This window comes from Lolium perenne, chromosome 4 (assembly GCF_019359855.2).
Source record: "Lolium perenne isolate Kyuss_39 chromosome 4, Kyuss_2.0, whole genome shotgun sequence".
NCBI lineage: Eukaryota > Viridiplantae > Streptophyta > Magnoliopsida > Poales > Poaceae > Lolium > Lolium perenne.
Window position 1 is genome coordinate 181,579,512 of NC_067247.2, and position 144,179 is coordinate 181,723,690.

Genomic DNA, 144,179 nt, shown 5'->3' on the forward strand with positions numbered 1-144,179 from the left:
ATGATCCTCAGATATGTACGCAACTTTCATTCAATTTGAGCATTTTCATTTGAGCAAGTCTGGTGCCATTTTAAAATTCGTCAATACGAACTGTTCTGTTTTGACAGATTCTGCCTTTTATTTCGCATTGCCTCTTTTGCTATGTTGGATGAATTTCTTTGATCCACTAATGTCCAGTAGCATTATGCAATGTCCAGAAGTGTTAAGAATGATTGTGTCACCTCTGAATATGTTAATTTATATTGTGCACTAACCCTCTAATGAGTTGTTTCGAGTTTGGTGTGGAGGAAGTTTTCAAGGATCAAGAGAGGAGTATGATGCAACATGATCAAGGAGAGTGAAAGCTCTAAGCTTGGGGATACCCCGGTGGTTCACCCCTGCATATATTAAGAAGACTCAAGCGTCTAAGCTTGGGGATGCCCAAGGCATCCCCTTCTTCATCGACAACATTATCAGGTTCCTCCCCTGAAACTATATTTTTATTCCATCACATCTTATGTGCTTTTTCTTGGAGCGTCGGTTTGTTTTTGCTTTTGTTTTGTTTGAATAAAATGGATCCTAGCATTCACTTTATGGGAGAGAGACACGCTCCGCTGTAGCATATGGACAAGTATGTCCTTGGTTTCTACTCATAGTATTCATGGCGAAGTTTCTCCTTCGTTAAATTGTTATATGGTTGGAATTGGAAAATGATACATGTAGTAATTGCTATAAATGTTTTGGGTAATGTGATACTTGGCAATTGTTGTGCTCATGTTTAAGCTCTTGCATCATATGCTTTGCACCCATTAATGAAGAAATACATAGAGCATGCTAAAATTTGGTTTGCATATTTGGTTTCTCTAAGGTCTAGATAATTTCTAGTATTGAGTTTGAACAACAAGGAAGACGGTGTAGAGTCTTATAATGTTTTCAATATGTCTTTTATGTGAGTTTTACTGCACCGGTTCATCCTTGTGTTTGTTTTAAATAAGCCTTGCTAGCCTAAACCTTGTATCGAGAGGGAATACTTCTCATGCATCCAAAATACTTGAGCCAACCACTATGCCATTTGTGTCCACCATACCTACCTACTACATGGTATTTTCCGCCATTCCAAAGTAAATTGCTTGAGTGCTACCTTTAAAATTCCATCATTCACCTTTGCAATATATAGCTCATGGGACAAATAGCTTAAAAACTATTGTGGTATCGAATATGTAATTATGCACTTTATCTCTTATTAAGTTGCTTGTTGTGCGATAACCATGTTTACTGGGGACGCCATCAACTTTTCATTGTTGAATTTCATGTGAGTTGCTATGCATGTTCGTCTTGTCTGAAGTAAGGGCAATCTACACTGAGTTGAATGGTTTGAGCATGCATATTGTTAGAAAAGAACATTGGGCCGCTAACTAAAGCCATGATCCATGGTGGAAGTTTCAGTTTTGGACAAACATCCTCAAATCTCTAATGAGAAAAGAATTAATTGTTGTTGAATGCTTAAAGCATTAAAAGAGGAGTCCATTATCTATTGTCTATGTTGTCCCGGTATGGATGTCTAAGTTGAGAATAATCAAAAGCGAGAAATCCAAATGCGAGCTTTCTCCTTAGACCTTTGTACAGGCGGCATAGAGGTACCCCTTTGTGATACTTGGTTAAAACATATGTATTGCGGTGATAATCCAGGTAGTCCAAGCTAATTAGGACAAGGTGCGGGCACTATTAGTACACTATGCATGAGGCTTGCAACTTATAAGATATAATTTACATGATGCATATGCTTTATTACTACCGTTGACAAAATTGTTTCATGTTTTCAAAATCAAAGCTCTAGCACAAATATAGCAATCGATGCTTTTCCTCTATGGAGGACCATTCTTTTACTTTCAATGTTGAGTCAGTTCACCTATTTCTCTCCACCTCAAGAAGCAAACACTTGTGTGAACTGTGCATTGATTCCTACATACTTGCTTATTGCACTTATTATATTACTCTATGTTGACAATATCCATGAGATATACATGTTACAAGTTGAAAGCAACCGCTGAAACTTAATCTTCTTTTGTGTTGCTTCAATGCCTTTACTTTGAATTATTGCTTTATGAGTTAACTCTTATGCAAGACTTATTGATGCTTGTCTTGAAGTGCTATTCATGAAAAGTCTTTGCTTTATGATTCACTTGTTTACTCATGTCATATACATTGTTTTGATCGCTGCATTCACTACATATGCTTTACAAATAGTATGATCAAGATTATGATGGCATGTCACTCCGTAAATTATCTCGTGTTATCGTTTTACTGCTCGGGACGAGCAGAACTAAGCTTGGGGATGCTGATACGTCTCCGACGTATCGATAATTTCTTATGTTCCATGCCACATTATTGATGTTATCTACATGTTTTATGCACACTTTATGTCATATTCATGCATTTTCCGGAACTAACCTATTAACAAGATGCCGAAGTGCCGATTCTTTGTTTCTGCTGTTTTTGGTTTCAGAAATCCTAGTAAGGAAATATTCTCGGAATTGGACGAAATCAAAGCCCGGGGCCTATTTTTCCACGAAGCTTCAGAAGTCCGAAGACGAAACGAAGTGGGGCCACAGGGTGCCCAAACCCTAGGGCGGCGCGGCCCCCCTTGGCCGCGCCGGCCTGTGGTGTGGGGCCCTGTGCCCCCTACGACTTGCCCTTCCGCCTACTTAAAGCCTCCGTGACGAAACCCCAGCACCGAGAGCCACGATACGGAAAACCTTCCAGAGACGCCGCCAACGCCGATCCCATCTCGGGGATCCAGAGATCGCCTCCGGCACCTCGGGGAGAGGGGAATCATCTCCCGGAGGACTCTACGCCGCCATGGTCGCCTCCGGTGTGATGTGTGAGTAGTCTACCCCTGGACTATGGGTCCATAGCAGTAGCTAGATGGTTGTCTGTGCTATCATTGTCGGATCTTGTGAGCTGCCTAACATGATCAAGATCATCTATCTGTAATTCTATATGTTGCGTTTGTTGGGATCCGATGAATAGAGAATACTTGTTATGTTGATTATCAAAGTTATATCTACGTGTTGTTTATGATCTTGCATGCTCTCCGTTACTAGTAGATGCTCTGGCCAAGTAGATGCTTGTAACTCCAAGAGGGAGTACTTATGCTCGATAGTGGGTTCATGCCTGCATTGACACCGGGACAGGACAGAGAAAGTTCTAAGGTTGTGTTGTCTTTGTTGCCACTAGGGATAAAACATTGATGCTATGTCTAAGGATGTAGTTGTTGATTACATTACGCACCATACTTAATGCAATTGTCTGTTGCTTTGCAACTTAATACTGGAGGGGGTTCGGATGATAACCTGAAGGTGGACTTTTTAGGCATAGATGCAGTTGGATGGCGGTCTATGTACTTTGTCGTAATGCCCAATTAAATCTCACTATACTCATCATGATATGTATGTGCATGGTCATGCTCTCTTTATTTGTCAATTGCCCAACTGTAATTTGTTCACCCAACATGCTGTTTGTCTTATGGGAGAGACACCTCTAGTGAACTGTGGACCCCGGTCCAATTCTCTTTACTGAAATACAATCTACTGCAATACTTGTTCTACTGTTTTCTGCAAACAATCATCTTCCACACAATACAGTTAATCCTTTGTTACAGCAAGCCGGTGAGATTGACAACCTCACTGTTTCATTGGGGCAAAGTACTTTGGTTGTGTTGTGCAGGTTCCACGTTGGCGCCGGAATCCCTGGTGTGGCGCCGCACTACATCCCGCCGCCATCAACCTTCAACGTGCTTCTTGGCTCCTCCTGGTTCGATAAACCTTGGTTTCTTTCTGAGGGAAAACTTGCTGCTGTGCGCATCATACCTTCCTCTTGGGGTTCCCAACGAACGTGTGAGTTACACGCCATCAACCACTTCAGGCGGCGATGAGCGTCCTCGCCACGACCATCGCGCAGAACATCGACCCGGCAGAGGCTCAGGCGGAGCTGGAGGCGTAGCGCCAGACGCTGCTCGCGAACGGAGCCAACATCGTCCGGGCGCAGCGCGAGCTGAACCTAACCCTACGTGAGTATAACGCTGCCCATGGCTTTGCTTCTATTAGCGCTCAGGCCGCCAGGATGCCGGAAAACTGGCTTAGAGCTCGCAATTTAGATCAGGATTTGCGTAAGGAGATTCTTACCGGAAAGAGCACTTCTGCATCGTTGAGCATGGTAGAGAAACCTAAGTATAGCAGTCCGGATAAAACCATAAAAGCTGCAAAGGCTGCAGTAGAGCTGTGTGAATCGCTTTCCGGAGACGCTCTGGCAAAACATCAAGAGCGTGTCAGAGAGTTGCTTGATACCATCGAGCAGCAAAATGCTGAGCAGCTAGCCAAGCTGAACAAGGCTGCAGCTTCGAAATCCGTGCATTCAACAAAGAATGCCGGTAGCAAGTCCCATGGGCAGGCATCATCCCCCCATCCGGACAGAAGAAAAGAAAGATAAATGAATGCGCAGCAGATGACTGTGTATGATCCGATCCTCGCCGGAAAACAACAAGCCGGGCAACATGATGCCGGTAGAAAAAGCCAAGGGGCAGATCGAGGCTACGCCAGAAGAGGTTATGCCGGAAACAATCATGCCGGTAGACATGAAACCGGGCAAAATTATCGAGCTGCAAGGGCAGCGTATGAAGAGGAGGAAATACTTCCCCCAAGGTACCGGCAGGCAAGGGTCGCGGTACCGGAACATTACGATGAAGCTGATTCGACAGCTGAAAGACTCACGGCATACCGGAACCCGTTGGGGGAACGCGTAGGAGAAAGACACCTACCAGAACGGGATGCGAGGCACCGTCTGGATAGAGTGTATCTATCTGAGATGATTGAGGCAGAAGGTCCTCCGGGCCCAAAATGTTTTGGTCCAAGGATCATGAAAGAGGAACCACCAGTTCGCAACTTCCAGTTGCCGCGTGACACAAAAACGTATGATGGCACTACTAAGCCGGAAGACTGGCTTGCAGATTACGTAACCGCGGTATACGTCGCTGGTGGCGGAGGAACCGTAACTGGTGGAGGAAACCGGCGTTGGGCCGTCAGAATTGTACCATCATTCTTGGTGGGACCGACACGAATCTGGCTGAATAATTTGCCGGCAGGAAGCATAAACGGTTGGTTGGACTTTGAGGAAGCTTTTGTGAGTAACTTCAGCAACACATACCGGAGGCCCAACAGGCCGCAGCAGCTCGCCTTGTGCGTGCAACGCCCAAATGAAACAGACCGGGATTACCTGACCCGGTGGAACTCCAAGAGAAACTCCTGCGAAGGGGTGATAGAGGCGCAAGCCATTGCCTGGTTTTGCAATGGGTGCAGAAGAGGTTCGCCTTTGTGGCAAAAGCTGCAGCGGAACATGCCGGCAACTCTGGCGGAAATGATACGTGTGGCAGATAGCTACGCATTGGGAGACCCAATGCAACCGGCAGTGCAAGCGGATCCGGCGCAAACGAGCCAACCACGCCAAGATCAATACCGGGACAACCGGCACAACAAGAGAAGGGAAGATTTTCCGGATCGAATGTATGGTCCACAGCAAGTAGCTACGGTACAGGATAACTCCGGCCCCAGCGGGAGCCAAAGGCAAAAAATCGGATCGCGGCCGTGGGCGGGTCCTAAAAACCAATGGGTTGAAAAGAAGAAGTGGGAGAGAGAAAAGATTGGCAAGAACATATGAGATACACTATGGAAGCGGCGATGAAGCAACCATGCCGGTTCCACACTCCAAATCCAACAAAGCCGGCGAACCATTTAACAAAAGATTGTTCTTGGATCAAGCACTTGATGCTGAGGGGTGCGGCAAAAGATGCGCAAGCGCAAGGATGCTCCACAATACTGCCTCCCTCGCATGCCATGTTACATCAACACCCGTTACCACCACCACCACCGCTTACCGGAGCAAACGCTCTACCGGTACAGCCTCAGCCAAACCGGCAGCAGCATCAGCAAGTTCATCAGGTGGGAGAAGGCAATGGCCAACCACCTCCACCGGCACCTTTGGGCCGGAACGTTTACCATGATCCGGACATGTGCTGTGTTGTGTTTGTCACTGAGCCAACCGACAGACAAAGCCTGCGTCGCCGTTCCATGGAAGTGAACGTTATGATGCCGGTAGTACCGAAATACATGCTATGGTCGGATCAGGAAATCTCCTGGTCGTTCAAGGATCACCCCAAGATAATGCCTAATCCGGGTGGTTATGCTCTTGTGGTAGACCCAATCATGCATGGGCCAGCAACTCGAGTCAAGTTCAGCAAAGTGCCGATAGACAATGGAAGTAGCATAAACATCATGTACCGGCACACCATGCATACGCTGGGCATAACAGAAAATATGATGCAACCAACTCGCACAACGTTTCATGGAATCGTTCCGGGCTTGTCCTGCGCGCCAGTGGGAAAAGTCCGGGTGGATGTATCGTTTGGAGGGCGTGATAATTGTCGGGTTGAAAACGTTGAGTTCGAGGTGGTGGACCTAGATAGTCCCTACCATGCAGCATTGGCAGCTTTCATGGCCTCAACTCACACGGCCTATCTCAAGATGAAGATGTCGGCACCTCGAGGACCCTTAACTGTGGTGGGAAATTACAAAGTCTCACTGGAAACCGCTTCAGCCGGATCAAATCTGGCAGAATCGCTGGTGATTGTAGAGGAAAAGAGGAGGATGCAAACTGCGGTTGCGCTGGCTCAGTCCTCACAGCTGAGCTTAGCGGCAATGAGCGCAAACTTGGGCACACCGGCATTCAAGCCGACAAAAGAAACAAAGGACATTGTGCTGGATCCAGCTTACCCTGAGTACACCGTTCGTATCGGTGCCGACATGAGTGAGGCATAGGAAAGCGCGCTCGTCAGCTTCCTTCGTGAGAATCGGAATATCTTTGCCTGGTCTACTGATGACTTGGTAGGTGTTCCGAGGGAGCTGGCTGAGCACTCTCTAAATGTCCGGAAGGATGCTAAGCCGGTAAGGCAGCTGCTGCGCCGGTTTGCTGAAGACAGGAGAAAGATCATTGGAGAAGAGGTGACAAAGTTGCTGGTTGCCGGTTTCATCGTGGAAGTGCTGCATACTGAGTGGCTAGCCAATCCGGTGCTGGTCGAAAAGAAGAAAGAAGAGAACCTTGAAGCAAAAGCTCCAAAGGTGTGGCGCATGTGCATCGACTACACCAACCTGAACAAAGCTTGCCCGAAAGACCCTTTCCCCTTACCCCAGATCGATCAAGTGATTGACTCCACTGCTGGGTGTGAGTTGTTGTCTTTCCTGGATGCCTATTCCAGCTTCCACCAGATTCCCTTGAAAAAGGAAGATCAAATAAAAACTGCGTTCATTACCCCGCACGGGGCTTATTGCTATGTCACTATGCCTTTCGGTTTGCGCAACGCTGGTGCAACGTACCAGCGCTGTATGCAAAAATGCTTGTTTGATCAAATTGGAAAAAATGTGCAAGTTTATGTGGACGATGTCGTAGTAAAAACTAAGGTAAAAGAAACCTTGATCGATGATCTCCGGCAAACATTTGATAACTCGAGAAGGTTCCGGATGAAACTCAATCCGGCAAAATGCACCTTCGGTGTTCCCGCCGGCAAACTGCTTGGCTTTCTCGTATCAAGCCGGGGCATTGAGGTTAATCCGGTAAAAATCCGAGCAATCGAAAGAATGACTATACCGCGAGATCTCAAGGACGTGCAAAAGTTTACCGGAAGCTTGGCATCGCTAAGCCGGTTCATAAGCAGGTTGGGAGAGAAGGCTCTGCCGCTCTATGCTTTGATGAAAAAATCTGATACTTTTGTCTGGACCCCTGATGCGCGTGGTTAACGTATTGTCTCTTCGTTCGACACGCGTCCGTTGGGAACCCCAAGAGGAAGGTGTGATGCGCACAGCGGCAAGTTTCCCTCAGTAAGAAACCAAGGTTTAATCGGACCAGTAGGAGTCAAGAAGCACGTTGAAGGTTGATGGCGGCAAGATGTAGTGCGGCGCAACACCAGGGATTCCGGCGCCAACGTGGAACCTGCACAACACAACCAAAATACTTTGCCCCAACGAAACAGTGAGGTTGTCAATCTCACCGGCTTGCTGTAACAAAGAGTTAACCGTATTGTGTGGAAGATGATTGTTTGCAGAAAACAGTAGAACAAGTATTGCAGTAGATTGTATTTCAGTAAAGAGAATTGGACCGGGGTCCACAGTTCACTAGAGGTGTCTCTCCCATAAGACGAACAGCATGTTGGGTGAACAAATTACAGTTGGGCAATTGACAAATAAAGAGAGCATGACAATGCACATACATATCATGATGAGTATAGTGAGATTTAATTGGGCATTACGACAAAGTACATAGACCGTCATCCAACTGCATCTATGCCTAAAAAGTCCACCTTCAGGTTATCATCCGAACCCCCTCCAGTATTAAGTTGCTAACAACAGACAATTGCATTAAGTATGGTGCGTAATGTAACTAGTGACTACATCCTTGAACATAGCACTAATGTTTTATCCCTAGTGGCAACAAGACAACACAACCTTAGAACTTTCACATCCTGTCCCGGTGTCAATGCAGGCATGAACCCACTATCGAGCATAAGTACTCCCTCTTGGAGTTACAAGCATCTACTTGGCCAGAGCATCTACTAGTAACGGAGAGCATGCAAGATCATAAACAACACATAGATATAACTTTGATAATCAACATAACAAGTATTCTCTATTCATCGGATCCCAACAAACGCAACATATAGAATTACAGATAGATGATCTTGATCATGTTAGGCAGCTCACAAGATCCGACAATGAAGCACAATGGGGAGAAGACAACCATCTAGCTACTGCTATGGACCCATAGTCCAGGGGTAGACTACTCACACATCACACCTGAGGCGACCATGGCTGCGTAGAGTCCTCAGGGAGATGATTCCCCTCTCCGGCAGGTGCCGGAGGCGATCTCTGGATCCCCGAGATGGGATCGGCGGCGGCGGCGTCTCCGGGAAGGTTTTCCGTATCGTGGCTCTCAGATGCGGGGGTTTCGTCACGGAGACTTTTTATAGGCGGAAGGGCAGGTCAAGAGGCGGCACGGGGGCCCCACACCACAGGGCCGCGCGGCCAAGGGGGGGCCGCGCCGCCCTATAGTGTGGCCCCTCCGTGGCCCCTCTTCGTCTCTCCTTCGGACTTCTGGAAGCTTCGTGAGAAAATAGGACCCTGGGCTTTGATTTCGTCCAATTCCGAGAATATTTCCTTACTAGGATTTCTGAAACCAAAAACAGCAGAAACAAAGAATCGGCACTTCGGCATCTTGTTAATAGGTTAGTTCCAGAAAATGCACGAATATGACATAAAGTGTGCATAAAACATGTAGATAACATCAATAATGTGGCATGGAACATAAGAAATTATCGATACGTCGGAGACGTATCAGCATCCCCAAGCTTAGTTCTGCTCGTCCCGAGCAGGTAAAACGATAACACGAGATAATTTACGGAGTGACATGCCATCATAATCTTGATCATACTATTTGTAAAGCATATGTAGTGAATGCAGCGATCAAAACAATATATATGACATGAGTAAACAAGTGAATCATAAAGCAAAGACTTTTCATGAATAGCACTTCAAGACAAGCATCAATAAGTCTTGCATAAGAGTTAACTCATAAAGCAATAATTCAAAGTAAAGGCATTGAAACAACACAAAAGAAGATTAAGTTTCAGCGGTTGCTTTCAACTTGTAACATGTATATCTCATGGATATTGTCAACATAGAGTAATATAATAAGTGCAATAAGCAAGTATGTAGGAATCAATGCACAGTTCACACAAGTGTTTGCTTCTTGAGGTGGAGAGAAATAGGTGAACTGACTCAACATTGAAAGTAAAAGAATGGTCCTCCATAGAGGAAAAGCATCGATTGCTATATTTGTGCTAGAGCTTTGATTTTGAAAACATGAAACAATTTTGTCAACGGTAGTAATAAAGCATATGCACCATGTAAATTATATCTTATAAGTTGCAAGCCTCATGCATAGTGTACTAATAGTGCCCGCACCTTGTCCTAATTAGCTTGGACTACCGGATCATCACAATGCATTGTTTTTACCAAGTGTCACAAAGGGGTACCTCTATGCTGCTTCTGTACAAAGGTCTAAGGAGAAAGCTCGCATTGGATTTCTCGCTATTGATTATTCTTCAACTTAGACATCCATACCGGGACAACATAGACAACAGATAATGGACTCCTCTTTTATGCATAAGCATATAACAACAATTAATAATTTTCTCATTTGAGATTTGAGGATTGTTGTCCAAAACTGAAACTTCCACCATGGAGCATGGCTTTAGTTAGCGGCCCAATGTTCTTCTCTAACATATGCATGCTTAACCCTATGGTGGTAGATCTCTCTTACTTCAGACAAGACGGACATGCATAGCAACTCACATGAAATTCAACAATGAATAGTTGATGGCGTCCCAGTGAACATGGTTATCGCACAACAAGCAACTTAATAAGAGATAAAGTGCATAATTACATATTCAATACCACAATAGTTTTTAAGCTATTTGTCCCATGAGCTATATATTGCAAAGGTGAATGATGGAATTTTAAAGGTAGCACTCAAGCAATTTACTTTGGAATGGCGGAAAATACCATGTAGTATAGGTAGGTATGGTGGACACAAATGGCATAGTGGTTGGCTCAAGTATTTTGGATGCATGAGAAGTATTCCCTCTCGATACAAGGTTTAGGCTAGCAAGGCTTATTTGAAACAAACACAAGGATGAACCGGTGCAGCAAAACTCACATAAAAGACATATTGAAGACATTATAAGACTCTACACCGTCTTCCTTGTTGTTCAAACTCAATACTAGAAATTATCTAGACCTTAGAGAAACCAAATATGCAAACCAAATTTTAGCATGCTCTATGTATTTCTTCATTAATGGGTGCAAAGCATATGATGCAAGAGCTTAATCATGAGCACAACAATTGCCAAGTATCACATTACCCAAAACATTTATAGCAATTACTACATGTATCATTTTCCAATTCCAACCATATAACAATTTAACGAAGGAGAAACTTCGCCATGAATACTATGAGTAGAAACCAAGGACATACTTGTCCATATGCTACAGCGGAGCGTGTCTCTCTCCCATAAAGTGAATGCTAGGATCCATTTTATTCAAACAAAACAAAAAAAACAAAAACAAACCGACGCTCCAAGAAAAAGCACATAAGATGTGATGGAATAAAAATATAGTTTCAGGGGAGGAACCTGATAATGTTATCGATGAAGAAGGGGATGCCTTGGGCATCCCCAAGCTTAGACGCTTGAGTCTTCTTGATATATGCAGGGGTGAACCACCGGGGCATCCCCAAGCTTAGAGCTTTCACTCTCCTTGATCATGTTGCATCATACTCCTCTCTTGATCCTTGAAAACTTCCTCCACACCAAACTCGAAACAACTCATTAGAGGGTTAGTGCACAATATAAATTGACATATTCAGAGGTGAAACAATCATTCTTAACACTTCTGGACATTGCATAATGCTACTGGACATTAGTGGATCAAAGAAATTCATCCAACATAGCGAAAGAGGCAATGCGAAATAAAAGGCAGAATCTGTCAAAACAGAACAGTTCGTATTGACGAATTTTAAAATGGCACCAGACTTGCTCAAATGAAAATGCTCAAATTGAATGAAAGTTGCGTACATATCTGAGGATCATGCACGTAAATTGGCATAATTTTCTGAGCTACCTACAGGGAGGTGGACCCAGATTCGTGACAGCAAAGAAATCTGGAACTGTGCAGTAATCCAAATCTAGTACTTACTTTTCTATCAACGGCTTAACTTGGCACAACAAAACACAAAACTAAGATAAGGAGAGGTTGCTACAGTAGTAAACAACTTCCAAGACACAAAATAAAAACAAAGTACTGTAGGTAAAAACATGGGTTGTCTCCCATAAGCGCTTTTCTTTAACGCCTTTCAGCTAGGCGCAGAAAGTGTGTATCAAGTATTATCGAAGGGTGGTACTTCTACAGCGGGGTGTGGGCTTTTCTCAACCAGGCATAGTATATTAGATACATAAGTTTTAGCATCCCCCTTTTCATTAGTCTTAGGCGTGCTACTCTCATCAAACAAATTTTCAGGAACAAGCCAAGCATAGTTATTTTCTAGTGCATCATTCATAGCTAGGAGCTTACATGGTATTGGTGCTTTGATCTCCCCTCCATCATCAATATTATTAGTGTATCTTATTCTATCCATATCCATCTTTTCAAGGAGACTAACAAAATTAGTAGGAGAACCAAGCATATTAAATTTAGCAAACACCTTTCTAGCTTCTCTTGCTAGACCACCAAATTCTCTAAGAAGGGTTTCTAATACAAAATCTTTCTTTTCCCCTTCTTCCATATCGCCAAGTGTGAAAAACATGTGTTGGATTATAGGATTAAGATTAACAAATTTAGTTTCCAACAGGCGAACTAAATGCACAGCAGCAATTTCATAAGTAGGCGCAAGGTCTACCAAGTGTCTATCTTCAAAATTTTCAATAGTACTAACATGATTGAAAAATTCTTCTATATTATTTCTCCCAACTATAGACCCACGTCCTACCGGTATGTTTTTTGTGGTAAAATTAAAAGGAAACATGATGAATAAAGTAAAGTAAATGCAAGTAAACTAATTTTTTTGTGTTTTTGATATAGCAAACAAGATAGCAAGTAAAGTAAAACTAGCAACTATTTTTTTTGTATTTTGATTTAGTGCAGCAAACAAAGTAGTAAATAAAACTAAGCAAGACAAAAACAAAGTAAAGAGATTGAGAAGTGGAGACTCCCCTTGCAGCGTGTCTTGATCTCCCCGGCAACGGCGCCAGAAATTTGCTTGATGCGCGTGGTTGACGTATTGTCTCTTCGTTCGACACGCGTCCGTTGGGAACCCCAAGAGGAAGGTGTGATGCGCACAGCGGCAAGTTTCCCTCAGTAAGAAACCAAGGTTTAATCGGACCAGTAGGAGTCAAGAAGCACGTTGAAGGTTGATGGCGGCAAGATGTAGTGCGGCGCAACACCAGGGATTCCGGCGCCAACGTGGAACCTGCACAACACAACCAAAATACTTTGCCCCAACGAAACAGTGAGGTTGTCAATCTCACCGGCTTGCTGTAACAAAGAGTTAACCGTATTGTGTGGAAGATGATTGTTTGCAGAAAACAGTAGAACAAGTATTGCAGTAGATTGTATTTCAGTAAAGAGAATTGGACCGGGGTCCACAGTTCACTAGAGGTGTCTCTCCCATAAGACGAACAGCACGTTGGGTGAACAAATTACAGTTGGGCAATTGACAAATAAAGAGAGCATGACAATGCACATACATATCATGATGAGTATAGTGAGATTTAATTGGGTATTACGACAAAGTACATAGACCGTCATCCAACTGCATCTATGCCTAAAAAGTCCACCTTCAGGTTATCATCCGAACCCCCTCCAGTATTAAGTTGCTAACAACAGACAATTGCATTAAGTATGGTGCGTAATGTAACTAGTGACTACATCCTTGAACATAGCACTAATGTTTTATCCCTAGTGGCAACAGCACAACACAACCTTAGAACTTTCATCCTTTGTCCCGGTGTCAATGCAGGCATGAACCCACTATCGAGCATAAGTACTCCCTCTTGGAGTTACAAGCATCTACTTGGCCAGAGCATCTACTAGTAACGGAGAGCATGCAAGATCATAAACAACACATAGATATAACTTTGATAATCAACATAACAAGTATTCTCTATTCATCGGATCCCAACAAACGCAACATATAGAATTACAGATAGATGATCTTGATCATGTTAGGCAGCTCACAAGATCCGACAATGAAGCACAATGGGGACAAGACAACCATCTAGCTACTGCTATGGACCCATAGTCCAGGGGTAGACTACTCACACATCACACCGGAGGCGACCATGGCGGCGTAGAGTCCTCCGGGAGATGATTCCCCTCTCCGGCAGGGTGCCGGAGGCGATCTCCTGGATCCCCCGAGATGGGATCGGCGGCGGCGGCGTCTCTGGAAGGTTTTCCGTATCGTGGCTCTCGGTCCTGGGGGTTTCGTCACGGAGACTTTTTATAGGCGGAAGGGCAGGTCAAGAGGCGGCACGGGGGCCCCACACCACAGGGCCGCGCGGCCAAGGGGGGGGCCGCGCCGCCCTATAGTGTGGCCCCTCCGTGGCCCCTCTTCGTCTCTCCTTCGGACTTCTGGAAGCTTCGTGAGAAAATAGGCCCCTGGGCTTTGATTTCGTCCAATTCCGAGAATATTTCCTTACTAGGATTTCTGAAACCAAAAACAGCAGAAAACAGCAACTGGCACTTCGGCATTTTTTAATAGGTTAGTTCCAGAAAATGCACGAATATGACATAAAGTGTGCATAAAACATGTAGATAACATCAATAATGTGGCATGGAACATAAGAAATTATCGATACGTCGGAGACGTATCAACCCCCCAGACAGACGCAGCGTTCAAAGAGCTAAAAACAATGCTAGCTACAGCGTCGATACTAGCTTCGCCTCTAGAAAGAGAGCCTATGCTGTTGTACATAGCAGCAACAAACCGGATTGTGAGTGTGGTGGTTGTAGTGGAAAGAGAAGAGGAAGGAAAAACCGTGCAGAGGCCAGTATACTACCTGAGCGAGGTGATCTCCCTCTCAAAGCAAAACTACCCGCATTTCTAGAAAATGACCTATGGCGTCTTCATGGCCGCCACAAAGCTTAAGCATTACTTTGAGGACCACCCCATGAAAGTGGTGAGTGAGGCACCCATTTCCGATATCATGTGCAACAAAGATGCTAGCGGAAGGATTCAAAATGGGCAATCCAGATATCACCATACGTACCGGTGTACGAAAGAAGGGATGCCATAAAATCGCAAGCTTTGGCTGATTTCCTGGTTGATTGGGCGGAAATGCAATACAAACCGCCAGACCAAAAAATAGAATACTGGAAGATGCACTTTGATGGATCCAAACTCAAAGAAGGTCTAGGTGCCGGTGTGGTACTTACTTCACCTAAGGGAGATCACCTCCGGTATGTTTTGCAAGTGCATTTCAGGACATCCAACAATGTCGCTGAATACGAGGCTTTGATCCATGGGCTCAAGGTCGCAAAAGAAATTGGTGCACACCAGATCGTTTGCTACGGAGATTCAGATCTAGTAATGCAACAATGTTCCAGAGATTGGGACGCAAAAGATGCCAACATGGCTTCATACCGGTTTCACGTGCAAAAGATTGCCGGCTTCTTTGAGGGTTGTGAGTTTCACCATGTGCCACGAGCGGAAAATGAAGCCGCAGATGCTTTGTCCAAGCTGGGCTCGTCTAGGCAAGAAATTCCTCCTGAAATAGCCTTGGCACACTTAAGAGTACCATCGATCAAGCCGAGCCCAGAGTTGGAGTCCATTTTTGTACCGGAATCACATGTTGTACCAATGGATATCGATGAAGGAAACCCGGGGACTGCTCCGGCAAACTCGGGGACTGTTCCGGTAAACTCGGGGACTATTGCGTCCATACCAGAAGAAGCAATGCTGGTGGATAACATGGAGATAGACGTACCGGTGTTTCTGGTTCGAGAGGCACCATCTTGGGTTAAACCTATTAAGGAATTCCTGATCAACGACACCTTGCCGGTTGACAAAAGTGAATCCAGAAGAATCCAGAGAAGGTCCAAAGCATACACCATCATCAATGGTGAGGTGTACAAGAGAAGTGTTACCGGTGTCCTTCAAATATGTGTGGAACCGGAAGAGGGAAAAGAAATGCTTGTGGAGATTCACCAAGGGGAATGTGGGCATCACGCTTCGTCAAGGGCATTGGTAGCAAAAGTATTCCGGCATGGGTTCTATTGGCCCACTGCTTTGGAAAATGCTGAGGATCTGGTATGAAAATGCAATGGATGCCAGAGGTACGCCAAGCAAAATCATACCCCGGCATCCGGTTTAAAAACCATACCGCTAACTTGGTCGTTTGCTGTTTGGTGCCTTGACATGGTTGGCCCATTCAAAACTGCAAGGGGAAGCATGACCCACATCTTGGTTATGGTGGACAAATTCACCAAGTGGCTAGAAGTAAAACCTATTGCAAAATGCGATGGGCACACATCGGTGAAGTTCTTAAAGGATGTCATCCTGCGGTACGGATACCCACATAATATCATAACTGACAATGGCTCAAACTTTGCCCAAGGTGAGTTCAAGCGATTCTGTGAGGATAACAATATCCGGTTGGACTTGTGCTCAGTGGCACACCCGCAAGGTAATGGCCAAGTGGAAAGAACGAACACGCTGGTGCTTTCCGGTATAAAACCAAGGCTCATTGAACCACTCGAAAAGACACCGGGATGTTGGCTCGATGAGCTGCCATCAGTGTTGTGGAGCATAAGAACGACTCCAAACCGGTCTACCGGATACACTCCATTCTTTATGGTTTACGGAGCAGAAGCGGTCATACCAACCGACATTCTCCATGACTCACCAAGGGTACAGCTCTATACCGAACAAGAGGTAAAAGAGGCCCGAGAAAACGATGTGGACTTGCTAGAAGAAGCAAGAGAATTGGCATTGGCTAGAACAGCCATTTACCAGCAAAACCTCAGACGCTATCATAGCCGGAAGGTTAACCCGAGGGTATTCCGGGAAGGAGATCTGGTGTTGCGCCTAGAGTAGCGCACTGAAGGCCGGCATAAGCTCTCACCCCCATGGGAAGGACCTTTCATTGTGAGCAAAGCTCTCCACAATGATACCTATTACCTGATCGATGCATAGGAATGGAAAGAAGGAAAGGCGGACAGGTCCGGAGATGAGACCAAGCGTCCGTGGAACATAGCTCTGTTGCGTCCTTTCTACTCATGAAGTTGTGGTGTAAGAAGTTCCTTTTTGTACCTTATTTGCTATGAATAAAATATGTCGGAACCTCGAATGAATCTCGGGGACTACCCCTACTGAAATTGCATGCAATATGTTTATTTTTCAGTTTACTGGTTGCTTGCTGAACATTTTTTCTTTCCGGTTTAGTAACGTGCTAAAACCTACCGAAGTCTTCGACTCTACTGTTGTCCGCAACCCGGCTTCATGGCAAGCAAGATAAACTGGTAGGAATTAAGCACGTGAACTACGAAAAGAGATAGTGGGAACAAACAATCCGGAAAAATTTAACTAACCCCGGCTAAACCGGTTTTTTGTGAAAATTTCGAGTTGTTTTTAAGTTCAAGAAAATGCTTGCTTGGCAAAAGAACTTTGTGCCTCATACGCCAAAACACCCAAAAGAGGTAGGCAGAGCCAAAGCAAAAGAGCCAAGTGTGCATCGGATTGGATGCGAAAACGATTCCGAAATCTTCGCAGTACAAGATCAAAACAAACAATGAGCAAAATGCTAAGTCGATAGACGAACACAACTTGATAACCTACCGGTAAAACATACTGGCATATAATATGGTAGCGCGGCCAAAAGAACGGCTAAGTATTATATTACATCATAAACCCCGACATACCGGGGTGGAATTTAACAAGCATTGTCTTGAGTCAACAGGATACAACAAGCCATTCAAGCAGGGGGAGCTTCAGGGGGAACATTACCGGCGTCAGGAGCTTCCGGAGGCACATCACCGCCATCCGGAAGAGCATCATCTTCTCCGGCATCCTAATCGTCATCTTCTTCTTCTTCGAAGTCACTGAGATAATCCGTGATGCCAGGAGGAGGAGGGATGAAGGTGCGGACCACCGCGTACTCTGCTATGAGGTAGGCGCGGTCCTTTCGCTTGGCGGTGAGGGCTGGATCCGTGTCGGTGGGAGCATCTTGGCGCACGGTGTGGAAGGCGTCCAAGTCCAAGTCCTCATACCAGGAACAGGCGGTGCGTAGCGCCTCGTCTGCTCCGGCACGAGCCGCTGACCACTGCCACTCGCGGATCCTCCGGCCGGCACCTTTCAGGCGTTCGGAGGTAAGCGTCAGGTTAGCCGGCACCTCCTCCTCAGGCCGTAGCACCTTGAAGAGCTGGATCGCCACGTCGAGCAGATCGGCGAGATTCCGGTCCACCGCGTGCATGTGCGAGACCCGGGCAGAAAGCGCGACCAGGTGGTCATAAGGATCCCAGGGCGCATCCGGATTCTTGAACGCTTGTTGAACCCGGCGCTCTGCCACCTTCTTCTGCGCATACACCTGTGAGTCCGGAAAGAGCCCTGCAAGACAAAGGAAAAAAGATAAGGACATGCTACCGGAAGATATAAGCTTATAAGCAGAGGCCGGAAAAGAAAGAAGAAAAACGTACTGAGGGCGAGCGCGTAGGTTTGCATGACCAGTAGGTCATACTCCTTTTGCTCTGCCTCTAGGAGGGCGGCCCGATCTTCGGCCGCTTTCCGCGCCTTGCCTCCCTCCTCCAGCTTCGCCCGCAACACCGCGGTGGAGTTGATAGAATCCTCCAGGGCCTCGTTCAGCTTCGCCTCAGCTGGAGCTTTGGCATCCTTCATCTCCTGATCATGCCGGAGCCCAAATTAGATGAGCTGATCCTTCAGCCCCCTGGAAATGAGCTCCTGGGCATCCATAGCCTTGCGGTGCTCCTGGATAAGCTGCTCCTTTTCACTTAGAATCCGGGAAGGAATTGTTAACAAAATTACAATTGGTAAAACGCAGAAATACGAGTTAACCGGAAAAGGAGCGATACCTTGAAGGGCGCTGAGCTGGGCCTTGAGGGCCTCAATGGAGGCTTCCGGGATAGCTGTGATGCAAAAGTGTGTAAGTAACGAAAAGGAAAAACCAACCAGTGAAAAGAAGCCGGAGATAAAAGAGCTCACCTTGGCAGTGGCTGTGGGCCTCGGAAAGATCCCGGTGCTCCCACAGAAGCTCCTCAAAGAGGCGCTTCCGGGCGTCCGCCGTGCTCTGTTCAAGTAAAAATGACTATAAGAAGAAGTCGGTCTCTTTATGTTCTTGACTAAGTTTCGCGCTAAGAGCTACGCTCTCAACACGAAACTCGGGGACTGAGGAGATATACATAATCCGGAAAAAGTGAAACCGGCTTGAGCTGAAAAAATTGCAAAGAGTTTGGTGTAACTTACCACCACATTGTTGGTGGCATCGTGCCACGCATTGTCAAGCTCCTTCACCGCGCGCCGCAGCCGGATGAAGTGCTGCTCAGTACACCGGGGGCCAGCGGGGTCTATCGCTGGAAGCCGGTCTTTCCCCAGGCCGCGCGTAGCCGCGGACACATCCGCTCGATTCCACTTTTCAGCGTATTCGAGCAAATGCCCCAGCTCGTTGCCTCCGCGCTTCAGCTCTGTGATCTGGCCCAGCAGACCAGTGGCCGCTTCTCCGGCTGCAACAGCGGCGCGGCCGACGTACAGCGTCAACTGCTGCGAGCCAGATGTAGCAGTGCCAGAAGCCGTGGCCTTCCCTTGAAAGATTCTGGCTTGAGGGGATTGGTGCCTTCTGGCGGCGGCGTCGGCTTAGCCGCAGCGGGCCCTTGGCTTGGAGTTGGCACATGCTCGGCCGCGGTAGGTCCTTGGCTTGGCGGCGGCGTCGGTGTGGCCCCAGTTGGCTCAGCGGTGGGAGCTTCTGGTGGCGGCGCGGGTGAAGTCTTGGGCGGCGAGCGGGCGTCGGATGCGTCCTGGCCCGGAGTAGAACTTGCCGGCACAGAAGAGTCCGGCACGGGCTTGGAGGGGGAAGAATCCATAGTCTTCTTCTTTTTTCTTTTCGGGAAGGGAGGAACCTGAGGTTCCGCCCTCCCGGCAGCTTCAGAATCGGCGCCGATGTTGCTGGTGCCGGTGTCTTGTGTTTCCAGAGGGGAGACGTGCTCCTCCTCCGCGCAGTGATCTGGAGGTGTAGGGGCCGCGCGCCCCGCACTTGGAGTGCCTCCCAGAGGGGAGGCAGAAGGGTTGCCGGTACCAGATGGCACCAGGCTAGAGTGAAGAGGAGATGAGGTCCTTGCGTTTCCCTCAGAGCTCTCCGGCCTCATGCCGCTGGCGCTCTTGGAGAGCTTGAGCGCAGGGCTAAGCAAGAAAAAGAGAAAGGGTCGGAAAGAGCAACCGGAAGAAAAAGTTTGTAAAACAAAGCAAACAGAGAAACAAAGGCTTACCCGGAAGCGACCGTCATTTGTTTCCCTTGGTAGCGCCTCTTTCCTACTGCTTTCCCTCCGACAACTTTCGTCCGGGAGCGTTTGGCGGGAGGGCCTTGGCTTGAACCGGCCTCTGGTGCCGGAGCCTTGTTCTTCTTGCCTTGGGAGGTGAGTTTCTCCAGGAACTCGCGGCCAACCTCGGCCTGCAGAGGAGCCGCATGCTCGTGAACCTGTGGTTGGGTGCTAGCTGAGGGAGCATCTACAGAAGGGAAATAACAATAAAACATGAGAAACCGGAAGAGAAAACTACCTCAAGGATAGTGACATCATCATCCGAACCGGCAGCTTCGGATGAAAAGTTACAGGGGCGCGAGGTGTGGGTGCGGCCCATCTTGAGGTCGGTCCAATGAATATAAGGATCAGGGTCCTCCTCGTCAAGATCCCGCTTCTGGCGAGGGCCTCGTTTCTCCGCAGCAATGCGAGGAAAACGCTCTTTGGCCTGAAAAAGAATGGAAAGACAGTTAGCCACAACGTAAAAGCTACCGGTACAACAACCCGGATTGCATAATCTCTTACTTCGTCAGTTGGAGGGTTGGTGGAGCTGAGAGGCAGGAAGCCCCACTCCCAGTCCATCGGCATGTCTGTTTGGCAGATTTGCCTAGCTTTAAGCACTATATCCTCCTTGCTTAGAGGGAGGCCGGTGATCTTGGTGGGATCACGAGGGCCATACATTTCACTTATCTTATGGGCCCGGTGCTGGAGGGGAAGCACCCGGCGTGAGATGAAGGTGCGGATGATGTCGTCAGAACTAATGTTCGTCTCCTTCATCAGATTCTCCATGAAGCGGATAATCCGGTTGGTCTCGATATGATTAGTCCTCGGATTAAAGCTCCAATTGGCCTTCGTGGGCACTGCCAGATTGAAAGCCGGCAGATTGATAAGATCTGCTTCGCTGGTGTTCTTCACATAGAAAAAGGTCTCTTGCCATGCCCGGCATGACTCGAGACCAGAGAACTTAAAAAAGGGGCTCCCTTGGCGGGAGCCGATGATACAAGACCCGCATTGAACGGGGGGTTTGGGTTTAGGAATATCTTTGCCTTGGACCGAATTGATCCGAAGGCTAAAGAAGCGAGCAAAAGTCTCCTTAGTGGGACGGAGGCCGATGTAGCCCTCCATAAAGGAAACGTAACAAGAAAGGTAGAAAATGGCATTGCCAGGAAGGTGGTGAGGCTGGAGTTGATAAAAATCCAAAAACTCGCGAAAGAAATCGGAGGCAGGAAGGCCGAAGCCGCGCTCAAAATGAGCAAGGAAAACGACGGACTCACCGGGTTCGAGCACCGGTTCAATCTCGTCACGCGGAAGCCGGCAGGAAACTTCTGCCGGTATCCTCCGGGAACAGTACAACCAATCAATCTCGTGTTGCGTCACGTCGGAGCCTTTCCAGGCTCCGCGGGTGATACCGGATAGATCCACCCCGGAACCCTGGCCGGAGCTGCCGGCCTCTTGACCTCTTCCGGTGTCAGATTCCATCCGGGAGAGTTCGGCGGAAAGACTATCGGAGGCTTCGCTCTGGCGGCTATTGGAAGATGACTCGGAAGGATACTCTTCGCTAGACACAAAGTCTGAAAGGCGCTAGATTCTACCCAAAAAACAGATTTCCCAAGATCTACCCTTGCGCGAAGATCTATGAGTAAGAGGAAAAGCAACAGAAAAGAGAAAAAAAATATCCTACCGGCCCAAGATCTGAAAAACAAAGAAGAAAAAGGCAAATGCAAATCGGGCCTAACCTGAGGCGGTGGAGAAGCTGAGGGAGAAGGTCGCCGGAGGTGCGGCGAGCTCATAGACGTCGACGAAGGATGGCGACGAGGAGAGGCGAAAGCCGCCGAAGAAAGCTCGAAGCAGCAGCGGCGAAGCAGCGCCGGTGGACCTCTGCGCGGCGGAGACCTTCAGCGCAGCGGGAGCAACGGCGCAGGTTCGTCGGGAGCAGTGCTCTGGCGGCGACCGGCGGCGGTGAGATTGCAAGGGGTGAAGAGCTCGGAGCGCTGGAAAGTGGGCAAGTGCGGGGAAGAAGATGAAGTGGAACCGCACTCCCTATATATAGAAGAAGGAAGTAGTGGGCTGGCAACTGCTGGGCCACGGCGGTTCAGTTCGTGGGCCCCCACGTGGCACGATGATACACGCGCGAAAAATAAAATGCCACACGGAGGCCGCACGGATCCGGAACAGCGGCCGGGATCCGGTGTGGCGCAGTAAATGCAGGCGCAGAAGCCGAAGGGAAGTGACCCATGGCACTGGCGCGTCAGATACAGTGAGCATGTCTCTGACAGGCACTGTACCCGAGAAATTCTCGACTTCACCGATGAGGAGTTTAATGACATAGATACCGGAAGTACTTGATACGTCTCCGACGTATCGATAATTTCTTATGTTCCATGCTTGTTTTATGACAATACCTACATGTTTTGTTCACACTTTATGATGTTTTTATGCATTTTCCGGAACTAACCTATTGACGAGATGCCGAAGTGCCAGTTCCTGTTTTCTGCTGTTTTTGGTTTCAGAAATCCTAGTAAGGAAATATTCTCGGAATTGGACGAAATCAACGCCCAGAGTCTTAAAATTGGACGAAGCTTCCATAACACCCAAGCGGAACCAGAGGGGGGCCACAGGGCCACCAGACACCAGGCTGACGCGGCCAGGGGGTGGGCCACGCCCCCCTGTGGTGTCACCGCCTCGTCGACCCTCTGACTCCGCCTCTTCGCCTATTTAAAGGTCCCTGACCTAAATCTTCGATACGGAAAAGCCACGGTACGAGAAACCTTCTAGAGCCACCACCATCGCGAAGCCAAGATCTGGGGGACAGGAGTCTCTGTTCCGGCACGCCGCCGGGACGGGGAAGTGCCCCCGGAAGGCTTATCCATCGACACCACCGCCATCTTCATCACCGCTGCTGTCTCCCATGAGGAGGGAGTAGTTCTCCATCGAGGCTAAGGGGCTGTACCGGTAGCTATGTGGTTAATCTCTCTCCCTATGTACTTCAATACAATGATCTCATGAGCTGCCTTACATGATTGAGATCCATATGATGATGCTTGTAATCTAGATGTCATTATGCTATTCAAGTGAATTTTACTTATGTGATCTCCGGAGACTCCTTGTCCCACGTGTGTAAAGGTGACAGTGTGTGCACCGCGTGGGTCTCTTAGGCTATATTTCACAGAATACTTATTCACCGTTATGAATAGCATAGTGAAGTGCTTATTTATATCCCTTTATGATTGCAATGTGCACTCTAGTGGTGTTATTAAAGTACTCTATTCCTCCTCCATGATGTAATGGTGACAGTGTGTGCATCATGTAGTACTTGGCGTAGTTTATGATTATGATCTCTTGTAGATTATGAAGTTAACTATTACTATGATGGTATTGATGTGATCTATTCCTCCTTTCATAGTATGAAGGTGACAGTGTGCATGCTATGTTAGTACTTGGTATAGTTGTGTTGATCTATCATGCACTCTAAGGTTATTTAAATATGAATATCGAATATTGTGGAGCTTGTTAACTCCGGCGTTGAGGGTTCTTGTAGCCCTACACAATTAGTGGTGTTCATCATCCAACAAGAGAGTGTAGAGTATAGCATTTATTTATTCTGTTATGTGATCAATGTTGAGAGTGTCCACTAGTGAAAGTATAATCCCTAGGCCTTGTTTCCAAATACTGCAATCATCGCTTGTTTACTGTTCTACTGCATCTGTACTGCCTGCAATATTCCCACCATCAACCACACGCTAGTTGTAGCAGCAAGCTATTTTCTGGTGCCGTTACTACTGCTCATATTCATTCATACCACCTGTATTTCACTATCTCTTCGCCTAACTAGTGCACCTATACATCTGACAAGTGTATTAGGTGTGTTGGGGACACAAGAGACTTCTTGCTTTGTGGTTGCAGGGTTGCATGAGAGGGATATCTTTGACCTCTTCCTCCCCTGAGTTCGATAAACCTTGGGTGATCCACTTAAGGGAAAACTTGCTGCTGTTCTACAAACCTCTGCTCTTGGAGGCCCAACACTGTCTATAGGAAAAGGAGTGTGCGTAGACATCAAGCTATTTTCTGGCGCCGTTGCCGGGGAGGAAAGGTAAAAGGTACTCACACTCCGGATCTCGGCTACTAAGCTATTTTCCGGCGCCGTTGTAAGTACTCGAAGCTATTTCCTTTAGATCCTGCAATTGCATCTTTTTGTTTCTTGTTTTACACTAGTTTGGCATAATGGAAAGCAACAGTGAGCTTTTAAAATTATTTCCTGAGTTAAGACATGGATGGTTTGATGCGAAAATTAAAAAACCCATGGAACATATTAGTATGAACACTTTGAACACCATTGTTGCTAATGATATGGAAAATTCTAAGCTTGGGGAAGCTGGTTTTGATGAGCATGATATTTTTAGTCCCCCAAGCATTGAGGAGAAAATTTACTTTGATGATACTTTGCCTCCTATTTATGATGATTATAATGATAGTGGTCTTTTGGTACCGCCTGTTATGGAGGATAAATTTGATTATGATTACAATATGCCTCCTATATTTGATGATGAGAATAATAATGATAGCTACTTTGTTGAATTTGCTCCCACTATTACTAATAAAATTGATTATGCTTATGTGGAGAGTAATAATTTTATACATATAGCTCATGATAAGAATGTTTCATTTGATAGTTATATTGTTGAGTTTGTTCATGATGCTACTGAAAATCTTTATGAGAGAGGAAAATATGGTTGTAGAAATTTTCATGTTACTAAAACACCTCTCTACATGCTAAAAATCTTGAAGCTGCACTTGTTTTATCTTTATATGCTTGTTGCATTATGCTTCATGAACTTGTTTACTTACAAGATTCCTTTTCATAGGAAGCATGTTAGGCTTAAATTTGTTTTGAATTTGCCTCTTGATGCTCTCTTTTGCTTCAAATACTATTTCTTGCGAGTGCATCATTAAAACTGCTGAGCCCATCTTAATGGCTATAAAGAAAGCACTTCTTGGGAGATAACCCATGTGTTTATTTTACTACAGCAATTTTGTTTTATATTTGTGTCTTGGAAGTTGATACTACTGTAGCAACCTCTCCTTATCTTTATTTTATTCCATTGTTGTGCCAAGTGAAGTCTTTGATAGAAAGGTTGATACTAGATTTGGATTCTTGTGAGAAACAGATTTGCATCACGTCACGAATTTGGGCAGGGTTCTCTGTAGGTAACTCAGAAAAATCTGCCAATTTACGTGCGTGATCCTCAGATATGTACGCAACTTTCATTCAATTTGAGCATTTTCATCTGAGCAAGTCTGGTGCCTCTTAAAAATTCGTCTTTACGGACTGTTTTGTTTTAACAGATTCTGCCTTTTATTTCGCATTGCCTCTTTTGCTATGTTGAATGGATTTCTTTGTTCCATTAACTTTCAGAAGCTTTGGGCAATGTCCAGAAGTGTTAAGAATGATTATGTCACCTCTGAACATGTGAATTTTGATTATGCACTAACCCTCTAATGAGTTGTTTTGAGTTTGGTGTGGAGGAAGTTTTCAAGGATCAAGAGAGGAGGATGATACAATATGATCAAGGAGAGTGAAAAGTCTAAGCTTGGGGATGCCCCGGTGGTTCATCCCTGCATATTTCAAGAAGACTCAAGCATCTAAGCTTGGGGATGCCCAAGGCATCCCCTTCTTCATCGACAAATTATCAGGTTCCTCCCTTGAAAGTATATTTTTATTCGGTCACATCTTATGTACTTTATTTGGAGCGTCTGTATGTTTTTGTTTGAATAAATGCTTGTGTGGGAGAGAGACACGCTCCGCTGGTTCATATGAACACATGTGTTCTTAGCTTTTAATGTTCATGGCGAAGGTTGAAACTGCTTCGTTAATTGTTATATGGTTGGAAACAGAAAATGCTACATGTGGTAAATGGTATAATGTCTTGAATAATGTGATACTTGGCAATTGTTGTGCTCATGTTTAAGCTCTTGCATCATATACTTTGCACCTATTAGTAAAGAAATACCTAGAGCTTGCTAAAATTTGGTTTGCATGATTGGTTTCTCTAAGGTCTAGATATTTTATGGTAAAGGTGTTTGAACAACAAGGAAGACAATGTAGAGTCTTATAATGCTTGCAATATGTTCTTATGTAGGTTTTGCTGTACTAGTTCATACTTGTGTTTGCTTCAAACAACCTTGCTAGCCTAAGCCTTGTATTGAGAGGGATTACTTCTCATGCATCCAAATCCTTGAGCCAATAACTATGCCACTTGTGTCCACCATACCTACCTACTACATGGTATTTCTCCGCCATTCCAAAGTAAATTGCTTGAGTGCTATCTTTAAACACTTCAAAAGTTATTACCTCTGATTTGTGTCAATGTTTTATAGCTCATGAGGAAGTATGTGGTGTTTATCTTTCAATCTTGTTGGGCAACTTTCACCAATGGATTAGTGGCTTCATCCGCTTATCCAATAACTTTGCAAAAAGAGCTGGCAATGGGATTCCCAGTCCCAATTAATTAACTTTCATGATTTTACAAAAAATAGACACTCCTCCATGGTATGTGATTGTTGGACGGCACCCGAGGATTCGGTTAGCCATGGCTTGAGAAAGCAAAGGTGGGGAGGAGTGTCATCTAAATAAAACTAAAATAAAAAGGCACTCCTTCATGGTATGAGATTGTTGGCAGGCACCCGAGGATTCGGTTAGCCATGGTTTGTGAAAGTAAAGGTTGGAAGGAGTGCCACCCAAAAATAAAAATGTTTCATGGGAGCCGCTCTTTGAAGGTTTGTCTGGCAAGGGGGTTAGAGTGCCCATTACCATTCGTTGACAACAACAAACACCTCTCAAAACTTTACTTTTATGCTCTCTTTATATTTTTCAAAATAAAAGCTCTAGCACAAACATAGCAATCAATGCTTCCCTCTGCGAAGGGCCTTTCTTTTACTTTAATGTTGAGTCAGTTTACCCACTTCTTTCCATCTTAGAGGCAAACACTTGTGTCAACTGTGCATTGATTCTTACATGCTTACTTATTGCACTTATTATTTTACTTTATGTTGACAATTATCCATGAGATATACATGTTACAAGTTGAAAGCAACCGCTGAAACTTAATCTTCCTTTGTGTTGCCTCAATGCCTTTACTATGAATTTATTGCTTTATGAGTTAACTCTTATGCAAGACTTATTGATGCTATGTCTTGAAAGTACTATTCATGAAAAGTCTTTGCTATATGATTCAGTTGTTTAATCATTGCCTTTACCATTGCTTAGAATCGCTGCATTCATCTCATATGCTTTACAATAGTATGATTAAGATCATGTTGGTAGCATGTCACTTCAGAAATTATCTTTGTTATCGTTTACCTACTCGAGGACGCGTAGGAACTAAGCTTGGGGATGCTGATACGTCTCCGACGTATCGATAATTTCTTATGTTCCATGCTTGTTTTATGACAATACCTACATGTTTTGTTCACACTTTATGATATTTTTATGCATTTTTCGGAACTAACCTATTGACGAGATGCCGAAGTGCCAGTTCCTGTTTTCTGCTGTTTTTGGTTTCAGAAATCCTAGTAAGGAAATATTCTCGGAATTGGACGAAATCAACGCCCAGAGTCTTAAAATTAGACGAAGCTTCCAGAACACCCGAGAGGAACCAGAGGGGGGCCACAGGGCCACCAGACACCAGGCTGGCGCGGCCAGGGGGTGGGCCGCGCCCCCCCTGTGGTGTCACCGCCTCGTCGACCCTCCGACTCCGCCTCTTCGCCTATTTAAAGGTCCCTAACCTAAATCTTCGATACGGAAAAGCCACGGTACGAGAAACCTTCCAGAGCCGCCACCATCGCGAAGCCAAGATCTGGGGACAGGAGTCTCTGTTCCGGCACGCCGCCGGGACGGGGAAGTGCCCCCGGAAGGCTTCTCCATCGACACCACCGCCATCTTCATCACCGCTGCTGTCTCCCATGAGGAGGGAGTAGTTCTCCATCGAGGCTAAGAGGCTGTACCGGTAGCTATGTGGTTAATCTCTCTCCCTATGTACTTCAATACAATGATCTCATGAGCTGCCTTACATGATTGAGATCCATATGATGATGCTTGTAATCTAGATGTCATTATGCTATTCAAGTGAATTTTACTTATGTGATCTCCGGAGACTCCTTGTCCCACGTGTGTAAAGGTGACAGTGTGTGCACCGTGTGGGTCTCTTAGGCTATATTTCACATAATACTTATTCACCGTTATGAATAGCATAGTGAAGTGCTTATTTATATCCCTTTATGATTGCAATGTGCTTTGTATCACTACTCTATGTGCTACTCTGGTGATGTTATTAAAGTACTCTATTCCTCCTCCATGATGTAATGGTGACAGTGTGTGCATCATGTAGTACTTGGCGTAGTTTATGATTATGATCTCTTGTAGATTATGAAGTTAACTATTACTATGATGGTATTGATGTGATCTCTCCTTTCATAGTATGAAGGTGACAGTGTGCATGCTATGTTAGTACTTGGTATAGTTGTGTTGATCTATCATGCACTCTAAGGTTATTTAAATATGAATATCGAATATTGTGGAGCTTGTTAACTCCGGCATTGAGGGTTCTTGTAGCCCTACACAATTAGTGGTGTTCATCATCCAACAAGAGAGTGTAGAGTATAGCATTTATTTATTTTGTTATGTGATCAATGTTGAGAGTGTCCACTAGTGAAAGTATAATCCCTAGGCCTTGTTTCCAAATACTGTAATCATCGCTTGTTTCTTTGTTCTATCGCATCATCTGTCTGCAATATTCCCACCATCAACCACACGCCAGTTGTAGCAGCAAGCTATTTTCTGGTGCCGTTACTACTGCTCATATTCATTCATACCACCTGTATTTCACTATCTCTTCGCCGAACTAGTGCACCTATACATCTGACAAGTGTATTAGGTGTGTTGGGGACACAAGAGACTTCTTGCTTTGTGGTTGCAGGGTTGCATGAGAGGGATATCTTTGACCTCTTTCTCCCTGAGTTCGATAAACCTTGGGTGATCCACTTAAGGGAAAACTTGCTGCTGTTCTACAAACCTCTGCTCTTGGAGGCCCAACACTGTCTACAGGAAAAGGAGTGTGCGTAGACATCAGTACTTTGCAAGGAGAGGAAGATGTGAGTCCGGCAAAGATGTCGGGAGATCTAAACTGACGACCGGAAAGATTAAACCGGTACCTTAGGATGTGGGAACCTGGCATGGTCCGTTGGATATAATCCACTGGACTATACCAGCTTCGGGGACTAATGTTGGGGGGATGACCCCCGGTATGCCAAAGGCATGCCAAACCGGATGGTTTGAGCCATCAAGATACCGGTTTAATGTTTATTCGGGAGCTCGAAGTTAAGCGTTGGGCTGCGTAAGTCTATACCGGTATCTCCAAGAGGGGTGTACCATTATAAGCTAAGAAGACACTAGAAGACCGGTATGGGGTGCAGTGTAGCACGTCGGCGAGACTGGTCAAAGATTCTCTCCAGAGCTAGAGGACGAAGATGAGCTAAGCAAAGTAGCTTTAAACGAAGCCCTGGCGCCAAAGAGGAAGGTGACGCCAAAAGCAACCGGAGGACGTCAGCCTCCCTGATTAAAGAGGATACCGGCGTCACCTATGATTAAAGTAACTTTGTAAAGTAGTTTGTCTGTTCAAAGATGCCATTAGGGTTTCCTAGGGTTTCTTCCCCTGTAAGCCACCCTCTCCTCTATATAAGGAGAGGGGGCACACCCCATCGCGGGCACGAGATGTATGTACGAGCTAAGTGTTGAGCTGTAGCCAGAAACCTGTAACCTCATAAGATCAATGAATAGAAAGATCTAGAGTAGAGTTCTTCCTTGTGTCTTTCTTCTTCTACCTCTGGCTTAGGCTTGGTTCTTGAGGAAAGCATTCGGAAGTTCATCCAATCTAATCAAAAACCCTCCCCCGAATCCTCTAGCGCCCATTCGGCCCCAACTTAAGCCATCCCATTGCATCTGCTCGTTCGCCACGATGACACATACCCGGTTTTTTCTTCCTCTTTTTCTTGCTCGATTCATCAATATCCATGTCATCCTCATTGTCATCTGCCATATCATCAGCTGCTTTCACCCTTCGGAACCTTGGAAATTTGCACACCGGGCATTCACGTAAATTGATGTAGGCATCACCACGGTACAATATGCAATCATTTTTACATGCATGTATTATCTGAACTTCCATTCCCAATGGACACACAATCCACTTAGCTTTGTAAAAATTGGCTGGCATGTGGTTTTCATCCGGAAGAAAAGTCTTGTAAGAATGTTAACAACTTGGTTACACTCATGTCTGACCATCCAAACTTTTGCTTCATATGCAGCAGTTCAACCACAGTAGCTAACTTTGTGTAGTGCAGCTTACATCCGTGGTACATTTGTTTCTTGGAGACTTCGATCATGCAATCATATTTATCATACATTTTCAGGTCCTCACTGTTTTTTCTTGAAACTCCCACAACATGTGACTCACACCGTCTTCTTGATCATAATGTGTTGTGTTCCCTTCCGAAGATGTAGGACTGTTCATCTGGTTTGTTTGACGAACCTCTTCTTCTTCTTCTCCTTCTCCTCCTCCTCCTCCTCCTCCTCCTCCTCCTCCTCCTCCTCCTGATTCTCCTCCTCCTCCTCATGAGCTAGCTACAGCTTGGGCTATTACCTGTGTTAGTTAAGTGGATCGTGATGCATTCTTACTAGTTTAGTGTTACTCTAGCTACCGATATATGGCTGCTGGTAAAGTTGTCTAGTTTATTTTGTTCAGAAAAAAACATGTGATGCGGCTGGCTGCTACTACCCTACCTTTACACTGCTTAGCTAATGTTGTGTGTCGACAACACAACAATTATGGTGGGGTGAGTTTGCTGCTTATTAAACAACACTACATGGACAGATACAATGTCAATTGCTTTGCCTTAGATGTAAGCTACTACTGCCTTTATTCCAACCGCACTCCCCTTGCTAGTAGCCAAATTTCTTTCCTCTACCGCATGTCTAAGACACCGATGCTTATCTCTATTTACTCTTTCTTTTGAGTAATGCCAAGTGTATTACTTGTTGGCTGCTAGTGTATGACATTGCAACCATGAGCTTCAATCTATGTGGGTTTTTATTCATCTTGACCATCCAATGTCAAGGGTGAATTACTAGATTTAAATATGTGGCATCTAAGAGGACTCTAGGTAGATTAGGGGGAAAACAACATTGTTGCCTTGTTGCCTATAGTAATGGATTATTTTAGTGTTTCTCTCTATCCATGGTTGCCTTCTTATTTGATGCCTCATGAACCAAACGTCCCATATTTGTTCCTAATGATGCCTATGAAGAGTACTTCTCCCTCTAATCATCATTTAGGGATTAAGACCAGTTCTCGATTTCCTTGTAGCTAGTTTCCAACACTAAAATGCCTCACAAAAATGTGAAGACAAACATTTTTAATATAACACAATTTATTTTGTCTATGTTGTTTATTTTGCAGGATGCAAGATAAGAAGATTGAGAAGATTTAGATTTAGGACTTCTTTTTTTTCTTTGTAAACTTGTTTTATTTCTAATATTGTATTACTTGTAATTGAATTTCTTTTATGGGAATAATAAAAGATGATTTAATAATTAAGGATGTAATAATTATTTTATTTCCTTATCTATTGTGAATTTGTATTTTCTATAAACTCAAATAATGCATTTTATGATTGTTTGGCATCCAAATTCAAATTGTTATTTGAATTTATGTCATTCATGTTTGGTTTGAACTCAAATTGTTTCCCTCCAAAACACAAGAATTTAACAAACGTCATGTCGAATGTTGGCGCACTCACGTGACGACCTAAACCAAGAGAACTTCAATCACTTTGACAGGTTTAAACAAAAGCGTGAAATTTTCCTGGATTTTTGATTTTTGATGCATAAATGCAATGCACACTCCTGTGTTCTCCTCTTTTGTAACCTCAAAACCTAAAATGTTACACTTCTATAGGTACGCATCAAATGGTCGCCGTTGCCATTGAAAATGGCTACCCGGCAAGACCATGTTGTCCTAAAGAGATTTGGAACAACCTGCTTCTCTTGCGGGAGGGGGTGTTGTCATGTCGGACACTGGCATCACACCAATGACTTCCAACTCTACATAGGCATGTTTCATAAGATCGTTTACGGCTTTCGTGTATGGGGAACGAGGTGAGTAAGTTGAGTGAGAGTTAGAGTCATGTGTGTGGAGCCAAGTAGTTAGTGGTGGTATTATGTAGCCAAAAAGTATTGTCCTTCCCAAGCTTCTCTCTTCCTCCCCTATCTCTTTCTCTCTTCCCCAAAATTTTACGTTGATATGTGAGAGATAGGGTCATAATAGATCACAAACCACCAATGTGAATGCTTGTTTACTTGCTTGCAGTGAGCCTCAAAACGAGGTCATGACGTTGGCATTTGTTGCGACATTGATTGTTCGCTCCGTAATTTTCATATTTCCCAAATTCGTTGGTGGTCTCCAGCAATTTAACAGCTTACTCGTCGGAAGTGATCTAGATTAATTTTTTTTTTGAGAAACACAGTACAAACGTAGACGCTCACATACACGCGCATACACTCACCCCTATGAATGCACACACGCACACCCTACCCCTATGAGCACCTCCGGAAGACTGAGCCGGCGGATTGGATCTTGAAATTGACGAAGTCACCACAGGCGCCTCGCTGTCGACGGGAACGTCGCCTCCCACTGAATGAATATACCGCCTTTTATGAGACACACATATGTCAAACCTGGGGTTTGAACTCTGGTGGGCTGGGGATACAACCATCCTCCTAACCACCCAACCTCAGGTTGGTTCTCTCCTAGATTAATTTGTTGTGGTGGTTTGCTCAATATTTGTTTCATGCTAGTGCAATAAATTGGCACACATTTTCTTCTGTCTTTACAAATACTAGCAAATGCAGGCACGGAGGCACGCCGCGCCCTCAAAGTAACCTAGAGTTGAAGAATATAACACATCCATGTTTAATATTATGCCGATGTCCAAGTTGATACAAAGAAGGAATAACATGAAAAAACATTCAAAGATGAATCTACTATTGTTTTGCACGGCACGAAAGTATCACCCCTGATACATTACATGGATCACCGAGAGGTAGACACTAATGGGATAGTGACCACAGACTACATAACACACATATATAAAGAATCCATAGATTAAGGCACACATGCAACAAACTAAACATTAACAACATAGCAGATCACTATGCCCAGGCAGTGCTCTGATTATTCCTCCCTCTTGCACATTTTTTTTTTGAGAAAACGCAAAGAAATCTTTACATTTCATTTCATTGAAAAGATAGAGTTGTTACACGCCTCCTAAGAGGTTTACACCGAAGGAATGTTACAGAAACTGAAATCAATGAACATCCCAGGTTGTAGGCAAAACATATTTGAGCCCCTTCGCTCCTGCCGTGGCCCATGATCTTGCTTCTTCTTTGATCTTGGCACACTGGTCACGGATGGAGGGCACCTCTCCTTCGAAGACACGGGCATTGCACTGTTTCCAGATCATCCAGGGCACCAACATCGTCGCGGATGCCAGTCCCTCTTGCACAATGGCAGGCTGACTTCATGGCTGATGTATGTTCTGCATCTTCTACCTAGGGTCAGTGGTTTCTTCTCCCAAAGGCTCTGGTTCTTCGTCAGTGGTGTCATCCAGGTCTGAGCAGTCGAGGTCCTTGAGCATTAACCCTCCTCCATTTTTTTCCTCTGACTCGATTTAATCTTTGATTGCACGTTGATGTGCATCTCTTAATCTTCCTTGGCCTTAGGTGGCAATGCCTCTAGTTCAGTGGGAGCTACATGCTTGGTGCTTCCCTCTTCTTGCCCATAGGCACCATAATTTGTGAACGGAAAATGTAAATCACAAATACAGTAGCAGGCTATGTAGATCCAATATATTTTTGAAGATGCAACTCGAGTTTTTTCTGTATTCTAGTATGAACAATATAAGACAGCGGATGAACAAATCCTATGAACCAAGGAGGAAACTTATATCAGCGGAGATGAATTAGCTCCAATCTTGTGGCATGCATATATAACTTCCTGAAGTTTGGAGAGCATAGTGTGCCCTCATGATTCAAATATAGAAAATTTGTAAGTGTGAAGGCACAATGAACAGACATGAGACATCTAACAGAGGAACCTTCCTAATTTACTTGCATTATGCTATAGGAAAATCTCATCATCGTCAGTTAATATTGAATTGAATTTGCACAAATTAGCAAGCTTTCCATCTTAAAAGCAAACCTAGAATTTTGAATGAGAATTAAAGCACATAAAACTATTTATTTAGCTTAGGCTGACCATCAGGCTATGCAAAACCGATGCATATTGACCAAAACAGATACTCCCTCGAAGCAACATCCTACTAAATTATTTATTACAAAGTTACGATAACACGCAGTTAAAACAGAACTAAATTGTCACATTCATGAAACTCCATCTATGTCACAGTGGCAGAGATATTAAACATATCATCCGAAAATATTTTTTAAAAGATTTGATAACACAAAGTTAGAGCGGAACTAAATAATTGTCACAATCCTGAAACTACATCTAGTCATACTGGCAGGGATATTAAATTCTTATGAACATATGCCTCAATTAAACTGTCATGAACATATGGCTCAATTGAAACGTCAAGACCCAGACAATTGCCCCATCAAACAACTTAAACCACTCGTTTTCATTATCTACTTAAACTCCGAGCCTGCCATGCATCCTTAAAAGTAGTACTGTAAAGAACACCATCTTTAAAACAAGTGGCACATGTAACCACCATAAGTAGCATTGGAAAAAAAAACAGCTCACCACTCCCAGGATGAACATGATAAATCCTACCAATCTTATTACCAAGCTTCCTTGGACGCTTTCTCCTCCTCCACACCTTGACTGGAAACACACACTATCTGGAGACAAAATTCAGATAACACTCACTCAACACTCTGTTTTGTTAGACAAAAGAAGAGGAATTCAACGATTACAGAGGAGTGTCTCAGCCAAACCACGAATAGTGGCAACGGGGGATAAGCCCTAGTACAAGAACGATAAGGAAACCCTAGGTAATCCTGGCCAATATAGCAAGAAAGATAGACCACGGGACAAAGTACAGAATTGTTGAGGTGATAAGAACATTGTTGCAAAATAAAAAGTACCGAGAATACGAATAGCACTAATGGTTGGAGATCAATTGAAAAAAGAGAACATAATTAAGCAATTGACAAAAAAAAAAGAATATGAGTTCCTTCAGTGAAAAGATACTACGCCTGCCTTTATTTCCAGTTTTCTGCGTTTTAGCTCTTTCAAGTATCATCGGAAGCGAAGCGTGGACAATGTGCGGTAAATCGCGCGCTAAAGTAGCGTTTCCGTTCGTTTCTCTTGATGTGTTTCGGTTGCATATCGGTATCCACAAAAAGTAGGCTTCATCTTATTGGAGAAGAGGGTAGCTATAGCGCTCTCCTGAGGTCGGACTCGAAGGTGAGTATCAAATTTATTGGTATCTCCCGTTTTATCGCATAGATGTGAAGTGACTCACAAGTAATAACGTAGATAGGTGGAGTTCTCCGATCCGAATTAGATGCGTGGGCCGACATTAACGACCGCCTCCCAAAAGCTAACACCACGAATACGAGGACGGCAAGGCATGGTATTTACACACGTGTCCTAGTCGAAAACGTTCATCGTGTCGTTATAAATCGGCACAAATCCACGCGGCATCACACATCACCAAGATAAAAAGGATCGAAATCTTATTATAATAACAAAAGAGAATTTCCAAACAAAAGAAAAACCATCCATTTCCGACGTACGAATCCGAAGCCGAAAAATTTCCTCTCGAGAGGAGACGAGAGGAGAGGAGGAGAGAAACCCTCGCCACGCCTCCGGCGAACCCGACGCGATGGTGGAGACTCGCCGGAGCTCCGCCGCCAAGCGACCGGCCTCCACGTCCACGTCCCCGTCACCTTCCCCCTCCGCATCCGCCCCTCCCCCGAAGCGCCCCAAGGTGAGGCCCCTCTCCCCGTGCGAATCGGACAGGAATCTTGCGCCCGATTTGATCGATCTGAACCGTGTCCACCACCAGGCGGAACCTCCGGCGTCGCCCACGTCGTCTGCGCCCGGGAGGGCCGAAGAGGACTCGGTGACGGCCGCGGCCACGGGGAGCGCCGGCTTGGCGGACGACGCCTTGACACCCGCGAATAAAGGTTCTTTGATTCTTTGGGATCCTGGGGTTTTGTACGATGAATCTGGGATCGACTTCTTAGGTTCTTTGATTCGTTGGTGCAGATCAAGGAGCGGATAAGCGGGCGGCCACAGCTGCGGAGAGCTCGCGCAGGAGGAAGGAGACGGTGCCGCAGCAGCACGTGGCGCCATGGGCCAAACTGCTCTCGCAGTGCTCACAGGTGAGTGGATTCCTGTTGGTTTGCATGTTGCTGCAATCCAGGTTTAATTTCGCTTGCAGTTTTTAGATTCCGGGCTAAGCCAAGAATCGATCTTTAAGATGTGTAGGATTCTGTAGGGCAGTTTTCAGTATTTTTGTAGCCTGTCTGGAGGGTTTTGTGGGGTATATTACTATGTCATGTAGAACCTTTTTTTATTTGCGCGTTTCGAACAGACATGAATAGTAAAACTGTAGGATTATTGCCTTACCTCAATCCTACAGGATTTCTTTGTGCCATAGGAATTTTCGGAAGAGGTAGGAATCAATAGAATTTATCTGTGGAACAGGGTGCATAGGAACTCATACAACAAATTCCTATGGATTACAATTGAAACGAATCAGAATACCAGCACAGGAAGAATTTAAGAGCTACAGCCTTCGAATTCCTACGAAAATCCTTAGAATCAAAGATGCCCTTGGATCTTGATAGTGATTAGAGCTCAGAGTTGATCCAAGGGCTACTGCCTTAATTTAATGTTTAGTTCCAGTTAAATTGTAGAGCCTTTTATCTTTTTATTTTTGATGGAACCAGGACATTGGATTTATCACACATAGATGTTTATGTTAACAGCTTTCTCGATCGGCAGTAGAGTTATAAGGATGCATGCGGGAATAATTTTTCAGCAATCATATTCTAACTAGCTTAAGATATTCTCTCGAGCAACTGTCTCAGCTTTGCACTTGGTGTTTAGTTTTTTTCTTCTAGTACTCATCTTAGTTGTGTTGGATAGAGGTCCTTACCTGGCATCTTAGTTATATCATCCAAATCGCAATGGATCTTAGGAGGCTTTGACTTACCTGTGACGAAGATTTGAAGTTAAAGCTAGAAAGTACAATATAACATGTTCAATTTATTATCCTTTTATGTGGTTGGCTGCTGAGCTTTTTTTCTTAAAGTCAACTGTAGAGAGAATAAATATTCAGTTTGATCCTAGGTAATAGCCTAGTAGGCACTGTAAAAGCATATGAATTATAGGGTTGATACAAGGTACATTGTATGTTGGAAATCCCAAGTCTTAGGTAATTATTAGCTAGGTTATATGGGCTTCTCCCTACTTATGCAATGAGGCCTGTTTTATGCTGATATTACAAATCATTGCAATTGATGTTGCCAAGATGTCACATTACGGATTCTGGAAGGCAGAAGTCGTAATGTTCCTGTTGATCTGTGTGGGTTGAACTATGTCTTGCAGTGACCTTGACTTCATCTTTTTTTTTAATCTTGTTATTAATGCATGGAGTATACTGTTATACCGTACTAATATTAAAGTTTTGCATGAACCAGAGTCCTCACATTTCTATCACTGTCCCTCAATTTTGTGTCGGCCATAGCAAAAGATGTAATTTATTGTTGAAAGACCAATCTGTCAGCAAAGTACTTTGCAAGTTGATGCACACTGAGGTACAACCTTGTATTTTCTGGCTCAGTTTTGTGATGTGAGGATTGAAGGAGAACTGTTAGTTTCTTGCTGATGTAGTGATGTATATAATTATCGGCCTTTGATGTTTTTTATTCAGCAAGGAGGTCCGTGCGAGTTAGAAGTTACAGGCGACAAGGGCGTTGTCCTATTAAACGGAAGGGCTGTAAGTCCAGGCGTGAAACTTCCCCTTGCAGGAGGGGATGAACTTGTATTCAGTTCATGCGGCAAACATGCTTACGTATCCTACTATCGTTCCTGTTCATGCAATCATGCAGTTTCCGTCCATCAACTTCCATCCAACTTTTTCCTTATTAGTCTAAATGTGTTCACTTCAGGGATAGCAAAGCTTTATTAGATCTGTTTCCTTCGTTTGTTTCCTTAACGTACATGCAGATTTTTCAGCATCCTTTGAATGATAAAGTTTCTAAAGTGGTGCCATCATCTGCTATCAGCCTTTTAGAACCTCCATCTGCTGGTGTAAAGCATATCCATATGGAGAACCGAACAGAAGTTACTTCAGCTGTTGCAGGGACAGAGATATTAGCATCTGTGTCTAATCAATCGAAGGACCTACCAGGAGTGCCGCCTGCATCAGCTGGGGAGGACAATCAGAGACTAGTGCAACCTATTGCATCATCTGCTTCTGATAAATCAAAAGGGCGCTGCATCAGCCCTGATAAGGAATGCGAGAATGGTGAAAATACTAATGAGGCTAATTCTAACATTGAAGATTCTCCAATGGACGTTTCTGCAACTCCCATTTCTCCCGATGCTGTTGTGAACGACAGCAATCGACAAACTGGCTTTGGCTCTGATGCTCATCTTGATGAAATCGGTAAGATTGCAACTTATAAGATAAGGCCAGTTCTGAGGATGATTGCAGGGTCAACTGTATCCGAGTTCGATTTGACTGGTGATCTTTTTAAAGCTCTTGAAGATCAGAGGGATCTCATCACGGATCTTAACACTTCAGCCAGTTTACCACCGAGCAGATGTCAAGCCTTTAAGGACGGGATGAAGCAAGGAATTATTAGTCCAAGTGATATTGAAGTTACATTTGAGAATTTTCCTTACTACCTCAGGTGATGCTTGGACTTAACATTCTTTTGATTTGCTTGCCCTCTATTCTGTATTTTGTAGCTCCTGCATATGATGGGTACCTGCATACAATTTGTTCTTTGCATGCTAGAGTAGATAATAAGAAAACTAAGGTTGTCCCTCCTTAATTAGGGCTTGTTTGATTCATGGGATAGGAAAAGTGAAGGTATAGGTAAAATGGAGGATTGCTATGACCTGCTCCCTTGAATCCTATGGGAAAAAAATCTATGGGAATCAGTAGTTCGGTACAACTAGTTGTTTGATGGCAGCATAGGAAAGCCATAGGAAATTTCTATAGAGATTGAGTGCATAGCATAGTTGTCATAGACACATAGGATTTTTTCCAAGAGGTCTAGTATAGGAAAGCAATCCATAGGAATTTTGGAGGGTTCAATCCTTTGAAACAAACAGCCTCTATAGGAAAAAATCCTACAAAATTCCTTTGAAGCTAACAAGCCCTTATTTTTTGATGCTGTCCAGAAAAAGTACACATTTAGTCCTGCATGACTTGTTCATAGTGTTCGTTAGGTAATGGGCGTAGATTAGGTTGCATTTTTTAGGTTAAGTAGGTGCCCTTGGAGTGAAGCATGTTGTTGTTTATTGTTTGTCAGCCGTCACACATTTATATAATTATATATTATATATATTTACAAAACTTTTTCTCATGCAGCGAGAATACAAAGAATGTGCTCTTGTCATGTTCATTCCTACACTTGGAAAAGAAGGAGTTTATTAAACAGTTTTCCGAGATTTCATCAATAAACCAGCGAATTTTATTATCTGGTCCAGCAGGTAAACTTTGTTTAGTTAGTGTTGTTTGTGTTAAGTAAAATTTAGAACCTTGAAGTATGTTAGTGCACATGTTTGGTTGGTAATTATCCCGCTCTCTTTCCGTATCCATCTAATTTGTCTAATGCAAACATGCATCAGGTTCTGAGATTTATCAGGAAACATTGATAAAGGCACTTGCCAAACATTTCGGTGCTAGACTACTTGTTGTCGATTCACTCCTGTTGCCTGGGGTAAGTTCTCCTATGGTCACACTCACAAGTTTGAGAAAACCTTGAAGACCGATTGTTCTCAATAATTTTATTTGAAACAAAAATATATGTAGGTGCCTTCAAAGGACCCAGAAACCCAGAAAGATGTTGTCAAGACTGATAAATCAGGGGACAGGGCGTTCGTAGAGAAATTGACAATTCTTCATAAGCACCGTCCTTCCTTGGCAGACACCATGCACTTTAGGAGACCTGTTGCACCAGCTTCCAGTGTGAACGCTGATATTGTGGGCACATCCACTCTACATTCTGCTGCAACTTTGCCCAAACAAGAATCCTCAACAGCTACGTCGAAGGGCTATACTTTTAGAGAAGGTTCGGTAGCAACTGAGTGTTATTTAATAAATATTTCTAGTTCAACCATGTTTTTCTTAGAAATAATTGCACTGTCACATCTTCTGTAGGGGAGAGGGTGAGGTACGTGGGTCCAGCTCAGCCACCTGCAGCAATTCCTAGGTACCTCCTTTATTATCATCAAAATCCTGTTGCTTAGATTTCTTAATTTTTGTCAAGAACTTCGTTTGGTTTAAGCGATATCTGTGGAATTGATTTTAGAATGTTTGGGTGGTATGAGAGGTGACGGAGTCGCTCCTATATTTAGTGAAGATAACACTAGAAATATGGAGTTCATGGGTGGACAGTCACATTTACCTGTTGAAATGTATGGTGTAGGCCTGTCGTACAGGCACATACAGCAACGGGACAGAGGATCTCCTCTCAATAAAAGCATTTCAATCGTACCTTCAAATACTTTGTTTACTTGGAACAGTAGAAATAGGAATTGGCAACATGCAATCTGGATTTTCAATAGCGCACAATCCAGTGGGGATTATCTTATGTTGCTATAATGCCAGCTCAGATTTAGCTTGATAACAACATATCCTTTTGTCCTGATGGGACCAATTTCCCCTTGTATGATTTGTTGATAAATCTCCTGATTGGTCTTCAGGGGCCCCAGCTATGGTTATCGAGGCAGAGTGATGCTTGCTTTTGAAGAAAATGGATCATCTAAGATTGGAGTCCGATTTGATAAGCAGATCCCTGATGGTAATGATCTTGGTGGTTTGTGCGAGGAAGATCATGGCTTCTTCTGCTCTGGTTAGCTAAAAATTCTGCATCCCACATGTTCAATAGTTCTTGCAGATTGTTATTTATTCTGACTGTTTTTCCCCGCAGCTGAATTACTTCGCCCAGACTGTTCTGGTGGCGAAGAAGTTGAGAGGCTAGCTATGACCGAATTAATTGAGGTACTGCATCTTCCTTGGAGTTGGAAATTCTGCAAACATTAATCAGCCTCAAGTTATAATACTGATACGATTATTTTCCTTGCCTGTCAGGTCATCTCAGAAGAAAGCAAAAACAGCTCTCTGATAGTGTTACTAAAGGATATCGAGAAATCATTTACTGGAATTACAGAATCATTTTCATCTTTAAAGAGCAAACTTGAATTGCTTCCACCTGGCGTTCTTATCATAGGATCACACACCCAGATGGACAGCCGTAAAGAGAAGGTACATACTACCTTCATCACAAAGCTTAAGGCTTATATTATTTTGATTTGAGAAAGTCAAACTATGTCAAGTTTGACTAAGTTTTTACCAAAAATTATTAACACGCAAAATACAAAATCAATATCATTAGATAGATAATGAAATATATTTTCATATGGTATCTACAAAATATCATATTTGTTGATAGATTGTTCTAAAAGTTTGGTCAAACTTTACTTGGTTCGACTTTAAGAAAAAAAAAGCCTTTAGCTTTGGAATGGAAGGTAGTATATTATTTTCGAGATATCACTCAAATTTGGAGTGTTGAGTTCCCATGGTAGTGTGACTTGTCGTATGTCTTAGAATTGGCACGAGCTATGTGATATTGCAAACTGGCATTAGATAGTAATATTTCTAATGTGTTGAACTGATTGAAGAACTGTTTCCTTATTTGATTCTTATTGGCGATCTCTCAAGGGCTATCAAATTTTGCTAAGATGGTGCTATAATCTGTCTTGTAGGCACATCCTGGAGGATTTCTTTTTACAAAGTTCGCTAGTAGCAGCCAGACGCTATTTGACCTTTTCCCGGTAACTTGCACTTGATTTGTTCATATTATTTTTTGTTTAGTGTTTTCAAATGCATATAGTTTTTTACTAGTCCTATGAATACATGGCTCTGGTGTCTCCCATCTGTTTCGCTGTGTTGTAATGCATTATTATATTGATATAAATGCAGGATAGCTTTGGTAGCCGGTTGCACGAAAGGAACAAAGAAAGCCCGAAAGCAATGAAACATCTAAATAAACTTTTTCCTAACAAAATTTCTATCCAGCTTCCACAGGTAACGATATCCCTTGTTACACTCATTTAAGTGTGGTTCATAAGTATGCTGTCTAACCTTAAGAATAAAATTTTCAGGATGAAGCACTGCTAACCAGTTGGAAGCAACAATTGGATCTTGACGTTGAAACCCTTAAAGCAAAATCCAACATCAGTAGCATTCGTACGGTAAGTTGAACAACAGGAAATACAAGTTTATAGTTATCGCTTGGAAATTTGTGTTTTCCTGTTTTAAAATGTATATGGTCATCATTTATGGTTGCTAGTATTTGTTCCAACCTGCTTTGTGCTGCTACATAAGTTCTTTTTTTTTGACTGTTTGAGTTGTCTATACCTCCTGTCATCGTAATTTGTAACTATAAGAGTAAATATGTCGTCTTAATTTATTTCAACAGTCCTGCAATATTTTCTCAAGAGGTTCGTTTCGTACTACATTGTTTGTTGCATGTTATGTATTCATGCAGTTACAAATATTTTCATGTCCATATTCTCCTGCTGACTATAATAGCTTTACTCTTATCAACTATTTTCCTTCCCAATTTAGAATGGGTATCTATGTTAGTTAGTCAGCAAGAGGTTGTAAGAAGAGACTTGAGGGATTGGAATGTACCTAGAGATTTGGCTCTTGATAGGACTGTGCATGGAAATCATCATTCATGTGCCGGAATTTTAGTTTACACGTTCTTTGTTTTGTTTTGTTCTCTCTCTCTCTCTCTCTCTCTCTCTCTCCCCCCTGTTTTGGTTTTCCATATCTAGCCTACCCCAACTTGCTTGGGAAAAAGGCTTTAATCTTGTTGTTGTATCTATGTGGTTGCTCATTGTTCTGTAATGCAGTTTCTGAGTCGCAGTGCAATCGAATGCAATGACCTTGAAGAATTATTCATCAAAGATCAGTCGCTTACTAATGAAAGTGAGTATTTTTTTATCTTTGCAATTTATCATTAGAATTTTGAACTAAAGTGTTTGTTGCTTGAAACTTAGGTGTTGACAAGATTGTCGGCTATGCTGTCAGTTATCATCTTAAGAACAATGAAGTCGAAACCTCCAAGGATGGTAAACTTGTTCTCACGAGCGAAAGGTAGTCATGCAGTTGCCAGTTTCCTTGTTCCTCTGTTTGCTTTCAGTCTTCTCTCTGGAGAGCTAACTTACTACTTATGATTTACAGCCTTAAGCATGGGCTCGACATGCTGCAGAGCATGCATAGTGATAATAAGAGCTCAAAAAAATCGTTGAAGGTACTTCTCTCGCACATATCAAACATTCTTTGTGATTTCCCAAGACTGAATGTTTTTCAGTATATATTTCTGAGTTACTTTCTTTTTCTTAGGATGTTGCCACAGAGAATGAGTTTGAGAAAAGGCTTTTGGCAGATGTTATACCACCGAATGATATTGGAGTCACCTTTGATGATATTGGAGCCTTGGAAAATGTGAAGGAAACATTGAAGGAATTGGTGATGCTCCCACTCCAGAGGCCTGAATTGTTCTGCAAAGGGCAGTTAACAAAGGTAACAACAAAAGGCTGTAGTATGCACATGGGGACTTAAGATTATTTTAACCGCAGATTGCACATCATGATTGAGATATTTAATACCTCTTTGTTTCATATTTTCTTCAATAATATTAGACCATCAGTACTGAAAGGTTCAAAATCGGTGAGGCCTGAATTGTTCTGCAAAGGGCAGTTAACAAAGGTAGTAACAAAAGGCTGTAGTATGCACATGGGGACTTAAGATTTTTTTAACCGCAGGTTGCACATCATGATTGAGATATTTAATACTTCTTTGTTTCCTATTTCCTACAACAATATTAGACCATCAGTACTGAAAGGTTCAAAATCGGTAATAATTACATGCAAACAGAAGTGAGATCAGTTCGCCTGTTTAGGGCTCTCACCCTTGAGCTCATCTGAATGCATGATTGCCCTAGGTATCGCAGTATTATTTCTGTAAGTATTTTGTTTTTGAAAATCCTAAAATTAAGTGAAAAATATTTTGAAGGAAATGTGGTCTGTTATAGACTAGCTGGGTTTAACTCGATCGGTAGAGAAATAAAAATAAGCTGTACCTTTTGCGTTGAACGTTTTGGCCATAAATTTGGACATGGGAGTTTCCAGATTCTGAGAAATATTAAATATTTGGGGGTTTACCAGTAATTTGTGACCTGTTTGGTATTAAATTTGGAAGAATATGTCTACTGCCTAAATTTGCTGCTGTAGTTAAGTCAAGATCTTAGAAGTGCCTCCTCTGAATCCATTGGTTGCAGCCTTGCAAGGGAATATTGCTTTTTGGGCCTCCTGGCACTGGGAAAACGATGCTTGCTAAAGCGGTAGCAACCGAAGCAGGTGCTAACTTCATCAACATATCAATGTCAAGCATTACATCGAAGGTATGGTTTCTTCTAAAAAGCAATTGGTGAGGTAAGTTGTGTGATTCTTGAGGCTAAATGATATTTTGTCTACTTTCAGTGGTTTGGCGAAGGAGAGAAATATGTAAAGGCTGTATTTTCGTTAGCAAGTAAAATATCTCCCAGTGTTATTTTTATCGATGAGGTATGGAGAGTATACATTACTTTTTTAGCATGTTGATTATCTGGCTATTTATGCAGTCTAATAAGTGTATATCTTTGGACAGGTTGACAGTATGTTAGGAAGGAGAGAAAATCCAGGGGAACATGAAGCCATGCGCAAGATGAAAAATGAATTTATGGTAAATTGGGATGGGTTGCGCACTAAAGATAAGGAGCGGGTACTGGTTCTTGGTGCCACAAATAGACCTTTTGACCTGGATGAGGCTGTCATTAGGAGGTTCCCCCGCAGGTAGCAACCAGTTTCACGCCTTGTATTGTGATAATCTAACTGCCGACAATTGGTTTCTAACCATTCGATCGTTAATTATTATCAATATTGTAGGCTAATGGTAAACTTGCCTGACGCAACAAATAGAGAGAAAATTTTGAAAGTAATTTTAGCAAAAGAAGAGTTGGGACAAGATACTGATCTGGATTCACTTGCCAATATGACTGATGGATATTCAGGAAGTGACCTGAAGGTATGTTTGATATTTATTTGTATGCTTATAAGCATCAACAGTGACTGAAGAAGTTTAACTGATCTTTTTGTGTTTTCAGAATCTATGTGTAACTGCGGCGCACTTCCCCATTCGAGAAATCCTAGAGAAGGAAAAGAAGGTAGGATGCAGCATGACCTTTTTCTTTATTTTCGGCCTGCTTGTGTCATGTATTGAAACAAATGACCTTGATAAAAGGCTATTTGGTTTGCATCGTCGTAGATAAAATTATATTGCGGGTATCCATTGGGAATAGTTTTATTTATTGAAGCGACTGTTTCCTCTATGCAGGAGAAGAATGTAGCAAAAGCAGAAGGCAGGCCTGAGCCTGCATTGCACGGAAGCGAGGACGTCCGTCCTCTTAGTTTAGATGACTTCAAATCTGCCCATGAGCAGGTGGGCGCAATAACCCATTCATCTCACCTGGTCCCTGTTTTATTTCTTCATGATGATAACATAATTTGTTTCTTTACCGTAGGTTTGTGCGAGTGTGTCATCTGATTCGGCAAACATGAATGAGCTCGTTCAATGGAACGAGCTCTATGGTGAAGGCGGTTCGAGGAAGAAGAAAGCACTGAGCTACTTCATGTGAGAGCAAGAATAAAATCGAAACTAGAACCTCCGCCACATTGTACAGTTGCTATACTACCCCTCGGCAATAGCATCCTGGCGACAACTTGTCCGGCCAAAACCAGTTGGGTTTTTCCTCCTCTCCCTTCAGGAGCAGCGGCCGGCCTACAACCCCCCTCCCATGTAATTAGAATTGTGCACCGAGTCTGGGTTACTTATCAGCTTCTGTTTGTGCTCCCAAGTTAAGATTAACTTGAAATCACCATTGCGCCCCAACATCTCTTCATGACCTGTTTGCAGCCATTTGTTGGGCGGCTTGGCTCTAGGCCTGTGTACCTATGTACATGCTATATGAAGGGACATGGAATAAGAATATTTTCCTGTTTTCTATAGTATGATGGTTCTTGCTGACAACATCTCTTCATGACCTATATAAATGAAGGGACATGGAATAAGAATATTTTACTGTTTTCTATAGTATGATGGCTCTTGTTCACAGGATCTTATGAACTGTTAAATGACGTCTTTTTTCTTATAGAATAATGGCATGTTTCTGTCTTCAGATCATTTGTGAGTCTGTGAGACGACACATAAACATATTAAGTCTCATATAGGTGACAGGGTGTTTCTACACCCGGGTGCATATGCACCCTTTATTTAAAATGCATATTAAACATATTTTAAAATGTTAGAAAAATACAAATAAAAATTCCCCGTGTATACCTTGACATATTACATGCTTACAAAGTTGTTTCAGCAAAAACCGATATGTTTCGTGCCTTGTGCAAAAAAGACAAATCTTTGGTGCTAAAATAGTCTATTTTTTGAGGCATTATTTGTTTTTTTTACACAGAGTAGAAAAATTGTTGGTTTTATGTGAAACTTTACGTACACACATAGAACATGTCCCTCTATATGCTAATTTTTTTTACTAAATTTTTTATGTTTTGGAAATATGTTTTATACATACCAGGTGCATATGCACCCGGGATCAGATTTGGTTTTCCGGTTAAGTTAGTGCCCTTGTACTGAAGGATTTTGTCGTTTATTGTTCTGTCACACACTTATGTCATTATATATATTTATCAATGTTTTTCTCACGCAGCGAGAGTACAAAGAATGTGCTCCTGACCCAACAATCCTCTCTGTTTCCAGCCATTTGTCACCCAGGTTGTCTATAGGACGGTGTACATAATGGAAGGCATCACACATACTCAGCCTCAGATTTAATTTATTTTGTACGTGAATGATTCCCATGTGCGTGCTTAACTTAAGAAAGTAAAAAACAACCAACTTGAAGAAAAAAAGACATGTATCAAAAACTATAAGAAAAAAAACCATGACAAATTAAACGACAATATATGGGGTTAACTCAAATAGCAAAGTATTCCAAATCATGTTCCAGATTAATGTACAAGCTGTACAATTTACAAGAGTGAGATAATGATGGGGCAAAGCAAAATTGTACATCTGTACTTCACAAGATAAAGTAAAGCATGAACTGTGTTTTCGACTTCTGTGGTCTGATTATAAACGAATGGTATGGAAGAGATACATGTAATATTGGCCCTCCAATGTATAATACACTGTAAAAATCATCCTAATAAATCACGCCATCACCGATTCTCCCGTCTTGATCCTCCAGTGCTTCATGTGGGTACAACTAAAAGCTGGCTGTATATTCACAGGAACGGCTTAGAAGAGCTCTTCAGAATTAAATTTGTTCCATGCCTCCTGTTTCATGCAAATGTAGGGGAACATAAGCGATTGCCGTGAAAAATATGTTCCTCAACAATAGTGTAACCCATATGAATTACAAACCCAATAATTGTTGCAAAGCAGCAGAATACACACCTTAAGCATATCAAAGACCTTCTCAGCGATATATTTCTGCTGAAGAGTTGCACCCTTCTGTTGCACCTTATCAGGATGGATGCATAAGGTCGCCCTTCTGTACTGCTTTTTAACAGCAGCACCAGTAATCAAATCTGTCAAGGAGACAGCTTGCCACCCACATTCTGGCCAAAGTATCTGTTTAGAAGGAAGCAAACAGGAATACTGAGCATATTTATGCAATAAAACAATGATAACACTCAAACGTAAAGCACAGAATCAGGCGAAAACATAAGAAGAATAGCTTCAGTGGAGAAGGCATTAGTGGCTCACATATTGCAGAGTTGATAATAAAGCACGTAAGTTGCCCTCTTTTCCAGCGGCCCACCTCTTAATTTCAAAGTCTAACGAGTCACCAATCCTCTGGAATCAAGAAAATCCAAAAACAATAAGTAACTATTAGTAACCAAGAAAGTCAAGCTTAAAGGGCCAAGACATGCGGCCCTATCATGAGCCAAAGAAAATGCCATCGAAGTCCATGAAATACTGAAAATAGATGTGCAATAGCAGCACAGCACATACTTTTTACATAAGCAGAATCAACTTGCAAGTTATATGAGCAACACAACACTTACATCTCTTTCTGCTTGTTCCCTCTGAACCTGCATATCTCGTTCATTCTTCTCTGCCAAAGCTTTCGCCTGGAGATATGTTGGTTGTTATAATATGATGAACAGTAGTAGGAGAATGAAAAATCCATTATTCCTTTATAATAGGAAAAACGTTGACAAATATAATACGGAATGACCCAGATTGATCACTGGCTGTATCTAGTGAGAGCAAGAGGTGGAAACATTACCGCTCGTTCACGGGTCCTCTGGTGACGTTCTAATCTAGCACGTCTTCTTTCTTCACTCTCTCCCTCAACATCTTGAAATACGTCAGATGATGAACGTGCTGAAAAATAATGCTAAATGAATCATAAACGGTGCAAGATTAGGAAATGGTATCATTACAAAGTTATAGAACTGCTGTTTTGGGAGGACCAGTACGTTCAAATTCAAATAGGTCAGATAGACCATTGCCAAACATATTTGTGGCTGATGGTGTGTTTGCTTTTCTCGTAGATGCTGAGGTAGAAGCTGGTCTCTGTGATCCATTAACTGTTCCTGTACCTTGTGGTTGAGGATCAAACATTGATTCCTGAAATACCCAACATTAGCAAAAGGCGATATTACTAAATCCAGACATTTTTTAATGTAAATATTTTGGGGCCTGTATGTACCGCTGTTGGTGTCCTCTGCTTTGGTGCACTATTACTGAAGAAAGAGTCGAGGTCATCTGGTGTACTCTGTTTTTCTTTTGCAGCCACAGCAGCAGCTGCTGCTGCATGCCTTTGTCGAGCCTCGGCAGCAGCTCTTTCTACTGCAGCTCGCTCAGCTCGCTTCCTTGCTTCTTGCTGAACTCTCTCTGTCGCAGCTCTTTCTGCTGTAGCCCTCTCCCTAGCAGCAGTCCTCTCCCTTTCCTTGGCTTCAGCAGCTGCCCTCTCCCTAGCCGCAGCTCGCTCCCTTTCCTTGGCTTCAGCAGTAGCCTTCTCCCTTTCTTCTGCAGCGGCCCTTGCAACTCTGTCTTTAGCCTCAGCTGCAGCCCTCTCACGGGCTTCCTGATGAGCCCTCTGCACAGCAGCACGCTGTGAGCGTTGACGGGCATCCCTTTCAGCTTTTGCACGAGCTTCAGCAGCTGCTCTCTCCCGTGCCTCCTTTGTAGCCCTCTCAACAGCTTGTTTCTCTCTCTCCTGTTCCAATTCCCTCTCCTTTTCACGTCTTCTCTGTTCCTCCCTTAGTCTCATTTCTTGTGCTTGTTCCAACCTTTCCTGGCTTTCTCTCTCTTCACGAGCTGAAGAATTTGTACCATACTCTTCGTCCTCTTCAAAAGCATTGGTGTCATAATGAACAGGCCTTTGTGGCTTGCCCATGGCAACACCCTCTGATTCATCTATTGAAGAAATATCTGCTTGCTCTGGCGAATATTTGTAGTGGTTGCGCTTCTGGCCAGACTGCTGCGCAGACTCATCATTCTTTCCATTTGCTTTTGCAGCCCGAGGTTTTTGTCTAAGAAGAGGAGGTGATCTGGAAGGTGGAGGAGCACTAGTTGGCCGTGTGAAGAGGGGGATCTCAGAAACCGTAAGCCATATATCGTCTTCAGATTCAGTAGATATCGGTGACTGGTCACCCATACCATTGCCACTGTATCTCTCTGAACTGTCATCAACATGAATATCAGAGTACCTTGCAGACTGCGATTTGTGCATGCCGTTTTCGAAGTCCTCCAATGAAGATCTGCTTCCAGGATTCCTCTTCGCTGAGCTTTGCACAGGCCTCGAGTCTCGGGATTTGCTTTGTAGATTGGTATCACCATTGCTTTCAGAGGTGAACGAAGGATATGATTTTGGGACCTGGTCAAAAGTACTGGACTCCTCAAATAGATTATCATCATCAGCAGTACTATCAAAATTCTTTCCTTCAGTCTTTACAGGCTTATTTAGATCTTCCAATGGATCTGTGAAACCGCCCGGGGATGGATATGTGGAGCCTGAAGCAGACTCTCCTTCTAGAACAACAAATGGATCATCAACCATGCTGGCTGTTGATTTTGAAGTTGAAACTGATTGCTTCTTGGTGTTATCATCATTAGTGTTCCTGGAATTTATAGTGAATATTACGAAACCGACAACGTAATTTTTGTCAACAGAAAATACATGTTTCACAGAACTTACAAGAATGTGCTAGTGGATAACATGAATAAAAGTGGGAGGTTTACAGCAACTAACATATCAACTTATGATTGATTCTACGAATATGTTTTTATCATCAGATTTTCTGTTAGTCATTAGCTGCCTCACAAGAACTAAGAGTCGCTCGATTAGTCAAGACTAGTCTATGAATTGGTACTTGCATTCCAACCGAAAACCAAGACTAGTTGTGACTATACTACTAGTCGCAAAACTAGTCTGATTAGTTGCAAAGACTAGTCGTGAAAACTAGTACTCCCTCCGATCCATACTAAGTGTCGTGGTTTTAGTTCAAAACTGAACAAATTTGAACTAAAACCATAGCGCATTTTATTTCCTTATAATCTCAACTGATTTAATGTAGGAATAAAAGCACCAGCATACGCATGGAAAAGATCACTGGCTATTTTTCCTCAATTTAATCACCGATGCCACGCAAGCTCATCTCTTTGCTTAAGGTCGGTTCCAGATTCACTAGGAACTGGTTCTAGATGTTGGCATTTCACTTGAATTCATCCAACCCAAGACCCCCTGATCTACAATAATGAAGATCCAAACCGAATGCAGATCTAAGCAAGCAAAGCAAGAGCTTACTCACCTACTCTTTGGCGGGCTGCTTCTGGGGAACCCAGGGATCAGATCATCGCACGGGGCCTCCTCTTCCATCACTGGCTTCTTCTTCTCCCCGGCCGGCTTCATTCCGAAGCCCGCCAGCAGGTCGTCGTCCTCGACCACCGCCGACCTCTTCGTCTGCTGCGCTTGCGGCTTCTCGCCGAACCCGCCGAGGAAGTCGTCGTAGGAAGGCGGCGCCGAGCGGTTGCTGCTGGCCGTGAACACGTCATCGAACGCGGGGCCCGCCCCCGTCCCGAACACGTCTTCAGCGTCGTAGCGCGCGGTAGAGGAGGTGGAGTTGGAGGGCCTGAGTCCGCTGGTGGGGTTGAAGAAGTCGTCGTCGAAGGCCGGCTTGGTCGACGTCGAGGTGGAGGAGGAGGTGCCCTTGAAGGAGTCGAAGATCGAGTCGAGGGAGGGATCAGAGGCGGAGGCGGAGGGTGGCGGTGCGGGTCCGGGCGCGGCGAAGAAGCCGTCGTAGGACGGGGCGGGGGTGGATCTGGGGTTGGGCCAGGCGGATCCAGCGCCACGGGCGGCGGCCATGGGCGCGTCCTTGCCCTGACGGCGCACGCCGAAGTCCCGCGCCAGGAGCCCCTCGATGCCGTCCATGGCCCGCGGACGGCGGCGGCGGCGGCGGGCTCGCCGGAGAGCGGGAGAGGAAAGGTTGAGAGATCGGGAGAGAGAAAGTGGGGAGGAAGAGACGAGGGCGGTGATGTGTCTTTCTCCCTCGCCTCTTTGCTGGCACCTTCGGTTCGGTGTATTGGGCCCACTTGAGGTTGGCATGCATACCCAACTATTTTAAAAAGAGTTCGTGCTGTTTTATGAAAATGTGCAAGTCACACAATACAGCGAAATACAGTACAAATGTGGTGAGCAGACAAAACAAACAATGTCAAAACAACAAAACCTATTATCATCATCGAATGATAAGACTAACTTCAATCTGTGTATCAAACTCGAAGCTACCCATAAATCCGGATCCCAAAGCGTCTTTCGAAGGGATTTGGGGGACATGGACACTTAACCGTTTCCAGTTACGCGTTCGAAAGGCCGCTTCGGTCCGAACGTGCCCCAAATATTGTCCGGCGTTCCTAGCCCATCCTCTGTATGTACCTCCGAAGAGCCAGTGTCCTTCGACGTGTCGGAGGAAGTTGAGTCCTCCTCATCGTCGAAGGTGCTCGCCGGCTGCGCCTTCGCCTTCGCATCCGCCCGTGCCTTCGCCCGGGCCGCCGCGTCCTCAGCCTCTTCCTCCTCCTCCTCCTCAGCCTCTTCCCCGGCCTGCTCCTCGGCCTCTTCGTCCTCCTCCTCATCGGCATCCCATTCCTCTTCGATGGCCGGTGGCGGGGAATCGTCGCTGCTAGACGATGCGACTTGGTCCCACCAATGGCGCCATCCAGGCGATTTCCCCTCACTGTCGGTGTCCGATGACAAAGAGAGATTGCTCATGCTGACAGAGGATGGTGAGAAGAGAAAAGATGAATGGCGTCGGCCATCGGAAACCGTATATGTAGGTCTATCGACGAAGAGACGCATCGGCGAAAACTGCCGACCCAGTGCGATGCGGTTGGTCCGACGGTTTGGCCAATTTCAAACAAAACTGTGCTAGGTGAGATAGGTTTTTTTGGCATGCGACATTGCAAAGACTTACATGTCTCGAGTCATCCATACTAGCACAGTTATGTGACCTCTAAGACGTCACATAATATGTTGTTTTTGGGATAAACACAATACATGTTTCATTCCAATCACCAAGCATGGGATCGCCATTAAGAACCCCAACACCTCTTATGTGACCTTCGCCCCCACCACGTCCCGAAACTTCTTATAAAAGATAGAGTGCATACAATCAAGGCCGGGAGATTTGAAATCACCAATACTCTCCAATGCGTCCACAATCTCCTTGGACATGAATTCTATACACAACTCTTCATTCATCGCGTACCTAACTCTTGGATCAATGTGACCCAATATTTCATCCATCCGTGTACCTATAGTAGATGTGATTTTTTGAAAGATAGTTAGTCGCCACCTCTTGCATGGTCTCCTCCTCCTCCACCACCACCTCTCCATCCTCTCGTTTTAAATTGATAATGCGGTTAATTTTGTTCCTCTCCGAGGCGAAGGAATGGAAATATTTCGTGTTTCTATCTTATCCTTTCAGCCAATCAGCATGCGCCCTTTGCTTCTGATATGTTTCTTTCTGATCCTCCAATCTACTCAATTTAAACTGCAGAATCTCTTCCTTCTTGACGGACTCAACATTATCGTTCTTCCCTCTACATGCCTCAAGGTCCCTTTTCATCAGGTTGATTCTCTTCCCTAAGTCTCCAAGAACATTTCGGCTCCAATCTACCAGCACACCCAACACTTGCAAACCCCCCCTCCATCACACCCTACCCTCCACCTCCATCTTCTTTGCCCATTCATTCTCCACCAAACTCCTACACTCATCTTCATCCAGCCATCTCACCTCAAAACATGGCATAGTGCCACGATTTGGTGCACGCCTTGTGCATAAGCTCCCTTATGTATCTACTATGACCGGCCTATGATGGAATGTCGAGGGTCGGCATTTGTCACTTTGTATGTTGGAAACTGCCTCCTCCAGTCCCGTGAGGCAACCGCTCTATGCAGATGCTCTTTTAGGTATGTTTCATCAGTATCGCTATTGTTTCTCGACGTGAAAGCATCACCCATGAACCCCATGCACTCAAGATCACGGAATTCCAAATCCTCTCTTAACTTGTCCATTTGCCACTTCGGTTTTGGGACCTCTCCTTCCTTCTCCCATGCATGCAAGGTTTCATTGAAGTCCCCTATGCAAATCCATGGTTTATCATTTTGATTCTTCAGCGTCCGCATCAACTACCATGTCTTCCCCCTCTCCTCCGTTTTTGGTTCTCCATATGTACCGGTGAATCTCCACACAAACCCATCCACCTCCGTTATCTCTGTATAAATGTGATACTTGGAGACGAACCCAATCAGCTCAAGGTTAATCTTGTTTTTTCCAAAACATTGCTAGACCTTCCCCTTCCCATCACAATCGTTCACTGTCATATTTGGCATCCCAAGCTTCCACCATAGCCACCCAGTCACATCCTTCTTCAGTTTGGCCTTTGATAGAAAAAAAGACATTGGAGCCATCGCTCATCCAGATATCCAGAAGACCACGTATTGTCAGGTTGTTCTCCATCCCCCAACAGTTAAAACCTTCAAGAATCATTGGACCTCGTGTGGCTGTTCTGACAAACCCGTGCACATTATGTTTGAGTCGACCACTCCCTCCATAATAACATTTGTTTCTTTTGCCTTCTTACTCTTCATTGGATCCTCAACCTCCATATCATCACCCTGTATTTTCACCCCAACCTTAACCGACTACTTGTCTTCACCTCTTCCTTCTTTTGCAAGTTCCTAATAAATTTTTTAAACCTCCTTCTCTTCCCACCGAACTCAGCATTTGTTGTATCTCGTGCACGTGTTTTTTTATTGGCACCACTCCTTGTATCTGCAATCTTCACCCCGCCATTGTTACCCTTGACTTGCCATTCCTCTAATATGTCACCCTTACCCTGCACCACAATGCATTGGCACCTTCCATGTATCCTCCAACGCATGCTTCTCTAACTCCTCCTGCTCCTTGCCTTCATACTCGAGCTTTTTTCTATGTTGCATTCATCGGGTTCTTCTTCCCACCATCAGTGCTCTTTAGTGGACTCGTGACCTATTTCTCCTCACCTCCATCACTCCTACCACTCTCTATTGATAAAGAGTCACTTTTCCTCCAGGTTGGGCCATCGCTCCCACGCTCGCTTCCTCTACTCCCCCAAGTTTCTTGTGTAGCACGGTCTCCATCAGACGATGGCCTTCTTGCTTCCACATAGCTCAAACACTTCTGTGGCATCCATCTCAAGCCTCTCCCATACTGGGCTTCCTATCCTTTCTTAAGATTTATTGAGCACCCTTTATCAACATGTCCTACGATACCACATATGTGGCAAAAATCGGGAAGGTACTCATACTCAAAACAACACCAAATTGTTCTCTTCTGCAATGTCAACTGTCGTGCCCCTCATGAGTGGTTTTGTGATCATTAACAGAACTTATACCCGAAGATGCTTACCAATTGCTAAACCATTAACCAAACAATCTACAACCAAGAATTCTCCAATCCGATTACCAATAGATTCCGCTATGTCATAGTCCATCATCCCATGGGATAGTTGAAATAGTCGCACCTAGATTGGGATCGTTTTGAACTCATACTCATCAGATGTTTTCCTTTCCACGAACTCTTCCATCACCAGCAGGTCTTTCTCAAACATCCACGACCCGAGTCTACCTTTCTTCCTACCTCCCACCTGATGAAATGTAAACAAAAAAAATATTCTCACCGTGATCGTTCACTTGATCCCCTTCATCGGACAAAAAAAATGACCTAAACTCTTGATTGCCTCTGCATGTGCCAACTTATCTACCATCAGTTTGACCACTACATGCATGTCGACCACTCCCACTTTCCCCCACCTCTCCAGCCGATCTTGACTCGTGCCCTTTCCTCCTCAGAGAGTTTGAGACCCTTCAATATGCCTTCAACACCTTCAATTATTCACTCCTTCCTCCATGGATGAGTACTACGGGTCTAAATCTTGTGTGTTGTACGACCAGGTGTCCTAGAAAACACCCAAAAGTATGTGGACCTACGGTTTTTTGAGACAGAACGAAGACCTAACCGACTCGAGCGGGGAACCAAACACCAGATCGCTGGAGTTAATGGGATCTACAAGACGACCACGAGGAATAGATCACCGTCGAACCAGATCACCGGAGATCTGACAGGAACGGTTGCGGACCGCATGCAAAGTTGCAAGGTAGAAAACAAAATCGACACGGGATGGGCGGACTCTACACAAATAACTTCTTGTAGCATGAACTTCAACAATCTCCTGGACAACAAAGAAAACACTTTTGGTGTCAAACATGCACAAGGGCTAAACAATTTTACCAACTAATCTTGAGCTAGCAAAGCTCAAACTTAGTACAGGAACTAGATTTATTATCATATCAACATGATTATTATGAGTACTAATCTTGCATACCTTCAGTTTACCTTGTGGAACAATATCACGAACATAATTGCACTTGACATCAATGTGATTTGTCCTCTCACGGAACATTTGATCTTTAGTCAGGTATATGGCACTTTGACTGTCACAAAATAGATTAATGCAAGAATAATATCCACAAAGCTCAGCATACAAACCTTTCAACCAAACAAGACTCTTTGAAAGCATCAACAATAGCCATGCATTCTACCTTGGTTGTAGATTGAGCAATAACAGGTTGTAGCATTGCCTTTCGACTCACAACACAACCACCAACAGTGAACACATAACCTGTGAGGGACCTCCACTTATCCAAGTCATCATCAAAATTCTAATCCACATAGCCAGCGAGTTCCTCATCGGTCGTGCCAAACTTGAAGCAAGATTTGGATGTGCCACGAAGGTACATGAAAGTCGATTGAATAAATTTCCAATGTTATTTACCAGGATTAGCCATGTATCGGCCAACCAAATTCATAACATATGACAAATAATGGCATACATCAAGGAACCAACAACACTAGAATATGGAGTGGTGACATGTACTCAAAATCTTCATCAATACTAGGACATTGCAATGATGACAACTATAAGTGGGGAGCAATAGGTCTACTAATAGACTTTGCATCACACATATTAAAACGATGATTTTTTTCTTAACATAATTTTTGCTGACTAAGATACACACTAGATTCTCTCTCCCTTGTAATTTCCATACCTAGCTAGTGTTTTCTTAGCCGCACCAAGATCCTTCATATCTAACTCAATACTTAATTGTGCCTTTGAAGTAGTGATAATTTCTTGCTATTAACACCAATCAACATATAATTACAAGTGTATAAGTGATATGTTAACAAACTTGATGTAAACACAACTATCATACAGAGATCTCTTAAAATCATGTGCATGCATAAATGAATTAAACCTTCTATACCATTGTCTTGGAGAATGTTTCAGACCATAAAGGGGCATTTTTAACACGCAAACAAGATCCTCCTTACAATGTGCAACAAAATCTTCAGCTTTGTCCATGTATATCTCCCAAGCCTCCCGGCCTTTTTCGCTTCCGCCCAATCCTCCCGGCGATGGATCTCTCTTCGCTCCGTCGTTAGCCTTCTTATTGAATTTGGATCACAATATAAACGATGCCAGATCCGGAACCGACCTCCAATGAGCTAGATTAGTCGCTGGTGAGCCAGGGCGAAGGTGGTCGCTCCTCAAACTAAGGCTAATGATTTTCAAGTGTAGATGGTTCCTATTTTATTTTAACTCAGGTGCAAGGTTGTGTTTGATTAGCTTCAAACAGAAGGATGACGTGCTCCGATAGGTCTGGGTGAACAAAATAAATCATGTAGACCGGTGAAGAGGAAAAACTATGATTGAAATTTTAAAATGATGCCTATAGATTCTGTATTGGTGAAGAGGCAATTTAAAAAAATGGAAAGTAGGAGGTTCGAGGAAAAAAAGATTAACTAAAGCAAGGAAGAAATAAGATAGAAAAAACAACACGATGAAGGGCTATAGTTCTTGGCGGCGGCCGTAACATTGAGATGGAAGAGAAAAATGTCCTGTCACAACAATGGTACTTGCCAGAGCGGCATGGTTAATATCCCCAACGGAATTAGTTTCAAAATGAAAGACTTTGTGCCATAGGCAAGCCGAAAGAACAAAATTTTAATCCCCTGCTCAAGTTTGTAGATGGCAAACATTATTTTTAAGAATTAAAGCCGTATTTGTGCTTATGGAGAAAACATTATTCAGTATACTAGTGTAATTGGCTTAAGAAACACACCTTACTTGAATATCCAATTTACAATTTGAGCATACTATATACCTCAAGTCATCTATATCCAAACCAATGTAGAAATGAGGAGTTCAAATTTAAAGTAAATGTTATTAAAAAAGATTATACATACTACTTAAAAAATGACCTGAATTCTTTGCGACGTTGTTGTACTCGAGAACTGTATAGAAATCGTGAGGAAATGCACAAACTGTCAGAAAATTGAGGTGAAAATTGAATTGCACGCATATCATCAGAAATCAACATATCTGCTCATCCATCACAGTGCAGTTCTTTCAAAACAAAACACTGAAGGAAAACTAGAGAAGGGAAGAACTCATAGTTTAACCATCAGGAAAACAGAATGTTACCAGTGCCAAACAAAACTTCTAAGACGATGTTCACAACTCCTCGAAACAGCAAATAGTAAATGTTACAGAACAAAAGGGATCGATGTCCTCGTTTCCACGATAAAATGTGATACAGTAGATGATACAACAAATAGCAGTAGCAAGATGCATGACTCCTTTTGTTCTTGGGAAGCTAGAGGCCACTCCATTCAGTGCTGAATGTATCAAAGAAGTCGTGCGCGGCGTCGGCGTGCGAGGTGACACAGAGGCAATCCCTCACGTCCATTTTCCGGAGGCTAGGCAATTGCCGCCACTGCAGCAACTGCATTGCCTCGTCGGTGACCATAGTTCCCACCAGCACAATCTCTTCAAGATACCGCAGTTTCTTGGACATCATGCGCCGCAGAGCAAAGTCGTCGACGGCCGTATAGCACAAGCTGAGTCTCGCCAGCTTGGGGCAGCGCCTGCCGAGAGGCTCCTCGAGGTGGCCAATGAACTGCGCCCATCCATCCAGGACGAGCTCCTGGAGAGTATTCCCCAGCAAGGAGATCACGTAGTCGGCCGCGGCGTCGTCCCCTCCGCACCAGCTCAGGTCCATCTTGGTGATCATCTTGCAGCGGCACATGACGTCAAAGAGTTGGGAACTGATGACGTTCTTGTGCTCGATCCTGGCGTAGCTGAGTTCCATGAGCTCGGGGCAGGCTTTGGCGAGCCACGACAGGAACCGGTCTGCGATGTTTGTGCAGTCGTCCAGCCTGATCATCCGCATCTGCGGGCAGTCCTGGGGAACAATGTCGTCGGCTAGTCCGGGCGGCGATGCCTCGTCAAAAGTGCACTTTTCAAGTGTAAGTTCTTCCATGGTCTCCTGACACCAATAGAGTACCTTCATCAAGCCCTCATAAGAGGAGAAACTGACCCTTCCGAGATTGAGGCTCTGGAGCGTCGTGTTCGGTCCCAGCAAACGTATAAGGTCAAGGTGATTCACAGTGCTGCCCCAGATCACTAGACACTTGAGCAGTGGAAGCTCAAGATGAACATACATCTGGTGAAACAATCCTTGTACGTAACAATCAGAACAGTCTTCCAACAATAAGGTACGCAAAGGATGAGTTATCTGAGATTCCCTGTGGACTAACACAGGCACCATTGCTGTTTCCATTTCTGATCCTGCACTCTGCTGTACCACATCCATGCTATGGAGCTCCACACTGGCCAAACCAGGCTTCTCGGTCATGAAGGAGACGATAGCATTGCTCGAGATTTGAGGGCACGCATCCAAGGAAAGAAAGGAGAGTCTCTTAGCGTGCTTCACCAGAGTCTGCAAGGATGCAACAGTGATGGATGGGCAATCCTCGATGTGGAGGGAGCTAAATGCGCTGCATCTTCTAGAGATCTCAAGAATGCCATTGTCCGTGATCATCGGGCATCCCATCAGACGAACCAAAATTAAGTTTGGAAATGCCTTAGTTGCAAACCTCACTCCTTTGTCGGTAACATGTTCAACACCTGAACTAGCATCACTGCCACTTGACAACTGGATGATATCCAGCATTGAAACCATATCCCTACGGGAAATGCCAATGACCTTTTTCACAAGCTGTGTGTCGTCCAAATCATATCCCTTCAGCTCCAGATGATTCTTTTTCTGAGTTTCACAAAGTTTTGATCCCAAGGACAACACGAGCTCCGCCCATCTCCAGCTGACAGTAGAACATGATAGCAAATCTTCTGACACATCGAGTAAGCTGAATATGTGACGGATGCAATCATCTGGCAGGCGACTTATCAGATCTTGAGGCTGGGTGCTAGGGACAAGTTGACTTTTGGATCGTTTTCTTGACTCATGTTTTACCATTCTGCAAACATAGCAATTGTAAGATTTCATCATAAATTACATTGACCAAGTACAGTATGTTGAACTCTATCAACTAGATTTAGTTGATCATTACGAAATAAGAAAAAACGTGGAACAAAAAATTGAACCCCTTCAATGGTAAATAAGTAAAGAAACGATATTACACCAATAATTTGTTTTTTTTATTTCCCTATGCATATCATACCACTATATTTTATAAAGGCTTTAACATGACATTGGAGAGTCAGTTTTATAAAGGCATTTACAGCTAAGAGCCTAGGAGTCATCGCATAGCTCGACGTTGTCGCTGCACACCTAACAGTTAGCGACGTGTTAAGGACTATGCAACGGCTTCCACCTAGGTTAGGGCAGCGGGGTGCTAAAGCTTGGGAGAACGGCCAGCGGCGCGCTAGAGCATGGGAGAGTGGCCAGCTCCGCAGTGCACGGTGGCGCCGGTCGGCGCATCGAGTAGGGTAGGACAAACGGCCGTGTGGTGTTGTGGCGGCTGAGTCGCCTAACATTTTAGCTATCTTTACTATTAAATTGCTGGAGGTGGTGGTGGTATGTGAAAACACAAGGGTTAATTTTTCGTACATAAGAAAAGTCGCCCATCAATCATAGCTAAGAAAATTCATGTGTTTCCATCGTCCTTTCCTCCGTCATGCTAGACCGATTGCCTCCCTAAATCGCTAAGAAGACCATTCTTCCTAGCTATCCAAGACCAGGAAAAGCAACGCACTTAAAGGATCCGATAGTCGAAAACCAAGGAAAACCAGAGTCCTCTTGTCGTCCACAAAATAATTGCGTACGTCCCGCGAGCGCTCTGTGTTGTCATATTAGTTTTTCTTTAAAACATGTTGTCATACTAGTGAGATGGTACTAATAAAGTTTATTGTCTGCCACCCGTCACGCTCCCCCGCTAACCCATGTATACATATGTAATACTGGGCCAACCCAGTCAAACGCCCTCGCGCCAATGGGATCTTACGGCAAAGCCAGAAAAACAAGCACCCAGGATCGATGAAAAAACAGCAAAACAAGCTAGGTTTAGTCCCACCTTGCTTCCTCAGAACGAGCCTCACCGGGTTATATACTGTCACAAGTTGCATGGGTATTAGCAAGCAAAGTTCGGAATACACAACCAGCCGCACATATGTCTATATATATGTGGTGATTGTTGGCTTCGTAATTAGTCGGGATGGTTGGCTGCCTTGCATGATGTGAAATTAAAGGAAGACGAGCAGTACATAATCAGAAGGTGGCGGGAAAATTCAGGGAGGGAGGTCGAGTACAGTGCCTAACTATGATGCACTCCTTTTGAAAGGGAATCACAACGCATGGGCTCTATGATTTTCACTAATAAACACTATAATAGATAGGTTAATTAAAGAACTCTATTGTATTTGTATTTTATCGACACACGCATATAAACATATGGAAAAATAATATGACGCCGTAGCAACGCACGCGTCTTGTGCTATATATTATAAAGGCATTAATAGTAGAATGCTCTTCATTTCCCCCCGCACCCCCTCCTGACCCCCCTAACCTTAACCCATCTCCCCGTCGCTGCCGCCGGTGGCGCCGCCGGGCAAATCCCGCGGGGCGTGGCGGCGGTGGCGGATCTTCCTCGACGCTGCATTGGGAGGCGGCGGCCAAGACCCTCCTCGACGTTGCGGCACGTCAGTGGTGGCTGGTGGTGGGCGGCAGCTAGGTCCTTGATCTGCGCTACTGCCTTCCCGCCTCCCATCGGCTCCTCGACGTTGCGGCACGCCTGTGGGTGGCTGGTGGTGGGCGGCGGCCAGGTCTTTGATCTGCGCTGCTGCATCTCCCCGCCTCCTGTTGGTGCGAGGTGGTGTTCCTGGGCTTCTCCCGCAGCACGAGGTCGCCCAGGGCAGCAGCCCTGGGTTGGATGGGGGAGGAGGCCCTCTTCTTCGACGGAGATGGTCGGCCTGCGGATGATGGTGGTGGGTCTTTCGATCTGTCACCGTGTCCCAGCGGCGAGGTGGCGAGGCATGGAAGCCAGCGATGGATGAGGAAGGCATGAGCATCCTGGATGTCGCCGGTGGAGGGTCTGTCGGCTGCAAGGCATTGCCCTTTCGCTTGGTGTCACCGGTTTTCCACGGCTGGTCTGGGATGGTCGGCGGCATTGGGGCCCTACCTGATTAATGGTGGTGATCCTAGAGTCTCTCTTGTGCGAAGATGAAGACCTGCGTGAGGCTGGTCCGTCAAAATCTGGCCGGAGTGATGAGTTCCGGAAAGCTCCGCCGGCGAATGGACAGTGCATCTTTTGCATGGAGTTTGCTGGATCGAGTGGTATTCGGTCGCGCGCACCCATGCTTTTATTCCGACCTTTTGGTTCTAGAGGGAGCGGCGCGAATCTCTGTTCTGTGTCGACATCAAGTGACATTTTGGTCCATGGTGGAATATCATGAAGGCCGGATTGGAGGACTAGCTAAGAGAGGTTCAAATCTCCGCGTTGTTGAGGGACTTGCTTGGTGTTCCAGGATCCGCATCAGTGGTATGAAAGTGGGGGCGGCAGCACATGTGAAGCTCAGAGTCCTACCTTTCAGGGTGAAAACTTAAGGTCTGGCCTTAACTGGTTGTGCCTGACAATGATCTTGTTAGAGGCATTATTTTGAGAGCTAGGACTATCTTCAGGGTGAAAACCTAAGATCTTGGTCGGGCGACGACGACGCTGGTGCACCGTTCCCTTCTTGGAGGCATCGCTTTTGAAGAGTCTGTATCAGGTGTTGTCTTGGTGATGAATGTATTGCTATTGCTAGGTCTAGGATGTTGTAGCGGGACTATTGTTTCTTAGTTTTCTTTTCTATTTTTTGGATGTGTACATCCGTACTTCCATTAGGGTGTTGTGTTGTTACAGAGACTAGACGTAATTGATATCTTTCGATATTAATATATTCTCTTTATCGAAAAAAATGTATACAAGAATGTTGGAATTACAAGAATATTTCGGCTGCCAATGGGCACCACAAAACCAAAGATTGAGGATTTCATCAATATTGTGGACAGAGTTGACAGGTAGTATCATATGAGGCGCAAGCTTGTTATGCTCTTCGGCAAGGGCGCAAGGCCATCTTTTCCTCTAAGGCACACCTTACCGGAAACTTGTCAGTTATTTAGCCTGAAACTCGCTCTTTTGTCTCTACAAGCATTCTATGTTGTCAGCCCATCAATTTAAACTATTTTTCAAGTTTGAACTTTTTAACATTTGAACTTTTTTTTGTAGTTGAACAATTTTTAAATTTGAACATTTTTCATCTTGAACAATTTTAAATCTGTTTTTTTTTAATTTGAACTATTTTCAGATTTGATCTTTTTGAAATTTGAACAATTTTCAGATTTGAATGATTTCAAATTTAAATATTACCAGGGACTCATCAATGTGATCTTCAGATTGTTAATGAGCTTGCATGGATATTACCAGGGACTCATCAATGTGATCTTCAACCTACGGAGGGTGGGGCTTTTAAGGCTTTGTTCCCGTCTAAGGCAGATTTAGCAAGAATGGCAAAGATTATAGGAGTACTAGTACTAGGAACCGACATTTTCTTAATATTTGAGGAATGGTCAGCAGCAGAGCTTGATCCTTTTTCTCTCACTAAGGTTTGGGTAAGAGTGTATGGTGTTACAAGGAGAGATGTGATTATTTATCTCTTTTTGCTGTTGGTTCTCTTATTGGAAAGTCAAACGAAATTGGCATGGAGTTTACTGAAGGACATTCGGAGGTAAGGATGAAGGTGGAAGTTACTCGTGTGGAGTTTATTCCCACCATACTGGTAGATCATACTTATGATGGTGAGGGTTATGGGCTTCTATTTAAAGTTGAAAGGGAGAAGGTGAATGATAAAGTTGATGAGGTTATGCAAGAGGCTAACCTGGACGATGATGCAAAAAACGCATATGATAAAAGCAAGGCGATTTAAAAAAATCTGATCTCACGCCTATGGGAGGAGCGGCTAATGCAAATTCTGAGCAACAAACCAATCCACACAATCCAAGTCAGCACCCGACCATGAAAGCTCACTGTTCTTTACCTCTGTTGAGAATTGGCCTGGTTTATTGCCCCAATCCTTCTCAAATTATTACGAAGTCCAAAATTAGGATCTCAAAATTTTCACTTCGAATGTTATGGGGGGACAGTGATAATGAGGATGATGAAAGTTTACCATCACCGCTGCCTCGAATCAATGTTGATAGTGAGGAGGTCTTTCCCTGCGGAGCACTTTTTGGTAGTTGACATCTTGTACCACTGGTGATGGCAGTACAATTGGGTGTGGAAAGATCGATGCCCTCACTTGTGTTCCTTTGCCAAGGATCACGATATCACAATCAAGGAGGTCTGTGCCTTGGCTAGTTGTGATATATATGAGCATTTCCACCTTATATTGTCTATGATTGCTTAAAATCAATTTGATGGGTTCCAGGAAATAGTTTGTCCATTTATAAAAAGGAAGAGAAAGACAAGCGGCCTCTTCTTGATAATCTGGCAAATTACTCAAGGATGATGGTTTATCCAGCTATGGCCCCTTTAGAGAAAGCACCATATAAAATGATTTGGATTTAGAAATCTTGTGTTCAACCAAGTTTTTTTTTGTTACTTGTTCAGGATAGGATAAACACAAGATATCTACTCATGAGGAAAAAATTCCATGTGGAAAGCACTGATTGTGTTCTTTGTCAGAACAATGTAAATGTATGTTATATGCAACTATTCTTCAAGTGTGATTCCGGCCAATGTTTCTAGTGGGGTTCAAATGTAGAATGGAATACATAAATGGATATACTAGATATGCTTTTGGACAGTAGGAAATGATACAATCTTATATATTTTTCAAATAAATTATGATTACAAGATTGTTGCAAGATCAATTGAGAAGATTTGATTGAATGGGGTACTAATACTAAATATTATCTTGATAGAGCAAAGGGGCAGAAAAGGGAAACTACAATGATATGACTGGACCGGGATGAGGGTGTGACTGAAGGACATGCAAGATTTGAAATAATATAATCACTGAATTCTATACAGCAAAAATTGGAAATCGAGGTAACTGCAGTAGTTAGATTGGTGTTGTTGGGATTAATAAAATTCCAATGAAGAACGTAGATTCCCTGTGAATAACTTTACAATGAAGAAGCATAAGTTATTCTTCTGCCCTAGTTGTTTCAGTCAAGATTTTTACCAAAAGAATTGTTGTTTAGTCGCTAGATCTTTTTGGTCAATTAGAGGACTTCCATAATGGGGTCCTAGATGTTTCAACAATTAATTATGGAGCAAGGTGATTGTTGCCAAGAGGAAAGATGTTGAACTTTTTCTAAAATGTAGGCATATATGCCTCCTAAATGTTAGCTTGAAAACTTAACTAAAGTTGTACTAGTTATTAGATTAACTCAAGGCATCATGGTATTATATTGGAGTTGGTGATGGTACATCACACTTTGCAATTTGCACTTTTGCCTTCATCATCAAATGCATCCAAAACATATGTTTGTTTCTCAGCGTCCCCGCTCAACATCTAATGCACTTAGACCATTGGATTGGCGATCATCTCCCGCACAATATCGCCCATAAAATTAGCAAAGCTACCAAAATCATAGTTGTTAGAATCGTGATTCTACTATGAAATTCTACGACCTTACAATCCGAATTGAGTGAAATGATTGTAAAAGTTTACTAGATTTTACGATGCTCAAAGTTAAGATCCTACACCATAGTGATTCCGATCCGATTCAGAATCACGATTCTGATAACTTTGACCAAACTCATTCGGACAGTCCAACTATCGAGTAGATATTTCCTCCCCGGCTCACCCTTGACCGGTTCGCCTCATTAATTCCCCCGAGGGAATCACGGTGTTGCCTCGTGGGTTTGATCTTCCTTGTAATTTCCTTCACTTTATTTTCAGCTGGATCCGATATTTTTTTTGAACAAGAATGGGGTCAAGAAGACTCTAGAGAAACTTCATTTCACATGTGGCGGGTACAAATTACAATGAGTCCCTTTTCCATCTCTTGCATCGACAAACCAGAAATTTGAAGAAAGGCCCTCAAATATAACAGAAAGCACCCTAGAACAAAAAGGAAGAAAGCAATTAGGTCCTTGGGCACCGCCGCCACCTCCTGCCGGTGATCTCAAGACGTTTCCATCGACATACAATGCCAAGACGCTCAACATCACGCTTCTGGCAAAGCCTTGCATCCGCTAGCCCCTCCTCCACCTCCGGGGTCGAACCACTTGTTGGTGAAGAAATGTTGAGCTCCGGCGAACGAGGCGCTGAAAGGCCTCCATCTTGTAGGTTGAAGACAGGCCGCCTTGCCGGCCAAGGATCGCGAAGCTGTTGAGGAACGCCGCGTGTTCCGGCTAGAAGGAGCTCTGAACAAGAAGCTCCATAGCACCCCGCAGGCGAGCGTCGATGGGCTTGGGTCAAATCCGCCGCTCCTCCTCTCGCCACCACGGCAAGGCGGAGGAAATTGCAGATGAACAAAAGCAGAACAGAAGCCACACCGACGGAGAGGACATGATCCCTCTCCCAGATCCAAAAACGGCACGCCCGCTTCTGCTCCTCCTCGCCACCGAGTCGGCCAGGAGAGAAGAAGAGGCATACTTTGCAGCTCCGATTTGACGCTCCCCCCACGCCACCACGGCCAGCTAGGAGAGCTCCATCTTTACTGCCATCCAGGAAACAAGAAGAACCTGCAGCCACCAGCTTATTGAAGAAGACGGCGTCACTCCACGCATCACCGCCCTCTAGCCACCGGAGCAGAGGAAGAACGAGAAGCAACCCTAGGCTGGTCAGGATCTAGCGGTGGAGATCCGGACCACCATCTCCACTAAGAGGCATACAACCACAAACAGCAAACAAAACCTGATCTGCACCTAAATCTACCCCGGCACCAAACCTAGACCGACTCCAGCCAGCTATTCTGGCGGATTGGCTGTCGGCGGCCCGGTCAAGGAAGGAGGAGGAGCAAGGCTACTGTAGAGGTAGGAGAGCCTGAGGTGGGGGAAATGATGCTCTCAGAGCATCTCTAGTAGATCCCCCATCCGACCCCCATCTGCATAATAACCGATGATTTCTGGTTCGGAGGGCAAAAAACGCGCCGTTCAGATCCCGCATCGGACCCCCATTTCCAAAAAAAATCCCGGGCCGCCCCGATTCGCGCCACGCGACCCCCAAGTTCCCGGGTCGGAGGGGATGTGCAAGGCCAACCTCCATCCATTTCCCCCCTTGGCGCGAAGGAAGTTTCAGCTCCTTCCTTTCCCGCTTCCGCTCCACCCGCCGCGCCCGATTCCGCCGCCCCGCCCATCTCCGGCCACCACCCCTCCGACGCTCCCGGGCAAGGGCGCACACGGGCCCAGCTGCAGCGACCGCATCCGGATCTAGCGCCACTGCGGAAGCCACCACCGACCCCGCTGTCGTCGTCGCGCCTCTCGCTGCTGCAGCGACCGGAAAGCGGAAGCGGCTGAGGAAGCACGTCGTCCCCGCGCCTCCTGTTGGCCTGGCGCTCCCCGCGGGTGAAGCGGCCGACGAGCAAGGTGGCGCCCGCTGCGTCGGCTCCAAAGAAGGCTGCGATGAAGCCACTGGCGGCCAAGATGGCATCGGTTGCTGCCTCGACTACGGCGGCGGTGCCTACACCGCTGGAGCCGGTCGATGCGCGCAAGGTGGTAGATGAAAGTCCCGATGTTGATGACGCGCGGAGTCGTTCGTTGGCATGCTCAACGATGTTGGCGTGGACATCGACACGCCGCCGCTTGCGGACTACGATGACTACAACGACATATTGGAGGAGGGGCTCGAAGGGGAGGAGTTTGAGGAGGAAGAAGATGCAAGCGGCGAGGGAGAAGATGAATTGGAAGAGATTGAGGAGGGGGCTTTCGATGGGCGGTGGCCAAGGCGAAGGGGAGAGCGATCCGGACCGGCAACTATACCGAGTTTGAAGGCGTGATCTTGATCAAGGCTTGGGAGGCGGTTTCGATGGATGTCGTGACCGGCACCGACCAAACCGGCAAGAGGTATTGGCAACGCATCGAGGATAAGTTCTTCCAATTGATGTCGCCTCTCTCTACTACTCCGACCCGCTCCTACCGCTTGCCCCAAGACCGATGGGACACCATCAAGATGGCGTGCAACCGGTGGTCCGGTTGCATCGAGGGCGTGAGGAACGCGCTACCGAGCGGCACCAACGCCGGCGATTGGGAAGCTATTGTGCAGGAAAGGTTCCGGGAGATGCCGGGTTTGAAGCATGTATCGTTCAAGTTTGCGCATTGCTATGCACTTCTTGAGTACAATCCAAAATGGAAGTTGAGGGAACAAGAGGCGCCACCGCTGAAGCACAAGCTCATCGAGTTGGAGGACGCGGAGGATGAGGATGACGTGCTTGAGAAGAAGAAGAACAAGGATAAGAGGCCGCATGGATGCAAGGCGACCAAGGAGAAGATCAAGAGACAAGGAGAGGCCGCTTCATTGTCTCTCAAGATCGATGTGATGGTCAAATCCAAAGAGGCGATGATGATCAAGACTTTGGCGGCCAAGAAGGAGATGATGGAGGTGAAGGCAAGGGAGAAAGAGGCAAAGTGGGCGAAACTCCGGGAGGATGCAAAGCGGAAGGCCGACATAAAGGAGAAGAGAGCACGCGCCGAGGAGCACTGTGCCATGGCGGAGCTCATCACGGCGGAGAATGCCACTATGTTGATGAACCCGACGGCCATGGATGAGGAGACCCTTGAGTCGTGGACGCTCACGAAGCGCAGATCTTGGCGCGGAGAAGGGAAGCTGCATGCGCGGCCAAGGCTGTCGTGATGACTGCCGGATGTGGACACGCTACGGCGAGCGGCAGAGGCTATGTCGATGCGCCGGCAAGCGACGGTGACGCGTGATCACTTCCCTCTTTCATGGTATGATGTTCGATCTTCTTTTGGTGCCGTGTTTCATGTATGATTGAGTACTCTAAACAATATATTTTGCATGATTATGTTGTTGCATTTAAAAATTATTGAATAATTCAGATAAACCTTGCGTTTGCGGTTTCTGGTTGCGGGCCGAAAAACGGCCTCGCAGTCCAGACGCGGCAAACACGGCAATATGCTGTTACGAGGGCCGCATTTGCCGCGTGTGTACTGCAAGACCTCCAAAACGTATTTAGGGTGACCTAAATAGATGGTTATGAAGTTTGCGGTTTGGATCTGCTAGAGATGCTCTCACCCGCTCAAGGTCGTGAACCGCAAACGCGAAACAGAGCATGAGCACGGCAAGGACACTACCGGATCCGATTTCCTTCCCCCCAAATACTCCTACCATGTCTGCTAGATCTGCCATATCCTCATGTACAACGACAGCACCCCATCCACATTACATCACGTACCCCTCCCTCCGCCCGCATCGCCGCTGCATCAGGCTCATGCTGCTACCGCCGCTTCTACCGCGCTACAAGATGGAATTTGATGACCGACGTCCGACAACCGGCGAGATAGCGAACTCATCCGGCGCGGTGCGCGTGCGCATGAAGATGTCGTCGAGCGGCTACTGTTCGAGCTATTGATTCCGAACGAGATGGGCGGCAGGAGGCCCCAGTTCCGGATGGTGCCGGTGCCGAGCCACCGGTTCGCGCCACTGAAGTAGCGTTGAAGGGGACCTGCACCCGCGCTTATGAAATTGGCCTCCGCCTGATTGTCCAGGTAACCACACTGATTACATGTCAGTTAGATTCCTTGTTAGGAGATACCTTAGCTACTGTATCTGGTGGTGGTGACTGTTGAAAAGAAAAAGGCAGTCGATGAAAATGGATTACTAATTGCTACAGTTTCCTAAAAAATTAGTACGGTTGTTCTTTCCGCTGCGCAGGGTGTTGAGGGGTTAAAGTACTTTCCTGAATATTTCATTATTGGTACAGAATAGTAATCTCAATCCACTGTGTTACTACTCAAGTTAAACACAAAATGGTTCTATTGTTGATCATCTGACGTATTTTCCCCTATTTACTGATGGAAATTTCGAACTTCTCAACGTTTCCCATGGCTGAGACGATCATACTTTACAGTAATAGCAGAAGTTCTTGGACAAATAAAATTCACAATCTATATTGATCTTCATATATGTGTAAGTTAACAGGTGCACCCAACCCTCCCTCCCTCCCGCACCCTCCCGCACCCAACCCTCCCACCGCTGCCGTCATTAGCGCCCCAAGCAAAGCCCGCGTGGCGTGGCGGTGGCGGCGGTTCTCCTGCTGCTGTGTGGGGCAGCGGCGGCCAGGTCCTACCTCGACGCTGGAGGCGGAGGGTGGGGCGACGGGCGACCTGATCTGCGATGCAGATATCGTACTTCTCGGGCAACGGCACGCCGGGGGTGGATGGCGGCGATGGCCAGTAGGCGGCGGCCAGGTCTTCAATCTATGCCACAAATCATGCTACATCTCCCTGCCTCCCGACGGTGCGAGGTCGTGCTCCAGGGCTTCTCCCGCGGCACGAGGACGCCTGGGTATGATGGCGGAGGCGGCCCTATTCTTCGCCGGAGATGGTCCGCCAGAGGATGGTGTGGTGGGTCTAACGATCCGTCACCAAGTCCTGGCGGTGTGGCGGAAGGTTTGGTAGCCGACGATGGCCAAGCCATGATTGCGGTCATGGCGGGTTGGTGGCATGTTAACACATGGCCATCCTGGTTTTCGCCGGTGGAGGGTCGGCCGGCTGCAAGGCGTTGCCCATTTGCTTGGTGTCGCTGCTTTGCATAGGCTGGCCCGGGATCGGCGGCGGCATTGGGGCCCGACCTGAATAATGGTGTAGTCCTATGGGTCTCTCTTGTGTGAAGATGAAGACCTCCTGAGGCATGTCCGGCTTAATCTAGCCGAAGTGATGAGTTTCGCAAGGCTCCGCCAGCGAATGTAACAGTGCACCTTATGTGTGGAGTTTGCTGGATCGGGTGGTATTCGGTGCGCACCCATGCTTTTATTCCGACCGTTTGGTTCTGGGGGAGCGGCGCGAATCTCTATTCTTTGTTGTCATCAAGTGACTTTGATCCATGGTAAAATCAGAAGAAGAGAATATCATGAAGGCCGGATTGGAGGACTAGCTAAGGGAGGTTCAATTATCTACGCTGTTGAGAGACTTGTTTGGTGTTTCGGACTTCTCAACAGTGGTATGAAAGTGGTGGCGGCAACGCAGGTGAAGTTCAGAGTCCTATCTTTCAGGGTGAAAATCCAACGTCTAGCCTTAATTGGTTGTGTCTGGCAATGACCTTGTTAAAGGCATTGTTTTGAGAGTGGAGACTATCTTTAGGGTGAAAACCTACGATTTTTGATCGGGCGATGACGGCGCTGGTGTGCACTGTTCCCTTCTTGGAGTCGTCGTTTTTGGAGAGTCAGAAATCTAGGTGTTGTCTTGGTGGTGGTAGTATTGCTGTTGCTAGGTGCTAGAATACTGTAGCGGGACTTTTATTTCTTAGTTTTCTCTATTTCTTTTAGTTGTGTGCATCCGTACTACCATTAGGGTATTGCGTTGTTGGAGAGGCTGTGTCTAATTGGTATCTTCTGATATTAATATATTTCTTTTATCGAAAAATGTGTAAGTTAACACGAGTATAGCTAAAATTCAGAATTTACTTTTTTCCGTTGATTGTTGGGTTCACCCTTGTATTCATGTCGTGGTATCGTCACGGCATATGCCATAGGGTGGCTAATCGAAGTGGTTCCTGAGGGATCTCACGGCGGTATCCGGATGCGGGTATGGGCACGAGCGACACGGCGACGTACCCAGGTTCGAGGCCCTCCGATGGAGGTAAAACCTCTACTCCTGCTATGAGTGTATATGATGATCACACAATACAATGGTGCTCCTAGAGCTGTGTCCGGCTGCTCCTGAGAGGCTAAGGGAGATGATGGTCTCTCTCACAGGGCAGCTCTGTAGGTAGGTGAAAGCAATAAATTATCGATCCCCTGCACGAGAGGGGGTAGTGCGGCTTATATAGGCACCGGCACTTTACATATAAGACCCTATAGTTTACTGGCCGGCTTGGCCGGCTCCGGCTCCCGCTCCTTCCCGAGGCGGTGACGTCAGGAGTGGTTGAGGCATCGTGGCCTGTCCCATCCGGCTGCCACGGTCAGCGGTATGGAGAGGAGGTGTCCCTGTCTCTGTCAGCCACTGTAGCCAGTACGGATCGTCGTAAGCCCTGACGGCCTGTCCGGCGCGTGGCACTATTGCTCCACAGTGCCCCGCGCTTTACGGAAGATGAAGTCAGCGTGGACTTTGGGAACCCGGACCGCCGACCCGGTTCCTTCCAGTGCAAGACTCGCCAGCCTCGAATCGGTCTGAGGTACAAACCCCAGTCGGATATGGCTTGTAGAAGCCGGCCCAGCTACAGCATTGGTGGCCGTAGCCAGGCCGACTAGGACCTAGAGCCTGCCGGCTTCCGGACCAGCCGGCCACGGCGCCAGCCGGCTGCTCCTCAGCCGGCCTGAGCCGCGAGCCGGCCAGTGGCCAACCGGCAGCTCCGCGTCCATTGCCCTACCCGGGGTCTTCCCCCCGACATTAGCCCCCGAAGCTGGCAAGGTCCTGCGTTTAGAAGGACCTAGGCAGGTTTTCCTGGCTTCTCGAATATATTAGACGGCGCTTGGAGGGGCCGACTGAGAATTTCCATTCAGCCGGCTGCGCCCTCATCCGGCTCGTTCCTGCCGGCTGCTTCTAGCCGGCCACTTTTTACACTTGTACAGTTTTTGCTTTCTTGCAAGATCTGATGGCGCCTCCGCCTTGCTGATGAATTTTGGCTCGAGTGGAACTTATTGTCCGGCTCCGGCTTGCGGCGCGCCGGAGTCTCCGCCGCCTCGGGCCCTGCGCCCGACTTGACTGGTCTGACGCCTGGCCTGGCGGTCGGTTCGTCTGGTCACATCAATGTCCCTCCGGATCCGGTGCGGTAGTGGGCGACGTGGTGTGGCCGTTTCTGGTAACGGTAGCGGTCGTGGGAGGAGTTACGGCGCAATAAATCCGGAGACGTGGCCCACGTCGGCCACTTGGAGGCCAACCGCCCGCGGTCGGCTATAAATGCCGCGGGGGTGGTACCGAGGCGGCACTTGCCCCTTTCTTCCTCCTCGCGCTCCTGCCTCGCTCCTCCTCTTCACCCGAGCTCTTCGCTGCTCCGCCGCCGTTCCTCTTCCGTTCTTCTGGCGAACCTCAGTGAGCGGTTGCCCCGACGATCCTCCGCCGAGCCGCCGCCGCAAACCCGCCAATCCGGCGCCACGGGGCCACGCGCATCGACGGCGCGCCCTTCTCCACCGCGATCTCCTCCGGCGAGGAGCGGCTCTTCTTCGCCCTTCCGCCTCTCCTGGTCCTCCTCTTCTTCTTCGTCCTCGATGGCCCAGCCGAGCGGCTCCTGGAAGGGTTCCTATATGCAGGACGACGACATTGCCCGGCTCGTGCGCCTCCGCCGCATCCCGGCGGGGGTGATCACCAGGGCGCCGGGCGCGGAGAAGGAGCCTCTGCCGGAGCCCGGCGAACGCGTGGTCTTCGGCGCGCATCTCGACCGCGGATTGGGTCTGCCGGCTTCCAACTTCTTCCGCCGGTTTCTCGACCACTTCGGCCTGCAGCCGCACCACCTGCCGGCCAACGCCATGATCCTCCTCAGCTGCTACGTGGCCTTCATGGAGGGCTACGCCGGCTTGTGGCCGGACGTGGAGTTTTGGAGCCGGCTCTTCTACATCAAGGCGCAGACGACCGAAGGCCGCCTGAGGACCTGCGGCGCCGCCTCCATCTATCCTCGCACGGCACGTCCTTCCCGCGGATTCCGACCGTCGATTCTCGTAAAGAATTGGCAGATGTCTTTCTTTACGTGCGGAACGAGAGCCCGGCCTTCGACCATCTCAACCTGCCGGAATACAACCCGGCCCCGCCAGTCGGCCGGATCAACTGGGGCTTCAACGCCAAGTCCTCGGACCCGGACGCGGAGGTGAACCTCCTGTGGGACTTCCTGGGCCAGTGCGTCGCGGAGGGCCGGCTGAGTGCCGAGGACCTTCTCTGCACCTACATCTCGCGCCGGGTCATACCGCTTCAGTGGCGCGTCCACAAGATCGGCCATATGTCCGGCCGGCTCGACCCGACACGGACATCGAAGGTGGAGCTCTCCAAGTCCCAGGTGGCTCACCGGGTGAACAACATCACCAAGGCCAACATGCCGGACAACTGGAATTGGGGGCTGCCGCCTTACAACCGGGAGCAGCCGCTGGCGGCGGTAAGTTTAACGTTTTTGCCGTCCGGCTTGCGGCTGCGTGGCCGACTTGATATTTATCTTGTTGTTTTCAGCTTTTCACCCGCCAAGGCATCGAGGATGGCGACTTGGCGACGAAGGTCTGGACGTCGGATCACATCGACCCGGCTGACCTAGCCGGCGACCAAGCCGGCGACGACGATCTGCCGGTGGTGCAGGATCAGGGCGGCCAGGGGGAGCATAACCCGCCGCCCTCGCCTGAGCATGAGCAGGAGCAGGAGCAGGAGCAGGAGCCGGCCCAATCCGGCACGGGGCCCATCCCGGCGGTGCCTCTGCGCGCGGCGCCGCCTACGAGCACGGCGACTTCTGCGCCGAAGGGGAGGAAGCGGGCCGGCGTCGGGTCTACGGCCGCTTCGGAGGCGAGGGCCAAGAAACAGCGCCGGCCGGCGCCAAGAAGGTCCCGGAGAAAGCCGGGTGAGTTCTTTTTCCTTTGTTGTTTGATTCCTTTTCTTTCCTTCCTCTACGTACTTATCTTTTCTTGCTTGTTCAACTAGGGCCGCGATTAAGTTTACCCAGGGAGGCGGCTCTCGGCAGGCTCCTCCCGTCACGTCGCCGCTTCAGCGGCAGAGGAGGGAGCCAACCCCGCAACCTTCGGCACGCGCGCGCACGCCGCCGGCTGCTAACGTGCCGCCTGCGGCCACGCCACCTTCTGCGGGCGTCTTCTTCTGCCGCGCGCTCGGGCGGCGGAGACCAGTCGGTCGGCGCGCCGGCCGACCCTAGACGACATGTTCCGCGCCGCGCCCCGTTTGTGGAGCAGGCGGCCGGAGCCGAGGGCATGCCTTCGCGGCCGGAGCTGGAGCCGGGTGGGGCTGCGCCGCCTTCGACCGGAGTCGGCGGGCCCGCGCCCAACGTCGTGGTGCTGGAGAGCTCTCGGAAGGAGCGCCTCAAGCGCCGGATGCGACGGCTCCCACCGGGCCGATCGCCGACCGCGCCGCCTCCGGCCTTCGGAGCCGACGAGGAGGGAGCCGACCGGGAAGGAGCCGGCGAGGGAGGAGCCAGCGCGCTCGAAGGACGCCGACTCCCGGGCGCTGGTGAGGACGAAGGGCCCGCCGGGCCCAACTGAGGGCCTTCATGTGGCCAAGGGGGCCCGGCTGCTGCATGTGCCGTCTGCCTCTGACTCCAGCCTTGGCTCGGCTGGCACCATGGAGGCTGCGTGGCACAAGGCGGATACTTGCGAGGTGTTCAGCCGGGAGGGACAGCCTGGTGCGGCGCCCATGAAGGTGGTCTTCTCCGGCTACCGGGCCAGCCTTAAGAACAAGGCCGCCGAGGCCCTTGCCCAGCTAGCAACGCTGGAGGATGCTGACAAGGTAGGTGTCTTCTTGTTTTTGCAATTTTGTTATTATCCTGGTAGCCCTCCGAGGCATGGTCTGGCTGCTTGGAGCCGGTCCAGGTTTCGTCTGGATATCTGATTGTTTCTTTCAGGCGGTTACGGAGCGACGCACCGTCTTGTACAACAAGGTGGTGACTAGTTACCACAAGGCCAAGATCGAGCGAGCCGGCTTGGCTCGCGAGCTGGAGGCTGTCAAGGGTGAGGCCTTCTCTCTTTTGACTTGCTTTTCCTGTGAGTTTCTTTTTTACTGACGGCCCATTTTTGCCGGCTTGCAGCTGAGGCCGCCCGGGTCCCGCAGCTTGAGTCGGACCTCCGAGTTGCCCGCGCTCAATGCGCCACAAGTGAGGAGGCGAACCAGGCTGCTGCCGCCAAGCTGAAGGTGGCTGACGGGGAGCTGAAACGGCTGCGCCTCCTTGAGGCTAACCATCTCAAGGAACTTGCCGCCCTCAAGAAGGAGCAGGAGGAAAAGCTGGAGGGTCTGAGCAAGCGGTTGGAGGAGGTGGAGCGGCAACGGCTTTCGCTCCAGCAAGAGGTGACCACCAAGTCCAACGAGCTGTCGGCCACCACCAAGCGGTGGTTGGGGGAACTTAGCGCGCTCGACCGCGGCTTGGCGGGTGAGTCTTTTGTCTTATGGCTTCCCTTTTGCCGGCTTTCGGCCGTCGGCTGCCGGCTTAGGTTGGCAGCCGGCGGCGGAAACTTGATTTTTTCGATATCTCCATCTTCGGGCTGGGGGCAGTCGGTTCTTGCCGGCTGCCGCCAGGCTTACTTTAGAGCTTCGGAATCTCCATCTTCAGGCTGGGGGCAGTCGGATCTTGCCGGCTGCCGCCGGTCCCCCAGTACCTAAACTGGTCAGAGCAGGCCATCACTTTTGATCGCCGCGACACACCGGCTGTCCTGCCGAAGCCGGGCAGCTACGCCATGGTCCTCGACCCCACCATCGGCACAACCCGGCGCAGCGTGCGTTTTTCGCGCGTCCTCATCGACGGCGGCAGCAGCATCAACATCCTCTACCGCCTCCCCCCCCCCCCGCCCCCACCAGCCGGCGGGCCGGGTGGCCAAGCCGGCGCAGAGAACGCCAACCTCGAGCACCACGAGGCTAACCAAGTGCACCATGGCGGCCGATATCTGGCCGAAGACGCCACCTACATCGTCTTCACCTCCGAGCCCAAGGACAGGACGAGCCAAGAGCGCCGTTCCCTCGAGGTCAACGCGGTCATACCGCCGGTCCCCCAGTACCTAAACTGGTCAGAGCAGGCCATCACTTTTGATCGCCGCGACACACCGGCTGTCCTGCCGAAGCCGGGCAGCTACGCCATGGTCCTCGACCCCACCATCGGCACAACCCGGCGCAGCGTGCGTTTTTCGCGCGTCCTCATCGACGGCGGCAGCAGCATCAACATCCTCTACCGCGACACCGCCCGCAAGCTGGGCATCCAGGAGGCCGAGTTGCGCCCCACCCCCACCGTCTTCCATGGCATCGTGCCAGGCCATTGCTGCCAGCCGATCGGCCGGATCACGCTGGAGGTGATGTTCGGGCAGCCGGACCACTTCCGCACAGAGAGAATCGAGTTCGAGGTGGTGGACCTCGTGAGTCCCTACCACGCGCTCCTGGGCAGGCCGGCCCTGACCAAGTTCATGGCGGTGCCCCACTATGGGTACCTGAAGATGAAGCTGCCTGGCCCCAAGGGGGTCATCACCGTAGCCGGCGACTATCGCCGCTCCATGGACTGCGCCACGCAGAGCTCCAAGATGGCCCAGACGCTGGTCATCGCCACCGAGAAGCAGCTCATCCACGACGCCGTCGCCCTCGCCAAAGCCGCGCAGACAGACATGCCGGCTGCGGGCAACCCGGCTGGGACGACTCACTTCCAGCCGGCCGACAACACCAAGAAGATCCTGCTGGACCCGGCGCAGCCGACAAGTTCGTCACCATCGGTGCCGGCTTGAACAAGAAATAGGAAAGCGAGCTCACCAGCCTTCCTCCGTGAGAATCGGGACATCTTCGCATGGACTCCAAGAGACATGCCGGGTGTGCCGAGGAGTTGGCTGAGCACCACCTCCACGTCCAGCACTGAAGCCAAGCCGGTGAAGCAGCCTCTCGAGCGCTTTCGCCGAAGAGCGAAGGAAGGCCATCGGTGAAGAAATCGCCGGCTCCTAGCTGCCGGCTTCATCATGGAAGTGCTGCACCCGGACTGGTTGGCGAACCCGGTCCTGGTTTTGAAGAAGAACGGCTCCTGGCGCATGTGTATCGACTACACCAGCCTGAACAAGGCGTGCCCAAAGGATCCCTTTCCCCTGCCGCGCATAGATCAAGTTATAGACTCGATCACGGCCGTGTGAACTGTTGTCTTTCCTAGATGCCTATTCAGGCTACCACCAGATTCCTTTGAATCCGGCTGATCAAATAAAGACTTCGTTCATTACCCCGTACGGGGCTTACTGCTACACGACTATGCCGTTCGGCTTGAAAAATGCAGGCACCACCTACCAAAGGTGCATGCAAAAATGCTTGCAGGATCAAATCGGCAGAAACGTTCACGCATATGTGGATGATGTCGTTGTAAAGACCAAGGAGACGACTACCCTCCTTGATGACCTGAGAGAAACCTTCACCAATCTGAGAAGATTCCGGATGAAGCTCAACCCGGCCAAGTGCACATTCGGCGTGCCGTCTGGCCAGCTCCTTGGCTACCTCGTCTCTCAGCGAGGGATCGAAGCCAACCCGGACAAGATCAGTGCCCTGGAGAAGATGGAACTGCCGCAGTGCCTAAAGGACGTCCAGAAGTTTGCTGGCTGCCTGGCTTCCTTGAGCCGCTTCGTCAGCCGGCTGGGGGAGAAGGCACTGCCCCTGTATCAATTGATGAGGAAGGCGGACAAATTCGTCTGGTCACCGCAGGCGGATGAAGCTTTCCGTGACTTGAAGCGCGTGCTCTCAACCGCGCCAATCCTTGCAACGCCGGCTTCAATGGAGCCGATGCTGTTGTACATCGCAGCCACCAACCGAGTGGTTAGCGTCGTCCTGGTGGTGGAGCGCAAAGAAGCCGAAAACAGAGAGCAGCTGGTCCAGCGCCCAGTCTATTACCTCAGCGAAGTGCTCTCCCAGTCGAAGCAAAACTACCCCCACTACCAAAAGGTCACCTACGGCGTGTACATGGCGGCCAAGAAGCTCAAGCACTACTTCCAAGAGCACCCCATCAGGGTGGTTGCCACAGCGCCCTTGGCGGAAATCATAGGCAGCAAGGATGCCAACGGCCGGGTTGCCAAGTGGGCCCTGGAGCTAGCCGCCCACACCATCCTCTACGAGCCACGCACAGCCATCAAGTCGCAGATCCTCGCGGATTTCTTCGTCGACTGGGCTGAGATGCAGTACCTGCCGCCTGTGCCGGATTCCACACACTGGAAGATGCACTTCGACGGCTCGAAGATGCGCAATGGCTTGGGAGCCAGCATTGTCATCACCTCTCCCAAGGGAGACCGGCTGGACTACGTCCTGCAGATCCACTTCGCCGCATCCAACAATGTGGCGGAGTATGAAGCGCTCATTCATGGGCTGAAGCTGGCCAAGGAGATTGGCGTGCGTCGCATACTCTGCTTCGGCGACTCCGACTTGGTTATACAGCAAGCATCTGGCGACTGGGACGCGAAGGACGCCAACATGGCCTCATACCGCTTCCATGTCCAGCAGTTATCCGGCTTCTTCGATGGCTGCGAATTCCACCACGTGCCACGAGCAAACAACGAGGCGGCTGATGCCTTGTCCAAGATTGGCTCGACCCGGCAAGCTATTCCGCCGGGTGTCGCCTTGGCGGTTCTCAAGAAGCCGTCCATCATACCGTCACCGGACTCGGATTCAATATTCGTGCCGGCTGACCCGGGGGCTGCTCAGCCGAACCCGGGGGCTTCATCGCCCAAGTCGGGGGCTAACAAGCCAAACCCGCCGGCTAGCATGCCGAACCCGGGGACTCCTCAGTCCAACCCGGGGGCTTCATCGCCAAACTCGGGGGCTAGCAAGCCGAACCCGCCGGCTAGCAAGCTGAACCCGGCGACCATGCAGTCGAACCCGGAAGCTCCCACGCAGGAGGCCCTGTTGGTTAGCGTATTCGAGATAAGATGCGTACCTTCATGGGCACAAGAATTCCTCTCCTACCTCACCAATGGTGTGCTGCCTGATGATAGAGTCCAGGCCAGGCAGATTGAGAGAAGGGCCAAGGCCTATACCATCATCAACCACCAGCTGTACAAACGCAGCGTAAGTGGGGTGTTCCAGCGGTGCGTCGAGCCGGCTGAAGGGATTGAACTCCTACGGGAAATCCATCAAGGAGAGTGCGGACATCACGCCTCATCCAGAGCCATAGTGGCCAAAGCCTTCCGGCACGGTTTTTACTGGCCGACTGCGCTCAGAGACGCAGAAGATTTGGTGAAGAAGTGCAACGGCTGTCAGCGCTTCGTAAAGCAGAGACACCAGCCGGCTTCCGCCTTGAAAACCATCCCCATCACATGGCCATTTGCCGTATGGGGCTTGGGTATGGTAGGCCCATTCAGAACAGCGCGAGGCGGCATGACACATCTCTTGGTGATGATTGACAAATTCACCAAGTGGATCGAAGCCAAGCCAATCAAGAAACTGGACGGGTCCACAGCCGTCACATTCCTCAAGGAAATCATTGTGAGATTCGGCTACCCCCACACCATCATCACCGACAACGGCACCAACTTCTCCCAAGGCATCTTCTCTCGCTATTGCGGGGAAATGGGGATCCGGATGGCCCTATCTTCTGTGGCACACCCAGAGTCCAACGGACAAGTGGAGAAGGCTAACGGCTTAGTCCTAGCCGGCATCCGGCCCCGGCTGGTGGAGCCGCTCGAGCGAGCAGCCGGCTGCTGGATCGAAGAACTGCCCAATGTGCTGTGGAGCCTGCGCACAACGACAAACCGCTCGGTCGGCTTCACACCATTTTTCCTCGTATACGGGGCCGAAGCCGTCTGCCGGCGATATCGAGCATGATGCGCCAAGGATCAAGCTCTACCACGAAGCCGAAGCCAAAGAAGCTCGCGAAGATGGAGTTGACCTGGTCGAAGAGGCCCGGCTGCTGGCTGAGTCTAGATCTACTATCTACCAGCAAAGCCTCCGACGCTATCACAGCCGGAAGGTCCAGCCCTTAGCATTCCGAGAAGGAGACCTAGTGCTCCGGCTGATCCAGAGGACAGCCGGACAGCATAAACTATCATCCCCATGGGAGGGTCCCTTCATCGTGAGCAAGGCGGTAGGCAATGATTCCTACTATCTCATAGATGCCCAAGAGGCTAGAGAAAACAAGCCGGACAAGGCTGACGAGGAGACTAAACGTCCCTGGAATGTCAGGTTACTCCGCCCATTTTACACATGAGAGCAGGAATGTATGTATCCCTTCTATCCCTTTTGTGAGTTATGAAAAAGCTCGCGCCAAGAGCGCCGTTTCCGACAAGTTTTTCGCGTACTTTACCTTGTTTCGCCAATTGGCTTGAACCCTCTCACGCGGTCGGCTCAGTAACGTGATCCGGTTTCCGACAGCCGGCTTCCGATCCAGCTACAGACCGCAACCCGGCTGTCCGGCTGGCGGGAGTAAGGCCTAGGGAGCCGGCACGCGAAAAACGACTAAGGGAAAGAGTAAAAGCGAGTTGACTTGCAACTTTTCATAAAAGTGCCGGATTGCCGAATTCAGCCCGTTCGACTGAAATACTGTCGGCCTCACCCAGCGGCCCGCTCTTGATCCGGCGACGGATCGCAAGTCGGACGTACGACCGGCAAGAGCACAGCCAAAGAGTGGGGCGGATGGGAAAAAGCGAACGAGTCGAAAGAAAGCAACTCGGCACACAAATGATTAACAAACACATTAAAGTGTGACATAATTAAAGGGCGATAATATTCATACATCTGCACCCGGCATCCCGGGGATTTAATAAATTGTCTTGGCAAAAGAACAACTGGAAAGCAGGAAATCTAAGCCGGAGGGGCATCAGCGGAGCCGGCTGCCGGGTCATCCTCGGGCACGTCGTCCGCCTCTTCGTCCTCAGCCTCCTCCTCCTCGTCGTCAGACGGCGGATTCGGGTCCGCGATGAAGACGGACTTGTCGACGAAGTCGGCAATGGCGCAGGCGCGGGCAAGCCGAGCAGCCTTGTTCTCCGCCGGGAGCTTGTCCTCCACGCCGGCGCGCCGGCACTCCAGCTGGTCGAGGCTAACCTCGTTATACCAGGAAAGCACAAAAGATAGCGCCATATCGGCTCCGGCGCGCGTGGCCGACTCCTTCCAGTCCAAGAAGCGGTCGGGAGCCCTCTCCAGCCAAGCGATGAGATTGGAGAGATCTTCCGGCAGCGTCTCCGTCGGCCACAGCAGTCGGATCAGCTCCTCCGCCGCCTTCCGCAGCTCCCAGCCAAGCTTGGTGACCGGCTCCACGCGGGCGGCGATGGACGCCAGATAGTCGTCCATGGTGAAGCAGTCGGAGCTCTGCTCCCCAGTGGCCTGCCGGCGATCCTCCCGCGCCCTGCCAACAGCCGCTAACGCCTCCTCCTGCGCCTCAGGGAAGGCCGCTGCAAAGAAGAAAAGCATGTCAGAAGCCATCAAAGCCGAAATAAGCTGAAAAATGCAAATTTTCGAAGATTCACCACTTCAGTTGCTCCGACCTCCTCCACCCACCATGCTCGCAAAGCTCCGTTCAGCCGCCGCCTATCTATCCCCTCCGCCATGTACTATGTGTTCCCGATGGTGACACAAATACGCGAAGGATGAGGCAGAGGAGAGGCCTGCAAGGGCATGACCTCTGACGGAAGCGACGGTGTGATGACCGGCCATGCGGCTCTGGTGCTGCATCATCGTCGACGAGGGAAAATAGTGCCAGCATGAGACACAATGGGGTCCACGATGATTTGATGAGCTTGTTGGGGTCGCTGCTCACCACCCATCAAACAAATCAACCGAAATATGAGCTTGTGCCTGAACTGGACACCTGAAGCGGTGGCCATGAACTTGGACACCTGAATCTCACTCCCTCACTAACTACTGTCGACTAACAGGAGGACCCAAAGAACCTTGCACATCGATCACATAACATGCTTACTACAATGTTATCAACAGGCTGCGGGTATCCTTCAAGTCAACACTGTAAATATGCAAGTGCCATACGACCTAACACCTCTTTCCCCAGTCGCACATCTAATACATGTTCAATTCAATGCTTATATAGCAGGTTACCAGGTGTACTGGCTCGGAACAAAAGACTTGATTATTTTGGTATGTATTGGTAAAAATGACTCATTGTGTTAGTTTTCTTCCAAAATTAACAAGTTGTAGATATCAGATTCTGCACCCCTTAGAGGCATATAAACAGATATTCTTTACTTTCATGTTCGTTTAATTTATTGAAGTACACTGACTGTAACTATTCCGTGTTTATTGTTGAGCACCAACAGATGAAGTGGGAGCTTCATGTGCTCATGTTGTTGCAGACAAAGCTTAGTCCAACAAATTGAAGGACTTGATCCATGAGGCTTGTACATTGGTTACTTCACCTGATAAAAGCCTAAGGTATGTAAGTGGGGCTATCTCCATGTTTTTTGTCCTCATTGGTTACTTCACCTGATAAAGCCTAAGTCAATCTACATGTTTTTGTCTTGATGAAGATGTCGTACATGCATGAAGGCTCATATGCATACCATGTAGAGCACTTGCAATCAAAATAGGAACTGGGCGTCAATCATTGCTGGTTAAAGGATAACCTTCTTCAATTGTTTCCGCTTCTGCAACGGATCGATTTGGATCACCTTATGATAATATGCGCTGGTGGTAAATTTCTCCTCTATTTGTTGGACCAAGAAAATGATTCGTATAGCAACATAAATTCATTAATAATGTCGGACCAATGAGGCAGAGGCGCAGAGCTACTCGAAGCAAGTTGGCGGATGTCTAGAAATATACGTAGGGGTTTTCTGTCTTTGTTTCTACCATTGGAGTAAGCTTATGTTCTGTCGGCTTTATTTCTAATTTTGTACATGCACTGGAAACTTACGCCGCTAATTGTGAAGCAAGAGAAATCTAAGACAAATGTTATGGCTAATGAAGACTGCTAATAGTATAGTCACTAGGCCAGCATTGGCATGACAATGATTTTCTCCTTCTTGATTAACCTCATGTTAAATGATATTAGCATATATTGACCCGGGTTGGTTGGATAAGAGGAGTGACAAACATATGACCCCCTTTTGAATTGAAAATTGCACCAAGATAGTTAAGGCACACTGATTAACCTCAATAGTTGTATGTGGTTTGTTGCAGCTATATTGCTAGCTGTATGTTTAATTTCATTTCTATTTGAATTTTTTTCATTGACATGCAAGAAAGTTAAATAATTTTGATCTTCAAAGTCACATCCTTCCAAGATGGTTTACCCGAAATTTGTTTGCAAAAATTTGTAAAATTGCGCAAAATATTAGAGATATGTCGATATTCTATTTGAGTCAGCATACTATTTGAGCTCTCATAACCAAGATAAAATCTCAAAATATAGTATTTCCTCCGTTCATGAATATAATACATTTTGGAAATAGCTTTCCAAATGGTTCATGCAATAATTTGTCATCCTTCTCCTATCACTTATGCCTTGGTCACAAGTTCACACCTTTTTTTAGATTTCAGAACAACCTACAACATATTTTTATTTTTATTTTTTATTTTTATCGATAAGATATTTTAAATTTTTATTGTTATTGTACCTTGTCTTTTCTATAAACAAACTTCCATGAGATCTTGACCTTTGACTATCCAGATTATTGTAAACTGATTGCAATTATTTTTATGCACGCTTTTTTCATGCAATTTTAGCAATTGTAGCATATTTCTCACCAACACACCAGGCCACTAAGTAATTTGGTCATAAGAGAGGTAAATGGCTTTTAAAAACCAAACTGTACAGTTTATATGTTTTTAAAATACTACATATTTGACTTACTTGATATTGAGAATATGTAACCGAAAATATTATTGTTTGTTGTTTACGATGTATTGGGTTGAGATAATGCGGAAGTACAAGGAACAAGGGAGGGGCACTTGGAGAAATGAGCCAAAAATCCAAAACCAGTATTGTGTCTGTGTGAGAGCCAGCACTAGCCAGTGAATCAAGGGTATGACACAATCAAGAAATAGCATCTCTGGAAAAACATGGCTGGTTATTCGATTAATAGAATTTTCAAATCCAAATACTTTGTTGATACATTTGTATATAAATTTACATATTGATGCTCGCAGTATCAGGCTGATGGAAAAGAAAAAAAGAGAAACTGTGCTATATTTGGTGTTTTTGTTGCACCATTGGACCCTCGTACTTGGGCATTAACTCAACCCAATACAACATAAACAACAACCAATTTTGATGTAAAAAAGACTTTTTTGGTATTTGATAGATTGTGTTGGTCATCTGCACATAGGGATGGAAGAACCATAGGGCGAGAGTGCAGAAGGAGATTGGGGAAGAATGGAAAGGGAGAGAAGGTGGAAAAGAGAAATAATGATAGAACCAACGCATGACTATTTGATTGATCAAAATTACATGATATTTCCTTTGCTAGATGATGTTTCCACTGAATGTTTACACCTGTGATGGGAAAATAAACTTGAGGCTCTGTAGCAACGCAAGGGTATTTAACTAGTACCTTCTTAAAATCAAGATACATTATGTATTGTATGTGTGTTTAACATGCAGTCCTCAATGATATTCACGGGGAAAAAATAGGAGTGCTTTTCAAAATTGACTCCGAAAAAATCCTTTGTCAGAATCAGATAGCCTTTCATTGCACAAGTGAATGAAATGAAAGGGTACCAACTAAATAGATTGATATGGCCATGAATGTAGTGACAATTGGAAAACTAGGGATTCAGATAAATGGGGAAAGTGGCCCTTATTTTTTGCACAAAAATAATTGAGACAAGGTGATCCCATTTCACCTTTATCTTTTTGACATTATGTAGATGTTCTAGATATTTTGATAGATAGGAAACAAAATAGGGTTTGCTTTCAGGGTTGTCTTCATATCTGGTGGAAGGGTTTGTGGCCATCATGTTGTTGGTGGGGGGAAATGAGTCTTGGCCTCTAGTTAGATGGTTGTAATGAAATTGTTTCTTCTTCTTGAATGTTTACTTCTCTGAACTTCAACATTTAATCTTGGTTGGGAACTTTGGTGTGAGTCATGTGTTTTATGGTCACTTGTAGCTATAGTTTCATTAGTGAATTTGGGGAAAACCATTTTCTCTAAAAATAGGACATCCATAAATTGAAGATTAACATTTCACCTCTAAGATCCAACCTCTATTACAAAAAAAAGGGGAGGAAAGCCACGCATAAACTTTCCATATAACCAAAGCACAAATATATGGAATAAAGTGATGTGTTTTGTTGCGGCTACAATAAATAAAGTAGGTAAAGCGCCTACGCAAGCGAGACACATAACTTCAGTCAGAGAAACGACAATGATGACAAGATCAATGGCTCAAACTTTGTTATAATGCATGGGGAGAGAGAGAGTGGGAACGGGATACATACCTACAAGAGCGGTGATGGCGGTGGCAGTGGCGGTGGTGGCGGTGGCAACTAGGTTAAAGCGCCTACGTAAACGAGACACATAACTTAAATCGAAGAAACGACAATGATGACAAGATCAATGGCTCAAACTTTGTTATAATTCATGGGGGGGAGAGTGTGTGGGAAAGGAAGACATACCTATAAGAGCGGAGATGGCGGTGGCGGCGGCGGTGGTGGTGGCGGCGGAGATGGGGGGTAAAAGTGAGTGGGGAGGGGGTAGGTGTCAAATGAAGAAGGGGGTGATTGAAGATTAGGTTATTCAATAGTTTAAAAACCCGAACCGGTGTGACCAAACCAGTGAGGTTATTATCAGGCCCGGCCCTCAACAAGTGCAGCCGGTGCACCCGCACAGGGCCCCCACCTGTTAAGGGCCCCATCCCAGGTAATATTAGTTAATAGGCCCATTAGCATATTAGGTGATCGATTAGGCGTTTGACTGTAAGTAAGCCTCTACGCAGCCAGGGGCAGACCTACGTTGGGCCGAGTGGGGGCCTAGGGCCCCCGCTCAATTTCTGATTTTTTAGCTACTAGTAAATTTGCCCGTGCGTTGCACCGGGAAAAAGAAAACATGTGCGAGAGAGATCCACAAAGATATTATTATTCGTACAGAACGGTCTACAAATAAACAATATTTTTGATAATACATAGTTAATGTGCTATCCAAACACAGAATATAGGCTGCACAACCCAACACCTGAAGCAATCCACTTTTGCCAACACAGTGGTGATGGACAGTGGAATACAACAATGTTTTACTCTCCCAGGTGATAGACCGAGCGAATATTGTCTAAATTTAGATGTATCTAAATATATGTAAATTTAGAAAAAGTAAAGCTATCTTTAATGTGAAGGGGAGAGTAAAAGAATATAAAATTAGAGGCTCTATTTGCCAGAAGCCCTTGTTATGTGGGTAGTCCATGTAGATCTTTTGCATGAACAGAATATTTATATGACTGGTTTGAGCATAACAAAAGGTTTGCATGCTTGCATAGGCTGATATACACAAATTGTATTTTGTAGGTCCTTTAAAAAAGGAGATGCCCACCAGCTGAAGGACATCCTTCCGCTCAGCTTTGCCTCTGGACGCTCACCCATTCTAAGATGATGAATTAATTTTTTTTATATTAATTCGTCACCCATTCTAAGATGATGAATTAAATTTGTTTATATTAGTTCGTCACCCATTCTAAGATGATGAATTAAATTTGTTTATATTAATTCGTCATTCCAGTGCAAGAATAGATAGAACTAACTTACAGCAATAGATGCGTGCCTGTCTAGATAATCTAACTCTGTCACAAGATCAAAAGAATATAATTAATAAAAACCGATAAAACCCAAGTTGATTATACACTCATGCCTATCCGGATGCTGCTGGTCGCCGCTCAGTAGTCAGTAGTCCCCACCTCCGGTCCTCCCAAATCTGTATAATCTTTACAGCCCCCAACACTCATCCAAAGCTGGACGCGGAAGAGGCAAATCTTATCTGAAAAAATTAACAACCACATCGCCTCCCTCTTGAGGATCATCGGAGCCCTCCTTCTCAACCAAGGACGCAGTCACCTGAATTTCAATTCTAGAAGCTGTCACAATCAGTCAATAGCTAGCTGTAAATTATGAAGAGTTACGTTGCACACTGGCAGCCCAAGATGCACCGGCGACCACCGCCTGCGCGCATATGGCGTTGGCAGCTCCGGCGAGGGCCGCTGGGCCCACGAGGTGGCATACTTCGAAGACATGTGCACACTCCACTCCCCCACAACCGCTAGGTTCTTGTCGAAGATGTGCGCATCAATAACAGTATGGTGAGTAGTGGAATTTCACGATCCAGAAACCGGGGAATCCTCATCCTTCTCATTGGTGACACTCAGATTCCTCACCGAGGTAGAAAATCCGGGCATGATGGCATCGAACGTAGCCTCGGGTCCTTTGTGGCTTTTATCTTGTTCCTGAAAGAGAACGACTTCGTCGGTCAGATTTTAGTTTCAATAAACGAAAGAACACAAAGAAGATCAGTATACACGATGATTGCATGTTCTAGCGCATCCATGTTGCAGAATTATTAAGTGTTGTAGCCTCACAAGCTAAAAACAATTCATGGAGCAAAAGAACGTTGTAACTACAACTTACAAACACATTTACTTAAAGGTATTTAGGCCTCTTCTAATACAGCTTCACTGCCGTAGGCTCATGTCGATCAATCCCAGTAGGAATAATCACTACCAGGTACAGGTTGAGAGGGCAAATGACAAGTAGCATAACCCCTAGTACGTACTGATAGTGAAGGAATCAGAACAGGTGATAGCAGAAGAAGAAGCAGACACACACAGTTAATCGTGATAGCCACATAGCCTGCGGTGGCACCAAGTCCTAGCCTGGCCGACATGAGCAGCGCATGTGCCCATGTGTGGACATTGTGTCGATCAGTTTCTATGCGGTGGAGCACCAAACAACTACAGAAACATGGCGCGGCGCAGGAGGAGATGTGTTCCATAAAAGGGCGTGGCGCAACTTGTAGGAGCAGGACTCCGCGGAGGAGCAGCTCAATTTGGAGCCGGACACACCTAGACACGCCCCACGCGGCCACGCCTTAGATGTGCGTTGTGGTGTGGGCGGAGTGGTCTCGTGAGATGGATGGAGTGATTCGCACGGTTCTGGATCTTGGTACCGGCTTCTGGGCTCCAGCTTCGCCTCAAGCGCAGACGCGTGTTGCCGCCGCTGCCGGAGAAGGACGGACGAAGGTCGAACTGGCGTGGTGTTGTCCAGGTGCGGGTAGAGGCGGGGTGAGAAGCTTAAGGGCACGTACGTCTACGCACATGTTGGTGCCGTCTGAGCAGCTATCCCAGGGGGCGGGGCCGCGGGGGGCGTCGCCTGCAGGCCGGTCAGCGGGGTGGACGAAGGGGGCGACGGAGGAAGGCGAGCGAGGGAACCATCGAAGCTAGACTACAGGATTTATTTAGACTTGCGAACCGTTTTTCTTCACTTCGCGGTGGCAGACCTGTAATTTCGACCAGAAATAGGGGTAGAAATAGACGGACCAACAAGAAGCTCTTTTGCTTTTATTATTAGGTATAGATAAAGCCTAGTATTTCACTAATTAGGCTCTCAGTTAGCCTAATAGTAATGCCTCACTCAGTTTGGCCCCACTTAAGTTTTGGGCTAGGTCTGCCACTGACAGCAACCAATCCCCGAGCGCAGCTACATCGTTGCCTCGTCTCCCTCGCCCCGCTTGTTCCCATGACACAATCAGCGCAACGATGGTGCCTCCTCTTGTTTCTTTTCCAGAGTTAATGAAATAGGAGATCCTGATTTTTTAAATATGAACACGCTTTCTTAATTTGTAACGCCCACTAAAATCTCGCTCTATAGTTGTGGATTTATTGGTTTTCTTCATCCAATTCGAGTTCATCTTGCGCTCCCATCATCTGTATTATCCATTGAGGGCAGGGGCAATGGAATTGTTGGCAGGCAACACTAGCAGAGCAAGGCAGCAAGGCAGATTACTGATGGAGTAGTGGTGGTGGATTCGTTTCGTTCTCGAAATCTCACGCGACATCCAAACAGTAAGCAGTCAGCCCAGCCTCCATCCTGCAGGTACTTTCCTTTTAGTTTCATGCTGATTTTCTTACTATTTGTTACTATACCTAGATGTGCGATCTAGAAAGTATATTTTGTGGCTATGAAATAACCAAAGAAGAAAATGCGAGCGGATGAATTGGCAGAATCCTAAATGGGAGCCGTACGTCTACACTTTTAGAGCAAATTTATTCCATATCAGTAATTTCCAGGAATTTTCTCTATCAACTGTTAAAGAAAACCAAAAATTAAATAAGTAGTTTTATATAATTATTTGTCTTAGGGCCCCAACTTCTCTATCTTGCACAGGGCCCCTCACATGTTAGGGCTGGCCCTGGTTATTATTCATCGGTTCACGGGTCTAACCATTGGTTCACTGGTTCAATATCTGGACCAGTAATTGAGAATTAGGATTTTTAGTAATGTAATAAAGAAACTAAGTACTTAAATAGGGTCACTTGGTTACTATCAACACAAATCAGGCACGATCGATGGTTAGAACTAGGGTGCACAAGTGCTTAGTTATTTTCACGTTTTTGTGTGTGGAGATTATGTTTGGGTGTAAAAATATTATATGTGTTTGGGTGGCTAGCGTCTTGTTAGACATCTGCATGATGCTTAAGCGCGCCTTTTTTTTGTTATCTATCTGGTTATTTTTTGGGGGGTTTTCTATTTTCATGCTGTTGCCTTTAGTTGTACTCAGTTTTTTCCAGCTTTAAAATCTTTGCTCTCTCTTTCTTGTCTGAAACTCCTACAAATGCTCAAACGGAGGTTTGCCATCAGGTCAAAGTCTTTGATCATTACCTGTTGACGAGTGGAACGCATAGGTACATGTCTTATTTTGTAGATTCTCTCTCTCGCTCACCCCGTTATGCAAGTTTTCATCTAGTACGGATGACTTCTTTTGGGCTTCTACCCCAGCTTATAGGTCCCAAACAGCTGAAGCCCAAAAGATGAGGTCAGTTTTTTGAGAGCTTTTTCCCACCGTGAAGCCCACATCCTGTACGTAGCGAGAAACTGGTCTCGACCAGTTTCTGAGCAGTTTCCCGAGCTTCTCTCGTGAAACCCGAATCGGTAAGCATCTCTGCCCTTTTCGCTGCTTGTATTTACGGTAGAACTGCCATTCCAGTTGAGCAATTGAAAAAAAAGAGGAAAAATCAACTTACCGATTGACGGGACCAAGGCAGCCCCGACCGCTCCAACCCAAAATCCCCCATGGCGCTCTTGACCCTGAGCTAGGGTTCCCTCACCGCCACAGCTCCACGACCGCTGACCCCGCGCCGTCACCGCAGCTCCGGCAGGGAAGCCGCGCCGCCACCCCACTCCCCCGCCCGCGCATCCCTCCTTGTCTCGCCCTGCATCCGCAGTAAGGACGGCGCCCGCCTCTGCATCCGTCGCCGATGAGCTCGAGCTCCGCCCCCGCCGGCCGAAATATTTACCGAACGGAAGTCTAGCACACAAATAACTAATATTAGGTTTATATAGCACTAGCAGTAGTTCACTATCATGCACAAACACATACCCAGATTATAGTTGCACCTGATATAGAGGTTCTCAATCCAAACACATACATAAGTTCACAAACAACATATAAGCTGCTAACTAAGCAACAACAAACTATATAGGGTAGCCAGGTCATAGTAGAAGGTTTTCACATACTTGTTCCCTCAGAGACCTCCTAAACATCATGCTCCCCTGCTCCTTGATCTTCACCTTCCTCGAGCGTTTTGGAGGCGGCAGATCTGATCTTGACACGAGCGGAATCAATTATTTAGATAGATCCATCAAAATTAATAGAGAACTAACATATATGAACAAACTCATGCCACTGACCCTAGAAATCAACCATAAGCCCAATAATAAAAATACCCAAATTAATAACCCTAGCTAGCAATAACAGATAATCAAATCTAGCAATCGACCGCTAACCCACTAACCCTAGCAATAACTAGGGTACAAATAATGAACCAGAGGGTGCCCACGAACTTACCTCCTTCTTGTCGACGATGTTCTCATCGAACGGCGGGACATAGTTGACATACACATCTACACCGCCCCCCCCCCCCCCCCCAAGAAATTACGCACCAGAGGTAGATCCGCGACGAGGATCTCCACCTCCTAGAGCGGCTGCTTCTTGCGGTTGATGCCGCCGACAAGATTTGACATGCACATCTGCAAGATAATGGGCAGAGCAGTGTCAGATCTGTATATCACCTCTGATGCATCGACAACATCACGCTTAATCGGCATATCTGTTGCGGCGTCACGGTTCATTGTCGAGCGGTAATAGCATTATAAAATAAATGGAGGACTAACCATCCATTCCATGATTGCGACAGTTCCTTACGTACTCCTTCATCCTTACGCGAGCGCTCGTGGCTCGCGATTTTCTTGTCTAAAGCATATAATATTAGACCGGAGTTGCATAATTTTTGCAGGAGGGAAAAAATTAGACATGAAAGCATTAGCGCATGCATTCCATGAAAGTACGTAATAGCGCCCTTGGGCAATGACAACAACCAGTCTTTTGCCTTAGAAAAAGGGGAAAAGTGTAATCTGACAGCATCATGATTAACATCTTTAATGCGCATTATGTCGTAAATATCGCAAATTTCAGGTATTTAAGTGCAAACATGTATCCTCAGTAGATGAGCCTCCAAATTGGTTATGTTGAACAAGGCTCGGCTAATTAGGCTTAATTTCATAATTCTTCACTGTGGTCATCATTAGGGGTAGCCTATTCCCCAAGCTTCTTTTGTGCCATATTTTTGGATTTTTAATTTTTAACAAATAATAAAACTAGTAAGAATAAAAGATTAACTAATATTTTGGGGTTTTTAATTAACAACTAAAAGTAAACTAATAACAATAAATAAACTAAAATAGAAATAAAACTAACTAGTAAGATCTCTACTAACCTCACTAAGGTAGCGAGAGTAGCTTTCCCGGCAACGACGCCAGAAAAGGGGTTGATACCTTCGATCCGGACTACGGATGTAGTATAGTAGTTTTTTCCTAGAATACATAGGTTTAATCGAATCTTGAGAATAATTTGCTTGGTGTAAGATTACGTTATTTTTCGAGATCTTGGAAGCTTGGTTATCTTTCTGTTACCAGACCTTCCAGTATATATTTTTGTTGTTTTGTTGTATATCAATGGATGGAGATAGACCAGGGCCTAGGATTCATATGCATCTGTGCATGCATATGGGATAAAGATAATAATAAACTTAACATGAGTCATGTTAAAATAAAGATAGATATTATGGGCGGTACGTCCTAATATTCTACATCCACTTATGATGTGGACTTTTGGCCCACTACCACACCTCTGCAGCCCAGTGCGTTGAATAGTCATTAAGTATTTAAACATACTAAAGCATTACATTTGATGACATTACCATGAACCCAAGTGGATCGCGGGTCCTCTATTCTACTAATCCCTTCTATCACTGACGTTCGATCTAGAGGTTGAAGCACCACGCATACCCCCTCGATACCTTGATCGATTCTTGAATCTTGGGTACCTGGCACGACCTTAGATCGAGGCAAGAGATGATAAACAAGTGAAATGACACAGATGTCGCCTAGAGCGGGTGAATAGGCGGTTTAAAACTTTTACGAATATGGCTTAACAAATATGGAATAAAACTAGTGTTTAATCTATCAAGCACAAAACCTATATAACTAGGGTTCACCTATGTGCACCACAACTTATGCTAAGCAATACAACCAACTGTCTATAACAAGATATATAACTTCAAGCACAAAGGCTATCACAAAGTAAAGTGCATAAGTAAAGAGCTCAGGTATAGGAATAACCGAGGTGACGGAGACGGCGATACATCCCAAAGTTCACACTCTTGCGAGTGCTACTCACCGTTGGAGGAAAAATCACTCCAAATGCCACGAAGGAATCACAGTATTCTCTTCGAGCCTTCCCACCAAAAGTAAGTCTTCGATCCACTATGGGACCTTAAGGGTGGTCACCGAATCTGGAAAAAGCTTGGGGCTATCTCCACAACTTAATTGGAGGATCCCAAAATATCGCCACAAAGGCCTTGCACTTGAGGAATCTCCACAACTTAATTGGAGGCCCCAAGAACACCACAAAGACCACTAAGCCATCTAGGGTCCAAAGACCCAAGAGAAACAAGCTCCCGAAGTGAATATCTCACGAACATTCACCTCCACGTATCACCACGGAGAACTCAAACCGATGTACCAAATACAATGGCAAGAACACCACTAAGATGCTCAAATCCTTCACTCTCAAATTCTAACAAAGAGACAAAAGATATTGGGGTGATAAGAGAGGAGGAACAATAGGAAATCCACAAAGAACTCCAAGATCTAGATCTAGTAAGTTCCCATCACTTGGAGAGGATACTGATTGGTGAAAATGTAGATCTAGATCTCCTCTCACTTTTCCCTCAAAAATATTCAAGAATCATAGGAGAAATAGATAGTTAGGGAAAGCTTTGAAGGTCAACAATGAAGGAGAGAGGTTAGGGATGAAGCCTGCAGCGAAAGGGGGAGAAGGGGGTCTTTATAGCCCCCCCCCCCCCCCCCCCCACACACACACACAAATGTGACCGTTTTAGACATTTTAGACCGGATACTCTGGCCTGGAGGGCCAAAGAATTCGGACCCCCCATCAGATAGTAAGGCACATTTGAAACGGAGAAAACCAAAGTTCGGGCCGAAGTCTCCTGTCCTGGGAAAGACATAAATTGCTCAAAGTGAAACGGGCATAACTTGAGCATCCGGACTCCGCTTTTGATGATCTTGGGCTAGTTTTGAAGCTAGGAATAAGATATACAAGATCATGCAGAGAACCATCATAGTTAAGCAAGATATTATAAAACTAAATGGATAAAAGTTTAACCTATCTAAGACAACTCGGTAAAAACCTCCAATATGGACAACACAACAAGTGATTTATGCATAATCTGTTTTCGATGAACTTGAGCTTGTCATGGAAATAACCACAAGCTCTAAAACACCACATGGATATGATACAAATAACAACCAAGAAATTTGATGCAAGGATGCAAAGGTTTGAGCTCAACCCAAATGATACGATTGAGTTACTCACTCGAGAGCCTCTTGATAGTGCGACAACTAACCTATAACCCGGTTTGCCAAGTGAACCATGAGACCGTAAGAAAGAAACGCTATAAAGACCAAACCTTAATCTTGCGCGTTCCCCTTGATATTTATGATGATCTTGATCGCAACAAGATGCAACACCTTTCTTGATTGTGCTTGCTTGATGAAGTCTTGTGAGTGCCCCCCCCCCCCCATAATCCACTATGGGAGAGCTTCTTATTCAGCGCATCTTCACATATACATGATCACCATATGGATGGCAAGCTCAAGCTCATGATCTCATCGGGAGGACTCATCTTGAACTTGCACACCATTCCTTCTTTCTTCATCATGTTGATATCTTGAAGACACACGTGAGAGCTTGCCCAATATTCTTCTTCAAGACATACTTATCCCTTGATCTTCGTCACATTCTTCTATTTGCAACCTTTAAGCTAACATATGGTTCAAGCATTGTTGATGAGGCCTAAGGGCTAGGATGTGCCCAGATCTCCCAAATTTGACCAAGTGTGTGGATGGGGAAAGATGGGAAAGGGGAAGAACACACACAAACACAAATCAAAACACACACAACCCAACACAAACCAAATTTACTCCCTTGGTAGGTTAGACCAAGCCAATAGAACCACTTCTTAGAGAGACCCTTGGGTAGAATCTAAGAAGTGAGAGATTGGTGCTGGAGATCCAACTAGAACTTGGATGAAAGAGGGGAAGCCTTGAATCATCCATGAAGAGTAGAAATCCCTCAAGAGTGCCTTGATACAAAGAACATAGTTCTAGGGAGACAAAGCTCAAAGTAGTTTAAGCCAAATCTTGTCTAAACCCTAATTGAGGTGGGGGATGAGATACATATAGGTCCAGATTCGTCCAGGTGTAAAAGGGGCATTACAATAAAGTATTTCCAGCCATAGATGATAAATAGACGGTCTAGATGAAGTCAACGCGGGTGGGGCCGGCAGTGCCAGCCTGATTCTAGCGGCAGTGTCGGCCGGGCTCGCTGTCGCGTCTTCCGAAGGCTTGGGCGACAGTGCCGGCAGTGCCGGGGTGAGCAGGCCGGCAGTGCCGGCGGCTTGGGGCCGGCAGTTCCGGGGTGTGCAGGCCGGCAGTGCTGGTGGCTTGGGGCCGGCAGTGCCGGGGTGTCGAGGCCGGAAGCTCCGGGGTGGTGAGGCCGGCAGTGCCGGTCCTGGGCGACGGCCTCCGGCTGAAACTCTTCTTCTCCTTCTTCCTTGTCCAGCGTTGGGCCTCCCGTGACGTACTCCCCTCGAGGCTCGTATCTGATGACACAAAGTACATTGGCATGAGGTAGCATTCCATCCAAAGTAGTTCCAAGGTCGAGCGTCGAGAGGATTGAGTTCACCTTTTCATGTAGGGCTTTCACTCGGGCTCGAGTCATAGGTCCACTTGGGGGACTAGTTGGTCTTGGTGTAGTGTCGTCCTTAGGCGGGGCTACATCATCGCCCCCCCCCCCCCCCCCTTGGAAGAGAGTCGTCCTAGACTCTTGTTCCTCCTCATCTCCATGATAGGGTGAGAGATCCGAGATGTTGAATGTGTTGCTCACCAAGTACTTGGAGGTTGGTATGTCAATGACGTAGGTGTTGTTGTTGATGCGCTTGAGGACCTTGAAGGGTCCATCTCCTCTTATCTTAAGCTTGGAGTCGCGTTCATGAGGGAATCTTTCTTTGCGAAGGTGAATCCAAATGATGCCTCCTTCTTGAAATATCCGTTCCTTCTTCTTGGCGTTGAGGCGGGTAGTTTGGCGAAGCACATGCTCTTGTGTCTTCATGTAGTTTCTTCATGGCGGTGGTGCGCTTGTCGAAGTCCATGTTCGTCCTCTCATGAAGAGGTAGTGGGAAGATGTCGAGTGTCGTAGGAGGGTCGAAGCCGTAGACGATCATGAATGGACTCCGTGATGTTGTGGAGTGCTTGGCTCGATTGTAGGCGAACTCCGCGTGGGGGAGGCACTCTTCCCATGACTTCAATTTTTTCTTCACTAGTGTGCGTAGAAGAGTTGAGAGGCTTCGATTGACCACTTTTGTTTGTTCGTCCGTTTGCGGGTGCGAGGACGATGAGAACAAGAGCTTTACTCCAAACTTTGCCATGAGAGACTTCCATACATAACTCATAAACTTGACGTCTCGATCCGACACAATGCTTGCCGGTATTCCGTGTAGGCGAACGACTTCCCTGAAAAACAACGAAGTAATGTGTGAAGCATCATCGGTCTTATGGCATGGTATGAAATGAGCCATTTTAGAGAACCTATCCACTACCACAAATATTGAGTCATGACCATGCTTTGTTCTTGGTAACCCTAGTACAAAGTCCATGCTTATATCCGACCAAGGAGATATGGTATAGACAAAGGTGTGTAAAGACCGTAAGGGTTGGTTGTGGACTTAGCTTGTAGGCATGTGGTGCAACGGTTGCATAGGCGCTCCACATCTCGCTTCATCTTCAGCCAATAGTAGTGAGTGGATAGCATAGAGAGTGTCTTGCCACGTCCAAAATGTCCCATGAGGCCACCTCCATGTGACTCTTGCAAAAGCAACTTTCGAAGAGAAGACTCGGGTATGCAAATTTTGTTAGCTTTAAACAAGTAGCCATCATGCAAGTAGAAATCATCAAATCCTCGGTCAACGGAACACTTTTCAAAGATGGGTCGAAAGAAAGCGTCGGAAGTTTAAAGTTCTTTGATCTCCTCAAGACCCAAAACATGAAAATCCAAGCGAGTGAGCAAAAGATTATTCTTGCGGGAAAGAGCATCCGCGACCACATTGTCCTTTCCCTTTTTGTATTTGATGACATAAGGGAAGGACTCAATAAACTCAACCCACTTAGCATGTCTCTTGTTCAAATTGGTTTGACTTTGCAAGTACTTCAAAGACTCATGATCGGAATGGATAATAAATTCTTTTGGCCAAAGGTAGTGTTGCCAAATTTCAAGAACACGAACCAAAGCATAAAGTTCCTTGTCATAAATAGGATAGTTGAGGCGTGCGTCGTCCAACTTCTCACTATAGTATGCCACGGGTTTTCCATCTTGCATAAGGACTCCGCCAATACCGAGTCCACTCGCATCACACTCAATCTCAAAAGGTTTTGCAAAGTTTGGAAGGACGAGAAGTGGTGCCTCGGCAAGGCGTTTCTTCAATTCATCAAAAGCATTTTGTTGAGCCTTGCCCCACACAAATGGAACATTCTTTTTGGTAAGCTCATTTAAAGGGCAAGCAATGGTGCTAAAGTCTTTCACAAAGCAGCGGTAGAAACCGGCAAGTCCATGGAAACTTTGAACTTGACCAACGGTGTTAGGAGTGGGCCAATTATGGATGGCGTCAACCTTCGAAGAGTCCACTTCAATGCCATTGGCGGAAACCACAAATCCAAGAAAAACCAATTTGTTTTGTGCAAATGTGCATTTGGGAAGATTTGCATAAAGCTTCTTGTGGCGTAAGATGCATAAGAATTCTCTCACATGTTGAACATGGTCCTCGAGATTTTTGCTATAGATGAGAATATCATCAAAGTAAACAACCACACTCTTGCCAATAAGAGGTCTGAAGATATGGTTCATAAGACGCATACAAGTTGATGGAGCATTTGAAAGACCAAATGGCATGACTAGCCATTCATAGAGACCAAGTTTGGTCTTGAATGCCGTCTTCCATTCATCACCAATTGCCATGCGGATTTGGTGGTAGCCACTACGCAAATCGACCTTAGAGAAAATTGTGGCACCACTCAACTCATCAAGCATGTCATCTAAACGCGGAATGGGATGGCGGTATCAAACGATAATGGCATTGATGGGGTGACAATCCATACACATTCGTTGCGTCTCATCCGGTTTAGGAACAAGAATCACCGGAACCGCACAAGGACTAAGGCTTTCGCGAACGTACCCTTTAGCCAGGAGATCTTGTATTTGGCGTTGAATCTCCTTTGTGTCTTCGGGGATGGTGCGGTAGGCGGCGCGGTTTGGAAGGGGAGCATCGGGTATGAGGTCGATGTGGTGCTCGATGCCCCGAAGCGGTGGTAGCCCATGAGGTAGCTCGTCGGGGAATACATCTTGAAACTCCTTCAAAAGAGACAACAAAGACGAAGGAATGTTGGTTAAGTCGTTAGTCGCCGACGATGGCCCTTTGCAAATGAGCACATAGTGCAAAGTGGTGGATGGGTTTTCTTGCACTTCTCTCCACTTGCTTTTTGTGGCTAGGAGGATACTCTTTATCTCACTCATGTATGGCTTGTGGTGCTCACTCTCTTTTTGGTGGGTCGCTCCCTCTCCTCTCAAGTCACTATGGTGGATGTGTTGTTGTTGTGCCCTCGCTAAAACCTTCGCATTGTCCGCGATGATTTGGCTAGAAGTCATTGGGCGAAGTTCGAACCTCTTGTCCTTGACCTTGAAGGTGTAGACATTTGAGTGTCCATCATGTATTGCCTTGTTGTCGTATTGCCAAGGGCGGCCAAGCAACATGTGGCACACCGTCATGGGTACCATGTCACACTCCACGGTGTCTTCATAAGGGCCTATCTTGAAGTTGACGGTGACTGTATGTTGTATCTTGACATTGCCCTTGTCACTTAACCATTGGACATGGTATGGGTGTGGGTGCTTGCGAAGTGTGAGGTTGAGCTTCTCACACATCTCGGTGCTTGCTAAGTTGTGATAACTTCCTCCATCTATGATGACCTTGATTGACTTCCATCCGATACTGGCACATGTTTGGAATATGTTGCACCGTTGGTCTTCTATAGCTTGTGGTTGAGTCGTGAGCACCCTTGTGACCACAAGTGAGGGACTTGTGTCATGTACACATAGGAGAGGGTCTTCTCCAATTTCTTCATCGTGATCTTCTTCATTAGCTACGGCGGCTTGCACAAGGGCTTCATATTCGCCTTCACTTAGCGTCTCTATGTCACCATTCTCCATAGTGATCATGACCTTGGTATTCTTGCACTCGAAGGACTTGTGGCCTTGTGTTCCACACTTGAAGCAAGTGACATTTGAGGGTCCCGTAGAGGCCTTTGAGGAGGCGGTGGAATTCACCGGTTGCTTCATGCGACTTTGGGTAGTCGTTTGCTTGGATGGTGTAGAGGAAACGGAAGGCTTGGAACTTGTTGGAGGATCGGCTGTAGCGAGCTTGGAGGCAAAGTAGGATTTGGACTTGGAGTACTTGATGTCCTCCTTCACTTGACGCTCGGCCTTGGAAGCTTGGTGTACCAACTCAACCATGTTGGAGTACGGTTGGAATTCAACTATCCTCTTGATTGGGTAATTGAGGCCATTGAAGAACCTAGCAATAGTTTGGTTCTCGGATTCTTGGATGTTGGCTCGCATCATAGTTAACTCCATCTCCTTGTAGAACTCCTCACCGGTCTTGGTGCCTTGCTTCAATTGTTGTAGTTTGTGGAAGAGGTCGGTCTTGTAGTGTACGGGCACAAAGAGAGCTTGCATCTCCTCCTTCATCTCTTCCCAAGTGTTAATTGGGTCTTCACCCTTTTCTTCCCTTAAAGTGACCACTTGCTCCCACCATGTGTTCGCATAGTCTTCAAACTCAAGAGATGCCATGGCCACTTTCTTGGCACCGGAGTAGTTGTGTATGCGGAAGATCTTGTCAACCTTGAGTGCCCATGAGAGGTAGGCCTCGACATCGTCTTCACCTTTGAACTTGAGCATGTTGAATTTGAGCTTGCCATACATGTTCTCTTCATCTTCCATGTTTCGTCGGTGAGGGCGGATGCCTTCATCTCTTGCGGCTTGAGGTGGGTTAGGAGGTCTTCCACGGCCAACCATAGCATTGGGTTGGTGTGGAATTTGAACACTAGCTTCACTTGGTTCGCGATGACGGTGTTGTCGAAGATCTTGACGAGGTTGTGGAGGTTGTTGATGACGTCCATTGTTAGCGACCTCCTCTTGAGCAATTTCTGGGTCTCCTCTTTCATGTTGTTGTTGACGTGGATGATTCCGGAGATCACGCCTCGGTTGAGCTTGATGACCTTGGTCTTGAGAATCAACATGTGGCTCACGATGAGGTGCCGGTTCCATGTTGTGGATGACGTTGTCGTGGGGTTGGTCGTCACGCCCATGGTGGGCATGGTGATCATGTTGATGGCGGTCATGGTGTAGTACTTCTTCTTGTGGATGATGTTCATGGGGACGAGCATGGTGATGAATCTCTCCTCTCCTCGAGTTGAAGCGTGAGTCTTCATGGCGATCATGTGGTCGACGAAGTCGATGATGGTCTCCATGCCTTGAGTTGAAGCTTGAGTCTTCATGGCGATCATGTGGTCGACAAAGTCGATGATGGTCTCCATGCCTTGAGTTGGAGCTTGAGGACGTATGACGATCATGAGAGTAGTAATCTTGTGACGAGCTTGACGATGATGAAGTAGAGCGGTGTCGGCGATGACGACCCAAGTTGGTGATGGCGCGCTCGAGGATATCCATGTGCCACTCCATGTTTGCATCATTTGCCGCCATTTGATCATTCAAGTTGTCCGTAGCTTCACAAAGTAGAGACATATCTTGGTTCACAACGGTGAAGTTGTGCGCCACTTCTTCATATTGTTCGTCGATGTGTGTCTCAAAAAAGGTGAGTTGCTCCTTGAACTCTTGGCTTTGAGTCCATAGGTTGTGTTGTGTAACCAACCTCTCGTTGTTGTGGAGGACTCCATCGTCCTTCGCTTTATCTCCGCTCCTATCCATGATATCAAGGCAAGAGCTATATGGTGGTGGTTAGTGGAGAAAACTACCTTCGGGTCTTACCTTGAAGTGATGGAATTGGGTCAACTAACGATACCGAGAGCAAATCGATTTGTGTTGGGGTACTCACACAAAAACACACGCAAAAGCTAGCAAATATGGTGGTAGGTTAAGGTGGTGGAAAGCCAAATGATAAAATCCGAAATCAAGTGTATTGTTAAAAGTGGGTAAGTTCCAAAAATCAAATGTCCAAATGGTGATCACGGAAACACGAATGATGTGGAACACACACACGGGATGATTGGGGTTGGTGCAACCAAGGAACGAGCGGAAAAACAATAAGGTCTACAAAGACCGGCTCGGCGTCACACTAACACAAGGAGAGGCAAAGCTTTGGTTGCAAAATAAGAGACAACAAGATTCACACGCGGCCTATCTTCTCTTCTCTCTCTTTTGCTTAAAAGCTTTTACTCTTTTCTATATGGTGGCACTTGCACTCTTTTGCTCTTTTTGTGCTTTTCCGGCTTTTCTCACTCTTTGGTTGGGTTAGCCTTGCTTTTGCTATGTTTCCGCACGAGCGCTTTGCTTATAAGCTTTACTCCACACTACGCACACAACCTCACAATCGGGGCCACATGCAATGTCTCGCAACACTTGATAAGCAATGCTCGATAGGATAGGTCGCAAGAGGAAGAGGGGCTACAAGGCTGTGAAATTTATACCTAATGGGTTGTAGGCGGTGATGATCACTCAACTTGCGATGGTGGTGGTGGTGGGTGTCAAAGTACGTTTGGAAATCCGGGGTACCGAAGTTGTCTTCACTTTTGCGTCTTCGCTGCGGTGTTAGGGTACACAACTAAGGCACTCAAAACCAGAAACCAAATACAACAGTGAAGTCGTGGTCGAAATTGGAGCTGTTGGAGCAGTTTTGGCTCTTGGCGGCAGTGTCGGCCTTGGTGGGGTGGTAGTGTCAGCCTGGATGTGGCGGCAGTGCTGGCCTGGCAGGGGCGGCAGTGCAGGTCCGTGATGAACAACTCGAACTGTCCGTGATGAACAGCTCGAACAGCTGGATGGGGAAAGATGGGAAAGGGGAAGAACACACATACAACCCAACACAAACCAAATTTACTCCCTTGGTAGGTTAGACCAAGCCAATAGAACCACTTCTTAGAGAGACCCTTGGGTAGAATCTAAGAAGTGAGAGATTGGTGGTGGAGATCCAACTAGAACTAGGATGAAAGAGGGGGAAGCCTTGAATCATCCATGAGAGTAGAAATCCCTCAAGAGTACCTTGATACAAAGAACATAGTTCTAGGGAGACAAAGCTCAAAGTAGTTTATGTTGGAGATATGCCCAAGAGGCAATAATAAAGTGGTTATTATAATATATCTTTATGTTTATGATAAATATTTGCATATCATGCTATAATTGTATTAACCGAAACACTGATACATGTGTGTTATGTAAACAACAAGGAGTCCCTAGTAAGCCTCTTGTATAACTAGCTTGTTGATTAATAGATGATCATGGTGTCGTGATCATGAATATTGGATGTTATTAAAAACAAGGTTATGTCATTAGGTGAATGATATAATGGACACACACCCGAATAAGCGTAGCATAAGATCACGTCATTAAGTTCAGTTTGCTATAACCTTTCGATACATAGTTACCTAGTCCTTCGACCATGAGATCATGTAAATCACTTATACCTAAAGGGTACTTTGATTACATCAAACGCCACTGCGTAAATGGGTGGTTATAAAGGTGGGATTAAGTATTCGAAAAGTATGAGTTGAGGCATATGGATCAAGAGTGGGATTTGTCCATCCTGATGACGGATAGATATACTCTGGGCCCTCTCGGTGGAATGTCGTCTGATTAGCTTGCAAGCATGTGAATGGTTCACAAGAGATGATATGCCGCGGTACGAGTAAAGAGTACTTGTCGGAGACAAGGTTGAACAAGGTATGGAGATACCGATGATCAAACCTCGGACAAGTAAAATATAGCGAGACAAAGGGAATCGGTATCGTATGTAAATGGTTCAATCGATCACTAAGTTATCGTTGAATATGTGGGAGACATTATGGATCTCCAGATCCCGCTATTGGTTATTGGTCGGAGAAGAGTCTCAACCATGTCTACATAGTTCACGAACCGTAGGGTGACACACTTAAGGTTTGATGTCGTTTTAAGTAGATATGGAATATGGAATGGAGTTCGAATGTTTGTTCGGAGTCTCGAATGGGATCCAGGACATCACGAGGAGGTCCGGAATGGTCCTGAGAATAAGATTCATCTATAGGAAGTCATTTTCTAAGTTTGAAAATGATTCGGTGTATTTATGGAAGGTTCTAGAAAAGTCCGGAAGAAATCACCATGGAAGGGACTCCACCAAGCTTGGCTGGCCAGCCAAAGGGAGGAGGAGTCCCAGGTGGACTCCACCTAAGGGGGCCGGCCACCCCATCAAGGGAAAGGGAGGAGTCCCACCCTGAGTAGGATTCGCCCATAAGGAAGGTTTTTGAGTTGGACTCTTACTCGTTCTTTGGGCAACCCTAGATGTGTTCCACCTATATATAGATGAGGAGAGGGAGGGGGCCGGCCACACCCTTGGCCGCACCACCCAAGCCACCTTAGGCCGGCGCCCCAGCTCCCCTCTCCCAAACCCTAGCCGCCCCTCCTCACACCTCTCCTACAGCGCTTAGGCAAAGCCCTGCCGGAGTTCTCCACCACCACCGCCACCACGCCGTCGTGTTGTCGGGATTCCGAGGAGGATCTACTACTTTCGCTGCCCGCTGGAACGGGGAGAAGGACGTCATCATCAACACCGAACGTGTGACCGAGTACGGAGGTGCTGCCCGACTGTGGCACCGTCAAGATCTTCTACGCGCTTTCGAAAGCGGCAAGTGATCGACTACAGCAACAACGAGATCTAATCTCGTAGGCTTTGGAAATCTTCGAGGGTTAGTCTCATGATCTTCTCATTGCTACCATCTTCTAGATTGCATCTTGGCTTGTTATTCGTTCTTGCGGTAGGAATTTTTTTTTGTTTTCTATGCTACAAATCCTATCAGTGGTATCAGAGCCGTGTCTATGCATAGATTGGTTGCACGAGTAGAACACAATGGTTTTGTGGGCGTTGATGCTTTTGTTGTCTTTAGTCCGTGTACTTTGCATCTTGCGGGATGGTGGGATGAAGCGGCCCGGGCTAACTTTACATGACCGCGTTCATGAGACTTGCGCCACGCTCGACATGCAACTTGTATTGCATAAGTGGCTTTGCGGGTGTCTGTCTCTCTCACCATAGTGAAGATTCAATCTACTCTTTCTATTGACAACACTAGTATCACTGTTGTGGTTCATGTTCATAGGTAGATTGGATCTTACTCGAAAACCCTAAACCACGTAAAATATGCAAACCAAATTAGAGGCATCTAACTTGTTTTTGCAGGGTTTGGTGATGTGATATGGCCATGATATGATGATGAATATGTATGAGATGATCATTATTGTATTGTGGCAACCGGCAGGAGCCTTATGGTTGTCTTTATATTTCATGTAGTAGTATTATTTCAAAGTAGTTGTAATAGTTGCTACATGTGGTGAACAACCATGAAGACGGCGCCATGGACCTTGACGCTACACCGACGATGATGGAGATCATGCCCGTTGATGATGGAGATCATGTCCATGCTTTGGAGATGAAGATCAAAGGCGCAAAGACTAAAGGGCCATATCATATCACATATGAATTGCATGTGATGTTAATCCTTTATGCATCTTATCTTGCTTAGATCGCGACGGTAGCATTATAAGATGATCCCTCACATTAATATCAAGATAATAAAGTGTTCTCCCCTCGTATGCACTGTTGCTACAGTTCGTCGTTTTGAAGCATCTCATGATGATCGGATGTGATAGATTCTACGTTCACATACAACGGGTGTAAGCCATGTTGCACACGCAGAAATACTTGGGTTTGCTTGACGAGCCTAGCATGTACAGACATGGCCTCGGAAAACAGGAAACCGAAAGGTTGAACACGAGTCATATGGATGATATGATCAACATGTTGATGTTCACCATTGAAGCTACATCATCTCACGTGATGATCGGTTTTGGTGTAGTGGATATGGATCGTGTACCACTAAACAACTATGAGGGATGTTGTATTAAGTGGGAGTTCATTAGTAATTAGATTAAAACATGAACTAATTATCATGAACATAGTCTGAATAGTATTTTGAATTAAATTTGTAGAATTGGCATCCGTTTTCTACCATGCGCTAGTCTAGTAATTGAGATATAAATACTGTTAAGTCTGACAAGAAACTTTACGGACTGGTACCGTATTGTTGAAGAATCAAGAAATGATTAAGTCCTATTGCAAACTTTTGGTAAACCTCAGATTATTGATTCAAAGAGCAATGATTTCAATTAGTACCTAAAATCATCTTGTCTCCGTGAAACTTGAAGTTCAAATCCGTTTGAAAAGTAAGGAGCTGCAAATTTTGTTTTCAGAAATAAGCAAGGTATGAGATATATGTGATATCTAAGACCTTATTGCAAGATGATAGAATATAATCTAGTGAGACTACATAAACTCATAAGTTTTATGGGAATGTACGAAGGTTGAAGACGCCAGGCGTCCCAATCCTCCAACTAGTTGGGCACTAACGATATTCGTATATCCATGAAGTGATCGTCCTTAGTATGCACCGTTGCTAAGACTCGTCGTTTCGAAGCATCACGTGATGATCGGGTGTTATAGATTCTACATGTGCATACAACAGGTGCAAGCCAGATTTGCACATGCGAAAACTGAGGTTAAACTTTACGAGCCTAGCATGTACATACATGGTCTCGGAAAGTCGTCATGGTATGATGGATAAAATTATGAGTGAAATTGTTCATCATATTACAGAGTTACTAATAGTGAAATCTGGAACACTTGTCATATGATGATCAACTTCAAAGTAAGAACCTCAAGGTTATTGGTATTTGACCAATGGACCTAGAAGTTATTGAAGGTGAAGTATTTTCTGAGAATGAGGAAAGCTAAAAGAGAAACTACAAAAAATATTTTGGCAGAAAGAAAGAAAAGACTAGAAAGTCTAGCTCAGGTGTATATAGATGATATACATGTTATGGATGTATTCCTTGTTTGGTCACATAATGAAATTCTTGGGTATTTGTACTAGATTGGTTGGTATGAGATGTCATACAATACAACGCAATACAAGAATACGATGGCCTAAGTGACTGATAAGGAATATGGTTATAATGCACGTCTGGAACATAATAAAGTGTTATTATGTTTGTCGTTGGCATTCTACCTAGCCCTGAGAATTTATAATAAAGAACTTAATAATTGTTATTTTGCTGTGGTCAAATGAAAACAATGAGTTGTTCAAATTATGACATTACTCCATGTACGATGGATAAGTTATTATAAATCTCAATGGTGAAACACACATACATAACACTGACGCTAAAATGCCATAAGGCAAATGATTTGAATTCCACTTATTTGTGGAACCGCCATTTAGGTCATGTTAGAAAGGAACGCATGAAGGAACTCCATGCAAATGGATTTTTGGAGTCATTTGATTTTTGAATCATTTGGCGCTTGCAAATCTCTTCTAAAGAGAATGAATGAAATACCGTCATAGGCCAAGAGTTGAACGGGCAACTAACTTAGTGGAAACATACATGATGATGTATGTGGTTCACTGGGCATAGTTGTGTGCGGGAGATTCTTCTACTTCATGAAAACTTCCAACAATGAATTGAGTATATATATGGATATATTCGATAAGGAAGAAGTTTGAAACATTTGAATGGATTCAAATAAATTTCAGCATGAAGTGGAAATCATCGTAATAGAAAAGTCAAATATCTATGATTGGGTCATGGTGGAAATATTTGAATTACGAGTCTTAGCGAACATCTAAGAGAGTTATGAAATTGTTCTACAACTCACGTTTCTTGGAGTATCATAGTGATGATGTAGTATCCGAGAGATGTATCCAAACCTTGTTGGATTAATGATGAGATAAAATAATATGACGCTATTATATTTTTGTGGATTATGCTTTAGAGACTATCGCTTTTACACTAAATAGAGCATCATCATGATCCGTTGAAATGACACCATACAAGTTATGGCATGGGTATAAACCATAATAGTCCTTTCTTAAAATTTTGGTATAAGTAAATGAGTTTACAACCAAAATCGGATGAATGTCTTTGTTGGTTATCTCAGAGAATTGATTGGGAATTCTTTCCACTATGGAGACAAAGACAAAAGTGTTTGTCGATGTTTCTTATTTCGAAGAAATTGTTTCAAGCGAAGTATTTGAGTGGGAGGACAATAGAACTTCATAAGGTTTATGAACTTGAGCATACTGATCAGAGTAGCGCAGCATCGGAATTGGTTCCGGAAGCGGCCACAACAATCATGGCTCCCATGTCTACAAAATGTTATAGTCATGGAGATCAAAGTACCTATTGAACCTTGTAGATATGGTTTACTTTATGATCAAATAAATGATTTGTGGACAAATGATTGATTTTGAACAATGATAAACCAACTACATACAAAGAAGTTATGATGGGCCCTGACTCCGTTAAAATGGCTATGCGCCATGAAATCCAAGATAGATGAATACTTTTTGAATATAAATGGATCTATAAAATTGATGGACTTGGATGAAATATCCTTGAAGAAGCACGACTTGTCAAAAAATTGTTTACGATAAAGTTCAAAGAGTTGACTACGATAAGATTAGATCTTCCGTACCGATGCTTATAGTCTATGTGGATTATTCTAGTAATCGCTACATATTTCTTTTATGAGATATGCTAGTAGGATGGCAAAATACATTACTTAACAGAAGTGCGTATTAAAGGTGTATAGAAGATACAACCAAGAGTTTTGCTAGTCCGTGGAATACTAGATAGGTATACGAACTTCAATTGGATGAAGTGAGTATCGCGGAGTTGGAATCTTCACCGGATGAAATAGTCAAAGAGTTTTTTATTTCATCAGAAACGATGAAGATGCTTGCATTTGCAAGAAATTAAGTGGGAGCGTTGAGACATATTTATAATACTTTATGTAGATGACATATAGTTGGTTATAAATGATGTAATTATATACTTGATTAAAAAGGTTTCATTGATAATTAATTTCAATGAAAGGATGTGGACTGAAACATATTTAGTGTCAACATCTATGAAGATAGATTGAAACACATAATAAGTTTAAGTCAAAGTACATAGAAAGTATATTGAAATAGTTCAATATAAAAATATTAAGAAGGTTTTCTTTTCATGTGAAGGTTTAACAAGACTTGAGTGTATTTGACACTCGATGAGTAAAAACACATGAGTGATTTTAGATCACGAATAATATGTACAAAATCAGATGTCCTGTGCTCTAAAGAGTTAGGAGCATATACCAGAATAATTCATGTGATGATTATTGGACAATAGTAAGAATATCCTTGAGTGCTTTAGAAGAACCAAGGATATATATAGTTTTATATGGGGTAATGACAAATAAATCATTGTAAGGTGTTACACCGATGTTAGTTTGGTCACATATAAAATCTCAATTAGGCTAAGTGTTGATTAAAAGGTAGCACAATGAGCTAGAAGGTGTCTATGCTAGATTTAGATGAGTTCTAAATATTGTGACGGATTCTACAAAAGAAGGCAGAGTAAGTTATTGTTTTGACAATGATTGAGGAAGTTAAGTCAAGGAGTTCTTTGAGAACTTGGTATAGTTCCGATAGTGTCAGAACTTTGAAGCTATATTGTGTGTGACAATATTAGTGACATATTTCAGACCGCGGAATTAAGGTTCCACCAGAAGACCAAACATATTTAATGCCGACTCATTTGGAAAATGAGTGATGCGTGAAGACGCAAATGAATTGCAAAATACATACGTTTCTGAGCATGTCAGATCCGTTGACTGAAACCTCTCCGTGAGCAAAACATGATAAGCACCAGAAGGCCAAGGTGTTATATCTTTACAAATGTAAACTTGATTATTGACTCTAGTGCAAGTGGGAGACTGTTGGAGATATGCCCAAGAGGCAATAATAAAGTGGTTATTATAATATATCTTTATGTTTATGATAAATATTTGCATATCATGCTATAATTGTATTAACCGAAACACTGATACATGTGTGTTATGTAAACAACAAAGAGTCCCTATTAAGCCTCTTGTATAACTAGCTTGTTGATTAATAGATGATCATGGTGTCGTGATCATGAATATTGGATGTTAGTAAAAACAAGGTTATGTAATTAGGTGAATGATATAATGGACACACACCCGAATAAGCGTAGCATAAGATCACGTCATTAAGTTCAGTTTGCTATAACCTTTCGATACATAGTTACCTAGTCCTTCGACCATGAGATCATGTAAATCACTTATACCGAAAGGGTACTTTGATTACATCAAACGCCACTGCGTAAATGGGTGGTTATAAAGGTGGGATTAAGTATTCGAAAAGTATGAGTTGAGGCATATGGATCAAGAGTGGGATTTGTCCATCCTGATGACGGATAGATATACTCTGGGCCCTCTCGGTGGAATGTCGTCTGATTAGCTTGCAAGCATGTGAATGGTTCACAAGAGATGATATGCCGCGGTACGAGTAAAGAGTACTTGTCGGAGACAAGGTTGAACAAGGTATGGAGATACCGATGATCAAACCTCGGACAAGTAAAATATAGCGAGACAAAGGGAATCGGTATCATATGTAAATGGTTCAATCATTCACTAAGTTATCGTTGAATATGTGGGAGACATTATGGATCTCCAGATCCCGCTATTGGTTATTGGTCGGAGAAGAGTCTCAACCATGTCTACATAGTTCACGAACCGTAGGGTGACACACTTAAGGTTTGATGTCGTTTTAAGTAGATATGGAATATGGAATGGAGTTCGAATGTTTGTTCGGAGTCTCGTATGGGATCCAGGACATCACGAGGAGGTCCGGAATGGTCCGGAGAATAAGATTCATCTATAGGAAGTCATTTTCTAAGTTTGAAAATGATCCGGTGTATTTATGGAAGGTTCTAGAAGGTTCTAGAAAAGTCCGGAAGAAATCACCATGGAAGGGACTCCACCAAGCTTGGCCGGCCAGCCAAAGGGAGGAGGAGTCCCAGGTGGACTCCACCTAAGGGGGCCGGCCACCCCATCAAGGGAAAGGGAGGAGTCCCACCCTGAGTAGGATTCGCCCATAAGGAAGGTTTTTGAGTTGGACTCTTACTCGTTCTTTGGGCAACCCTAGATGTGTTCCACCTATATATAGATGAGGAGAGGGAGGGGCCGGCCACACCCTTGGCCGCACCACCCAAGCCACCTTAGGCCGGCGCCCCAGCTCCCCTCTCCCAAACCCTAGCCGCCCCTCCTCACACCTCTCCTACAGCGCTTAGGCGAAGCCCTGCCAAAGTTCTCCACCACCACCGCCACCACGCCGTCGTGCTGTCGGGATTCCGAGGAGGATCTACTACTTCCGCTGCCCGCTGGAACGGGGAGAAGGACGTCGTCATCAACACCGAACGTGTGACCGAGTACGGAGGTGCTGCCCGACTGTGGCACCGTCAAGATCTTCTACGCGCTTTCGAAAGCGGGAAGTGATCGACTACAGCAACAACGAGATCTAATCTCGTAGGCTTTGGAAATCTTCGAGGGTTAGTCTCATAATCTTCTCGTTGCTACCATCTTCTAGATTGCATCTTGGCTTGTTATTCGTTCTTGCGGTAGGAATTTTTTTGTTTTCTATGCTACGAATCCTATCAGTTTAAGCCAAATCTTGTCTAAACCCTAATTGAGGTGGGGGATGAGATACATATAGGTCCAGATTTTTCCAGGGGTAAAAGGGGCATTACAATAAATTATTTCAGCCATAGATGATAAATAGACGGTCTGGATGAAGTCAACGCGGGTGGGGCCGGTAGTGCCGGCCTGATTCCAGAGGCAGTGCCGGCCGGGCTCGTTGTCGCGTCTTCAGAAGGCTTGGGCGGCAGTGCCGGCGGGTTGGGGCCGGCAGTGTCGGGGTTTCGAGGCCGGCAGCTCCGGGGTGGTGAGGCTGGTAGTGTCGATCCTGGGCGACGGCCTCCGGCTGAAACTCTTCTTCTCCTTCTTCCTTGTCCAGCGTTGGGCCTCCCATGACGTACTCCCCTCGAGGCTCGTATCTGATGACACAAAGTACATTGGTATGAGGTAGCATTCCATCCAAAGTAGTTCCAAGGTCGAGCGTCGAGAGGATTGAGTTCACCTTTTCATGTAGGGCTTTCACTCGGGCTCGAGTCATTGGTCCACTTGGGGGACTAGTTGGTCTTGGTGTAGTGTCGTCCTTAGGCGGGGCTACATCAATTGCTTATGGAGAACTCCTACACATATGAATCAATGCAAACATTTTTTCATATGGATTGTCATTAATTATCAAAACCACACATGAGGGCTCGATGCTCTTTCAACAAGGACAATGTCTTAGTCAAACTCAACACAATATTCCCATATTAAAAGATGCACATAATAGTTGTGAGGCTTCACCAGAACCCGCAGCCCGTGAGGACTACTCACTCATAACGAGATCAAAGATCATAAGCATTGTAAAAATGGATTGAATATATAAATATTAAATATTCTTACAATATCGCTAATCGAGGAGATAAAGATTACAAGTAGATGGCTATGGAGGTGGAGAAATGGATGTGGACATGATGATGGCGGCGGCTTGGCGATGGGTCTCCTCCTCAGATGTGATGTGTTGGCGACTGTGGCCCCCTCTCTCCTTGTTTGCGACGTCTCGGTGTCAATCTATATAGGGGTTCCTTCACGAAAGTTGGTAGGGTTGACGTGGTCGATACGGTGGCACCCAATACGGTGAGGCATACGGGCGGCCTCTGCATGTATGGTTGCTCGTTAAGTCTTCTGTTGGCCTCCTTCGTGAGGCTTTTGACTTGGGAGTATTGGCAACTTGTGACTCTTCATTAATTATCCCAGATTTAGCCCTTAAAGTGCATATTCTTGAAAGGAAACAATTACAGAGAAGATTTCCACATCTCGATGGTAATTAGTCATTAATGGCAAAGATAGAGAGACCTTTTATCAATTTCTTGAAAATATAAGACTTAATCATGGAGTCTAGATCTTGGATTATGCAACTACCATGGCTCCTCCTCTTGGCTATGTGGTTAGCGAGGGGAGAGGTGGCGAGTGTTCTAAATATTTCTCATGACGACTCCTTGTGATGGATTGATGCATGTAAAATAAAATTTCCATCTCACACGATAACCCAAAATCTATCTATGAAGATATAGTAATGTAGATTAGATCTAGGGTTTCACACCGAGAGGTTGCAGAAGTCTCGATGACGACCCTAGTTCGGGAAGTTCTCTAAGTTAGGCTAATTCCTCCTAGCCACGAGGATATCTCCTCTTTGCTCCTTAGATCGAATAGACGATATTTATCTTGGTGTAAGCATGTATATATGTGCTAACTAATCTGACATGACTTCATTGTATAGAAAGAATCCTACCGAAGTACCACAAGAATATGCATACATGGAGAGGGAGAGAGGAGAGCTCAAGGCTTCTTGGATGAACCTTTTAGGAGAGGGGGTGATACGTGCATTTTACATCATCAATATAGATACTTATATGGTTAGTTTTGAATGATATTTGCCATGATCAATCATTATTTATGCCTTTTTAGTTGATCTACGGGACTTTCCTACAAAGTCCCTTACATTGGTATTTAATTTATGGGGGCAAAAAACCTCCTTTTCGTATTTTTCTATTTTAGGGACCTTCTGAATGCCTAAAAATCAAAGGAAAAATACATGATTAGTGTTTCATCAAGATAAAGACCATGGGACAAAGAAATAAGAGAGGGGAGCCATGAGGATCAAAAGAGGCCAGGTGGCGCTCCCCCTCTCTGTTGTGCGCCCCACCCATACCATTTGGCCCTCGAGCACCGTCTCGACCCCACCTTTTGATAGAACCTCCGTCACGTTAGAAAATTGTCGTGGTTTTGTCATGGCAGATGCCATGGGGTGGCTTAAGTCGGGTGGTTGAGGCCTAGTGTACTACGGCGAATTCCGGAGGCGGGTATGAGCACGAGCGACACGGCGATGTACCCAGGTTTGGGGCCCTCATGTGGAGCTAACACCCCTACTCCTGCATTATCTGTATAAGGTGTAGACACTACAATGGTGCTCCTAGAGCTGTATCCAGCTTGGGAGCAGGCTAGAGGTAGACGAAGGTCTCTCCTTGCTTTCAGCGGTATATGTGACGTGAACAGAGTGAGTCTGATCCCCCGGAGGGGGTGCTATTGGGGCTTATATAGGGCCCGGGATATTTCCAAATAAGTCCCTAGAGGCTAGGCTTCCGCTTTCGCCAGCTCCGGCTGCCTCGCTCCGTCCCAAGGCGATGTGGGCCCGGGCGGCCGCCCACGTCCCATCCTTCTTCCGCCCTCGACAACGACACAACCGTTGGAGGGACGGCTCATAGGGGCGGTAGAGTAGCTCCTATCATGCACCGCCCCGGAGAACCAGGTCATCATCACGCTCCCGTCATGCGGATCGCTGTGGATCAACAGTATCCCGTGACAGGCGGGATGGGACGTCCTCGGAGACTTTTGCACCCGGACGGAGGTCCAGGTAGCTTCTCCTACAAGTCTCCATCGACTTTTGGAGCTGGCCGGAGGGATGACAAAGCCCTCCGAGCAATAGGCACAGCGGGCCAGGCGATGCCAAAGCCATCCAAGCCCATCCGTAGAAGTCGGGCAAAACAAGGATTCAGTCGATCGCGGGGCAGTTGGCCACGGTCAAGCCAGCTTCCCCTCAGTCGGCCCTACCGCGGTGCAGCCAGCCCCAAGCCAGCTGATTCCCTGTCCTTTGGCACACCCAAGGTCATCCCCCGACAAAAACCTACGCCATAATTTTCCCGAGATTTACAGAGCCAGCGGCGGAGGTGAAAGTCCTCTCCTACTTCGGGAGAGGGCAGATACTGCATCACCTGAGCCTCCTGACAAGGTATCAACTTGTCAATGCCTATGGATTGTAGGCTAGGGTTTAGTTAGAAGTAGAGGGTAAGTAGATCTCGAAGGTTTCAGCCGAAAAGTACTCGACGATTATGAAAACTAGAGTTTGCAGACAATGATTCGATTGATTCTTCGTCCCTCGACTCCCCCTTTATATAGGAGGTGGAGCCGAGGGATTCGTGCTATACAAGTTTATAGAGTCCGGGACGGTTTCTAACTCATCCCGCCAGATTACAAATAACACTTCCTATTACAACTCATCTTTTCCTTAAATACATCTTGGGCTCTCGAATCTTCTTATTCTTCGGGTAGTGGGCCTTCAGTGAACTCCGGGTATTATATTCGGCAGGCCCATTTGGGGTGCCTATGTCAGTAGGATGGTTCTGAAAAAATAGTGACCAAAGAAAAATTAAAGAGATGACAATACAATGAGATGCAGAGAAAGTGCGGAATAAGATAAAAACTCGAGAAGACAAAATACCTCGGGAAGTGGATTGGCGGAGCTGTATGGTTCCACGCGACAAGAGGAAGGAACTGGGTCCTTGCCCAGGCGAGAGAGTCTTCGAACCAACTTCTCCAAGTCCTTGGTGGAAAGATCACCGGAGATTCTGTTGGCGTCATTTTTACCAGAATACGTCCAAAGGGGATTTTTGCGAGCCTGAAGAGGCTGCACTCTAATCCTAAGGAAGTAGGCAGTGATTTGAACACCAGACAGCTCTTTGCCTCGAGTGTTTTGAAGCTGGCGGATACGAGACATCAGTGCCTCTGTCGCTTTTTTCTCTTCCTCGGAAGCTTCGGCGTCCCAGGAGCGGCGGCGTTGAATTCGGGCACTTCCGTCGAAAGGAACTATGTTGTGCTCAACGGAGTTGGCGCTTTCTTCGTGGATGTAGAGCCACTTTTTGCGCCATCCTTGGACAGAATCAGGAAACTTGACGTCGAAATAGTCGACATCAGTACGAACACAGATAACAACGCCACCTATGTTATAAGTGACGTTGTGGGAGCCATTGCGGCGGAGGCAGAAAATGCGCTTCCACAGAGCCCAATTGGGAGGGATTCCGAGGAAGCATTCGCAAAGCGTGATGAAAATAGAAATGTGAAGGATGGAATTGGGGGTCAGCTGGTGCAGTTGAATCCCATAAACGAAAAGAAGGCCGCGGAGGAAATCGTGGATTGGGGTCGAAAGGCCACGGATTAGATGATCGACAAAACTAACCCGGTACTCCATTGGAGGCTTGGGGTAGCTTTCTTCGCTGGGAAAGCGGATGGCATCCTCCTTCTTCATGAGGCCGAGCCTCTTCAGCATGTTGGTGTCTTGGTTGGAGATTTTGGATCTCTCCCACTCAAGATCCTCGGCGGCCATCTTGGATTCCGGAGTGCTGTGGCGAGTCAGACGCACGCGTGGTGGCATCAACGGCAATGGGCAAAGCAATGTATGAGTGTGCGGAAGATCAGAGAGAGTTGGGCGCAGGGGAAGTTTTGCGAAGAGGAACAGATGAGCGGCGAAAGCGAGGGGATGAACGGAGGTTGAAGAAAGGTTTATATAAGAATTGGGTGAAGTAGTGTGCCGTTGGATGAAGAAATCGTGTGGTGAGAATAGATCTTCTAGATACAAGGGCAAAAAAGTATTTTTACTGAGATAGGCGTTACCGTACGTGCGCCAGAAAAAGCGGAGGACGTGTGTCCCCCACTTGCACGACGTGTCAACGTGGTGGAAGCAATGGACCCACAGGGCAGGAAAATCACGACTATTCGAGAAGGATGAAGTAAATTTGGAAGCATGTCGACAAGAAAAATAAAAGAAGATTGGCGACAGAAAGAATTATTCAATACTTCGGGAGCCTTTGATCAAAAACAAGTTTTTGCCCAAATGCTCGGGGGCTACTTCGACAAAAAGTAAGATTTCGACTATGGCAATATAGAAATTATGGGAGCCTACAACCAAGCACAAGTTCTTGGCTGTAGCCTCGGGAGCTACTTCCCATCGGGAGCGCCGTTCGCGCACCCGAGAGATAAAAAAAGAGAGAAGAAGAAAGAGATCATATTGGGAAGTAATGGCAATATAGCGACAAGGTGGACTAAAATGTTGAGCCTACAACCAAGCACAAGTTCTTGGTTGTAGCCTCGAAGCTACTCCCATCGGGAACGCCGTTCGCGTGCCCGATGAAATTATCAAATAAAAATAGAAAAGTAAGAGAGTATATTTCGAGTTATAATTAACTCTACATATACTCCCATCGGGAGAGCAATATAAGTCATGCTTGACTTCGATAAAATGTGCCATTCCAACAGCCGGAAAAGCACTCGACAATATATTCTCGAACGCCGGTTGCGATCAATTTACGAATGCCGCAAATTTGCGAAGGTAAGACCAGATCCGTTCTGGGCGTGGCATCGCCAAAGACTGCGCTCACTTTTTATCCGTATCAACAGATACGAAGAAAAATCCTAACGGACGCGTTAGGTACCGATAAATTTGACGGGACTCGACAGAATGGTAAGACCTTAAGCGGCACCTGTCGACGTTTACACCAGTATCCCGAGATCATGTCCAGGGACGTGATTTTGAAGTAGGTTTTTGCGGATTGCCACTAGAGCAGTTAACTAGTACCTGATCCGTCGGATGAACTAGCCCCAACTACCAGTATCCCTGTACAATATAGAATTTTATGTGAAGAAATATAAAAAGTTAAAGTTTTCGAGTAAAAATAAACAGTGGAGATTTTCCCTGACTCTACGATCCAAGCAAAATCTCGGGGGCTACTGACATAGGCACCCCAAATGGGCCTGCCGAATATAATACCCGGAGTTTACTGAAGGCCCACTACCCGAAGAATAAGAAGATTCGAGAGCCCAAGATGTATTTAAGGAAAAGATGAGTTGTAATAGGAAGTGTTATTTGTAATCTGGCGGGATGAGTTAGAAACCGTCCCGGACTCTATAAACTTGTATAGCACGAATCCCTCGGCTCCACCTCCTATATAAAGGGGGAGTCGAGGGACGAAGAATCAATCGAATCATTGTCTGCAAACTCTAGTTTTCATAATCGTCGAGTACTTTTCGGCTGAAACCTTCGAGATCTACTTACCCTCTACTTCTAACTAAACCCTAGCCTACAATCCATAGGCATTGACAAGTTGATACCTTGACACCTCCAGTGAGGGGGAAATCGACGCCATCATCACCACTCCTCCCTTGCATAGGGGGGGTTCTCTATCAACATCTCCATCAGCACCATCATCATCACCATCACCATCTCCGAGAACACTTCATCCCCCTCATAGTTTGTGATTGACTGAACCCCCGGATATCGTTTAAGTGCTATTTGCATGATTGTGATTTGCAACTTGTATTTATTTGGTGGAGAGATTATATTTTCAGATTTTGTTGTAATCCATATGCATCTAATCCATACCATGTTTGTCACTTGTGAGTAGATCCCCATGTTCCTGAGGACATATGATGTATTGTCTATGATTTCCATACAATATGCAATGAGTAGTTGGTCAATTTTTTTATCTTTTATGTGGTTCTATGATGGTTTTATGCGAACGTCGACTGCATATATATAAATTCACCTATATGGGCTCATAGGGACACACTTTGATGTAATGATGAGGGTTGGAAGGGACGGAATGACAGAAACCGTTTTTCAATACTTTGAGTTGCATTAGAGTGGTTTATGTTATGGTGGGATATTTATGTCTTAATGATTCCTATACTTGCTTATGAAAATGGCTCTAGGACCCATCATCCGGGGTGTATTTGCTCATATCTATGGCCGCACCTAATTTAGACTCCGCCCCTAAGGGAATGAAACTTGACAAGACATTCACCATGTTGTCCAGAAATCTAAATGCTAAGTAAATCCATGCCGCCCTTGGGTACGCTTGTCACATATAAGTACACACACTTGAGCTTGTCCTCTTGCTGCATAGAGGATTGGGCTTTCTCTCGTTGAGAGCATTTACTTATTGCTATTTACTTCTTGCATTTTATTTTATTGCAAACTATACACCCAAGACACCAAAACCATTGCACTCTTTTATTGCTTCACTTGTCGAACTTACTAACCAATACCTTCAGCTTCTCGCGGGTTCGACAACCTTTCTTTATATGGGAGGAAGGGTAGGGCTTGGCAGAGGCGGCAACCTTGCCCCTCCCTCCCCCTCACAAAGCCTAGGTAGGCCGCCCCCCATAAATGGCAGGAGTAGGTGGCGGTCTGCTGGGCCACCATTGCCCTAAACCCTAGTTGTCCCTTGGGGGGCAAGTGGCTCTGTTCGGCCAGACCATATTGTCCCTCCATTGCCCATGCGGCCAGCCTCTTGTGGTCCATGCCAGCCACCCACCCTAGGGCCCCCTCTGGCGCTTTCAACAAATTCCTGGAGGCCCTCTTCTCCTTAATAAAATTCATCAAAACAATTTTGATAAATTCCCAAAGTAATTTTGAAACAGTTTCAGACTCTAGAACACTTCCGTACTCTCTATTGCAATTTTCAATATCTCCGGAATAATTGCGGTGGCACTCCCACAATCAACCACTACAATAAAGATCAACGAGACGTGACCCAACAGGTTCGGTTGGAAACTCTTCCGGACCATTAGCCAATAGCGGGACCTTGGACGTGCATGATGGCTCTCATACGTACATGAATGAATTCGAGCGAACCTTTTATTACTCTATATGTCGTTTCGTATTGCTTCACACTATAATGGAAGCTCGAGGTGAGAGTTTGGTATCCTCGTGATTCAACTCTTGATCACTATTCGAGTCTTGAACTAACCTCGTCACACACACATGCACGCACGCGCGCGCACACACACACACTTTCTAATATGCCTGAAGATCACCTTTATAATCACCCTTGCATAGGGGGACATTATATTAGTTCTAATCAACTTCCAGTGTGTATGTACTTGATACTCTCATGGTCTAAAAAGAGTTTTTCATATGATCAACACATAAATATAATACTAATACGAATATCCAGTGGCAAATGTCTTATATGAATACATAAGTGGTCAGTTTAGTACCGTGGTTTTTCTAACAATGTACTCACATCATTCAATACATGAGCTAGTCCTAGAGGCGGGGCTAGCAAAAACTTGTTTTTTTTAAAATTTCTTTACATGTGCGTATGAGTTTTTGTTTGAATCTTGTATTCAAGACACATAGCAGTTATAGCATAAAAACATAAGCATTAATCATAAACTTGGAGTTAAATAATAATAATTATTATTACATCTAGGCCATATATAATTTTTTTCACCCTCGTCTTGACCGTCTCACGTTGATGGCAATGGCCATCCCTCGGGGTTGGGTCATTGGCCTAGTAATGCAGGTGGCACGAGTGAGGTTCCAAGCAAAAGCTCCATGCTACGGTGCTGACGACATGACACCCGTTGGTGTCGTATCCCTCCCAGGGGTGTCGTTTTTTAGGACCTCTTTGTGTCTAGGCTTTGGTTGAAAACCCTAGTCCGGCTTTAGACTCGACGGTGGCGTGTCACGACATCGTCCTCTTGGGGAGTCGTCTTGGAGCTTAGACACCGTTGGTAGCAGCATGCCGGTACCTTCAGGCATGCGTTGATACGAACATGATATTTCCTCGGCATTTTCTTGGGGTGGCCCTAATGGATTCCTAACTCTTACATAGGTCACCTTGTCTTTGTTCTATCTTTGTTGTCGGCTTGACAGGATCGGCGCCTGCCCTCTCTAGCGATAGTTTGGTGTATTCGGTGCAGCGGTGTTCGATCGTTTCTTCATGAGGCGCGGCTTCGTCTTTACCTAGGTTGCCTAGTGTTAAATGTGGCTTTTTTTTGGTTTTCTTGCTCCCCTTTGAGTTGATGGCTTCACTATCTTCTCAAATGTTTTTTTCTTTCAACCTCCTTTGTACAAGGCTTTTCTCATCACCCTTTATTTGTTCGGCCGTTCGGGCTTTATTTTAATAAAAAAAAATGGGGCGAAAGCCGTTTCAAGAGACCAAAGCCAAAGCGCGATGAAAACAGCTACTTTTTTTTGCGGGTAATTTTTTTATTTTTTGCGATGAAAACATCTACTTGACTCCTCACTCTGACCCGCCGCTTTGCCCCAGCTTAATCCGGTGCCTTTCTTCGAAGATCTTGATCATTGCCTGAACTGATTTGCCTCCCGTTCAAAAACTCTACTGTTTTTCCCCGCAAAAAAAAAACTCTACTGTTTTGGCTAATCGTGATGTGGGTTGTAGTGTTGAAGTCCTTACGTTTGCTTGTTTGGAGCGAAGAGCTAGCCATAGACCACCATTCATATATTACGGTGGAGCTGTCGGTGTAAGATATTGGTGGTTATCCGTCCTCAGCGTTCCATACCGCACCTACTTGGAGTATGAGCAGATGTGATATTGCTTCAGGCTCCTGCAGGCACAAGGGGCAGTGGTGCTGATGTTGTAGCCCTCTCTTAGAAGGACCATATCTGACAGTGAAGACCACAGTCCGTTTGCCCTAGGATGAAGTGCTCCGTGGCCATTCACGGTACTTTGGGGGTTTAGAGAGATTTGATTGACCTGCGGATCCCATGAAATATAGAATTGGGCTAGAGCAGGGGTAGAAAGCTGGCCCTTAATATCCATAATCCATCTGGTGTTGTGGAGGCATCGGCAATCGAGGCATTGAGCGAGCTTTCTTGTCCAGAAATTGTGAGAGATCAGGAGCGATGTCTCTAGCCGCACAGCAACCAATCCAGCCATCCTCCATAAGGATATCTTGTTTCCATTTCCAATTATGCACTTAAGAGACAGCGACAGAAAAGGTCTTCAGTCTGGTTGGAAACACTTATTTGCCATCTGCTTAGATGAGACGCCCCCCTCGCTTCAGAATACCTGATAGGGAAAATTATTACAGTAGTATCGATGATGGCAATAGAGCACTCGCTCAAAATTGGATTGGATGGCCGGGATCCCTTGGTCGCCACATTACGGCTCATCTCATCATGACTTGATCAACGAAGCAAAGTTAAGCAACCATAATCAACAACAATATAATGCCTGCATAGCGAAAATAGATTAGATAAGTTATGATCTGATTAATTTATCAGTTGTTTCCTTGTGAATCACTACTACTCCTACTAGTAGAATAGATAGTGGCCGGGTACCGTAATGCCGCAAGGGAGAGGCAAAGCTAAGTTAAATTGCGAGCATGCGTTCCATGCCGTAGCGCCTAGCTCAGGATGAGGAGGCGTGCAAGCAGAAGAAGCAGGTGTGGAGGGGTGATCTGCAGCAGCTTATGGGCAACGGCCATCTCCTCTGCTCTCCTCGCCATCTTGCTCGCCTCCACCACATACCTTCCTGCTTCTCCCTCCGATCCTCCGGTGGTGGGCGGCCGGCGTCGTCGGAGGCAGTGCGACGAGGAAGCCAAATGGGCAGCCGGCATCGCGTCCCAGCACAACGCCACCCTCGTCCTCACCGTCGACCACCTCGGCTGCGGTAACTTCAGCAGCGTGCAGAAGGCGGTGGACGCGGTGCCTGACCACGGCGCGGCTGGCGGCAGGACGCTGGTGGCCGTGGGCGCCGGCATCTTCAGGGAGAAGGTGGTGGTGTGGGCCAACAAGACGGGCCTGACGGTGCACGGGCGCGGCAACCTCAACAGCACCGTGGTGTGGAACGACACCGCGGCCGGCTCCAGCAACTGCACCCCCTGCAGCGCCACCTTCACCGTCCTCGCCGCCGGCTTCGTCGCCTACAACATCAGCTTCCAGAACACGGCCCCTCCGGCGGACCCGGGCGCCAGCGGCGGGCAGGCCGTGGCTCTGCGGCTTGCCGGCGACCAGGCGGCGTTCCACTGGTGCGGCTTCTACGGCGCGCAGGACACGCTGCTGGACGAGCAGGGGCGGCACCTCTTCCACGGATGCTACGTCGAGGGCTCCATCGACTTCATCTTCGGCAACGGCAGGTCGCTCTACCTCGGCTGCACCATCAGCTCCGTCGCCAACAGCAACAACAACGGCGTGACGGGGAGCATCACGGCGCAGGGGCGCGGGTCGGCGACGGAGAGGACGGGATTCGCATTCGTGGGGTGCAGCGTGGTGGGGACGGGGAAGGTGTGGCTGGGGCGAGCCTGGGGGCCCTACGCCACAGTGGTGTTTGCGAGGACGAACCTCGCCGCCGGAGTCGTGGCGCCGGAGGGGTGGAACGACTGGAACGATCCGGCGAGGCGCCGGACGGTGTTCTTCGGGGAGTACGACAGCACGGGGCCCGGGGCGAGTATTGACGAGAGGGTGGCGTACGCGCGGCAACTGGACCAGCGGCAGGCGGCGCCCTTCATGGACGTCTCCTACATCGACGGCGACCAGTGGGCATTGCCGCCACTACCAGTAGCACTAGAGCTACCACAACAACAAGTAATGTAGCTAGAGACACTGGAAAATTTAATCAGCTAAATCATACTGATCTTCTGGCGAGAGTCAAGGCGATGTTGATTCTCTTTTGCCCTTATACCCTCTTGTTTAACGCTCAACTAAGACACGTCAACTTCAATTAAAAATCGGAATTAAGAGAAACATAATCTTCCATCTCTTGCAAAATGTAGGAGGATTTGTCCAACGGTTATTGTAATCCAACAAGACGAAGGTGAAGGGTTATGTTATATGAACATGAAATCATTCGATTTGTTTTATAAGCACTTTCTTATGATTATGTAGTATTTCTTAAAAATACCATATGACATTTAAAATCAAACGATACAAAAAGATCTAGACTTTCAAGCGGATAGAGAAATTCATAATCCAACTAGACCTGATTTGCTCTTGCAGTAATCCAACTATAGTTTGAAGAAAAACTTGTAAGGACATTGTGCTCCTACTTGCCCTATAAAAAGAGGATGATCTATTAAATTCTAAAGAAGGAGACTTGTCCAGTTAATTAAAGAGAACCTGGCAAAATTCCGATACAGAAAATAATTAGCCCATAGAAAACGATAGAAACTCAAACAAACACATAAAAATCCATCTACATAGTAACAGTTGCCGCCATTCATCCGACACTCTGAAGACCACCATTGCCACGAGCCATCTCAGCTTTGGAAATCCTTACAACACCCTTTGCACTTTCCTTTCACTTTTAATTTTGCCACAAGTCACCCAAAGCTTTGGAAATCCTTATCATTTACATTGTAGTTTGCTTTCACCTTCTTCCAACGTAGTTGCTCAACTTTGAGCCTATTCCAATACCTGTGCAGGCGGCTGCGGTTGTCCCCGTTCCTGATGCACCTGTGGTGAAGCAAAAAAAGGTGGGACGCTGTTGGAAATGCGCCGTGAATACCCATACAACCAAGGATTGTAAGGTTATTCATTATTATTTGGTTGTGATTCTGGGGCACACCCGACCATCCGGTGTCCAATTCTGAAGTTGTCGAGGTCCACGAGTTTTTTTGTCGGTTGCGGTAATGATGCCACGCTTGATCTTCAGCTCCCGGACTCAGTTTATAAGCCTCCGTTGTTATCTTTTGGAGCACCTACAGCTTTGGTGCAGGTGTCAGGGGAGGGGTCTGTCACAGCGGCGGATATTCAGAGTCTTATGGCCCGCATGTGTCCTGGAAATCCCACATGGAAGTGGGAGGTGGTACTGTTAATGCTTTTCTTATTGGGATTCCTACAGCTGAGGATTTTTCGAGGATCGACGGTATGCAGATGAGTGTGCCCAAAATTAATGCAGGCTCTAGTTTCTTCTTGGGCGCATCAGGATGTTATTCCGGAGTTTGTTATGGAGCCGGTTGGGGTGCATGTCGACAACGTACCTGACTCTGTGCGACACTTTTTAGGTCTCTGGGCTGTGGGATCTCTTATTGGTTCCACTCTTGATGTAGATTTGTATTCCCTTCGGAGCCAGGGAATTGTTCGTGTTCTTGTGGCTATGCGTGACCCTGCAGCTCTGGAGAGAGATAAAGGTTACTTGGACGTGGTTACTTTGTTAGATCTCAATGGCTACAGATTTCGTTTTCGGCGAGAGGCGGTTGGGTATAAGACTGACCCTCGGTTCCGTCCTTTTTTCTGGAAGGACGGAGGTGATGATGATGGCTCCCACGGCTTTGGGGAGGAGAGGTTTGATGATAGTACAGCGGACGCTGCGCCGGAGGCAGCTAATATGGATGTTGATGGACACCCTCCTACGCACACTTCTGGTGTCACAACGGTGCCGGTTGCTCAGGTGGATTTGACCCCGTTCAACCACTCACCGATGACGGACAGAAGGAGGGAGATTGTGGCGAGAGCTAGGTCGGAGTCGCCTCACCTAGTCGCTTCTCCCCCGGCGTCTTCTCGGGCTACTTCTCCATCTCGAGTTCGAACCTTCATGCAAGGACGTACTCGACCAGCTTCCTCGCCTTCTTCACGGTCCACGTCACCGAACACGCAGCAGGGGGCACTGATTCCGTCTTCTACATCGACACAGACGGAGTCGGTGCATGGCCCGGACACGTCGCTGCCGATGACGCAGCCACCCCCCCACGTCTTCCTCACCGCAGGGGGTGCAGCCGGCTGCGTCGACACCACCTCCGCCGCTGCTCACGTCGGTACAGGGGCCGGTGCAGCCCCAGCTGATGGTGACCACGGCGGTGGAGGAGCTGCAGCTCCAGCGCCCTGCGGAGGTGGACGAGGGGCAGCTAGCCCCGACGGTCCAGCTTCCACGGGCAGAGGGACAGGCGGAGCCAGGGAGTCCGCGCGCCTTCCATGGGGTGGCTGGAGGTGCCGGTGGCCCGACGACGCCCACCTCTTCGCCCTTGGGAGGGACTTCGCCGCGGCCTCATATGGTGCAGGGGGATACACCGCCATCTACCCCTGCATCAGCGGCTTCTTCCCCCGCCTCGACGGGGTCTTCACCGCACTCGAGTTCTTCATCACCTGTCTCTACCTTGCAGCAGCCTCATCCCACTAGCCCTCCACCTGTTGTTCAGCCAACGGTGAGGAGGAGTGGGAGGTATGCGCTTGCTGAGGATGGGGCGGGGGCTACAGATGAGGATGTGATGTAGAGAGCCATGAGGCGTAAGGCGGAGAAGAACCTCGATACGGCAGGTACTAAACAACCGGTCAAGTCATTTACTTCTTTTTCAGATTCTCGTATTTCTTCAAATTTGAGTAGTCTAGGTGTTTCGATGGGTAGTCGGTCTGATGAGATTTCGGTTTCGGATAATGTGTTGAGACAGACGAAACTTGACCGTTTAACGGTTGTTCCGAATGTCTCCACTGGGCTTGAAACTACCATAATAGACGATGATGAAGATGATGATATCCTAGATGATCAGCTTCTCTCGGCTATAGTGGGAAATATTACAGAAGTTGATTTAGAACACTCAGAGCTTAGTTCATTGTATGATCTAAAGGCATCTGCCCGTGGTTCTCGATCTTCGGCTAGAAAGAAATCTCGTAGGTATGGAAAGGGTACTAAATCTAAAATAGTTTCACGATGAATGGCATGTTTCGGAATAGCAGAGGTCTTGGTGACTTGGCTAAGCATTCTCATATTGCCGCTTGCTGTAGAGATTATGATTTAGATTTTATTGCTATATCGGAGACGGGTAGGCGGAATTTCTCACAGAGTTTTCTTGACCGATTATCAGGCGGGATTAACTTTCAGTGGTTTTCTCGCCCGCCTCGTGGTAGATCTGGGGGCATTTTACTAGGCATCTGTATAGATACCATGACTGTCTTAGCTAATTCTAATATATGGAGAGTATCACATTAAACTCGACATTAAGAACAAAGCAGATGGTTTCATTTGGAGTCTGATTGCTGTGTATGGTGCCGCTCAAGATGATTTTAAGGCTGACTTTTTAAGAGAGTTGGTAAATCTTGCAAAAGATAATCCTCATATGATCTTGATCGGAGGAGATTTTAATTTGCTTAGATTCCCTCACGAGAAAAGCAAAGGCCATTTCGAAGGACATTGGCCTTTCTTGTTTAATGCTGTCATCGATAGCTTAGACTTGAGAGAGGTGTTTATGTCTGGTCGACAATTTACTTAGGCCAACAGCTTGCCTGAACCCACATACGAGAAACTAGATCGCGTGTTGATGGATACCGATTGGGAAGATAAATATCCTATGGTATCCGTCCGTGCACTAGAACGTATTGAAAAATTGTCTGACCATGCTCCTATCCTCCTAACTACTGGGAACCCCCGACCTGTTTGTAAACGGCCGTTCAAGTTTGAACTTGGCTGGCTACATCGAGAGGGGTTCCATGAGATGGTTAAGACGGTTTGGGAGAGACCGGTCGGGGGTAGCACTCCAATTTTGAGATGGAATAATAAGATGCGGGCAATGCGCAAACATCTCTCTGGTTGGGCTGCCCATATGGCTGGTATTCTTCAAAAAGAGAAGGCTCACTTATCATCATCTATGATTGATGACCTAGAGGCTTTAGCGGAGGTAAGACCGTTGTCTCTGCAAGAGATTGAAATCAAGAATCAGTCAAATGCGCAGATAACGAGTCTTCTTCGAGAAGAGGAGCTTAAATGGTATCAGCGTTCCAAGGCCCAATTCATTTTTGAAGGAGACTCGAATACGCGATATTTTCGTGGCTTGGCCAATGGAAGGCATCGGAAAAGACGTATTCATTCTCTGATACAAGATGAAGGGCTGATTGAAGGCCATGAGCAACTTAAAATCCTACATTACGAATTATTATAAAGGTATGTTTGGTCCTCCGGAGGAAAGTTCTTTTTCTTTAAATGAGGACTTAACGGATGACATACCCCAAGTATCTATGGAAGAAAATGGCCTATTGACCGCACCTTATTCTGAGGAAGAGGTTCAGAAGGCAATTTCTAAATGGAATGCAGCAAATCACCGGGTCCAGATGGTTTTCCAGCGGAGTTTTATCAAACTTTCTGGGATACTATTAAATCGGACCTTCTAGATTTGTTCAGTGCCCTGCAGCATAGGACAACTAGAATTATTCCGTCTAAATTTTGGTGAAGTAATTTTGTTACCGAAAGTTAATGAGGCAGAAAGGATTCAACAATATAGAACTATTTTCCTTTTAAACGTAAGTTTCAAGATTTTCACGAAAGTGGCCACCATTAGACTTAATACGGTTGCGGATCATGTTGTTCAGCCTTCACAGACCGCTTTCATGCAAGGAAGGAATATCCTGGATGGAGTGGCGGTTCTGCATGAGACGGTACATGAGATGCATACTAAGAAATTACATGGGGTTATTTTAAAATTAGATTTTGAAAAGGCGTATGATAAGGTCAAGTGGTCTTTCCTACAGCAGACTCTCAGGATGAAAGGTTCTCCAGAGTGGCGTGCTCTGATCAATGATTTTGTGTATGGATGAAGTGTGGCACTCCGTGTTAATGATGATACCGGACACTACTTCCAAACACGAAAAGGGTTACGCCAAGGGGATCCGTTATCACCAATTTTGTTTAACATTGTAGCGGATATGCTGGCTATCCTGATAGAGCGTGCCAAGTCTGATAGTCAGATTGAAGGTGTGATACCACATCTAGTTGATGGTTGTTTATCAATTCTTTAATATGTTGATGATACAATTCTGTTTATGGATCATGATCTTGAAAAAGCTCGCAACCTAAAATTAATTTTGGCGGCTTTCGAGCAGTTATCGGGATTAAAAATCAATTTCCATAAAAGTGAATTGTTCTGTTTCGGCGATGCCCAAAATGATACGGCTCTATATGCAGAGCTGTTTGGTTGCGGGCAAGGCCAATTTCCTATTCGCTATTTGGGGATCCCTATTCATTATAGGAGACACACAATCGCTGAATGGAAAATAGTGGAGGAAAGATTACAAAAATGTCTTAGCAGCTGGAAAGGAAAATTGTTGTCCCTGGGAGGAAGATTGGTACTCATTAATTCGGTACTCACTAATATGGTATTGTATATGCTATCCTTCTTCCTCATACCAAAAGGAATCCCGTATAAACTCGATTATTATCGATCTAGATTCTTTTAGCAAGGGGACATCGAGAAAAAAGAAATATCGACTAGTTAAATGGAGTATAGTTTGTAGTTCCATAGATCAAGGAGGGCTTGGAGTTCATGACTTGGAAGTCAAGAATTCAGCCCTGCTAGGTAAATGGTTGTTCAAGCTTCTTACCGAAAATGGGATATGGTAAACTATTCTTAGGAGAAAGTATATCGGATCGAAGATGCTATCCCAAGTGGTTTGGAAACCTGGGGATTCGCACTTCTGGGCTGGTCTTATGGCGACAAAAAATATCTTTTTTCGCCATGGTACTTTCTCGATCAAGAATGGAGCACAGATACGGTTCTGGAAAGACATTTGGTTAGACAATGCACCCTTATGTGAACAGTACCCTGCCTTGTATAGTATTGTTCGTCACAAAGGTGATACCATTGCCACTGTAATGGCTACCTCACCCCCCGAATGTGACGTTCAGACGGGTCTTGCTTGGGCAAAGGCTATTGGCATGGAATTCCCTAATTCACCGGCTAGGAGTTATACAACTATCGGCTGAACCGGATGAATTTAGATGGAATCTTCACGTAGGTGGCACTTTCTCGGTAAAATCATTGTACAATGCGATCGTTCATTCTGACATACCAGTTGATAATAATACCACTAAAAATAAAAATATTTGGATGGTATCTTCGTCGGGAGGTTATCCTCACCAAGGACAATCTTGTTAAGCGAAACTGGCATGGAAGTACTAGGTGTGTTTTCTGTCAACATGACGAAATTATTAAACACCTCTTCTTCCAGTGCCGTTTTGCGAAATCTATATGGTCAATCATCCAAGTAGCGTCTAGCCTGTATCCTCCGACTAGTGTGGCCAATGTCTTTGGCAATTGGCTTCATGGTATCGATCCAAGGTTTAAGTTGCTTCTTAGGGTGGGGACGCTTGCAGTTATCTGGACGTTTTGGCTAAGTAGAAATGACAAGATTTTTAACGATAAAAATTTCTCTACTTTGCAGGTTGTCTACAGATATACATGTATTCTCCGTTTGTGGTTACCTCTTCAGCGAGTGGAGAACCGAGACCTGATTACGAAGGTCTGTACACGGTTGGAGGCTACGGCGAGGGATACTTTTTCCCTACATGGATGGCAGCATAGTCTACGGATTGAAGCTCTACCCACACCTTAGACGTCCTATGATTCATCGCTTCGATATGTAATTCACCTAGTTTTTATTTTCAGACCTTTGACTCGACACATATAAACGGCTGTGTGCATCTGGTTATGCAGAGGCTGGGTGTAATTGCTTTTCAAAGTAATAAAGCATCCATTATGGAAAAAAAATTTGCTCAACTTTGATGTTCACTTTACGAGTAAGATCCTTACCCATACCACCATATCTGATCCCAGCAACCATAATTGTGTCCCTGGTTTCGTACCAAGCATGGTGGTCAAGGATAAATATATGGGTGACAGGATTTTAATCTTGGTTATACACCAAATGTTGTTACTCGACGATAAATATGAACCAATTTTTTTATTCATAAACCCGGTTGTTGCGTCTGTACATCCACTCCCAACCTAGTACGCTAGGCTATGTTGTAGTCTTCAAAACGATACTTTTTTAGGAGAAATATAGTGGGGAAAATTCTGGTGCAATTTTTAACTAGTATTAGTAAATATTTACAAGGTTATAAGTATATAGACAAACAAAAGATCTAAAAAAACAGCTACAAAGGGATGATGTTTGAGTTTGTAGCCATGCTTTGAACTGATGAGCTTTTTTTTTTAGAAATGGGAGCATCGCCCCAGCCTCTGCATCAATAGATGCACACAGCTGTTTTATTGCATTGTTTAATATTCAGAAGTTATACAACTCAAGAGACACATAAGGTGTACGTAAAACTTAACCAACGGAAAATAAAAAGGAAATATAATTATGCAAGTTGCAATCTCTTAATAGGCTGCCAGCCACCCTTGTTGTAGATATCCCGAGCAACCGTCTCCAGACGGCTGCATCTAGATGCTTTGAACCAGTGGCGGAGACAGACCCTAGGCTGCACGGGCGTTGGCCTGGGGCGTGAGCAAAAAACACAGGCTTAACTATAGCAAAAATTACACTGTAGCGTACTGTAGCACACTGTACCAAGAAGATGGCCTGGGGCGTTGTCAGATCCTGGCTCCGCAACTGCTTTGAACTGATGAGCATGCTTAATCTTTATCATGTACACCAATAGATGCTAGATAATTTTCCTTCCAATTGATGAATGGCGTGGCCTTTTGTCTTGAAAGATCTTGTTATTTCGAATGGGCCAAATGCCCGAGGAAGATAATATGATTTTCCTGGAGAAATGGAGTTTGAGTTTCTCCTCAATACCATGAGATCCTTCAAGCACTGAAAGATTTATATATCTTTGGGGGCAAATTAAGTCCCAACAATGAGCAGCAAATGGGCATGTCCAGAAAAGGTGTATCAAAATTTCCTCTTGGGTACATTAAAGAATTGCACAAATGTATGTTTGTAGGTCGAAAATTTTCTTGCTAGAAGGTTTTTCGTATTGATTTTGTCATGAAGAAGCCAGATGAACGCTTTGTACTTTGACTGACATGAGCTATTCCAAATTCAGGAGAAATGAGGTGGTACTGGGAAAACCAAATCATTACTTTCTATGCCTTTCTTGAAGAAATTTTTTTAGTCCATAGATGTAACTCCACACATCAGATTGCCCATTTTGAATGGTAGCTAATGTTGAATCACAGATAGTCTCCATTTGAATAAATTCTTGATGTGCCATATGAGATAGAGGAAGATGAAATAAATCTTCAAAATACACCTGTTGTGTAGCTCTTTAAACTACACTACAGTATTTTATTTGTGTTCTTGGGGACGGAAGGATTTGGGGAAATCTGATTCAAACATTTGGCATGACATAAGTCATACCATAAGAAGATCGAGTAATTTTACATCTTGCCATTGATTCCAAATTAGCCAACAACTTCACATGTGCATTCGACCAAACGGATTCCTTTTATGTGGGTGTCAGGTATTCTCCATTATTGTAGTATGTATCACAGACAAAACTGACCCAGGGGATGTCCAGTTTATTGTAAAACTTGTGGCGATTTTTTTAGTAACAGTTACTTGTTTTGAACTTCCAGATTTAATTGGGGATAACTTGGGTAGGATAGAATTTTAGAGATAATATATGAGATAATTTTAAAATGATAAACTCTGTTTAGATATTCTAAAAATGTTTTATCGATGCAAACCCTAAAATTACAGCTTCAAATATAACCTACACTTAGAGAGCCAAAATGATAAAATTAGAGGTGTGAATAGTGTGATATACTTATTCACCTAAAGCTGACACTATTCAAGTAAAGATAAAATTAAGGGTGTGAATTTTTTGAGCTGATTTATTTTTTGGAATTGTAGATGTAGCCGTGTATGTTTCTTGTATACAAGTTTCAGACTTTATCACAATTTAATATGATAATTATGAGTTGATCTTACAATCTCACCTAGTAGAGTGTTCCTATACAAGTCTCCCCCAGAAGTACTCCTAGACCCCTTGATTTTTTGCCTACAAAATTAATACCGTTAAATTATTTTCAACGGATTAATCTTCCGATGGAATATTCTTGATCGAGAAAGATATGCTGCGGAGATGAACACCTCTGAAGATCAAACTTGCGAGCGATTAAGAAAACGAAATGACAAAAGCAGGAGGCAGGAGCACCGAGCATCAACAACTTGCTCGGCAACATTCAGTAACCTTTATTCCTGTCCTCGCTTTTTTATTTGAAGCTTTTCCGTGCTTCGGGATTCGTAAGGCCACAATCATTTCATTGTGCAGACATGCATCTAGAGGTCCTTTTTGTAAAACTCTAAACTGAGGGAAAGAAACTATCTTCTTTTTTGATTCTGTAGCATGGGGGTGCACGAGGAATCCCACTTGCTATTGTCCGACCTTTGAGCAGCTCCCTTTCGGCTCTGATAAAGATGGATCAGCTAGATCGGGAAATATACAATAGTAGCCAATACTTTTGTTTTGTTTTCTGGTGTTGCAGTTGCAGCCTTACAACATTGATAATTATAAATCCCTCAAGTTTGAAATCAAGCTAGGTAGGATCAAATAGCTCCTTGCGATTATTTGGCACCACGAGGTAGAACATGGACATGCAAGCGTGGCATCCTCAGGGTGTTCCACAACATCTTGTTGGATTCTTCCAAGTAGGCGATGCGCGTGTTGCTCATACGCATGTCTTCACGAAGCTTGTTCATTTACTTGTTAAAAGTGTTGTTTTTGTGACTCTAGCGAAATCATTCAGGATTTGTTTCTTGCATGTCCTTTTGCTAAAATAGTATGGTGCATGGTCTATTTTGCATACAACACACCGTCCCCGTCTAATATTATTAATTGATATGTTTGGCAACTGGTTTAATAGGGTGCGGAAGGAACATAAAGACATAATTCGTATTGGAGTCTCCGCTCTTTGTTGGTCTATTTGGAGATGCCGAAATGATATTATTTTTAACAAACAGAAGGGAACTAGCTTTTTGCATGTTATTCGTCGGACTACGCACTTTATACAGCTATGGACGTTTCTCCTCCCGGGGGATCAGCGGGAGGATATGGTTACTGGATGCAACCGGCTGCTGATGGTTGCACGAGACTTCTATTTTCAGGCTATTGGGTGGCGGCACATTAATAGGATAGACAATGGATAGCCTGTTTATGTGTCTAGTCTGGTTGATTCATGTATGGACCTTGTCTGATCCATGAGTGTAAACTTAAATATTATTGTACTCGTTACTTTTAATAAATAAATAGCCGTGTGCATCTATTGATGCAGTGGCTGGAGCTATGCTCACATATCGGAAAAAAACGAAGCTTGTTCATAGTACAAGTGAAACCCTCACACATAGTGTTAAGTTCCTTCTTGTTCACAAGCTTTCTAAGACGATAGCGCACAACTTTTCTCTATGGATTAGTTCTTCCTTGTGGTACTTTTCAAGCTTACTGAAGCGTTGATTTAAACACGAGTTGTCGTCGCAAGAAGTTTTCTCGGGGACGAGCATGCTGGTTAAGAATTCTCTGTTCCATTCATCTTGCGGCTTCACAGACATGCGGATTTTGAAGGTAAGGTTCTTGGTCTTGTGAGTGCGCGAGTCGTGTTCTTTAGCATGCTTGTTACTGTATCAGTCTTTGGTGGAGACCTCTTCCTTTTGCTTGTTCAGCTCTCAAAACTGGTGAACTCGACACTATCCAAGCGACCCTTACCATATAGCTTACATGCTGCATCCTTGTTGACAAATCCTTCATGGATTTCCCAGCCGTGGTAAGGTGCATCCAGATCGTCAAAGGTATCTTCTTGCAATTCATAGTCCTATGATTTCGAAGAAGAATCCGTCCAACGGAGGCTACCGTCTTCTACTTGAGGAGAAGCTTTGTCTCCATCACTTGATGGAGGCATGAGGTCGAGGAGCTTTCGAATTCCAAGCGCTAGGTACCACATCTTAGACCTAGATTTGGAGTTATGAGCAAAAGAGAAACATCTTAGAGGTATATAAATGGGTTAGGACGTCAGACGTCACGAGGTATTAGCATGTAGTCGCCCAAACAAAGAGTCACGATAAATTTGAAAAGAGATAAACTGAAAATGTCCCGTTAGAGCCTGTAATCACTAGTACGACCATAGATGACCGTACGAGTGACCGTACCGGTTACCAGGATGCAATAATTCCAAAATAATATCTGAATCGAACAATTACCTCGTATGCGCGGGGATGCTCATATTATTACGTTGGTTGTCAGTTTCTTTTTTCAAAATTCGAAGAAAACAATGGATCCAACAGAAACTTTAACGACACTTAGTACGGGCATAGGTCCCCGTACGGTCTGAATGTACCGCAGCCATCACAATTCTTTCACGACATCTGTAACTTTAACGATTACTAGTATGATCATGGTCGACTATAATGTCTGAAAGTACAAATAACTTTAAAAAACAAGAATTCAAGTAGTGAAGTTAACTGTCACTAGTACGACCTTGCAAGACAACAATTCAATAGTAAAGCTAACAGTTATTAGTATTTTTTTGCAAAACACAAACCGAGGCAGATGCTCACACAAACGTATATACACTCATCCCTATAAATGCACTCACACACACCCTACCCCTATGAGCACCTTTGAAAGACTGAATTCAATAAATTAATCCGGCGGGTCTTAAGATTGACAAAGTCACTATGGGCGTCTCGCTGTCGATGGGAACGTCGCCTCCCACTAGAAAATATTCCGCATTTTAATGAGACACCAAAGTGCCAAATTTAGGGTTTAAACTCTGATGGGATGGAGGTTTCACTGCTCTCCTAACCATCCAACCACATGTTGGTTCCCAACGATCTCTACTACGGTCTTGGCTGGCCATACCCGTGACCATAACACCTCAAAAATATATTTATTCAACTTGTAGAGACATAAGGAAAAAAGAAAACAAAAATGTGGGCAACAAAAACAAGAGGGTAAACTTACTTATTTACAGAGAAACATACCTTTGACCAATATCTAACTTTATGAGGCGTTCCGTGGGTGACCGTTGTTATTATTATTCCTCTTCGAAGTTGGTATCGTACCTTCCCCGAAGCTTTCAGAAGTATTGCATATCAAATACATTGACACTGTGTTTGGATGTATAGAATTGAGAATGGAAATGAATTGGACTAGAAATTCCAAATCCAAGATGAAAATGAATTCGCTTCCAATTCAAATTATGTTGTTTGGATGTGCTTAGAATTTCTTGTTGGAATCAAAAGGTGTACCCAATTTCAAATCATGTTTGGATGTACAAACCATGGAATTTGATGTTTTTTTGGGTTAGACAATGTAAACTTTTGTACATGTACATTTTTTTAGCATATATATACATTACAATGTATATTTTTTTCCACAAATAATAAAATATTAAAATAACTAGGAGCAATCTCGTTCTCGTACATATTCATGGAGGCCGTACGTATCCATGGATGGAGGCAAGTTCCTTGCATGCCCCGACCGCTGCCGCCGTCGTTCACGCTCCCGCCTCCGCTGCTTACCCTCTCATTGCCGCCTCCCCGCGATTTAGGGTTCAGATCGAGCAGGAAGGGGGCGGCCGGGGGGAAGAGGGGTGGGGATTGTAGGGCCTGGAAGAGGGCCGCCATTGGAGGGGAGGCCGGGAAAGGGAGACAGGGAGGGAGGCGAAGCTGCGAGCACCGCCACCGGGGTCTCTGCCATCGGGAGGGAGGAGCTCGCTCGAACGAACAGGTAAGCGTGGGGGAGCGAAGAGGTACGCGCGGAGGGGGCGTTTTCATGGGATTCCGAGGGTCTGGCCTCTGAATCGTGGGAGGCCAGTTTGCACGCGAGCGGGCGGGTGCTCGAAATTTGGTTCTGTTTCCACGCAACGATTCACAACGCAATCCAAACAGCGGAAATTGTTCCCAAATTCCAGATCTCTGATTCCGACCCCAATTCTTTACATCCAAACATAGTGTGAGGATCTTTCAGAACGTATCGTGCCTCAAGGGATGCATACTCAAACGGTCTCGATTTTTCTGTTATTCATGTTCCTACACTTGACTTCTCTCTACAATCTGCAACTTAAACTCTTGTAATACAAAAATCCAACGGAACAATATAGTCTTAACATCCTCTCTAGGTATTATCTCCTTTAAGCCTTCATGATTCATATGAAGTTTAACTTTTGATTTCGAAATATAAGATATAAACTTGTCAGAAAACAAAAAAATACAACTAAATGTTCTTTCACAACTATAGGTAATTCCTTGGAGCACCATTTGATTTTTACTTGCAAAATGAATGATATAAAAAAGATCACCATCATATTATCATATAACAACTCCTACTACATTATGGATAGCTTCACTTAAAAATTCAAAAGGCTTATCATATCTAGGTGGTTTTATATAGGGGCATCAACAAGAGCTTGCGTAAGATAATTAAAGGCTATCATGCATTCATCACTAAAATTAAAGCGAACTCCTTTTTTAAAAAATCTTAGTTAAAGGATTTCGGACTTTAGATTTTTTTTTAATGAATCGCTTATAGAAACATGTTTGGCCAAGTAAGCTTCTTATCCCCTTCACATTGCGAGGCGACGGTAGCCATTCAATTGCTTATATTTTGGCTCTATAAACTTCTATCCCTCTTCTAGATACTTGATGTCCAAGAACTATACCTTCCTTAACCATGAAATGACATTTATCCTAACAACAAGGTTAGTGTGTTCGCATTGCTGCACCACTTCATCAAGGTTATGGAGGCAATTATGAAAAGAGGTTCCATAGGCGTAGAACTCGTCGATGGACACTTCCATAATTTCCTCTGTGAAATCAATGAAAATAGCAGTCACACACATCTTTAAAAAGTAGCGGGTGCATTACACAACCCAAATGGCATGCGACGATAAGCATACAAACCCAGGGGTGGGGCTAGGGGTGCGAGCCAGGGTCATGGCCCCCCTTATGATGCAAAATTTCCGAAACCCGCAATGTATGTGAAGGGGGTGTGCATGTGTTTCGAAAATTTACATTTACACCAACACCCAAGATCTATTATATGTAGTTGTAATAACGGGATTCGATTGATATGAGCTCATTGATGTCTACGCACGCTTCTATTCCTGTAGACAGTATTGGGCCTCCAAGAGCAGAGGTTTGTAGAACAGCAGCAAGTTTCCCTTAAGTGGATCACCCAAGGTTTATCGAACTCAGGGAGGAAGAGGTCAAAGATATCCCTCTCAAGCAACCCTGCAATCACAAAGCAAGAAGTCTCTTGTGTCCCCAACACACCAAATACACTTGTCAGATGTATAGGTGCACTAGTTCGGCGAAGAGATAGTGAAATACAAGTAGTATGAATGTATATGAGTGGTAATAGCAATCTGAATAAAATATGGCAGCGAGTAAATATGCAACAAAACAGTAAACAAACGGAGATTCGATGCTTGGAAGCAAGGCCTAAGGATCCTGCTTTCACTAGTGGACACTCTCAACTTTGATCACATAATAAAACCACTCTACACTCTTTTGTTGGATGATGAACACCACTAATTGTGTAGGATTACACGAACCCTCAATGCCGGAGTTAACAAGCTCCACAATATTCGATATTCATGTTTAAATAACCTTAGAGTGCATGATAGATCAACACAACTAAACCAAGTACTAACATAGCATGCACACTGTCACCATCACACTATGAAGGAGGAATAGATCACATCAATACTATCATAGCAATAGTTAACTTCATAATCTACAAGAGATTACAATCATAGCCTACGCCAAGTACTACACGATGCACACACTGCCACCATTACACCGTGGAGGAGGAATAGAGTACTTTAATAACATCACTAGAGTAGCACATAGATGATATTCAACTAGATCACATAAAGAGAGAGATGAACCACATAGCTACAGCGGAGCCCTCAGCCCCGGGGGTGAATTACTCCCTCCTCATCATGGAGACAGCGATGGCGGTGAAGATGGCGGTGGAGACGGCGGTGGAGATGACACCGGGGGTAATTCCCCGTCCCGGCAGGGTGCCGGAACAGAGACTTCTGTCCCCCAAATTGGAGTTTCGCGATGGCGGCGGCTCTGGAAGGTTTTCTCTGGTTTCGTCAATCCGTGTAGGGTTTTCGCGACGGAGACCTTAAGTAGGCGGAAGGGCAGCCTCGGAGGGGGCCTGGTGGGCCCACACAATAGGGGGGCGCGCCCCACCCCTTGGCCGCGCCGCCCTGGCGTGTGGGGCCCCCCTGGCTCCTCTCCGGTACTTCTTCGATGCTCTGGAACCTTCCGGGAAAAATAAGGTGCTGGGCATTGATTTCGTCCGATTCCGAGAATATTTCCTTACTAGGATTTCTGAAACCAAAAACAGCAGAAAACAGGAACTGGCACTTCGGCATCTCGTTAATAGGTTAGTTCCGGAAAACGCATCAAAACGATATAAAGTGTGCACAAAACATGTAGGTATTGTCATAAAACAAGCATGGAACATAAGAAATTATAGATACGTTTGAGACGTATCAAGCATCCCCAAGCTTAGTTCCTACTCGCCCTCGAGTAGGTAAACGATAACAATGATAATTTCTTAAGTGACATGCTACCAACATAATCTTGATCAACATTATTGTAAAGCATATGAGATAAATGCAGTGATTCAAAGCAATGATGAAGACAATGAGTAAACAACTGAATCATATAGCAAAGACTTTTCATGAATAGTACTTTTAAGACAAGCATCAATAAGACTTGCAGAAGAGTTAACTCATAAGCAATAAATTCTTAGTAGAAGGCATTGAAGCAACACAAAGGAAGATTAAGTTTCAGCGGTTGCTTTCAACTTGTAACATGTATATCTCATGGATAGTTGTCAATGCAAAGCAATATAACAAGTGCAATAAGCAAGCATGTAAGAATCAATGCACAGTTAACACAAGTGTTTGTTTCTAAGATAGAGAGAAATGGGTAAACTGACTCAACATAAAAGTAGAAGAATGGCCCTTCGCAGAGGGAAGCATTGATTGCTATATTTATGCTAGAGCTTTGGTTTTGAAAACAACAAACAATTTTGTCAACGGTAGTAATAAAGCATATGCATTATGTAAATTATATCCTACAAGTTGCAAGCCTCATGCATAGTATACTAATAGTGCCCGCACCTTGTCCTAATTAGCTCGGATTACCTGGATTATCATCGCAATACATATGTTTTAACCAAGTGTCACAAAGGGGTACCTCTATGCCGCCTGTACAAAGGTCTAAGGAGAAAGCTCGCATTGGATTTCTCGCTTTTGATTATTCTCAACTTAGACATCCATACCGGGACAACATAGACAACAGATAATGGACTCCTCTTTAATGCATAAGCAATTAGCAACAATTAATGTTCTCGTATGAGATTGAGGATACTTGTCCAAAACTGAAACTTCCACCATGATTCATGGCTTTAGTTAGCGGCCCAATGTTCTTCTCTAACAGTATGCATGCTCTAACCATTCAACTAGTGGTAAATCTCCCTTACTTCAGACAAGACTCACATGATATTCAACAAAGTGTTGATGACGTCCCCAGAAACATGGTTATCGCACAACAAGCAACTTAATAAGAGATAAAGTGCATAAGTACATATTCAATACCACAATAGTTTTTAGGCTATTTGTCCCATGAGCTATATATTGCAAAGATAAAGAATAGAAATTTAAAGGTAGCACTCAAGCAATTTACTTTGGAATGGCGGAGAAATACCATGTAGTAGGTAGGTATGGTGGACACAAATGGCATAGTGTTTGGCTCAAAGATTTGGATGCACGAGAAGTATTCCCTCTCAATACAAGGCTTAGGCTAGCAAGGTTATTTGAAACAAACACAAGCATGAACTGGTACAGCAAAACTCACATAAGAACATATTGCAAGCATTATAAGACTATACATTGTCTTCCTTGTTGTTCAAACACCTTTACCAGAAAATATCTAGACTCTAGAGAGACCACTCATGCAAACCAAATTTTAACAAGCTCTATGTATTTCTTCACTAATAGGTGCAAAGTATATGATGCAAGAGCTTAATCATGAGCACAACAATTGCCAAGTATCAAGTTATTCAAGACATCATACCAATTACTACATGTAGCATTTCCCGTTTCTAACCATATAACAATTAACGAAGCAGTTTCAACCTTCGCCATGAAAATTAAAAGCTAAGAACACATGTGTTCATATGAACCAGCGGAGCGTGTCTCTCTCCCACACAAGCATTTATTCAAACAAAAACAGAAACAAAAACAAACAGACGCTCCAAGTAAAGTACATAAGATGTGACCGAATAAAAATATAGTTTCAAGAGAAGGAACCTGATAATTTTGTCGATGAAGAAGGGGATGCCTTGGGCATCCCCAAGCTTAGACGCTTGAGTCTTCTTGAAATATGCAGGGATGAACCACCGGGGCATCCCCAAGCTTAGACTTTTCACTCTTCTTGATCGTAGTATATCATCCTCCTCTCTTGACCCTTGAAAACTTCCTCCACACCAAACTCAAAACAACTCATTAGAGGGTTAGTGCATAATCAAAAACTCACATGTTCAGAGGTGACACAATCATTTTTAACACTTCTGGACATTGCCCAAAGCTACTGGAAGTTAATGGAACAAAGAAATCCATCCCACATAGCAAAAGAGGCAATGCGAAATAAAAGGCAGAATCTGTCAAAACAGAACAGTCCGTAAAGACGAATTTTAAAGAGGCACCAGACTTGCTCAAATGAAAATGCTCAAATTGAATGAAAGTTGCGTACATATCTGAGGATCACACACAAAAATTGGCAGATTTTTCTGAGTTACCTACAGAGAACTCTGCCCAAATTCGTGACAGACAGAAATCTGTTTCTGCGCAGTAATCCAAATCTAGTATCAACCTTTCTATCAAAGACTTTACTTGGCACAACAATGCAACAAAACTAAGATAAGAGAGGTTGCTACAGTAGTAACAACTTCGAAGACACAATTATTAAAAAAAAGCTAATGTAGCAAAATAAACACATGGGTTATCTCCCAAGAAGTTCTTTCTTTATAGCCATTAAGATGGGCTCAGCAGTTTTAATGATGTACTAGCAAGAAATAGTATTTGAAGCAAAAGAGAGCATCAAGAGGCAAATTCAAAATAAATTTAAGCCTAACATGCTTCCTATGAAAAGGAATCTTGTACACAAATGAATTCATGAAGAACAAAGTGACAAGCATAAGAGGATAAAACACGAGTAACTTCAAGATTCTCAACATAAAGAGGGGAAACTTAATATTATTAAGATGCATATAACCATGTTTCCCTCTCTCATAATAACTTTCAGTAGCATCATTGACGAAATCCACAATATACCCATCACTTAAAACATTCTTATCATGGTTCATATGCATAGAAGTATCATTAATTTTGGCATAAGAAGAGTTCTTCTCATTAATAGTAATTGGAGCAAGATTATTATCAAGAATTTGAACATCGTAAACAAGTTGCATATTAAGGGAATTATTTTTGGCAATCCAATCATAACTATGACAAGTTTCATAAGGATAGTTATAACCAGCATTCTTTATAATAATCATTAAAGGTCGGAGGCACAGTGTCATCATAAGAAATAGAATAGTTATCTTTCACAGTCGGTTCATCTGTGACCATACCATTATTGTTACTAGAAGGAGATGTATCAAACATATAATGATCAGTAGCAAAAGGATTTTCAAACACCTCATCCCCAAGCTTAGAGCTTTCTATATCATTATGGGAGGAAGCATGGATAGTACTGATACTATGGCAATTATTAACATTATCATTTTCAGAATTAGTTTCCCACAGATTTGCAATATCAAAAGTAGTGTGCTCTTTCAAATCATGATCACTAATGTAGGTAAAGGGCATAGGAGGATCATTGTACTCAGATTCATTATCATAATAATCATCAGGAGCAACATACTTACGGTTACCTATCGTTATCTCATACACGCGGGGATATGTTGTTACCTCTTTCTTTTTATTCCCCTTCTTCTTCTTCTTCTTCTTCTTCTTCTTCTTCTTCGTTCCCTTCTTCTTCTTCTTCTCGTCATTCCCTTCTTTAGGAGGGAGAGGCTTGATGAGAGGCTTCTCCACATAACCTGTTTTATTTCCAGAAACAATAGAAGAAACTTGGGAGGACTCCTCCTTTTCATTAATAAGTTCAAAACACACAGCGGTCCTATCATACTTTGGCAAAGTGTCATCTTCTAAAATATTTTGTATGTAAGTATTTGTATGGCAATTATCAATGCAATAAGAAAAACACCCATGCAGGACATCATCAATATCAAGATCACTCATATGTAACAAAGAAATTTTTCTTGATAACTCTTCACACCACAAAAATAAAGTAAGTTCATCATGCTGATTAGGAGTAATTTCATCATCACAATACAAATTTGCAGCACTCATGGGGTTCAAATTATCATTGGAGGAGTATTGAAAATTAAAATGACCCACTCTATGGCAAAGTTTACAAATAAAAGGATAGAGGACACAAACTTTTTTACCAAGATCATCTAGCGCCCTAGACCACTTTCTAGTTTTTTCATTAATATGATGGATACAGTATTCATCTTCGATTTGATTAATTCCACAAGGTCTATGCATTCCACAAAAATTAACATGCTTATAGGAAATAGCATTCTTAGGAGTTTGAGCATGTTTATTGCAATCATTAACAACAATTTCATCCTTCATACAAGCCTCTTTAAAAGGTTCATGATACTTATCAAAATTCTTCCTAGGCAATTCAAAATGAGAGGCAAAAGCTTTATAAAGATTTGCAGCAACTTGAGAGTCAAGACCATAGGTAGCACTCATATTTCGAAATTTACCAGTATCCATAAAAGTTTTAATGCATTCATAATCATAATTTATACCTGACTCTCTACCTTTGTCGTTCTCCCAATCTTCAGCGTTCTCCTGAATCCGATTAAGAAGGTCCCATTTAAACTCTTCTTTATTGCGCGTGAATGATCCAGAACAAGCAGTATCCAGCAAGGTTTTATCTTGAAAAGAAAGTCTTGCATAGAAATTATCAATGATGATATTACCAGGAAGCTCATGATTGGGGCATTTGAGCATTAAAGACTTCAATCTCTCCCATGCTTGGGCAATACTCTCTCCATCATGAGACCAGAAATTATATATTCGGTTTCGGTCTTTGTGAATTTCACTTGGAGGATAGAATTTAGAATAAAATAGAGGCACAATATCCTTCCAATCAAGAGAATGCTCATCCCTCAGCAGTTTATACCAATGCGCCGCTTTACCAGACAACGACATAGAGAATAATTTCTTCTTCACTTCATCCATAGAGATACCTGCACACTTGAATAACCCGCATAATTCATGCAAAAAGAGTAAATGATCTCCAGGATGGACAGTTCCATCCCCTTCACAGCGGTTATCCACAACACGTTCAATAATTTTCATAGGGATTTTATAT

At 45.4% G+C, this 144,179-nt stretch overlaps 4 protein-coding genes and 1 long non-coding RNA gene across 6 annotated transcripts; 4 read left to right on the plus strand and 1 right to left on the minus strand.

The window, feature by feature from the left end:
- Positions 1-35,995: 35,995 nt before the first annotated feature.
- LOC127294489 (uncharacterized) lies at positions 35,996-46,682 on the plus strand. 2 transcript variants are annotated; one of them, XM_051324318.1, is made up of 28 exons: positions 35,996-36,221; positions 36,300-36,420; positions 36,503-36,618; positions 37,942-38,058; positions 38,175-38,315; positions 38,471-38,912; positions 39,006-39,159; positions 39,846-39,967; positions 40,106-40,197; positions 40,290-40,548; positions 40,638-40,689; positions 41,183-41,331; positions 41,410-41,480; positions 41,571-41,744; positions 42,245-42,313; positions 42,462-42,566; positions 42,644-42,733; positions 43,400-43,475; positions 43,547-43,643; positions 43,731-43,800; positions 43,893-44,072; positions 44,830-44,952; positions 45,032-45,115; positions 45,198-45,382; positions 45,476-45,614; positions 45,694-45,753; positions 45,924-46,028; positions 46,111-46,682. In XM_051324318.1, the coding sequence occupies exons 1-28, from the start codon at positions 36,117-36,119 to the stop codon at positions 46,222-46,224; spliced, it is 3,612 nt and encodes a 1,203-aa protein (XP_051180278.1). In that variant the 5' UTR covers positions 35,996-36,116; the 3' UTR covers positions 46,225-46,682. The 2 variants fall into 2 exon arrangements, with proteins under 2 accessions (XP_051180278.1, XP_051180277.1); XM_051324317.2 differs by having other exon boundaries at positions 38,471-39,159.
- Positions 46,683-47,569: 887 nt separating this feature from the next.
- LOC127294490 (uncharacterized) lies at positions 47,570-52,179 on the minus strand. The gene is made up of 8 exons (XM_051324319.2): positions 51,425-52,179; positions 49,321-50,734; positions 49,088-49,238; positions 48,895-48,992; positions 48,671-48,736; positions 48,369-48,458; positions 48,057-48,233; positions 47,570-47,936 (listed from the first exon to the last, which is right to left on the minus strand). Exons 1-8 carry the CDS (start codon positions 52,042-52,044, stop codon positions 47,898-47,900), a joined length of 2,655 nt encoding a protein of 884 aa, XP_051180279.1. The 5' UTR covers positions 52,045-52,179; the 3' UTR covers positions 47,570-47,897.
- A 23,601-nt stretch (positions 52,180-75,780) lies between these two features.
- LOC127294492 (uncharacterized) lies at positions 75,781-76,427 on the plus strand. Its single transcript, XM_051324321.2, has 2 exons — positions 75,781-76,108; positions 76,224-76,427. The coding sequence occupies exons 1-2, from the start codon at positions 75,944-75,946 to the stop codon at positions 76,380-76,382; spliced, it is 324 nt and encodes a 107-aa protein (XP_051180281.1). The 5' UTR covers positions 75,781-75,943; the 3' UTR covers positions 76,383-76,427.
- Positions 76,428-83,307: 6,880 nt separating this feature from the next.
- LOC139838782 (uncharacterized) lies at positions 83,308-84,316 on the plus strand. Its single transcript, XR_011756629.1, has 3 exons — positions 83,308-83,398; positions 83,578-83,692; positions 83,788-84,316. It is a non-coding gene; the product is annotated as an uncharacterized lncRNA (long non-coding RNA).
- A 38,095-nt stretch (positions 84,317-122,411) lies between these two features.
- LOC127294491 (probable pectinesterase 15) lies at positions 122,412-123,789 on the plus strand. The gene has a single exon (XM_051324320.2). The coding sequence runs from the start codon at positions 122,412-122,414 to the stop codon at positions 123,588-123,590; it is 1,179 nt and encodes a 392-aa protein (XP_051180280.1). The 3' UTR covers positions 123,591-123,789.
- The last annotated feature ends 20,390 nt before the right edge of the window (positions 123,790-144,179 follow it).

Bases quoted from the DNA above. Each gene is read 5' to 3' on its own strand.
- LOC127294489 (XM_051324317.2), top strand. From the start codon at position 36,117: ATGGTGGAGACTCGCCGGAGCTCCGCCGCCAAGCGACCGGCCTCCACG. The intron at 39,968-40,105 runs GTAAACTTTGTT...AACATGCATCAG, and splicing joins TTTATTATCTGGTCCAGCAG to GTTCTGAGATTTATCAGGAA. The intron at 40,549-40,637 runs GTTCGGTAGCAA...CATCTTCTGTAG, and splicing joins GGGCTATACTTTTAGAGAAG to GGGAGAGGGTGAGGTACGTG.
- LOC127294490 (XM_051324319.2), bottom strand. From the start codon at position 52,044: ATGGACGGCATCGAGGGGCTCCTGGCGCGGGACTTCGGCGTGCGCCGT. The intron at 48,459-48,670 runs GTAAGTGTTGTG...TCTTGATTCCAG, and splicing joins GGGAACAAGCAGAAAGAGAT to AGGATTGGTGACTCGTTAGA. The intron at 47,937-48,056 runs GTGTGTATTCTG...TGCATGAAACAG, and splicing joins AGGTCTTTGATATGCTTAAG to GAGGCATGGAACAAATTTAA.
- LOC127294492 (XM_051324321.2), top strand. From the start codon at position 75,944: ATGGAGGCTGCGTGGCACAAGGCGGATACTTGCGAGGTGTTCAGCCGG. The intron at 76,109-76,223 runs GTAGGTGTCTTC...TGTTTCTTTCAG, and splicing joins CGCTGGAGGATGCTGACAAG to GCGGTTACGGAGCGACGCAC.
- LOC127294491 (XM_051324320.2), top strand. From the start codon at position 122,412: ATGAGGAGGCGTGCAAGCAGAAGAAGCAGGTGTGGAGGGGTGATCTGC.